The 144,179-nt window shown below is 35.5% G+C and overlaps 8 protein-coding genes and 1 long non-coding RNA gene across 20 annotated transcripts; 2 read left to right on the top strand and 7 right to left on the bottom strand.

Annotated features, from left to right (window-relative positions):
* Positions 1–10,063: 10,063 nt before the first annotated feature.
* Positions 10,064–14,681, bottom strand: LOC123884166 (putative F-box/FBD/LRR-repeat protein At1g66290). 2 transcript variants are annotated; one of them, XM_045933191.1, is made up of 7 exons: positions 14,462–14,681; positions 13,046–14,012; positions 12,730–12,897; positions 12,349–12,629; positions 11,670–11,715; positions 11,517–11,547; positions 10,064–11,002 (listed from the first exon to the last, which is right to left on the bottom strand). In XM_045933191.1, exons 2-7 carry the CDS (start codon positions 13,997–13,999, stop codon positions 10,269–10,271), a joined length of 2,214 nt encoding a protein of 737 aa, XP_045789147.1. In that variant the 5' UTR covers positions 14,000–14,012; positions 14,462–14,681; the 3' UTR covers positions 10,064–10,268. The 2 variants fall into 2 exon arrangements, with proteins under 2 accessions (XP_045789147.1, XP_045789148.1); XM_045933192.1 differs by lacking the exon at positions 11,670–11,715 and having other exon boundaries at positions 10,064–10,991; positions 14,462–14,640.
* An 8,147-nt stretch (positions 14,682–22,828) lies between these two features.
* On the bottom strand, positions 22,829–25,152 carry LOC123884943 (F-box/LRR-repeat protein At3g26922-like). The gene is made up of 4 exons (XM_045934168.1): positions 24,193–25,152; positions 23,885–24,052; positions 23,519–23,784; positions 22,829–23,396 (listed from the first exon to the last, which is right to left on the bottom strand). The coding sequence occupies exons 1-4, from the start codon at positions 25,150–25,152 to the stop codon at positions 23,348–23,350; spliced, it is 1,443 nt and encodes a 480-aa protein (XP_045790124.1). The 3' UTR covers positions 22,829–23,347.
* A 1,611-nt stretch (positions 25,153–26,763) lies between these two features.
* Positions 26,764–27,204, top strand: LOC123886566 (senescence associated gene 20-like). The gene has a single exon (XM_045935871.1). It carries the CDS (start codon positions 26,764–26,766, stop codon positions 27,202–27,204), a length of 441 nt encoding a protein of 146 aa, XP_045791827.1.
* An 11,421-nt stretch (positions 27,205–38,625) lies between these two features.
* Positions 38,626–59,736, bottom strand: LOC123884424 (F-box/LRR-repeat protein 2-like). Of its 9 annotated transcripts, none has more exons than XR_006800765.1 (5): positions 57,829–59,736; positions 56,354–57,620; positions 56,085–56,170; positions 38,961–39,038; positions 38,626–38,781 (listed from the first exon to the last, which is right to left on the bottom strand). XR_006800765.1 is itself a non-coding variant. In XM_045933517.1 (2 exons), exons 1-2 carry the CDS (start codon positions 59,626–59,628, stop codon positions 57,835–57,837), a joined length of 1,506 nt encoding a protein of 501 aa, XP_045789473.1. In that variant the 5' UTR covers positions 59,629–59,736; the 3' UTR covers positions 57,627–57,834. The 9 variants fall into 9 exon arrangements, 1 of the variants encoding a protein (XP_045789473.1); XR_006800767.1 differs by having other exon boundaries at positions 56,085–56,634; positions 57,388–57,620; XR_006800766.1 differs by having other exon boundaries at positions 56,085–56,634; positions 57,516–57,620.
* Positions 59,737–71,400: 11,664 nt separating this feature from the next.
* Positions 71,401–76,500, bottom strand: LOC123885264 (chaperone protein dnaJ 49-like). Of its 3 annotated transcripts, XM_045934539.1 has the most exons (3): positions 76,340–76,500; positions 75,122–76,232; positions 71,401–71,870 (listed from the first exon to the last, which is right to left on the bottom strand). In XM_045934539.1, the coding sequence occupies exon 2, from the start codon at positions 76,204–76,206 to the stop codon at positions 75,124–75,126; it is 1,083 nt and encodes a 360-aa protein (XP_045790495.1). In that variant the 5' UTR covers positions 76,207–76,232; positions 76,340–76,500; the 3' UTR covers positions 71,401–71,870; positions 75,122–75,123. The 3 variants fall into 3 exon arrangements, with proteins under 3 accessions (XP_045790495.1, XP_045790497.1, XP_045790496.1); XM_045934541.1 differs by lacking the exons at positions 71,401–71,870; positions 76,340–76,500 and adding an exon at positions 73,029–73,449 and having other exon boundaries at positions 75,122–76,333; XM_045934540.1 differs by lacking the exon at positions 71,401–71,870 and having other exon boundaries at positions 74,817–76,232; positions 76,340–76,492.
* A 10,611-nt stretch (positions 76,501–87,111) lies between these two features.
* On the bottom strand, positions 87,112–93,341 carry LOC123885694 (condensin-2 complex subunit D3-like). The gene is made up of 9 exons (XM_045934997.1): positions 91,718–93,341; positions 90,478–91,218; positions 89,342–89,836; positions 89,162–89,253; positions 88,829–88,916; positions 88,568–88,682; positions 88,355–88,481; positions 88,095–88,269; positions 87,112–87,964 (listed from the first exon to the last, which is right to left on the bottom strand). The coding sequence occupies exons 1-9, from the start codon at positions 93,161–93,163 to the stop codon at positions 87,263–87,265; spliced, it is 3,981 nt and encodes a 1,326-aa protein (XP_045790953.1). The 5' UTR covers positions 93,164–93,341; the 3' UTR covers positions 87,112–87,262.
* A 2,049-nt stretch (positions 93,342–95,390) lies between these two features.
* On the top strand, positions 95,391–95,894 carry LOC123886565 (gluconokinase-like). Its single transcript, XM_045935870.1, has one exon. The coding sequence runs from the start codon at positions 95,442–95,444 to the stop codon at positions 95,892–95,894; it is 453 nt and encodes a 150-aa protein (XP_045791826.1). The 5' UTR covers positions 95,391–95,441.
* A 760-nt stretch (positions 95,895–96,654) lies between these two features.
* Positions 96,655–99,078, bottom strand: LOC123885628. The gene is made up of 3 exons (XR_006801202.1): positions 99,022–99,078; positions 97,351–98,181; positions 96,655–97,183 (listed from the first exon to the last, which is right to left on the bottom strand). It is a non-coding gene; the product is annotated as an uncharacterized LOC123885628 (long non-coding RNA).
* Positions 99,079–109,549: 10,471 nt separating this feature from the next.
* Positions 109,550–110,293, bottom strand: LOC123885627 (ran-binding protein 1 homolog b-like; the record flags this gene model as incomplete). The annotated part of the gene is made up of 3 exons (XM_045934916.1): positions 109,550–109,833; positions 109,932–110,083; positions 110,172–110,293. Coding segments are annotated over 3 exons (462 nt in total), but the record flags the coding sequence as incomplete, so codon positions are not given.
* Positions 110,294–144,179: the final 33,886 nt, after the last annotated feature.

Raw genomic sequence — 144,179 nt, 5'->3', positions numbered from 1 at the left:
GATAATGTCAAAGTCATGAGTTAAGCCAAAGAACAAACAAAACCATGTGCTTTCCAATAATTGTCATTCTAGAGAACTTCATTCTAGTTTTCATACTTGCACAAATATGATTGACAAATCATGTAAAATCTTCATTTGTCTACTTTAGAATTGGGGGAAAGATACCAAGCTGCCTTAGCCATATCTCGACAAGACAAGCACACCACCAAATTCTTTTGAGAACTGTTTGATTCATTTGGCTTATTCTTCCCCTCTCCACATATCAGAACTTAGGCACAAGCAATCATATCATGTATATCGATCAAAATAAGATACTAAGGAAATGTCGGTATTACCCCCTCATAGCACAACAGTAGTCCACAAATGTTCCTGTTTTAGGACAATTCAAGGTATATAGTGAAAAGATATATAAATGGATTATAAGGACAATTCAAGGTAACGGTAAAAAGTTATATTTCTGTTCAGACTCAAAATCAATTCATTTGCGGTGAAAGCTTTGATTTTCGGCTTCAGCCAAAATCAATTTGGATAGTGTTGGGTGGGTTCACTCCCCAAGTGGGGCCCATACCAATTATAAGAAAAATAAATAAAAAGAAAAGAAAGAATAAAAGGGGAGGTGTTAGAAGTTAATGAGCTTGGCCCATGGTGTGCCATGTGACATTGTCACGTGAGAAGGAAAAAGGATTTCTTAATCCCTAATTTAAGAAACACATATATATATGTGTGTGGTATATAACACTGTAGCGTGAGTGTTATATAACAACACAACAGTAGCCGTAACGAGACAGAGAGCTTCGGGAGCAGAGAAGAGATTTTCTTGGTTCCAGGTGATAAAGAGTGTGTAGCAAAGTTACTTTGTTTGTGCTACAACTTTAGTAAGTGGTTTCTATCATCTAGCTAGTTTTTACTAGTTGTTTAAATCTCTCTCTAGGTTGTGTTAGTTTACCCACTTGTGTGGAAGTTGAGTTGTTGTTTGATTCCACCTTTAGGTGATGATTATTGGTATTCCTAGTATTTACTAGAAGACTATTGTGTACCTATTATTGATTTATAGTGGAAGATTTATCTGGCTTTGCCTGTGGTTTTTTATTCTCTCACATTGAGAGGATTTTCCACGTAAAATTTCGGTGTCTGATATTTATTTTAACGTTGTTATTATTTTGCTCTGCTTTTGGAATTTTCTGGTTGCCCATTTAATTGCACAAGTGGTTGGGAGAGTTAATTCCGCATTTTAAAGAGACTATTTAGTCTGGTTTCCCCAACAAAGTGGTATCTAGAGCTTTGGTTGATTTGTTTTGTGCAATTTTAAAATGGAGAAAAATTCAGAGCTGAATATGATTAAGCTGAACTCTTCCAATTACACACTTTGGAAGACTCTCATGGAAGATTTGCTATATACAAAAGATTTGTATGATCCCATTGAGGGTGAAAGTGTTAGATCGAAGGATACTTCAGATACTGATTGGAAGAAGATGAATAGAAAAGCAGTGGCTATTATCAGGCAGTGGCTTGATTTAAGTGTGTATCCTCATGTTGAAGCTGAAACGAATGGTCATACAATGTGGAATAAATTGAAAGAATTGTATGAACGGAAGAATGTGCAGAATAAGGCATGTTTGATTCGAAAGCTGGTTAACATGAAGTATAAAGATGGTGAGTCAATGGCAGAGCATATGAGTGTGTTTCAGAACATGGTGAATCAGTTGACAGCTACTGATATTAAGCTGGATGATGAGTTGCAAGCTTTATTATTGCTCAGTTCTTTGCCTGACAACTGGGATGTTCTTGTTGTGACACTGACAAACTCAGCTCCAAGTGGGAAGCTGGTAATGTCAACAGTTAAAGAGAGCATGCTTAATGAAGAGGCTCGAAGAAAAGAGCGTGGTTTGATTGGTTCTCCTACTCAGTCAGAAGCTCTTGTTACAGAGTCACGGGGGAGAAGCCAAAGTAAAAATTTCCATAAGCATGATAAATCTGAGAGGCGCAGCAAGTCAAAAGCCAGAAAAGAATTTACTTGTTTTTATTGTAACAGGGAGGGACATATAAAGAAATATTGCAGATTGCTCAAGAGAGATCAACTAAGGGAAAGATACGATGATAGTGAGAATGAAAGTGATAAAGACACTTCTGCAGTTGCACATGATAGTGTACCGATGTCTACATTATTTGTGATGATGATGATTCCATAAATCTTGCCAGCCATGATTCAACTTGGATTATTGATTCGGGTGCCTCATACCATGTTACTCCTAGGAGCGATTTCTTCTCATCTTATACCATTGGTGACTTTGGTACGGTAAAAATGGGAAATGAGGGAGTTTGTAAAATTGTTGGTATGGGAGATGTTTCGGTTGAAACTAGTATTGGTTGCAAGCTTCAGTTGAAGAATGTTAGACATGTTCCAGATATCCGTCTAAACGTGATTTCAGTCAAAGCCTTAGATATTGAGGGCTATCACACTTACTTTGGTGATGATGGAATATGTAAGATCACCAAAGGTTCCTTAGTGGTAGCAAAGGAGCAAAGTCCCACGAGTCTTTACAGGATGCCTGTAAAGTTGTGCAAGGAGGAGGTGAACGCAGTTGAAGATGTATCGACTGATTTGTGGCATACACGCCTTGGTCATCTGAGTCAGAAAGGACTCAGCATTCTTGCGAAGAAAAATTTTCTTCCGGTAAAAGGTACACCTTTAAAAATTTGCACTCATTGTTTTTCTGGTAAATAACATAGAGTTTCCTTTCGTAGTTCTGGTCCTCATAGGAGGCAGAATATTTTAGATTTAATTCACACTGATGTTTGCATGATGGATAGTAAATCTCTTGGTGGTGCTTTATATTTTGTTACTTTTATTGATGACCACTCTAGAAAAGTGTGGGCTTTTGTTTTGAAATCTAAAGACCAGGTACTAGGTACTTTTAAGCAATTACATGCAAGTGTTGAAAGAGAAACAGGAAGGAAACTGAAGTGTATTCGAGCAGACAATGGTGGTGAATACAGAGGTCCATTTGAAGAGTATTGCAAAGAGCATGGTATCAAGCTTGAGAAGACAGTTCCAAAGACTCCTCAACACAACGGAGTTGCAGAGAGAATGAATCGTACCATTAATGAAAGGGGTAGGTGTATGCTCTCTCATTCAAAGTTGTTGAAAGCCTTTTGGGGTGAAGCAATGAAGACTGCAGTGGATTTGATCAACCTTTCTCCTTCTATTCCACTTGATGGTGATGTTCCAAATAGAGTTTGGACAGGGAAAAATGTCTCTTATGGTTATTTGAGAGTGTTTGGCTGCAGAGCTTTTGTTCACATTCCAAGAGATGAAAGATCCAAGCTTGATAAGAAATCAAAGCAGTGTTTGTTCATGGGTTATGGAAATGAACAGTTTGGCTATAGATTGTGGGACCCTGTTAATAAGAAAATTGTTAGAAGCCGAGATGTCAAATTCCTCGAAGACCAGACCATTGAAGACTTTGAGAAAGCTGAGAAACAGAAATCTGATGCTAGAAGTTACATTGATGTTGTGCCCAAACCTCCCAGTGGAACTCTTGTTGATGGGGGAGATGTACAGGTAGATAATGAGAATGTAACTGATGATCACACACATGATCATGATGAGCCAGTTGAAGAGGAGCCTCCTGAGCCATCGGTTGAACCTGAGTTGAGAAGGTCAAGTAGAGAGCGTCAAGTTTCTCAGAGATATCCTCCAAAAGATTATGTAACAGTCACTGATAGTGGAGAGACAGATTACTACCAAGAGATTATAACAGATGTTGATAAAGAAAAGTGGTTTGAAGCCATGCAAGAAGAGAGAAGTTCCTTGCATGAGAAAAATACATTCAAGTTGGTGAAATTGCCTAAGGGCAAAAGAGCACCAAAGAAGGCTACCAAGGTAGAACGATCCCTCCCCACTTGAGTCGTGAGGGGGAGATTTGTTGGGTGGGTTCACTCCCCAAGTGGGGCCCACACCAATTATAAGAAAAATAAATAAAAAGAAAAGAAAGAATAAAAGGGGAGGTGTTAGAAGCTAATGGGCTTGGCCCATGGTGTGCCATGTGACATTGTCACGTGAGAAGGAAAAAGGATTTCTTAATCCCTAATTTAAGAAAAACATATATATATATGTGTGGTATATAACACTGTAGCGTGAGTGTTATATAACAACACAACAGTAGCCGTAACGAGACTGAGAGCTTCAGGAGCAGAGAAGAGATTTTCTTGGTTCCAGGTGATAAAGAGTGTGTAGCAAAGTTACTTTGTTTGTGCTACAACTTTAGTAAGTGGTTTCTATCATCTAGCTAGTTTTTACTAGTTGTTTAAATCTCTCTCTAGGTTGTGTTAGTTTACCCACTTGTGTGGAAGTTGAGTTGTTGTTTGATTCCACCTTTAGGTGATGATTATTGGTATTCCTAGTATTTACTAGAAGACTATTGTGTACCCATTATTGATTTATAGTGGAAGATTTATCTGGCTTTGCCCGTGGTTTTTTATTCTCTTACATTGAGAGGATTTTCCACGTAAAATTTCGGTGTCTGATATTTATTTTAACGTTGTTATTATTTTGCTCTGCACACATCAAGGTCACTATGAATTCCTGGTAATGCCCTTTGGTCTATGTAATGCGCCATCTACATTTCAGGCCACCATGAATCTTATTTTTGCACCATTTCTCCGCCGTTTTGTTATAGTGTTTTTCGATGACATCTTGATTTACAGTCCTACACTTGAGACTCACCTACAACACTTGACCACTGTGTTACAATGTCTGAAAGATAATGAATTTTGCTTGAAACGGTCGAAATGTATGTTTGCACAAAATTCTATTGATTATCTGGGCCATATTGTATCTGCTGATGGAGTTGGGCCTGATCCTTCTAAGATTAGTGCAATGGTTGATTGGCCGACTCCTTGCAATGTGAAACAACTTCGTGGATTTTTGGGATTGACTGGGTTTTATCGCAAGTTTGTCAAGCACTATTCATCCATTTCAGCACCTCTTACTACGCTGCTTAAACACGATGCGTTTCAGTGGACCGAGCAAGCCCAAGCGGCATTTGAAGCCTTGAAACAAGCTATGAGTACTGCACCGGTCCTGGGACTACCAAACTTTGCTGAATCTTTCATTGTTGAGACAGATGCGTCAGGAAGTGGCATGGGGGCTGTGTTGATTCAGGGCAACCACCCTATCTGTTACTACAGCAAGGAGTTTTGTCCCCGTCTATTACAAGCTTCGACATATGTGCGTGAGTTATGCGCCATTACTTCTGCAGTAAAGAAATGGCGAACATATTTGCTGGGTACCACGTTTGTCATCCATACGGACCAGAGGAGTTTGCGTGAACTGATGACTCAGGTAATTCAAACACCTGAGCAACAGTTTTATTTGGCAAAATTGTTGGGTTATTCGTATGAGATTGTATACAAGCCAGGAGCACAAAATAGGGTTGCTGATGCCCTATCCAGGGTCCAATGCTTGCTTATTACTGTACCTCATTTTGAGTTTCTTACTAAATTCAAAGAACAAGTGACTTCAGATGAGGAATTTCAACAGTTACTGATTCAAGTTCAGCAACATCCTGAAGAGTTTTCTCACTATGAGATATTAGATGGGTTGTTGTTTGTCAAAGGAAAATTATTTGTTCCAGCAAATTCTCCTTTCAAGCAAGCATTATTGGAAGAATTTCACTCGTCTCCGGTGGGTGGTCACAGTGGGATTCATAGAACGTTTGGCCGGTTACAGGAAAATGTGTTTTGGCATGGTATGCGCAAGGATGTGACTGAATTCGTTAGAGCTTGCGGAATTTGTCAGCAAACAAAACCTGCCACACACTCTCCTTATGGGTTGCTACAACCTCTTCCAATTCCAGAACGAGTTTGGGAGGACATATCCCTTGATTTCATTGTAGGGCTTCCCTCTTACCAAACACACTCCGTCATACTAGTAGTGGTGGATAGATTGTCAAAGGCTGCACACTTTGGCACACTTCCAACTCAATTCACTGCAGTTCGGGTAGCTGAGTTGTTTGCTAGCATGGTATGCAAACTACATGGTATGCCGAGGAGCATCGTTTCAGATAGAGATGCTATCTTTCTCAGCCAATTTTGGAAGGAACTATTTCGCTTGAGTGGAACTAAGCTAAGGATGTCTTCAGCCTATCATCCTCAAAGCGATGGCCAAACTGAAATAGTAAACAAAGTATTGCAGCAGTACTTGAGATGCTTTGTTCATGATCAACCAAGAAAATGGGGCTCATTCCTTCATTGGGCTGAATGGCACTATAATACTGCAGTACACACTTCGACAGGATTCTCTCCATTTCAAGTGGTGTATGGACGTGCTCCACCAGCTCTTGTGGATTATGTACCAGGGTCCACCGCATTACAAGCAGTAGAAGCTACTCTAGTAGAGCGTGATGAAATACTGCAGATACTCAAACAAAAACTGCTGAAAGCTCAGGAAACTATGAAAGAGATTGCTGATCAGAAACGTATTCCTCATAAGTTCAAGGAAGGAGACTTAGTTTTTGTTAAGCTGAGGCCTTACAGACAAAATTCAGTGGCGGGAAGGCGCATTCATAAGCTATCAAAGCGCTTCTATGGGCCTTATAAGATAACTCAAGCCATTGGAGAGGTGGCTTTCAAGCTAGATCTACCATCAGCTAGTAAAATACATCCCGTGTTCCACGCTTCACTACTCAAACCATGCTTTGATTCGACTGCTGAACCATTGGAGATGCCAATAGAAACATATGGTAACGGACCTGTAATACAACCACTGGCAGTGTTAGATTGGAAAGAAGAAAGCTCAGCTGGAACTACACAGGTTCTAATTCAATGGAAAGGGCTGTTTCCAGAAGATGCTACTTGGGAAGATTATGAAGACATTTGCACTACTTACCCAGAATTCAACCTTGAGGACAAGGTGTGTCTAGATGATCCGGGAGATGTTATGAGTAATGATATAGAAAGTGGATCAACATCAAGGCCCAAGAGAACAATTGTGAAGCCCAAACACTTGGATGGATTTGTCACTGGTCAACGCAAGAAGAAGGGAAAGAAGTGAAGGAGTATTCTAGATACTATCCTGCCTAATGATGATGTCACAGTCAGTTAGCAATGATTATCTCATGATTGGAATATGTACTATTGTACCCTTAGGGATTCGTACTAGATAGTACTATATATGTAACCAATTGCTAAGGAATAAAGGCAGAGAATATTGATAAAAGTAATAGCAAGTAGAGTTAGTTACTGAAATTGTTATACTTCCTGCATAATCCTTTCATTCACCAGTTTGTTCATAACATAATGTAGCATTGGTTATAGTTCATTAGTTCTAACTACTACAAAAAGATATCGGGCTCGGGCATATACTAATTTGGTGCTTCTGAATAATTGAGCTTATCATAAGCATTGTAACATTGGATCTTTCTTTGAGATAATCTGGCAACATTCTCTTTATGTATTTTGCCATACTTGCACAGAATTAACACTATAACTTGATGGAAATAAAGATATGGCAAATGTTATTAGATCTAACAAACATTTTTCAATCCGCCATGATACATAACAAAGAAGTAAACATAAGATTAAATAAATCCCAGAAAATTACTGAAGACAAAAAGTTGACACACAATACCACTGAGACAGATTCTGGCTTTTCACAACTTGTCCTCCAAGGAGATACTCAGTCATCTCTGGCCGGTAGTACTGTTGTTGCAGATACTGATGAAGGTAAGGAGGTAGATGATACTGGTACTGAGGAGGCCGCGAGTACTGGTGGTAGTAGTGAGCTTGCAGGTACTGGGGTGGATACTGAGGAGGCTGCAAGTACTTCTGTTGGTAGTAATGAGGTGGAAATGGAGGCAACATCTGCGGATGATAATAATGAGGTGGACAGGGAGGCAGCATCTGCCGCTGGTGACATCAACATTGGTTGGTGTGGTACCTCATCCGCCACCTTACGTAATATACTCTCTATAAACGCCCGAACCGCTTGTTGCACTTTTTCCTGCACTATGTGATCATATTTACTTTTCCAAAGTCGCCACATCTCTTCAATATCAGTCTGCTGAGATTGACCCGCACTGGCGGCAGAAACAGAAACAGCAGAAGAAGACTCTTGCATATGCGGTATCTGCAGCTGGTCGTAAGGAGGTGGAAAGGGAGGCAGCATCTGCTGCTGCTGCTGCTGGATCAACTTTTCCACCTTCGTACTTAATTTACTCAATATAATCACTTCAAATGCTTGTTGCACTTCTTCCAGCACTATTTGTTCACCATGTGCACTCTTCCAAAGTTGCCAAATCTCTTCAATATCAGGATCCACATATCGATTCGGACTAGCAGCAGAACCAGCAGAAAGAGACTCCTGCATAAATTAGACGAAGGCATTCTAAGCTTTCCATTTCCACCTAACAATGAAACAGCCACTAATAACTAGGAAGTGTTCACTATTTTTGGCCAATTAGTGGAAAGTATTTTACTCACTTCGTCCTCATCAGATTCATCGTCAGGGGATTCATTAAACAGTGAAGACAAATATAGAAAATTAAGACTAAACAAATCATTCCTAAGTTAAATTGAAAAAAAAGTTTAAATTTAACACTGTTCTTATTCCCATGAAACTTGTTCCAAACACCTTGTAGCTTAACCAATAATCGAATCTGAAGGAACTAAATTAGGTTCATAGTCATGAAAAGGTCATAGTTTAATTTCGGCCCTTCTTTAATAAAAAAAAACACAATAGTTTTTTTTTTAGAAGCAAAATTAGTTCACCCAAATTGGCACAAAAGAGAATCGAACATCAAACATGAGATCTCAAGGAGGAACACACTTTCAGGTCCCAAGTCAATACTGTCAGACCAACCAAAGTAAGCACAATAGTTAATATTATTTCGTAAATATTTATGTAGATATTTCAAAACTAACTTGTAAAAATGGTAATAATGTGGCATCATTTGATTAGATGTAAGTGTAAAAGTGTTTTACACTGTTATTGTTGGTCGTAGAAATTTATATCTATTTTACTTTATAAATTTATTATTTATTAATACGTAAAAAACATAAATAAAAATAATTTAATAAGGAGATTTGTAAGGCTTAAATCAACTCACAATATAATATTGTTAGGTTTTGACACCTTTGCCTCGACTTGATCCAGAAATTTTATAGTTGTGAGTGAGTTTTAGGTGGTGTTTAGCACTTTGTCTATTTTTTTTTATAGATTCCTCGATAATGTTTTAAGGACACTCATTAGCAAGACTAGGAGTGTAACGATTCCGTTTGGATCGTTTTTTAATAAAAACAATATTTGAACCAATTAAATCTACTTCAGTTTGGTTTAGTTTTCGGTGTCTTTCAAAAGTAGAACCAAATCAAACAATATGATTTAGTTTACTTTTATTTGGTTCAGTTCGGTTGATCACTTCGTTTGAAAATACAATTAAAAATAAATTAATATTTTAATTGTTTGCCTACTCAAATTATAGAGCATTGATAAACTTCAAATAAAGTAAAAAATAAAATATAATTAGCATTCAAACTAGATTTATTGAGATAAGTTTCAATAAGGTAAAGAAAGAACTCCGAAAATAACAAAAACTAAACATCTTATAATGGAAAAACTTGAATAAACTAAATTCTTTTAAACTTCCTAAATGAAGCAGAGCGCGCAATCAAAACTTTAGAAACTATGAAACATGAGAAAACAATTTGAACTTGATAACGGGAAACGAAAGAGTAGCATAGAATAATGAAAACTAAAACAAAATAGAGGAGAAATGAATTAAAATGAAAACAGAAAAGAAAGGAATGAAATAAAAACGAAGGTGAAAGCTTTCAGGTTTGTGTTACACTCAGTGGTAGTGTATGCATAATTGAGTTTTGGCTATGGTTTATATTGAGTTTAACCCTAGACTAAAATAGTAGGGTAAAAGGGCATAGACTGATTTGGTGCTTCTGAATAATTGAGCTTATCAGAAGCATTGTAACATTGGATCTTTCTTTGAGATAATCTGGCAACATCCTCTTTATGTATTTTGCCATACTTGCATAATAATAACACTATAACTTGATGGAAATAGAGATATGGGCAAATGTTATTAGATCTAACAAACATTTTTCAATCCGCCATGATACATAACAAAGAAGTAAACATAAGAGTAAATAAATCCCAGAAAATCATTGAAGACAAAAGTTTACACTCTATGCCACTGAGACAGATTCTGGCTTTTCACAACTTGTCCTCCAAGGAGATATTCATCCTTGATACTCAGTCATCTCTGGCTGGTAGTACTGTTTGTTGCAGATACTGGGGTGGATACTGATATTGATGAGGGTAAGGAGGTAGATGATACTGGTACGGAGGAGGCCGCGAGTACCGGTGGTAGTAGTGAGCTTGCGGATACGGGGGTGGATACTGATACTGGTGAGGGTAAGGAGGTAATTGATGCTGGTACGGAGGAGGCTGCGAGTACTTCTGTTGGTAATAATGAGGTGGAAACGGAAGCAACATCTGCAGATGATAATAATGAGGTGGACAGGGAGGCAGCATCTGCCGCTGGTGGCATCAACATTGTTTGGTGTAGTACCTCATCCACCATCTTACGTACCATCTTACGTACTTTACTCTCTATAATCTCCCGAACCTCTTGTTGCACATATTCCGGCACAATCTTCCAAGGTCGCCGCATCTCTTCGATATCAGGCTGTTGAGATTGACCCGTATTGGCGGAAGAAACAGAAACAGCCGAAGAAGACTCTTGCATACGCGGTATCTGCAGTTTGTCGTAATGAGGTAGAAAGGGAGACAGCATTAACATGTAATGATGGAGCATCTCATCCATCCATCTACTCTCGATAATCTCCTCAAATGCTTGTTGGAACTCTTCCTGCACTATTTGTTTGCGTTGTTCACTATTCAAAAGTTGCCACATCTCTACAGTATCAGGTTGTTCAAATCGATTTGGACTAGCGGCAGAACCAGCAGAAGAAGACTCCTGCATAAATCCTGAAAAATATATATTGGTGAAATCCTGAAGTTTAACGCGGTATATGGAATTAAAGAGTAATTTACCAAAACCTTAAAAAAATTATTCTAAAAATTACTTAAGCAAACTTGTTTCGGTTTTGTTTTCCAACATAAATTCATAAGAAATGTAGCATTCGTGATAGTTTTTTTGCTGCAACTACTACAAAAAGATACAACAGATGTTCTTAATGAGGAAACAAATGATTAAATAAGTAGCAGAAAATCACAGAAGACAGAAAAAGTCTACACTCTAAACCACTGAGAAGTAAAGCACAACTACTGATTTTTCACAACTTGATCTTTAAAGAGATCTTCAAAATTGATGCTTCAAGTTTTTCAAAGAGTCACTGAGTTCAGAAAGTTGAATTTGTCATATTTTAGAATCAGCAAAATCTATAACACAAGTCTTTTATAAAAATAACTGACAATAAGGGTAGGATGAAGATAATGAGAGAAAAAAGGAATTAATCAGTCAGAGCATGTCCATTCTTACCTGCACCAGGAAACACCCCGGAATTTGCACCCTGAAAACAACAAAGAAAATTAGAAGAAGGCATTCTAAGCTTTCTACCTAACAATGAAACAGCCACTAATAACTAGGAAGTGTTCACTATTTTTGGCCAATTACGGCAAGTATTTTACTCACTTCGTCCTCATCAGATTCATCATCAGGGGATTCATAGTCGCTGGGACTGAAACAGTGAAAACAAATATATAAAAATTAAGACTAAAAAAATCATTGCTAAGTTCCTATTCATGACAAGGTCATAGTTTAATTTGGAGATTATTTTTTGAAAACTTATAAGAAAAACATAGTCCATACAAGAGAGAAAAAAATAATGAGAGAAAAGAAAAGAAAGAAGACTTGCAAAATTTTGATGACACGAGCAGGGGCGGATCTAGACATTTAATAATGGTGTGGCCAAATATCATAAAAATCCTACACTAAATTATATTGAAAATAAGAAATAATATTGTTTAATGCGGTACATTTACGATGAAAATCGTCTATCATCCATTTACATGTTTAAGAAAATTGATTTTTCTAATATTATGTATGTATTGACCATTCATTTTTAAAAAAAAAAAATTGACCACAACTATTATTCTTGATTTATTATTATTGTTTGTGGTGACAACTTAGCAATTTTTTTTGAAAAAAATTCAATTAAAAGTAAAAATTGCAGCCTGCGAAATTTGAACACGGGATACTTCAATCATAAACCAAGCCATATTACCACCGAGACACATGGAATGTTGTGATTAACAGTAACGGTGAGATGTAAATATAACAAAACAGTTAACAAAAATATGTGTATATATACCTATTAAAAATGATAATTCTACTGTGGCCAAGGCCACAGCAGGCCTCAACGTAGGTTCCCAGGCCTACAGATTGCAACTGGTCCTGGATATCAGCCACCTTCTCCACATTAGCTAACTGGATCTCCCTAAAAAATGAGGCATTTTTTAAGAAAAGCATAACAAACTCGATTTCATCTTCATCTCCAAAAAAATATAAAATGTGTAATCGTTTGAGAGAGGATTTTAAGCAGCAAGGCAATGAGTTCAATAACGAATCTTCACCATCCAAGTATTCACGTACCTAAATAAGAATCACGAAACATATTAAATTTCAGAAATAATATTATTGTAAGCATTGAAACATGACAAATAAAAGCACTGATTCAGAATGTAAAATGTACCACAGTAGGAATATAAAGAACTTCCAGTTTAGGAGTCTTTCGGAGAATATCAGGTAATACTCCACTAGTAGCAGTAGACTCGTCAGTAAAATTATACACATAAAGATGTGTTAAATTGTGAAATGTGGGAAGGAGATTGAGGTCAACCTCTGTACGGTCAATAAGACACTAGTAAATGAAACAAAACAACATTCAGTATTGTGATAGAGAGAAAATATACAACGATAACTAAAGGTAACATTCAGTCATTCAAAATAGGCATTAGCCAATGCAATATATACAAAAATGAAGATGATGAAAAAATACTCAAACATACCTCAAGAGTATCATTTGTTATATCGAGAGATTTGACATTATTAAGTCCACTCAATAGCTCAAATATACAATGAGCAACATATAGTACAGGTACAAGTTGACTGTCATCCTCAAGGTGAACATGGGCATCAACTATGGAGGTCAAGTTAACAGGGATAAATCGTATTGCTGCATGGCATGTGCAACTTAAAGATAAAAGATTCACAGCATCAATCATGACTGTCATATAATCATCCTCATCATCTACACAACAAAGGTCAAAATAGATAGTCAACTTCCTTAATGTGGAAATTGCAACACTGATCTGCTCTATATTCTCCCAATAACAATTGTACAAGGTCAACTCTTGTAAGACAGGGCACCCAGAGAAAAGTTGTTGAACCGACTCCTCATTTGCAAATGTAACATCTGAAACTACTAATTTCTTCAGACTAGGGAAACAAATATCACTAGGAATACAAAGAGTGAACTTGAGTCCTAAACAAAGTTCATTCAATGACTCAAATGCCGAGAAACAATGGGGTAACGCAAACTTATCATTTGGAACACCTAGTGAAAGTTTAAGATATTGTAGTTTGTGCTTCGAAGCAGAAGATATTAAAGAACTAACTTTATCTCCATCAACAGTAATTTCAAATATGTCAATGGAGAGCCTTTCTACACAATTAGATTTTCGCAGTAGTCTTCCAACTAGATCCAAGAGACAATTTACTGAATTCTGATTTTGGTCTTTTGACTTATTATATAGAGGATATGGAATTTTAAAATCAAAGACGGATAAGTAGGTCCACAAGTGTCTCCATTTTGTTGCTAATACGGAAGTTCTTACAACATCTTTGGTAGGGAGTAAAGAAAGAATATGAAGAAGAACGCCCTCGGGTAAGTCGCTAATCATATCATCCACATTATGTCCTTGGATGTGATGCACATCTGTTGATGAGATTTTACCAGCCATGATCTATGCCTATCTGCTCAAAATAATAAATAATAATAAGAAATAGCGTCTTGAAATAGCGTAAATAAAAAATGATAAAAATGTTAAAAGCTGTAGGTTATAAACTCAAACACTTGTCATTTTTATCAAACAAACTTATAAGCTAGTCCAATAAGCTATAAGTTGGCTTATTGGACTTACCAAACAGACACTCACACTCATGATTACTTCAACTAACAGTACTACTACTACTAGCTAGGTGTGAGTTGAGAGGAATCAAACAAAGGCGCATGCAATAAACAAGTTAATTAATCTAATTATAAACTCAAACACTTGAGTTGTGTTGTAGGAAATAGGGATTTTGATTAATTTCGATTCCCTGCAAATTTACATGGCAAAGCAATTCTATGAATACTGAAACCCTATTGATTTAAACTTTCATTCGGATGCGGAAACGAAGAGAAGAGAAGATGATGCGATTACCTTGGCACTGAAAAGATCGACACTCACATAACGAAGGAAAAGATCAACCAAAATGAAGAGAAGAGAAGAGAAGATGAACCGTAATTTAGTAGTGCAATTATTTTTTAGTATTTGGCCAACCGGTGCGCCTGGTTTGTAGTCAGTTGTTTCCCGGCCCCTTTTTATCGTGTAGTTGCGGGAGTTGGTGGTATTAATGTCAATCACCACTAAAACTATTTACAATGAGAGAGAAAATAATTACTAATTCTATATGGGTCTTGCTAACGAGTGCCCCCGGGGCACTCTTTAAGCATTCCATTAAAAGAAACTTTTTATTCAAAAAATTAAACACTCCAATTTCCAATGCGTTGACTTTACGTATTTCCATAAAAATTCTATAAAAAACTTACTATTTAAGGGCTTAAAGAGTGCCCCGGGGGCACTATTTAGCATTTGTCATTCTATATTAGTAAAAATTTAATATTTTGAAAATATTCATCAAAATAAATTGAACAAGATCTTTTTTTTTTTTGAAGGAAAAAAACTTATAGCATTTCATTATTAACTATGTTACAAATACATATGGGTACATCAATAAAGAAGTGGAAACTAGCTAGAGATGTGGCCACCCTTGCTAAGGCATGAGCAACCTCATTGGCTTGTCTCCTAATAAACTCGATACGAGAGTTTCTAAAATAAGTGTTATAGACACGTACGCAATCCTTAATAATATCTCCGAGCTCAGACATGTTAGGATGCTTACTATGGAAACTAGTGACAACATTTCTTGAATCAAGTTCAAAATCAACATTTTCCGGCTGCAGGTCATGGACCCAATTGAGAGCACTGAGTAAGCCAAGAGCTTCTCCTATATCGACATCAGTAATGGGCGATAGCCATTCTGTTTTGGCCAAAACAAATCTTCCTTGATCATCTCGGATGCACATACCTATTCCAACTTTGTTCTGCTGTTTGGAGAATGATGCATCTATATTGCATTTGTACCGACCAGTTGGAGGTTTTGACCAACAAATTGCAGTATTATGTTGTCGTTGTTGGGAGTGCAAGTTCTTGTGATTCTGCGCACCTTTCCAATCTGTAAGCAAGTTGATAGCACGTGCACGTACATGTTGAAACGGTTCAACCTTGTCTCTCCAAACCTTGTCATTTCTTTGTTGCCAAATACTCCATAACAAAACCATGAAAAGTGACACTTGATCTGAATTGAAAACCTGTAATACAGAGAAGATAATGTCTGTAATATTATTATGTTGCAAGTGAGTTTGCAAAGTATTCCACCATCCAACACTTTTCCAAATTTCCTTTGCATTGTTACACAAGAGGAATATGTGTAAATTATTTTCCTGTTCATTTTCACAAAGAGCACAAATATCAGGACAGTTAACGCCTTTTTGAATAAGGCGAGCACGAGTCGGAATACAATTTCGACATAATCGCCAAATAAAATTCTTAATTTTTGGCGGAACTTCAGCTCTCCAAATTTTAATCCATTGACCCGGGATTTGCAGACCAGTTTGTGTCAATTGCTTCATTGATGCAGTAACGATATGCACTCTTAACAGAGTAGTGCCCATTTTTCTCAAGTCTCCAGATCAATTTATCTTCAACAACCGACTCTAATAAAGGAGTTTGCGAAATTTTTGTTGCACTACTGTTATAAAAAATAGAGCAAATAAGTGGCATATTCCACTTTTTTGCATTTGCCATTAACAAGTCAGATACATTCAAATAGCTTAACATTGGATCCAGTTGCAAGGGTCTTGTAAAAACTGAACCATCAGACACCCATCTATTATCCCAAACCGATATATCATAACCCGTTCCAATACTCCACTTATAGCCACCACGAACAATAAATTTTGCACTCCAAATGCTTCGCCACACGTAACTTGGGTTGTGCCCAATGCTTTAGCTAAGGAAGTCGCTTCTAGGAAAATATTTAGCTTTGAATAATCTAGTGATTAAATTACCCGGATTAGCTTGTAACTTCCAGGCCTGCTTGCCAAGCATCGCATAATTAAAAGCTTGAATACTTTTAAAACCCAAGCCACCCGCATTTTTGTGCATAGCTAACCGCTCCAAAGATAGCCAATGGATTCCTTTAGACTGTTCTTTGTTATGGCCCCACCAAAATGAATTCATCATCTTTTCAATTTCGTCGCAAAGAGAGGACGGAATCAAAAAAATACTCATGATGTATGAAGGTATAGATTGAAGAACCGATTTAATCATAATTTCTCGGCCTGCTTGAGAGAGACATCTGTTGCTCCAAGAATTTATTTTTTTCCAAATTCGATCTTTAATAAACCTGAAAGTGGCTTTTCTACTTCTCCCAACCATAGAAGGCAATCCGAGGTATTTTCCAGTACCAAGAACTTGTTGCACCCCTAGAATGTTAGAGACAGAGTTTTGAATGGCCGGAGAGACATTTCTGCTACAATAAATTTCAGATTTTTGCAGGTTAATTGCTTGGCTTGATGCAGCTTCGTAAGTAGAGAGAATATTCTTCATGATTACAGCTTCACTGTCAGATGCTCGAAGGAAAAGGAAACAATCATCTGCAAAAAGAAGATGTGAAATAATGGGGGCATTTCTGCAAATTTTAACCCCGTGGATATCACCTTTGCATTCTGCTTTTCTAATAAGTGCCGACAAACCTTCGGCACAAATAATAAACAGATAGGGGGACAGAGGGTCCCCTTGCCGTAAGCCTCTGCCCGGGATGATAGGTCCAGCTGTGTTGCCATTGAGGATCACTGAGTAATCAACTGTCTCAACACAAAGCATAATCCAAGATATCCAATTTTGAGAGAAACCCATAGTTTTCATAACATCTTTGAGATAATCCCAATCTATCCTGTCATATGCTTTACTAATATCAAGTTTAAGAGCAACATCTCCTTGTTTGCCTCTAGTCTTTGCTTTCATATAATGCACTAATTCAATTGCAGCCATAGCATTATCGAGAATTGATCTTCCAGGAACAAAAGCAGATTGATTATCAGAAATACATTTATTAAGCACACCTTTTAATCTGTTAGCAAGAACTTTAGCTACCACTTTATAGAGAACGTTACACAAAGCAATTGGTCTCCAATCCTTCATAGTGGTTTGAACATCACCTTTAGGAATTAAAGCGATGTTAGTAGAATTCAAGTTAGGAGGAAAAACACCGGAATTAAGCCAAGAACAACCAGCACTAAAGACTTCTTGACCACAAATATCCCAAAACTGTTGATAAAAACCCGGATTGAAACTGTCCGGACCTGGACACTTGTCGGCTTCCATGGAAAAAATTGCTTCACGAAACTCTTCAAACATGAAAGGCGCTGAAAGTTGGTTGTTGTCCTCAACTGTTATCGAAGGTGTGATAGCATTAAGAACTTCATCACGTGCACTGTTTTGCTTCTGAAACAGATTTAAAAAATACTCTCTAGCAATAGCAACCATGCCTTCCTGAGATCGGCACTCAACATTGTTATTATCGGTCAAGACTTCAATTCGATTCACCTTCTTTCTTGTAGAAGCAGCTGCATGGAAAAATTTGGTGTTTAAATCTCCATCCTTGTACCAGAAAGTTTTGGCTCTTTGTTTCCAAAAACGGTCCTCCTGAGAAAGTAAAACATTTAATCTTTTTTTTAAAGCATTGAAGTAATTGATATTGGTCTCATCTACATGACCACGAGTCTGCTCCAGTTTCTTGTGATAGGCGTCAATTTGCTTACGCAAATTATGGAAATGATCCTTGCTCCAGTGTGACAAGTCTGATGCGCAAGCATCGAGCTTATGTGTAATATCATTTGCGTTGTATGTGCTCCACCTGTTGCGAACAAAGTTAGCAAATTCTGGATCTTCCATCCAAGCCATCTCAAATTTAAAATGTCTCGGTGCATAAGAAGTGGGCTGAATCGGCTCACAGACAAGCCACAATGGATAATGGTCAGATGAGGTAGCTGTCAAGCACTCCAATCTAGCATTAGGGAAATTTTGACTCCATGAATCATTTGCTAAAGCTCTGTCCAATTTTTCTTCAACCGCACGATTTGTTCCCAAGCTTTTAAACCAAGTGAATTGATAACCATGCATAAACAAATCAAATAAACCAGCATCTCCCACCGCTTCTCTAAAACCATTTATCAACCAATTTGCTCTGTCAGCTCTACCTTTCTTTTCATCTGAAGACAATATATCATTTAAATCACCAATGACACACCAAGGTAAATTAGATCGTTGAGAAAGTTGTCGGAGTAAATTCCAAGAGTCTCTTCTACGACTACCTTCCGGATAACCATAAAAACCTGTTAATCTCCAATTCCCCTTACCTGAATCAACCACCTCAATATCAACATGATTGGAAGAATAATTGGTGATATTACAATTTATATGATTATTCCAAAAAACAGCCACTCCCCCTCTTCTTCCTTCACGATCAACAGCAAGACAAGAATCAAAACTCAACTCATAACGCAAATCAGTTGTTTTATTTGAGTTGACCAAAGTCTCATACAATATCATTACATCCGGTTTATATCTACAGATGAGGTATTTCAAATGAAGAACTGCACTCGGGTTACCCAATCCCCGGCAATTCCAACTAATGACACTCATTTAGCCTTATTTTTAGTATCTGTCATATACAAATTGAACCAGGTTATGGCACCAATTCCTTCCTCATCTTCATCCAAGATCAGACACCATAATTGACACAAAACATGTTATAATAAGACCAGACCATATTATCCATACCAGAGGGAAATTAATCATACACATCAGCCATGCTTAGAGAGAAAAGCACATAATAGTGTAGATGGAAACAATCAAAGGCTCAGGCATAAACAGTGAAATTCAATCAGTGCAGCAAGGATGAATAAATCAGCCTCAATTCTAAGCATTAAGCAGAGTCATAATAACCAGTAACACAAGCAATCAGATTAGGCCTAACCTAAACGATTGAAAATCAAAGCAATCAGATTAGGCATAACCTAAACGATTGAAAATCAAAGCACCCACAAGGGAGAGAAGCATATACCCTAGGGGAGAACACGATGACACCAACGGAAACAGGGAACTATTCCACAGCGACGGCAGCGGCGGGAGTGAATAAAATAATCGGCGATAGGCAATGAACTAGATAACTGACGGCAGTGTGAGAAGAAAACTGAAACAGATGGTGGGGGTTACAGATTGCAGCGGCGGCGACGACGATCTTTTGTTGTCTTGTACGGGATGCATCGGTGGATTAGTTCTTTCTCGTTGGGTTTCAGAGAAGACTGAAATTGCAACGGCGGCGACGATCTAAATTGCAACGTTGTTAAGAAGTTTCATCGATCTGAGAATTTCCAGTAGGAGGAAGTTTCAACGGCGGCTTGAACAAGATCTTATATACTAGTAATATTTACATTTATATATTATTAAAAAAATACTGTCAAAACAAGGTAAATGAATAGTACATTTTTATCAAATATGGTCTTGTAATTAGCGACTAAGGTAGTATCATAAATATTTGTGTAGATATTTCAAAACTAACTTATAAAAGTGATAATAATGTGGCAGATAACTTGCAAGAGTTTTGGGATTGAGACATGTACTTGGGACCGGCAACTATTTAGGGTTCCCATCGATGATTGGAAGGAGTAAGAAGACTATTTATTTTTCATAAATGATCGAGTGTGGAAGAAAATGAACTCTTGGAGAGGTAAATCTTTGTCAACAGCCGGGAAAGAAGTGATGATTAAATTCGTCCTACAAGCAATCCCATCGTACATTATGAGCATTTACCTTATTCCATCTACAAATACAAGAAGGGATGTAGATGAGTGGTAGGGGATGGGAGTAGGGTGAGGGTGATGGGAGAGCTGTGGTTAAGGAGGGAGGAAGGGAAGTGGTTGAGGTCACCTCAAGTTGAAGAGGTTCATAATTTATATGTTAACAAACGTATGGTGGAGGGTTAAAGGAAATGGGATGTGTAAAAAATCCAAAGCTTATTATCTAGTGATATGGCAAATATTATCATGACTATGCCATTATTTCAAACTGTTTAGAGAAGATAAATTGATTTGGGATGAGAATAAAGAAGGGAGGTATGTGGTTAGGGAAGGTTACTGAATGCTTATGAAGGCGAAATGGAGACAAGATGAGAGGAGTGCAAGTCGAAATTGGAACGGTTTGATGCGCAGCAAATATGAAAACAAACCCAGCAAACGCGCACGGTAAAGTACAACGCGACTTGGTCAAGGCCTCGCAATGGATGGCTCAAAATCAATGTGGATGCAGGGTCCTTTGAACACCAAGGTATTACATCGACAACTTGCTGTATTAGGAACAACAATGGAGAGTTTCAAGGTGCACAGACAACAAGTAGAACTCAAACATGTCAATACTTGAAGGTGAAGGCATGGCTATGTAGATGATGTGAAGCTAGCTACTCACAAAGGAAGGAACTTTATCATCTTTGGAAGTGACACCCAAACCTTAGTTAATGACATCAATTCAAAAAATGGAGGAGACCCATAATTTGGTTCCATTATTGATAGTATTAAGAATTGTTTGTCATTTGTGTCAAAAAAAGAAAGAATAGTTTGTCATTGTTGTCCAATTTTGAGGTTAAGTTTGTAAGGTGGTAAGCGAATATAGAGGCTCATTAATTCCCTTGCATGAGTGGTCATTTCTCGGGCTAGTCACCAACTCACCATTATGTTGATGTTATCTCTCTTTGTATTGAACCTTTGTTCATGAATGATATGAATTAAGTTTGTTTGTTTTAAAAAAAAATGTGGCGTGATCAGGGACAAATCTAGGATTTTTTTTTTTGTGGCCAAAATTTATTAGCTTAATTTAAAAGTTTTAAATGACAATGTTAAATTAAAGTATGAAAGATATACTTTATTCGTCTCAAATTTTTGGTCATTTTAGAATTTCGCACATAATATTATCCGTCTCACCACTAAATAAATGTACTTCTCTTTTATTTATCATTTTTTGACATGATATGTATTTAAATATGACTTTTTAAAATGACAACAATTCAAGATAAAAGTAATGAAAATTATGACCCATAAATCAAATATTTTGTGTACTTTTTTTGTCTTTCTAAATGAACCTTTTTTAAAAAATACCTACGAAATAATCATTCAAAAATAAAAATTTCTTAACAGTAGAGATCAAAATTGAGTGCATGGTAATTTTTTAAGGATTAAAAATTTAATAAAATTTAAGTAAAGACTAAATTTAAAATGTCACTATTTTATAGAGACCAAAAACATATTTAACTATTTTTTTTCTAGTGGTTAGAAATTTCACCTTAAACGTGAATAAATGGAGTGTTCATGATTCAAACCCCAACTCCTGAATAATTTATATTGTCTCAACCAACCAAGTTAACTCACGGAGACAAAATATATTTAACTCTATACACATAGACCTAATATATGAATGTATGGATAAAAAATTTCAAAATTTTGGTGTGGCCATGGCCACACTTGGCCTTCAAGTAGATTCGTCCATGGGTGTGATTTGATTAGATGTAAGTATAAAAGTGTTTTACGCTGTCATTGTCGGTCGTAGAAATTTATATCTATTTTATTTTATCAATTTTTTAATTATCAATACATAGAAAAACATACATAAAAATAATTTAATAAGGAGATCCGTAAGGTTTAATTTAACTCACAATATAATAACATTAGGTTTTGACACCTTTGCCTTGGCTTGAGCCAAAAATTTCATAGTTGTGAGTGAGTTTTAGGCGGTGTTTACCAATTTGTCAATTTTTTTATAGATTCCTCAATAATGTTTTAAAGACACTCGTTAGCAAGGCTATGAGTATAACGGTTCAATTTGGATCGATTTTTAATAAAAACAATATTTAAACCAAATAAATCTACGTACTTTAGTTTGGTTTAGTTTTCGGTATCTTTCAAAAGTAGAGCCAAATCAAACAATATGGTTTGATTTACTTTTATTTGGTTCAGTTCAGTTAATCGGTTCGTTTGAAAATATAATTAAAAAGTAAATTAATATTTTAATTCTCTGCATACTCAAATTATAGAGCTTTAATAAACTTCAAACAAAGTAAAAAAAAAATAGCATTGAAACTAGATTATTGAGATAAATTTAAATAAGGTAAAGAAAGAACTATGAGAATAACAAAAAATAAACATCAAATAAGGTAATTATAATGAAAAAACATGAATAAACTAACACCCTTTTAAACTTCCTGAGTAAAATGAAGCAGAGCTGTCATACATGAGCAAACAAGTTGAACTTGACAATGGAAAACGAAAAAGTGGCAGAGAATAATGAAAACTAAAACAAAATAGAGAAGAAATTAATGAAAATGAAGGTGAAAACTTTCAGGTTTATTTCATCTTTAGTTAAGTACTACTGCTCTCCCAATACCTCTTGTAGGACATGGAAACCAGAGAAAAGTCGTTAAATTGATTTCTCATTTACAAAGGTAACATCGGAAAGTACTAATGTCATCAAGCTAAGGAAACAAATACCACTACGAATATATAGTGAGGTTAAAATCTAAATGTAGCTTATTCAATGACCCAAAAGTAAAGAAATTATGGGGCAACACAAACCAAACATTTAGAACACCTACTAAGGAGAGTTCAAGATCTTAGACTTTGTACTTCAAACAAAAGATACAAAAGAATTAACTTTGTCTATATCGACGATAGTTCCATGTATTGTAATGCAAAGCCTCTCAACGCAATTTGATTTGTATCTTCAAAATGAAAGATGGATAAGTGAGTCCACAAGTACCTCCATTTTTTTGAGAATATGGAAGTTCTTGCAGCATCTTCGGTAGGGAGAAAAGAAAGAACATAAAGAAGAACGTCTCCAGGTAAGTTGCTCATCATATTTTTCATGTCACCCACATTATCTAAATTTGGCCAGGAGATTGTACTGTCTTTGTGCTGAGCCATTCCTGCCTGCCCAAAATAGATTTGAAGGACAATTTAAGGTATATTGTGAAAAGATATATAAATAAGAAAAGCATATAGCAGGCATAAGAAAACAATGAAAGAAAAGAAAAGAAAGAAGATTTACAAAAATTTGATGACACATGCTCCCGGGCGTACAGATTGCAACTGGTCCTGGATATCAGCCACCTTCTCCACATTAGCTAATAAAGATCTCACACAGAATAACTGGATCTCCCCTAAAAATGGGGCATTTTTTAAGAAAAGCCTAACAAACTCAATTTCATCTTCATCTCCAGAAAAATATAAAATGCATAATCGTTTGAGAGAGGATTTTAAGCAGCAAGGCAATGAGTTCAATAACGAATCTTCACCAACCAAGTATTCACGTACCTAAATAAGAATCACGAAACATATCAAATTTCAGAAATAATATTATTGTAAGCATTGAAACATGACAAATAAAAGCACTGATGCAGAATGTAAAATGTACCACAGTAGGAATATAAAGAACTTCCAGTTTAGGAGTCTTTCGGAGAATATCAGGTAATACTCCACTAGTAGCAGTAGACTCGTCAGTAAAATTATACACACAAAGATGTGTTAAATTGTGAAATGTGGGAAGGAGATTGAGGTCAACCTCTGTACGGTCAATAAGACACTAGTAAATGAAACAAAACAACATTCAGTATTGTGATAGAGAGAAAATATACAACGATAACTAAAGGTAACATTCACATTAGGCATTATCCAATGCAATATATACAAAAATGAAGATGATGAAAAAATACTCAATCATACCTCAAGAGTATCATTTGTTATATCGAGAGATTTGACATTATTAAGTCCACTCAATAGCTCAAATATACAATGAGCAACATATAGTACAGGTACAAGTTGACTGTAATCCTCAAGATGAACATGCGCATCAACTATGGAGGTCAAGTTAACAGGGATAAATCGTATTGCTGCATGGCATGTGCAACTTAAAGATAAAAGATTCACAGCATCAATCATGACTGTCATCTCATCATCCTCATCATCTACACAACAAGGGTCGAAATAGATGGTCAACTTCCTTAATGTGGAAATTGCAATATTGATCTGCTCTATATTCTCCCAATAACAATTGTACAAGGTCAACTCTTGTAAGACAGGGCACCCAGAGAAAAGTTGTTGAACCGACTCCTCATTTGCAAATTCAACATCTGAAACTACTAATTTCTTCAGACTAGGGAAACAAATATCACTAGGAATACAAAGAGTGAACCTGAGTCCTAAACAAAGTTCATTCAATGACTCAAATGCCGAGAAACAATGGGGTAACGCAAACTTATCATTTGGAATTGGAACACCTAGTGAAAGTTTAAGATATTGTAGTTTGTGCTTCGAAGCAGAAGATATTAAAGAACTAACTTTATCTCCATCAACACCAATTACAAATATGTCAATGGAGAGCCTTTCTACACAATTAGATTTTCGCAGTAGTCTTCCAACTAGATCTAAGAGACAATTTACTGAATTCTGATTTTGGTCTTTTGACTTATTATATAGAGGATATGGAATTTTAAAATCAAAGACGGATAAGTAGGTCCACAAGTGTCTCCATTTTGTTGCTAATACGGAAGTTCTTACAACATCTTCGGTAGGGAGTAAAGAAAGAATATGAAGAAGAACGCCCTCGGGTAAGTCGCTAATCATATCATCCACATTATGTCTTTGGATTTTATGCACATCTGTTGATGAGATTTTACCAGCCATGATCTATGCCTATCTGCTCAAAATAATAAATAATAATAAGAAATAGCGTCTTGAAATAGCGTAAATAAAAAATGATAAAAATGTTAAAAGCTGTACGTTATAAACTCAAACACTTCTAACAAACTGACGCAGTAGGGAAGCGTAAAGGAAAAGCAAGCGGTAATCCTTTTAGATAAAGGTTCCGGAATCCACCAGAAAGAGTAATTTGGAATCCACCTAATTTGAGAAAAGGTTGTCTTTCAAGGCTACAATAGTTTGGTTTAAATAGTGGTGAAAAATAAAAATAACAAATCTTCTAAAAGATTGTAAAAATAAAAATAACAAACCTAGCTAAATAAAAATAATAAATCTTGCTAAAATATAAAAATAATAAATCTAGCTAAAATATTAAATCTTCACTAAATCTTTCTAAAATATAGCAAAATTAAATCTTCATTGTTTTCCAAGTGAACCTTTCTTGCGCATCACTTGATCTTCAATCTGGCGCGGCCAACCTTCCTACATAAGGGACCAACTTGAAACTTTTAAAACATAAGAGAACACTTTGAAACATAAAATAAACATAAGGGACCAAATGTACAATTAAGTCTTTATTAATTGAACTTTGGTCCTTTACTTTTATACTTGTTGCAATTTTGGTCCTAATTCTTTGTTTGTCTTAAAAGCGGTGACTTTTAATGCCAAAAAGGAAGAATTTTGGTCTCAAACGTGATATTTCATCTTTAAATTTAATGTTTGAGACAATAAATCACTTTTGAGGACGTCAAAAATCAACACTTTTAGAGAAAAAATATGAGTTATGACTAAAATTGCAACAAATATAAAAATAGATACCAAAAAGTTTGATTTTTAAATAAAGAGTCATTTTTATATCTATTTTATTTTATCAATAGTGTAATAAGCAATGCATATACTTCAACTGAATATAAGTTGTTATACTCAAGATTATTACAAGCCCGGTTCATCGCTTGAGGGATGAAGGTTGATTAATATAACTTGGAATCAATCAAATGGAATGGGAGGTCAAACTTTGACCATTTGTCACTCGTCTCATGAAGCTAACAGTTGTGCTGATGCTCTTGTTAATATGAAGGGTGTGATAGTGGTGACCCTTGGCGTTTTTACTCCTCCGGTTTAATTTTTTGTTACATTTTTCTTTCACTTTTTCTTAGATTTAGGCCCTCTTTATTGCCCAAAAAAATTAAAGTTCCAGTAAAACTATTAGTGTAAACATTTCTCAATGGTCTCCTAAAGTTTTGTCAGGTTCCTCTATTTTTTTTTTGGTAAAACTATTAATACTCTACTTAATTGACTACTCCATAATACTACACGAAAATGGCCACTAATTTCTTAAATTATCATGTAGTTTCCAAGTTTTGCTCTAAGTGCATTATTAATTTATTTGTATATTTGGTAGTTATGTATGTTAGCATATTTTCATAGTAATTATGATTCTGTTTTTATTAGGAGTTATGTTGTTTCCTTTCTTAGTATCTAGGGTTGAGTTGAGAATGGCAACAAAGGCACTGTCTCTTTTATTTATTCCTTATAACTCTATTGTCTCAAAATATAAATACAAAGGGTTAAGAGTACATCAAAAAAATATACCATATGGTTGAAATGCAAAACAATTCTATAGTTGAACTGCTCTACAAAGCACTTTTGGGTCAAGGAACAATGGAAATGGTTTCCAAATTACTAGCAAGTGATCTTGAGTATTGGTTTCATGGTCCACCACAATGTCAACATATGATGAAGGTGCTAACAGGGGAAACAGATCACAAAAAAGGGTTTAAATTTGAGCCAAGAAGTGTCACTTCAATTCATGATTGTGTGATAACTGAAGGGTGGGAAGGACAAGATTATTGGGTTCATGTTTGGACATTGAAAAATGGATTAATCACACAATTTAGAGAGTATTTCAATACATGCCTTGTGGTGAGAGATTTGAGGCCATCGAGGTGGAAAGATCATAAGCAAGATAGTATGATATTGTGGAAGAGTCAACCTCGTGATCTACAATCATTTCCTGGACTTGTGTTGGCTATTTAGATAAATAATTAAAATCTAACCAAGAATTATTTCCACTAGAAATCGAACTCGGATTCTCCCGAACGATTCATCCTAAGAGAACCTCGTTAACCACTTGAGTACAATGTATTGGTTAGCTATTTAGATTTTAGACACAATTCATTGTTGTGCTAAATTTGGTTATGCAATGTATCATGAATCTGGTTTTAAGGATTAAACTTCATTTTCATATTATTATTTTATCAATTTTCTTATTATTTTTCTTTGGTACATATCTATTTTCTTATTTATTTAGGATTATGACTTATGAGTGTATATATTGTTATAGATGATGAATTAGTGTTCAGTCATTTGCATCAAACTATTATTAGGTAATTATAAACAATATTCAAACTCTTAATATTTCAACATAATATCTTGAACTTGATTTGAATTTGTCTGTTTTGCCACTATCCACTACTAAGTTCCCAAAAGTTTGAAAATGTAATTCATTGCTTTAGAGAAAAGTTTGATAACAGAATTGTATTTTGGAGAATTCTATCTATGCCAGCTTATCATTACCTACTCCCTTGATTTTCATTTACCTCAACAAGGAGGACAGACTACAAGTATGCTCATATTTGCATCATGGTTAGTTATCACTAACCGCGTAAATTAAGCGATTATCAAGACCCGGATTAAAAAAGAATAACAATACACATAACTATAACAAAAAAACAAATTCAAGTCAAATGCATGGCTTCCTCACAAGAAAGAATATTCATTCATTTGAATGCTGCAATAGCTTTTGTTCAAACGTGTAATAAGCATACTTCAACTGTATTTAAGTTGTTACCCACAAGCGTGTTATAAGCCCGATACATGAACTTGCGAGAACCTACTACGGATACTCATGACTCGTGCAATTAGTTGCTGCCATCTTCTCCACTGTTGAGAACTCTTTATAGCATAACAGATAATCCCACCCAAACATCCCCCTCAATGATAAGAAACATTTTTATGCATATTTATCAACAAAAAAATCACAGTAAGGTCAGCAATGTGAGGCACTTGACTGGCAGAAACTAATGTAGCATTCCACTTGTGACAAGGGTTGTTACTCCTAAAGTATATTATACATCCCGAGGAATTAATATGAGCAACTGATACAAGAACTCCTCAAGCCAAGAAAACAATATCCATGGAGTCGCTTTTGCTGCATGGAAAGAACAAGACATAAAAAACGGACAGAGAAACAGCACAATATGTTAAAAGTAAATATGTTATGGTTCAACCAACAACAAATATAATAAGTCACAACCGCATAACTACAAAATTACAAAACAGAATTCAAAAATAACATAATTAACATACCCTAAGAGTTCCTAAAATCCTAACAGAAAGCAAAATAACATAACTTACCCTAAGAGTTCACTAATATCCTAATAGAATACAAACATAATTAACATATCCCAAGAGTTCCTAATATCCAAACAGAAAGCATATTACTGAAGCATGCCATTAAAATTATTAATAACAAATATTTAAATAAACAAATTAGATCTGCATGAAGAAATGAGAATGTTGTTGTTGAAGGCATACGTGTGAATATGAAAAGTAGAACTCACTTAAGCAATACACCTTTACAAAATTTAGATTGTCAAATGAACTTCACTATTTAGAGCTAAATTTGACATCCACTTTCAATGGCATAAACTAGAGGTGTAATGTTTGATAAAAATACAATAATCATGTGAACAAGTAACCATGTCCTATACATCAGTGGATAAATATATCATAAATCCTGGTACAGGAAGCACATATGTAATTTCTCTTATCTCATTCATAGAAAACTTCCCGCACACTGCTAATTAATTTGTCAAGCAGAAATATAACATGAGACAAAGGGATTTATAAAAACTGTTTGCAGCTCAACATAATCAACACTCAATAAAAAGCCATGATAATAAAAGTAAAAGTATTTCAATCCATTAAAAAACACTCAATCAATTCTAAATAACATAAAACTGAGTGGATGGTACACATATTGCATATCCATGCCGAAATAAAGAGTTATGCAACTTTTCACAGTGAGGAACAGGCAAATTCCTAAATACATACATACATACCCAATATATACATAGCCTCCATCAACAATCTAGGCAAGGCATAAAGAATGTTCTCAAGTGCCTCACTTTTGTTAACATTGTTCCAGTAAAAGGAACACATATATGAGTAAATACCCACCTGACTTTCAATTAAATTTTGATACAAAATAATTAACAAAGTACAACCATAAATACCTCAGCAAAAAGGGTGACTGCGTCAAAGAAGCCTGGTAGAACAGATGACAAAATGAGCTCATCTCATCATCACCACCAGTGACGAAGATATGCACGTCTTGCACAAATTTGTAAACAACGATATTGTCCTCGAATAGTGTTGTCATACCCCATTTTTTGACCGATCGATTTTTTTTACGTTTTTAGATGGTTTTTTTCTTACATCTGCAGACCTTAATCCCTGACACCATATAAATAGTGCATCAAATGCACAATTCCCGCGACAAGTTTCAGCTGCAAGATTTCTACAATCTGATCATTTTCAAATTTCTCCCATTCACTTTCAAACTAATTCCTACATTGCATAAACCCTAGAAAATGACATTTTTACCCTTAATCATGTTTTTTTTCATTTTTCACATTTTTATTTATTTTTGGTAATTCATTTAATTTGTTTTAATTCATTTTCATCACACACGAAAATCCCAAAAAATTCCTAACATTTTTCTTCTCATTTGAGGCCTAGAAACATCATTTTAATTACAGCCCATTTCACCACACCATGTGATTTCATTTGAACCAAAATCACAAAATATCTCATAAAACAAAAACTCTAAACTACCCTTTTCTTGCTCTCCAATTCAATCCAATCTAAACCTAATTTGTCATTATAAATAACACCCTTCACTGATGAGAGAGAAGGAGGACGAAATTCAGATCAAAAAATCACCAAACAACAACACATTTAACACATTTCTCTCATTTTTTCACCCTTTTCTTTGATTTTTCAAAACCCATTCAAACCACCTTCAAACTTGAATTTCTTCAATCCACTAGCTTCTAACAACTTCCAGTAGCACAAAACAATCATAAAACACAAGCTCTAACCCATAATTCGCGTGAACCAAATGCTCAAAAACATCCAAAAAAAGATTGAAACGGTTCTGGAGTTCTAGGCCACTATTTCACGTGATTTTTGTCGCTCTATGCTCCTGGAGACGTTCTAAAGCTTTCCCACAGACCCAATCAACCCAGTTCGCATTATTTTTCGTACCCAAAATTTTCATCTCAAACTTTATCTCATCATATTTCAACTTTCGGGAACTTTTGGAAGAAAATAAGGGTAGATTCGTGATCTACGAAGAATTCCGAGCAATTTGGTATATTTGGTTGCAATTTTCAGTCATTTGAATCGCCGGCGAAAGGACCACCGTGCCGGAATCGGCCTGCTCGCCGGAGAAGAAGGTGTTTCCGGTTCTGTTTTTTTTATTTTCTTTTGTTTCCAGTTTAAATTTAAGCCATCTGATTGATCAAACGGACCAGATCTGTCCTGATTTTTTTTTAAATATTATCCATCTGATCAATCAGATGACCCAGATATAAGATTGTTACTGTGTACCCTGTTTAGCTACTGCATTGGATTATTTTTGTTTGACTGTGAATTTTTGTTTGACTTCGTTGATGGGCCTTGGGCTTGGACTAGGCTGACTGTTATTTGCACCCCGCTTCTAATACGTTTTAATATTTGCACCCCCTGCTGCAACTTAATTTTAATTTGTTTTTAGCTTATTTTAAGAGTAGCTTTTCATTTCAATGACTTTTCTAAGTCATTTTGAACAAAATTAAGCTACTAAGATTTTAATTAGATTTTAATTTAATTCAATTGATTATATTATGTAATTAATGGCTCTTTAATTTTATTTTTGTTCAAAGCTTATGAAATAAGTGCTTTTGGCATAAGTTGTTTCTTTTAGCCTTGTAAAGCATGATATTGAAGCTTGAACTAACTCACTAACATATCAAAATGTTACACCATTTTAATTAATTGTTCTTTTTTAATTTTGTTTTGTTATTCACAAGCTTATGAGATAAGTGCTTTTGGCATAAGTTATTCTTTTAGCCTTTTAAAGCAGGACGTTGAGGCTTGACTAATTCACTAACTTATTAATCCTTTAACTTATATTCATTATCATGTTTTTTTTACTTATGTCTATTTTAATTATAAATTCCTTGATGCTTTAATATTCATTAATTTCATGCAAATCATTTCATCTCATGTTCATCCTGTGACATACTTAATTCCATGCATTTAAGTTTTATTTCTATCTTCACCAATGTTGTATTGTGTGCTATTTCCTAATTTTGGGTTGTATTGTGTGTTTATGGTTTTCTTAATTATGTTATTCATTTATTTTTGTTTTTGGACTTAGAATGTAATTAGGATTTAAATGTAATTATAAATGAGAATTTGCATTGCATTCTTGCATTCATATCATGTTTACTTCATTGCAAGGTTAGAATGTAATTAGGTTTTATAATGTAATTGCATTGCATGCATATTTATTTCGCTTTATATATATTATGGTTAGTTTAGGAGATGGATCCTCATTTTGATCCAACGTCATTATGAGGTCCATCGCGCGTAATTAGATCGTCGCGTTAAAATCAATCAATCGCGTTTTTTTAAAATTTGAGGTCAAAACCTCTTTTTGATGCGCAAAAACTTTTTTCACTCTTCTTCAAAATTGAGGTCAAAACCTCTTCAAAACCAAAAAACATTTTTCTTTCAAACATCAACCTTTCAAAAGTCACAAAAACATTTGCTTTTTTTTTCAAAACCTTTTCCAAAAACACCAAAAAAATCTTTTTGTCATCAAACATTTTCAATACAAAAGCACTTGGATTTCAAACCAAAGTTGCATTTTCAAACTCAATCAATCAAACTTCTTTTCTTTTCTTGAACTCTTGGATTTTAAACCAAGTGGTTTCATCACACTCTTTTCCTAAAAACCTTGGACTTCAAACCAAGAGACTCTTATCATTCAAACCATTTTCACAATAAACCTTGGACTTCAAACCAAGCAAGCGCGTCTTTTTTCTAAATCAAACATCAATCAATCCTAATCATTTAGACTTTCTTTCACCAAAACTAAAATTAACCAACCTCACATTTTATGCCACTTTGGCTTTTTCATCTTTAAAACCTTTTTCAAAACCATAAAAAACAAACCAACAAACAAATCGACTTTTACCCCGAACTACGGTGGTTTGATCCCTCGGGTACGTAGGCATGAGACTTGTCTTTCCAATCAAATAAAATCAACAAAAACATTTTCCCCTTTTTTTCTTTCTTTAAGCATTTTTCATTATCACTTTAATTCTTATACGTTTTTTTCAAAAGCAATTAAAATAAAGCGCGTAGATAGAATAAAAACAAGAGGTTCCTATAGAGTACTATAGATACTTAGGGTGCTAATACCTTCCCTTCGTATAACTAACCCCCGAACCTTGTTCTCTAAAATAAATAGGGTTTTTTCGAACTTTTTCCCTTTCCCTCGGATAAAATTAAAGATCGGTGGTGGAATATCAAATTGCGATTCGAAGTTAATTAATAACTCGATATCCAAAAATCACCGCGACAGAAATGGCGACTTCACTGGGGACAACCAAGCGGGTTGAACCTAACTTGTTTTAAATTACTATTTTCGCGCTTTTATTCTTTTGATTGTAAATATTTGTATATATATACTTGGGTTTGCTCTGAGTGGTGAGATAAGTCCTAACCCGGGCTTGAGCGACACAATAAGATAGGACGGGGTGAAATCATAGTGACATGTCCAGAGTAGTCTGGATTATGAAGCACATGTGATAAGATCCCACTTGGTGGAGGCCTCATGACGATAGTACTCGTTGTCATGAAAAGTCATGATGATGGTATTATTTTCAATGTGAGTGTCCGGAGAAGCCGAGAACCTTTAGAATCACCTTTAACCCATCTTGGCCTTTTCTAGGACGTAGTGCGGTGGCTAAATCAAGAGTAGTCTTGAGATTAGTCGTCACGCGAAACTACACTCAAACGAGATTATCCCGTGGATGTTATCGGAACGAGAGTAGTCCCGTAACCCGGTAATGTCCATAAGACGGTCAATGACTTTGGGAACTTTGTAGAACCCGTAATGCAGGTACAAGTAAACCCTAGTACTTACCATATGGGAGGGCTTTTACCCTTAAACTCCATCATTATGTATCCCAACCTTCCATTTGTGCATTGAATCATTGTAACATAATCATGCATCCATTTCATCATAAGAAAATCTTTTTTCGAAGGACCTAAGAGAGTTATTTTGTAAACATTACAGATTATGGACCTAAAGAAAAGGAACACTAAGAAGTATAGTTTCAAGGAACCAAACCTTTCCCGACTAAGAGAGCTAGGAGCTCTAGTTCCATTCCCCGAAGATTTCCAAAAGCGATATGGGAAACTTTTGAGCATCCTCAATACAAATGTTGAAGAGGGAATTCTTAACACACTCATCCAGTTCTATGATCCAATTTACCACTGCTTTACTTTTGTCGATTATCAGTTGGTTCCTACCCTAGAGGAGTATTCTTATTGGGTTGGTTTGCCGATCTCCGAAAAGATACCTTATACCGGTTTAGAAGAATCTCCTGCACCTTCAGTTATTGCAAATGCTCTTCACTTGAAGACTTCGGACATAGTCTCCAATCGCACTAAAAAGGGAGGATTTCAAGGATTGACCTCTAATTTTTTATTCGGGAAGGCTTGATCAGTCATCCCCAGTGTATCTGGTCCAGAGATGTCTCTATCATTCAAACAAAAATGCCTTCCCGAATAAAAAATTAGAGGTCAATCCTTGAAATCCTCCCTTTTTAGTGCGATTGGAGACTATGTCCGAAGTCTTCAAGTGAAGAGCATTTGCAATAACTGAAGGTGCAGGAGATTCTTCTAAACCGGTATAAGGTATCTTTTCGGAGATCGGCAAACCAACCCAATAAGAATACTCCTCTAGGGTAGGAACCAACTGATAATCGACAAAAGTAAAGCAGTGGTAAATTGGATCATAGAACTGGATGAGTGTGTTAAGAATTCCCTCTTCAACATTTGTATTGAGGATGCTCAAAAGTTTCCCATATCGCTTTTGGAAATTTTCGGGGAATGGAACTAGAGCTCCTAGCTCTCTTAGTCGGGAAAGGTTTGGTTCCTTGAAACTATACTTCTTAGTGTTCCTTTTCTTTAGGTCCATAATCTGTAATGTTTACAAAATAACTCTCTTAGGTCCTTCGAAAAAAGATTTTCTTATGATGAAATGAATGCATGGATGCATGATTATGTTACAATGATTCAATGCACAAATGGAAGGTTGGGATACATAATGATGGAGTTTAAGGGTAAAAGCCCTCCCATATGGTAAGTACTAGGGTTTACTTGTACCTGCATTACGGGTTCTACAAAGTTCCCAAAGTCATTGACCGTCTTATGGACATTACCGGGTTACGGGACTACTCTCGTTCCGATAACATCCACGGGATAATCTCGTTTGAGTGTAGTTTCGCGTGACGACTAATCTCAAGACTACTCTTGATTTAGCCACCGCACTACGTCCTAGAAAAGGCCAAGATGGGTTAAAGGTGATTCTAAAGGTTCTCGGCTTCTCTGGACACTCACATTGAAAATAATACCATCATCATGACTTTTCATGACAACGAGTACTATCGTCATGAGGCCTCCACCAAGTGGGATCTTATCACATGTGCTTCATAATCCAGACTACTCTGGACATGTCACTATGATTTCACCCCGTCCTATCTTATTGTGTCGCTCAAGCCCGGGTTAGGACTTATCTCACCACTCAGAGCAAACCCAAGTATATATATACAAATATTTACAATCAAAAGAATAAAAGCGCGAAAATAGTAATTTAAAACAAGTTAGGTTCAACCCGCTTGGTTGTCCCCAGTGAAGTCGCCATTTCTGTCGCGGTGATTTTTGGATATCGAGTTATTAATTAACTTCGAATCGCAATTTGATATTCCACCACCGATCTTTAATTTTATCCGAGGGAAAGGGAAAAAGTTCGAAAAAACCCTATTTATTTTAGAGAACAAGGTTCGGGGGTTAGTTATACGAAGGGAAGGTATTAGCACCCTATGTATCTATAGTACTCTATAGGAACCTCTTGTTTTTATTCTATCTACGCGCTTTATTTTAATTGCTTTTGAAAAAAACGTATAAGAATTAAAGTGATAATGAAAAATGCTTAAAGAAAGAAAAAAAGGGGAAAATGTTTTTGTTGATTTTATTTGATTGGAGAGACAAGTCTCATGCCTACGTACCCGAGGGATCAAACCACCGTAGTTCGGGGTAAAAGTCGATTTGTTTGTTGGTTTGTTTTTTATGGTTTTGAAAAAGGTTTTAAAGATGAAAAAGCCAAAGTGGCATAAAATGTGAGGTTGGTTAATTTTAGTTTTGGTGAAAGAAAGTCTAAATGATTAGGATTGATTGATGTTTGATTTAGAAAAAAGACGCGCTTGCTTGGTTTGAAGTCCAAGGTTTATTGTGAAAATGGTTTGAATGATAAGAGTCTCTTGGTTTGAAGTCCAAGGTTTTTAGGAAAAGAGTGTGATGAAACCACTTGGTTTAAAATCCAAGAGTTCAAGAAAAGAAAAGAAGTTTGATTGATTGAGTTTGAAAATGCAACTTTGGTTTGAAATCCAAGTGCTTTTGTATTGAAAATGTTTGATGACAAAAAGATTTTTTTGGTGTTTTTGGAAAAGGTTTTGAAAAAAAAAGCAAATGTTTTTGTGGCTTTTGAAAGGTTGATGTTTGAAAGAAAAATGTTTTTTGGTTTTGAAGAGGTTTTGACCTCAATTTTGAAGAAGAGTGAAAAAAGTTTTTGCGCATCAAAAAGAGGTTTTGACCTCAAATTTTAAAAAAACGCGATTGATTGATTTTAACGCGACGATCTAATTACGCGCGATGGACCTCATAATGACGTTGGATCAAAATGAGGATCCATCTCCTAAACTAACCATAATATATATAAAGCGAAATAAATATGCATGCAATGCAATTACATTATAAAACCTAATTACATTCTAACCTTGCAATGAAGTAAACATGATATGAATGCAAGAATGCAATGCAAATTCTCATTTATAATTACATTTAAATCCTAATTACATTCTAAGTCCAAAAACAAAAATAAATGAATAACATAATTAAGAAAACCATAAACACACAATACAACCCAAAATTAGGAAATAGCACACAATACAACATTGGTGAAGATAGAAATAAAACTTAAATGCATGGAATTAAGTATGTCACAGGATGAACATGAGATGAAATGATTTGCATGAAATTAATGAATATTAAAGCATCAAGGAATTTATAATTAAAATAGACATAAGTAAAAAAAACATGATAATGAATATAAGTTAAAGGATTAATAAGTTAGTGAATTAGTCAAGCCTCAACGTCCTGCTTTAAAAGGCTAAAAGAATAACTTATGCCAAAAGCACTTATCTCATAAGCTTGTGAATAACAAAACAAAATTAAAAAAGAACAATTAATTAAAATGGTGTAACATTTTGATATGTTAGTGAGTTAGTTCAAGCTTCAATATCATGCTTTACAAGGCTAAAAGAAACAACTTATGCCAAAAGCACTTATTTCATAAGCTTTGAACAAAAATAAAATTAAAGAGCCATTAATTACATAATATAATCAATTGAATTAAATTAAAATCTAATTAAAATCTTAGTAGCTTAATTTTGTTCAAAATGACTTAGAAAAGTCATTGAAATGAAAAGCTACTCTTAAAATAAGCTAAAAACAAATTAAAATTAAGTTGCAGCAGGGGGTGCAAATATTAAAACGTATTAGAAGCGGGGTGCAAATAACAGTCAGCCTAGTCCAAGCCCAAGGCCCATCAACGAAGTCAAACAAAAATTCACAGTCAAACAAAAATAATCCAATGCAGTAGCTAAACAGGGTACACAGTAACAATCTTATATCTGGGTCATCTGATTGATCAGATGGATAATATTTAAAAAAAAATCAGGACAGATCTGGTCCGTTTGATCAATCAGATGGCTTAAATTTAAACTGGAAACAAAAGAAAATAAAAAAAACAGAACCGGAAACACCTTCTTCTCCGGCGAGCAGGCCGATTCCGGCACGGTGGTCCTTTCGCCGGCGATTCAAATAGTGACTGAAAATTGCAACCAAATATACCAAATTGCTCGGAATTCTTCGTAGATCACGAATCTACCCTTATTTTCTTCCAAAAGTGCCCGAAAGTTGAAATATGATGAGATAAAGTTTGAGATGAAAATTTTGGGTACGAAAAATAATGCGAACTGGGTTGATTGGGTCTGTGGGAAAGCTTTAGAACGTCTCCAGGAGCATAGAGCGACAAAAATCACGTGAAATAGTGGCCTAGAACTCCAGAATCGTTTCAATCTTTTTTTGGATGTTTTTGAGCATTTGGTTCACCTGAATTATGGGTTAGAGCTTGTGTTTTATGATTGTTTTGTGCTACTGGAAGTTGTTAGAAGCTAGTGGATTGTAGAAATTCAAGTTTGAAGGTGGTTTGAATGGGTTTTGAAAAATCAAAGAAAAGGGTGAAAAAATGAGAGAAATGTGTTGTTGTTTGGTGATTTTTTGATCTGAATTTCGTCCTCCTTCTCTCTCATCAGTGAAGGGTGTTATTTATAATGACAAATTAGGTTTAGATTGGATTGAATTGGAGAGCAAGAAAAGGGTAGTTTAGAGTTTTTGTTTTATGATATATTTTGTGATTTTGGTTCAAATGAAATCACATGGTGTGGTGAAATGGGCTGTAATTAAAAGGATGTTTCTAGGCCTCAAATGAGAAGAAAAATGTTAGGAATTTTTTGGGATTTTCGTGTGTGATGAAAATGAATTAAAACAAATTAAATGAATTACCAAAAATAAATAAAAATGTGAAAAATGAAAAAAAACATGATTAAGGGTAAAAATGTCATTTTCTAGGGTTTATGCAATGTAGGAATTAGTTTGAAAGTGAATGGGAGAAATTTGAAAATGATCAGATTGTAGAAATCTTGCAGCTGAAACTTGTCGCGGAAATTGTGCATTTAATGCACTATTTATATGGTGTCAGGGATTAAGGTCTGCAGATGTAAGAAAAAAACCATCTAAAAACGTAAAAAAAATCGATCGGTCAAAAAATGGGGTATGACAAGTGTTATCTCAGCTGCAGATAATAATTTGTTGACAATATATATCAGTTTTTAAAGAAACAAAATAACCATGAGTGCTCACAGAGGTTCTCTACAATAAAACAACAGATACCATCATTGATAATGGTAAGTAAAGAATACAAAAATTATATTTCACCTTAGTTTCTAGGAACAGGCAATCCAGTGGAGGTTGCATATTCATGAGCAGCTAATAGTTTGACATTTGTAAAATGTGTTCTTTCTACGAAGAGAGCCAACCAAAAAGGAAGAGGGAAATCACTCAACCGCTTTATACCTGACAGCAAATAAGCTGATGAAACATTCAAATGAGATTCCCAAATTTAATCAGAATGATTGTGCAGTAAGAGAGGAAACTATATGCACAAGTAAGAAAAAAAAAAACATTATAACAACCACAAGAATGAAATCTCTTAATTATTATGGGCATGACACAAAATAATACTCCAGGTAAAATTTAGTAACACTTACTTTCAATGTGTTTTCATCCTTGGCCCAACTTCTCTCCAGGAAAAGATACTCAGAAAACCACGTTGACTAGCCAATTACCTGCACATGTAGAACTTAGCAAATATCCCAATATTGTTGAAAATAGATGGATAAAACAAGCACTTTCTCCATAGTTCTAATGTTCTAGTGGTAATAATTATGAGCATAAAACAAGCATAAAATCTTTCTTCATAGTTCTAATGTTCTAGTGGTAATAATTATGAGCATAAAACAAGCATAAAATCTTTCTTTCTTTATGTTATATGATGTCAAAATTAATGTTTCAATTGAGAAAAAACGAATCGAAAATACTCTCGAACCCGAAATTTCTAGGTTTCAAACAGGAACGCAGTTGAACGGAGATTCCACCGATCTCATGCGTTTTCATTGAGTATGCAAGAACGGACAAGAAATTTACAAGAACAGATAAGAATATTTGAGTATGCAATGCAACAGATAAGAGAATGAGTATGCAAGAAAGGACATGAAAAGTTACCAAAATTAAGTTAAAAGGACGATGAATTTACAACGACAGTTGTAAATTCATCTCCTCTGTGTACAAATCTAGGGATTCGCTGGCGGTGCCACCGCCGGCAGTGCTGGTGCAGCCGGCGGTGCGATCACCGGAGCTCCAAGAATAGCGTTCCGTTCCTCTTCTGTCAAAGGCATTTGACGAAGAAGACCTTCCGCCTGAACACCTTCCGCCAAGATGTCTAACATCCTATAAGTTGGATGCTCATGGTTCAGATTCAATCTTTCCCCAAAACCAGGACGAAACCATTCATCACTTTTCTGAATATCCCTAGGGTCCATACTGTGTTTTGTTTTCGGGGAAGAAAGGAGGGAGACGAGAAAGTGGTATGCGATTTTGAAATTCTGGTATCACTAGAATGATGTTGCCTAAGATGTCCCAACAACTACTTTGTGAACAGTGTTGTTTTCTATTGTTGGCACATCTTATATAACATATAAAAACTGACAGAAAATAAATAAATGACACAAGTAATTGTTAACCCAGTTCAGCCAACTGCCTACTCTGGGGGATACCAATCCAGGAAGGAAATCCACTAATAGCTCTAGTTACTAAGACCTCCAGCAAACCCTTGGTTTACGCCTTATAACCTCGACACTACTCATGCAACTTCTGCCTAGGAACTCCTAGACATGAGATCCCATCTCACTTCCACTCACACAACACAACCTGTGTTGATTATACAATGTTGGGAAAGATGTGGCGACAACTTGCCAAGACAACACTTCACTTTTGCTTAAAAGCTTCAAGTGAATCACACACGGTAAACTCCGTACTTCAAAGCTTAGGAGTAACCTTAAACTAATAAACTTACTTCTTAGCTCGTGTTATAGAATCCACAAGCAAGAATTACAATCAAATAATAAAAGACTCAACAAAGACTCAATATGTGAACTAATATTTTTCAATTGAGATACTTAGTCTTGAGCTTGGTCTTCATATATATAATGATTAGGCACGCTCCTCTTTCTTCACAAATGCTCAGACGCTCCTTGAGAATCATAAAGGATGATCTGATACTTTTTCAATCTTCATTAAGGATATATCAAGACTTTCCAAAAGTGTTTAAAGGACTTTATATGATAGGATAAGTCATCCAGCTATTCCATTAAGTTTGTCTTATCCTTAAAGCTCCTGATCAGATCAAATCTCCATTGAGCGTGCTCTTTAAGTGGATTTCCATAAATAGCAGATGCTCTAATAAATGCGCGAGATTTCCTTGAATAAATATGATGTTGTAACATGTTTTCCAACATCTTGTTAGTATATTTGTTTTAGCAAAATTAAGCCAATTCAAATATCCAACAATCTCCCCCTTTGGCAATTTTTGGCTAAAACAATTTCAGGCCATTACCTTTGAGAGATATAAAAAGCGCAATCCTTCAAATCACCATGGTCACACAAAAGAAGGAATGTTAGAGCATCATTTAAACAAAATTTCACATAGGTGAAAATATATGCATCAGAGGCAGCAGCAGCGGAGTTATCATCAATTAGCCTCGAGCAAAATAAAACGTGGTATCAGAGCAAAACATATATCATATGTCATATGTCATCAAAGGTGTTGTGACATATGGGAGCACATCTTCTAGCACATGTTCGTCCAATCAGGGCAGCATCCATTCAGTAGCAAACTCCCCCTGACTTCATCAGCTTGTGCATCATCTCAGGGTAAAAAATTTTTACTCCCCCTGAATACTTGCTTACTGCTACTTAAAAACATGTCATAACAAAAGACACAACAACATGTAGCAGAAACAAACAAATCAAAGTACTACTCCCCCTTTTTAGCCACAAAATGTGCCAAAACAGGAAAGTTAAGTATCCAAAGTGCAGAATTAAAAGTACAGACCATGCACTCAGAAGGTGCTAAAATCCAGGGCACAAATACACCCACAAACCAAAAAACAAAGTACAGTAAAATATTAAACAGATTACAAAATCATTCATCATCACTACTGTCAGAGGCTTCATCCTCATCTGTAGCAGTAGCATAACCTTCATCCTCATCTGCATTGTTTTGTTCACCTGTAGCAGTCACATTTGCACTAGCTTTGACAGGTATTTCATCAGCTTCCAATCCTTCAATCATCTGCAAGAACAATTTCTTCCTTTCTTCAAGCTCAGCCTGCTGTTTATCTATTTCCTGACATTGAACCTTTAAACCAGCAATAATCTCCTTTTTGGTCATAACACCAGCTCCAGCACCAGATGTCCCAACATGATCAGTAACATTGTGATTACCAAATAGCTTATGATGAAAAGTAAAGCCAGATTCCCTCTTCTTAGGTGTGTCAGTCACAACCTTGATGTCCGGGTATTGCGCCAAGATAATTCCACATAGCAAAGATGGAAATGCTATTGGCATCTTCACAGCTGTTGATCTAATATGCTTAATGGTTTGATCAAAAATAAAGGTCCCATAGTCATAGTCAAACTTGGTTCCTACAGCATATATAAATCTACCCAGGTTTGTAGCAACATTGGTTGCATGCTTGGTTGGCACCCAATTTGTTGACCCTATCCTATTGAGGATGGCATATTTGACATTCAATTTACTAGTGGGTATCAGCTTCTTTGTGGGCCAGACCTTAACCTTACCAGCAGTTATTTCAGCACTCACAACATCATTAGCAACCTCTAATTCAGCCTTAGGTTCTACAGATCTTCCTAAGTAATTATTGATCACTACAGGAGAAAAATTGATACATTTACCTCTGACAAAAACTTTGTGGTAGTCCTTGCTCAGTGGGTTATCACATTCTTCAGGGATGTTCACAAGAAACTCTTTCACCAGCAGCTCATAGCAGGGACTAAAGTCACAGACTGTCTTCATCAGACCAGCTTCCTTGATGTAGTCAAAGATGTCTTGACATTTGAGAGCATCTTTGGTCAGTTCCCTTTCAACAGCCAATCTCCTTTGGTAAATGTAGTCCCATCTCAGTGCAAAGGCAGCACGATGGAAGGAGATGTTATCACAGGGGGCTTCTTCAATTCCTTGAGGAACCTTCTTAATAGTAGCCTTCTTAGGGTTTGGAGATGAGATGTTAGCAACATCTTCAGCAGCATCATAATCTGAGTCACTGGATGACTCATTCTTTCTCTTCAGTGTCTCCTTCTTCTTGCCAGGAGGTGATAGAACTTTACTCCAACCTTTTACAGGTCCAACACCTTTTGTTTTCACTCTTGGTGCAGGAGTCTTGCTTGCAGTGGCCACAGCCTTCCCTGTACAGCTTCTCAACCTTTTTGTTATACCACCAGTTGGTTTTACAGCAGTCTTGGTGGTGACATAATCATCAACATCTACTACATCCTTTTCTTTCTCAGCTTCTGCAGGCTTGTCAGCTTCAATCTCTTGCTCATCTGTAGGGATGGACTGGTTACTTTCTTCAGATTGAGTGTCCCCTTCATTATCAGAAGTACCCTCATCAGCAGTTCCAGTTTCTTCATCTGTGGACTCAGATGTTGTGGCAGTTGTCTCAACATCCTTTTCAGCAACAGTTTCCTTCACAGGTTCTTCCTCAGCAGTAGCAGTTTCAACTTCTTCATTCTCATTCAAGGATGTTTCAACATCCTTCATAACAACTTCTTCAGTAACAACAGGGGTTGATTTTTCAGCCACCATTTCAGCAATTGTTGGTGATTTCTCAGCAATATTAGGCTCAACCTCTGTAGGAGTGTCTTCCATCTCAGTATCAACAGGCATATTATTCAGATCTCTCTTCTCAGCATCAGATCCCAAATTATCTTGATTAGGGTTACCAGCAATTGAAATAAGTGTTTCAACAACTTCAGACACAGATTTAGGGTTCTGAGATTCTACTTCAGTTGTTTGCTCAGATGTTTTAACATTCGATTCAAAAACCAGATCAGACATAGAAAGAGGAATTCTAGACTTATAATCCCTTCTCTTTTTCTTAGAACTTCCTTTACCAGATTTATCAATAGAAGGGGAAGTATCGTCACTTACTTTTGGAGCTTTCATCTTTTCAACTGATTTTCCCTTTACCTTCTTCTCAGCAACACTTGATTGAGTTTTGGATTTGGAAGCATGAACAATTGTAACAGGGACGGCGTCTTTGATGATCTTCGATGGTTCGATTTTTGCTTTTGATCGAGTAGAACGGCCGGACTTAGTAGTTTGTGATGATTCAGACATGTTTGGATGAAGGTTTTTGAAGTTGGAGAAGATGAACAGATGGAGTTTGATGAGAGAAGTGTGAGAATAGGGTTTACGAACAAAAGCTAGATTTTGGGAGAAAAGTAATTGAATGCGTGTGATGACATATTTAAGGGAAGTTTGTAATGATTTCCCTAAATTAGCGTGCATTAATTGATGGGAGAGAAAACGGTTTCCTTTTGCACGCCTCAACTGCTGTAACTGCTATGCATCTTCATGCAGGCAAATTCCCAATTTGCCCCTTAAAAATTCAAACTGATTAGCATCAAGCGCCTTTGTAAAAATGTCAGCTAGCTGTTCACTTGTACCAATGTGCTTAAGTTCCACACAATTTTCTTCAACAAGGTCTCTAATGAAATGATGCCTGATGTCTATATGTTTGGTTCTTGAGTGTTGAACTGGATTTTTTGATATATTAATTGCACTCAAGTTGTCACAATATAATGTCATAACATCTTGGTCGACATTATATTCTTTCAGCATCTGTTTCATCCACATTAGCTGGGAACAACTGCTACCTGCAGCAATGTATTCAGCCTCTGCAGTAGATAGAGACACACAATTCTGCTTCTTGCTGAACCATGAGATTAAATTATCACCCAAAAAGAAGCATCCTCCTGAAGTGCTCTTTCTATCATCAGCACTTCCAGCCCAATCTGCATCACAATACCCTATCAAAGTTGAGTTCTTGGTCTGGGAATACAGAATCCCATAATCACTGGTACCCTTTATATATTTCAGAATCCTTTTGACTTGTACAAGATGGCTCATTTTTGGCTTGGCTTGATATCTTGCACAAACACCCACAGCAAAGGTGATGTCTGGTCTACTGGCTGTAAGATACAATAGACTGCCAATCATGCTCCTGTATAGGCTTTGATCAACATCAATGCCATTTTCATCTTTGGTTAGCTTTAGATGAGTAGCAGCTGGTGTTCTCTTGTGTGCTGCAGTGTCCATTCCAAACTTTTTGATCATATTTTTCGCATACTTGCTTTGAGAGACAAATATGGTGTCTTCCATTTGTTTGACTTGCAGACCAAGGAAGTATGTTAGCTCACCCACCAAACTCATTTCAAACTCTGATTGCATCTGTTGTACAAAATGTTGCACCATCTTTTCAGACATTCCACCAAATACTATGTCATCAACATAAATTTGGGCAATCATCAACTTCTCTTCTTGTTCTTTGACAAACAAGGTTTTGTCATGGCCTCCTTTTCTGTATCCTTGACTAACAAGGAAATTTGTCAGCCTCTCATACCAAGCCCTTGGAGCTTGTTTCAATCCATAAAGCGCCTTCTTCAGCTTGTACACATGATCAGGATTGGCAGGATCTACAAAACCTTTTGGCTGCTCCACATAAACCTCTTCATGCAAGTACCCATTTAGAAAGGCACTCTTGACATCCATTTGGTACAGCTTAAATTTGAAGATGCATGCTATACCGAGGAGTAGCCTAATAGATTCTAGTCTTGCTACAGGCGCAAATGTTTCATCAAAATCAAGTCCTTCAACCTGAGTGTACCCTTGAGCCACTAATCTTGCCTTGTTTCTTGTTACAACACCATTTTCATCTGACTTGTTCTTGAACACCCATTTTGTGCCTATAACATTAACACCATTGGGTCTAGGAACAAGATCCCACACATCACTTCTTCTAAACTGAGTTAATTCATCTTGCATGGCTTCTATCCAGAACTCATCAGTGAGAGCCTATTTTACATTTTTAGGCTCAACCTTTGAGACAAAACATGAATTAGTAACCACTTCATTTGTCCTTCTTGTAGCAATTCCCTGGTTAGGATTTCCTATGATGAGATCCTTGGGATGGTTCTTCTGTATTCTTATTGAAGGAACTTTACTCACAGGGCGAGGTGTAGGAATGGTTGATTCATCATCTGAATCTGATTCCTTTTCTGCTACAGCTTCTTCAGATGTTGGCAAAGTTGTTGCAACATCATCTTCAGTATCAGATGTTTTAGCAGATGTCAAATCATCTATCACAACATTGATAGATTCTACTATTACCTTAGTTCTCTGGTTGTAAACTCTGTAGGCCCTGCTGTTTGTTGAGTATCCAAGAAACAATCCTTCTTCACTTTTAGGATCCATTTTTCTTCTGTGCTCTCTATCAGATAGGATATAACACTTACTTCCAAACACATGAAAGTGTTTGACAGTTGGTTTTCTGCCTTTCCACAGTTCATATAGTGTAGTAGAAGTTCCAGTTCTGAGTGTGACACGATTGTGAATATAACAAGCAGTATGCATAGCCTCAGCCCAGAATTGATATGGAAGATGTTTTGCATGCAACATCACTCTGGCTGACTCTTGTATTGTCCTGTTCTTCCTCTCAACAACACCATTTTGTTGAGGTGTGATTGGAGCTGAGAATTCATGCTTGATTCCTTCAGAGATGCAGAATTCAAGAAAGCTTGCATTCTCAAACTCTTTACCATGATCACTTCGTATCCTAACAATAGCAGAGTTCTTTTCTCTTTGGAGTTGAAGACAAAGTTCTTTGAATGCATCAAAACTTTCAGATTTATCTTTTAGAAATTCAATCCATGTGAACCTTGAAAAGTCATCTACCATGACAAACGCGTACCTTTTTCCTCCAAGGCTCTCCACTTGCATTGGCCCCATCAGGTCTATGTGCAGTAATTCTAGAACCCTTGTTGTGGTAAGATGTTGCAACTTTGGATGCGACATCTTTGTCTGCTTCCCTATTTGACATTCTCCACATATACTTCCTTCCTCAATTTTGAGTTTTGGAAGACCTCTGATTGCCTCTTTAGCTATTGCCTTCTTCATCCCTTTGAGGTGCAGGTGGCCAAGTTTTTGGTGCCACAACTTTACCTCATCTTCTTTACTAATAAGACATGTTGGTACATCTTCTTCTTTAGGGATCCAGAGATAGCAGTTGTCTCTTGACCATACTCCTTTCATCAACAGCTCTCCTTGCTCGTTTGTAACTAGGCATTCAGCTTTTGTGAAGTTAACTTTCATGCCTTGATCACAAAGTTGGCTTATGCTGATTAGATTAGCTTTAAGCCCTTTTACAAGCAGCACATTATCAAGCTTTGGTAAGCCATGGTTTGCAAGTTTACCAACTCCCTTGATCTCTCCTTTGGCTCCATCTCCAAAGGTTACAAAACTGGTAGCATATGACTTCAAGTCTTCAAGATAGTGTTCAACACCTGTCATGTGTCTAGAACAGCCACTATCAAAGTACCATGTTTCTCTTGAAGAAGCTCTCAAGGATGTATGAGCTATTAGACCTGTGATCTTCTTCTTTTCTCTCCATTCCTGTCTTGTTGTAACATTAGGAAAGGCAGGAGTATAGAATTCTTGATGAACTCTCCTTGGATATCCGTGCAGTCTATAGCAGAAAGGCCTAATATGTCCTTTCCTTCCACAATGATGACATGTCCAGTTATAGAACCTGGGCACAGGATGTTCCATAAGATGTTGCGACAATCCTCCTGACACAAACGTGTTGTTGATTGGAGTATGTATAGTGGCATTGTTGAACTTCATCTGTTGCTTTACTCTTTCATGTTCAAAACCAATGGGCTTAGGTTTCCCGTAGTTTTGTCTTTGTAACATTTCCTCAAAGGCATCAGTACCTTTGGTCATCATTTTAGCCACTTTTGTGACTTGATCCAAGTCAGCATTTAACTTGGTCACTTCTTCACCTTGTTCAGCAACTTTACACAGGAGGTTAGACTTCTCCATTTCCAACTGTTGAATTTGACTACTCTGATCTTCAACCTTAATGTTGAGATTATTAATGTTCATGAGTAAGTCATTTCTCTCAGCTTGCAGTTTGCCATTGATCTTCTTTTGTTTCTCCAATGCTTTGCAAACTTCTATACTTCTACTATGAAGATCTTTGTAAGTAGCAGCTAGTTCTTCATAAGTTACCTCCTCATCACATGATTCTGAGTCAGATACACAGACTCCTGTTAAAACATTAACAAATTTGGCAGATTCTTCCTCCTCTGAATCTGTATCAGACCATGAAACCACAAGACTTTTCTTTTGCCTTTTTAGAAAGGTTGGACATTCAGGTCTGATATGGCCAAAACCTTCACATTCGTGGCATTTCACTCCTCTTTCATCTTCATTTGTCTTTTTCTGAAAGCTGGACTGTTTGTTGTTGTTGAATCGACCATTTGGCTTGTGCCTTTGATCCACTTTCTTCATCAACTTGTTGAACTGTCTCCCAAGCATAGCCATAGACTCAGCTAAGCTTTCTTCACCTTCAGATTCAATTTGTAAATCATCAGCAGCACTTTTTGAAGCAAAGGCTAGATTCTTATCTTTCTTTTCATTCCTTCTGTTCAAACCAATTTCATAGGTCTGAAGTGATCCTATGAGTTCATCTAAATTTAGGCTTGAGAGATCATGAGCCTCCTCAATGGCTGTCACCTTCATATCAAATCTTTTAGGCAAAGATCTGAGTATTTTTCCAACTAGCTCCTCATCTGAGATAGGTTTTCCAAGTGCATCAAACGAATTTGCAAAGTCAAGCACATTCATCTGAAAGTCATGGATGGTTTCTTCCTCCTTCATTCTGAGATTCTCAAAATTAGTTTTGAGCATCTGAAGCTTAGATAGCTTTACTTTAGATGTTCCTTCATGAGCCTTTCTCAGAATTTCCCAGGCATGCTTGGCAGTAATACATCTCTTTACAAGCCTGAACATGTTAGCATCCACACCATTGAAAATTGCATACAAGGCTTTGGAGTTGCCAAGTGCCAGATCATCCTCATCTTTTGTCCATTCATCATGTGGCTTCTTAACATCAGTTTTATTACCATCTTTGTCAAGAACCATTGGTGGTTCCCATCCACGTAATACAACCTTCCATGTCCTGCTGTCAATTGATTTAATGAAAGCCTCCATTTTAGATTTCCAATAATCATAGTTCTCAGGACCTGTCAGTAAGGGGGGTTTAGACACTGACCCTCCTTCTTTATCCATTGTACCAGAAAGTACTCTCCCTGGAGCTCACCCAAAATAACAGAACAGGGTGCCTGCTCTGATGCCAATTGAAATTCTGGTATCACTAGAATGATGTTGCCTAAGATGTCCCAACAACTACTTTGTGAACAGTGTTGTTTTCTATTGTTGGCACATCTTATATAACATATAAAAACTGACAGAAAATAAATAAATGACACAAGTAATTGTTAACCCAGTTCAGCCAACTGCCTACTCTGGGGGATACCAATCCAGGAAGGAAATCCACTAATAGCTCTAGTTACTAAGACCTCCAGCAAACCCTTGGTTTACGCCTTATAACCTCGACACTACTCATGCAACTTCTGCCTAGGAACTCCTAGACATGAGATCCCATCTCACTTCCACTCACACAACACAACCTGTGTTGATTATACAATGTTGGGAAAGATGTGGCGACAACTTGCCAAGACAACACTTCACTTTTGCTTAAAAGCTTCAAGTGAATCACACACGGTAAACTCCGTACTTCAAAGCTTAGGAGTAACCTTAAACTAATAAACTTACTTCTTAGCTCGTGTTATAGAATCCACAAGCAAGAATTACAATCAAATAATAAAAGACTCAACAAAGACTCAATATGTGAACTAATATTTTTCAATTGAGATACTTAGTCTTGAGCTTGGTCTTCATATATATAATGATTAGGCACGCTCCTCTTTCTTCACAAATGCTCAGACGCTCCTTGAGAATCATAAAGGATGATCTGATACTTTTTCAATCTTCATTAAGGATATATCAAGACTTTCCAAAAGTGTTTAAAGGACTTTATATGATAGGATAAGTCATCCAGCTATTCCATTAAGTTTGTCTTATCCTTAAAGCTCCTGATCAGATCAAATCTCCATTGAGCGTGCTCTTTAAGTTGATTTCCATAAATAGCAGATGCTCTCATAAATGCGCGAGATTTCCTTGAATAAATATGATGTTGTAACATGTTTTCCAACATCTTGTTAGTATATTTGTTTTAGCAAAATTAAGCCAATTCAAATATCCAACAGATTTGATTGATTTCAAAATTGAGGTACCATGTGAAGGTGTGAAAACACAAGAAGGGGGGGTTGAATTGTGTTTTAGCTAAGTTAAAACTTTTTCAAAGTTCTTAACTTAACTACGTTAGCAGCGGATAAATAACACAAGTAATAACAAGATAAAGAGAGAGAGAAAGCACACAAGCAATTTATACTGGTTCCTCTCACAAAACGAGAGTAGTCCAGTCCCCTTGCACTTCCAAGGGAGTTCACTATAATCACACAAGATTACAAATGCTCAAGCACACAAGCAAGAGACTTCACAACAATGCTCAAGCACACAAGCTTAAGACTTCTCACTTAAGCACACAAGCTTAAGACTTCTCACTTAAGCACACAAGCTTAAGTTTCCTCAAGTACAAGAGATAGTAAATAATTGAAAGAATACAACTGCTCTTAGAAGAACCTAACAGAGCAAATACAATGAATACAAAGTATTTGAACTACAAGTGCAAAAACACTAGATCAGAGGTTCAGAGCTTGTATACACAAAATTCAGAGTTTGTTCAGCGCGTGTTAAATCCTAGATAATCTTGTTGTTTTAATACAACTGATCCAGCTAGAAAAGAGTCGTTGCAGAAATGACCGTTGAAGTAGATAGCCTTTTGTCTTCAAGCAACTTGTCTTGATGCAGTTTGGTTGTTTCTAAAACTGAGTAAGAGTTTCAGATACTTTGACCATGTGCAGAGAAGACTTTCCTTATTCAGCTAACAAGTCTGATGTCCCACGTTCTCAAGAGTGGACAGACAAAATGAGAGTAGCTGTTCTGATCAAGCTTGAAAGGTCATTTTCTTCATTGGTAGAAGAGTTGACTCGCAAAAGAGAATCTTCACAGACTTCAAGAAAATCTTCAGAGGTTGATGAAGCTTTGGACACTTAAGAAGTTCTGACGACTTCATCATCTGAAGGTTGTAACTTCTGAAGTTCAACATCTTCTGAGCGCTTGTAAACTTCTGAATGCAAATCTTCTGAGCTTCACTCAGAGCTTATCTTAAGCTAATATCTGCACACTTAAATTAAATTTTTAGTCCTTCCAATTGTTTATTAATACTTTGTTATCATCAAAACCTTAATAGATTTAGGGGCAAACATTTTTAAATCAATTTTGTTCCAACAGCATGTACTCCCTCCGTCCCGCAAAAAAAATCACTTTTTCATGTCCCAAATTATAAGCAAAAAAAACTAACTTTTATCATTTTCAAGATAAACTTTTACTTAATTTACTCTCTCTCTTCTTTTCCCCATAATCAATAACCAATAAAAACTGTTTTTACATCTTCCCATGAAACTTATTCAACAAACACACAAAAAGTCAACCTTGAAATTATCATATTTTACTTTTCTTAATAAGTGTGAAAATATTTTTTTTGCCTATATTATGGGACGGAGTAGTATGTATATAACTAGTGTAACTGACCCGGGTTAACATTTACCGATAAATTATGATATACAAATTGTATTTTTTTTTTTTTAATGTCAAGTTTCGAACCAAGTACCTCTAGGAAAATTGAGGTGAATTTTTTTATTTTTTTATCTCTATGGTACATCTATCTATCTATATCTATATCTATATCTATACTTCTATATCTATACTATATATAAAGAGGATACGTGAGTTTTGGCGTGGACTTTTCATAATACCAACAATACTCTTGATTTTTTTTACTGTACCCTTGATTTTTTTTAGTAGCAATAAAAATATACAAATATCTTTTATTAACAAAGTCACCATAACATAAGACACATTTTTTTAGCAACAAAAATCTTTTATTAACAAACTCACCGTAACATAAGACGTAACTTTTTTTTTTTACATAAGTTAGTTCCGCGCCTGCCTGGCCCGCTAGTGAGTATAACTCACTTGATATGAGAGATTGAGAGATAGTATTAGGGGTTTAGATTTCCAACCACATATTTTACACTTCTCCACGTTTTAAAGTGTGAGTCTAGCCATAACTCGGAGAACCTTTACTTTCATGTGTATACAATTTTGAATGTGAGTCTATGCACTAATATAATTAGGGTTTGGAATGGGCTAGGCCGAGCTAGCTTTGTCAAGCCCGACTTGTGGTTAGTCATATAGGCTTATTTCTTAGGTCTATGTTTGGCCTTTTGAAAGCCTAACATGGCCTATGAACATGTTTAAAAACTTATTTCATATGAACATATTTAAATAAATAATTATATATATTTTTAAATATACTAATGAACTAATAAACTAATGAGATTTAACTTTTTTTTTATATATTTAACATGATATTTTAAATAATTTGACTACATATGACATCATATTTCAGTTTTAGTTTATAATAATACATTTATATATGTGAAAAATTAATGCGAATTAATAAACTTTTTTTTTACACAACGAATTAATAAACTTAAACTATACTGAAAAAAAAGCTAATAGATTTATAATTTAATCAACGTGCGAATTTTAATATATAATAATAATAGTTTTTTTAAGACATAATAATAATAATAATAATAATAATAATAATAATAATAATTGTAGAAATATAATTCGACTTTATTTAAATAGATCGGTCTAGTAGATCTAAAACACTTTTTTAATGGCCTAAAGTCCGACTTTTTTTAGCTAAATAAGCTTATAAAAAAACTCTTGATCTGCTCTATTTAAAGAAATAGACCGACCTCCGTTATTGATTGGATGCTTAAGGGTGTGTTTGGTTGGCGGTTTTTGGAGAGGATGGGATGGAATGTGAGGAAATATTATTTTTTTTGACAAAATTTTTCAAGGAATATGAGGAAATATTTTTAGTTAAATGTGTTTGGTTCAATTTTTAGAGGTGGGAGGAGAGGAGCAAAATTCCTCCTTACCCCAATTTTTGTTTGCCACGTGTCTACATCTAACAGCGTTAGTCGAAAGAAAAGATAAGAGACCAATTTGAAACTTTTAAAAGATAAGAGACCAACTTGAAACCTAAAATAAAGACAAGGGACCAAATGTGCAATTAAGCCTATATTTTATCATATTATTATGCGAGAGTATATATTAAAAACATGATATGACAATTATCATGTTTGTTATCCCGTGTGCATTAAACGCATTATAGGATAACTGCTATCCTTCTTATATCATATCTTATTCTTATCCTGCTTTATATCATATCATGTCATTATCATATCCTGCGCACCAAATTAAACGTGCCCTTTTTATTGTCAATATTAAGTTGCACTAAACACATGATATGATAACATAATGCTATCATATTTTTTATCATGTGTGCTCCAAACACATGATAGGATTAGTGTTTATCCTATCAGTATCCTATCATATCCTTATCCAACTGTTTATCCTATCCTGTCAATATCCTATCATGTGCTCCAAACATAATAATATAGAAGTTTTCCTTTGAAACTTGTGCATTTAATACATTAAAAACATTAATAAAAAAAATTATCTTTCTAACATTAACTTTATCATTTACTTTCCTTTTTTAGTTTTTTTTATGCTTAACAAGTGCTCTGGTGACACTGTTTAGCGTGCCCCTAATTTTAATTATGTTGACATAATTGTCCTCATAATTATTTTAAAATATCAAAAAAAAAATTATGTTTGCAACTTTCTAATTTTTTTTCCAAATCATTTTGTTACATATGTACTTTCAATATCCAATGCAACCCTTTTTGTGCTAATTCTTGATATTTATATCGTAATATTTTTTATACCTTACACGAATACATTTTTTCTTATGTTTTCAATTTTTTTTGTTACGTTTAATTTTTTTAAGCATTGTTACTTAAGCTTATTCATTTATAACATTGGTAACAAACATGTTTTCTATTATTTTGTACAGTAATTTTCTAACCATTTTGTTTTTTATTTTTATTTTTAATATACTGTTTTATAATTATTCTTTTTATTGTAATGTATTAGAAGTGCTTTAATATTTTTTAACAATGAATTTTTTGTTAAATTTTTTGTGTTTCATTATTTATGGAGTTTTTGGTTATTGAGTTATCACAGTTTTTTTTTTTTGTTAATCGAGTTTTCATGTTCTGCTCAATTGTTCATGAAAGTGAATTTGTGATAAGATTATAAGGATAAAAAAATAAATTAATTTAATAATCTCTCCCCTCCTCCTCCGAATCAAACATATTAACATATTTGTAGTCGAAATTCTTTACCTCCTCTCCCCTCTTCTATTTTAAACCAAACACATAAATAATTAAAATTTCTCCGCTCCTCTTCCCTCCCTTCAATTAAAATCCCTCCCCTTTCATCTCTTCTATTAACCAAACGGACCTTAAGGCTCTAGCACTTCAATCGCCTCCTTGACCAAACTTATTCTACAAGATTGCTACAATTATAACTATTCTGTATCTCTACTCTTAGTCTCTTGTCTAAGTGTCCATCTCTGCAGCATCTAGATCTTCAACGTGCAAACTTTTTGCATGATCGGCTTTTTAATCAACTCTGTACATTCCTTGCAGGTTTGGTGTCTATTAATGTCAGCGGCTGTGACAAGCTCACCGATTCATTCATCCTTCCTTGCACTCCTTACCAGCTGTCCTTTGCTCACAAATTGGAATTGGTCCAACACCGTCCATGGTAGATTAACCAAGCAGAAATCAAGTCTTTTAGTAAGATTCAAACGGAGTTTTCTGAATGCCTTAAAGAGGCTCAAGGATAAATTTGACACAGCTTCGCTAGCACCAGAATCCACAAGTTTGGTCAGAGGAATGGTGATTAGAGGCATTCCTTTTGATTTTTGAGCAATTAATTCTCTAAAGAACCATATATTTAGGGCTTAATTAGTCTATTGGTCCTTTAAAGACATTTTAAGTTTTACAATGGTCCCTTAAAGAAAAAAAGGTCCGGATTGGTCCTTTAAAGAAAAAAATGTCCGGATTGGTCCCTTAAAGACATATATTTTTGCCATATTGGTCCTTCCCGTTAAATTTTAACTCCAAATATAACAAAAAATTCAAATTGTTAAAATTTTAAAAATTAATAAGGTTTTTGGTGGACCACTTACACTTAATGACATCCACAATTCAGTTTACTAAAACTAACATTTTTTGTAAAAAATTGACGGAAAGGACCAATCGAGAAACATATGTGTCTTTAAGGGACCAATCCTGACCTTTTTTTCTTTAAGGGACCATTGTGAAACCTAAAATATCTTTAAGGGACCAAAAAACTAATTAAGCCAATCTATATTTAGCAAAGGAGAGAGAAGGAAGGAGAGACAAATACAGAGTTGATGAGTCAAATTTTGTGTTGTTAGACCATGATAAAATTTGGTGGAATGATTTAATCCAAGGTGGAAAAAAGTGGTGTAATTTAGACCAATACATGAATTGGTCCAAGCTAAATGGACCCTGTCATAATTAAGTTGTTTCTATAAGAATGTTTTCTCTCCCCCACCTCCCAGCTGAATCTTTTATCCTCCTGAATTTCAATTTTGCCTTTTTTTTTTTTTGATAAGCAATAGTTGTATATAAATATAAGGGAGTACTAGGGGTACTTCAACCCTTACAAAAGAGATTTATATACTTTCTAAACAAGCTAAAGGTACAATTTTGCCTTTGAAAACAACTTCAGTTTGTAGAAACCGAAGTTTTTTTTTGCCTTGAAAACAAATTTCAGTTTCTAAAAATCGAAATTTACTCTGAATTTGCACTAGTAAAAATTCGGTTTCTGCGAACCGAATTTTTCTGCAAGGGCAAAATTGAAATATTGGGGGTATAAAAAATTCACGGGAGGTGGGGAGAGAAAACATCTTCTATAAGTTCGTTGAAACAGTCTTACAAATACTTGAGATCAATAGATAAATTCAAATAACACCCACTTGGGTTGGTGTATTGGTATTGGCTTGAGACCTGAGAGTGTGCTCCTCTTCTGAAGTTCAATTCTCTCTGGTGCCAATTTGGGTGAGCTAATTTAGCTTCTTCAAAAAAAAAAAAAAATAAAAAATAAATTCAAATACGTCAATTTAAATAGGACATAAATTGGCCCTTATATGATATAATCACGAGTTTTCTCTCATAAAGAAAGTCAATCGATATCCAATCAACATAACACAAATCATAAATGAATTTATTTATTTAAGGGCAAACTACACTCACCTCCCCTGAGTTTTCTTTAAATGACACAGACACTTCCTCTAGTTTTAAAATAGACACAAACCTCCCTTAAGTTATTGGAAACACAACCTTTTTTATCCTTATATTGGAAACAGAAATAATGTGAATCAAATTGACTAAAAAGGAATTATAACATAAATAATTTTGTCTAGAAGTAAAACGTACTCTTTGAAATGTATGATAAAATCATTATAGTTTAAACCAGTTAGGACTCAAACCTGTTAAAAAATGCAGAGAATCTATATTGTATGTAGTGGACATTTATCCATACTCTGCAAGATACAAATCTTAGACAATACTCAACCTATAAAAAAAAGCAGATAATCTAAACTTGTTTTGGCTAAACAATGCATAATTAGCTACAAAGATACATACATGAACACTGCAAAAACATTTAAAACCAATACAGGACGATTAAAATGATGCAGCAAGACACCCAAAACAAAATAGAACCACACCATCACAAGACTAAGCAACACGACAATACCTAGAAATAGGAGATTCTCATGCCAATAGCAAGAAGGCAACCACATGGACATGATACTCCAAACAAATCTGCATAATGGACAGAAGACAGCAAATTTATGCAAGATTTTAATACATTAAGGGTTGACAACAACAACAATCATAATAATAATAATAATAATAATAATAATAATAATAATAATAATAATAATAATAATAATAATAATAATAATATAAGAAGAAAAAAAACACCCTGAAGCACATTCATATTCAAACCATAAGTAGCTACAAGACATCCCTATCCTGAAAATAAGAGGAAACAAATAATTATTCGCCAAATATATAAAACCATGTCTAAGATCTCTACCAGAAGCAACTATGGAATCTGATTCTATACTTGGAATGGCATTTGGGTGAATGTGTTAGCTATTGAAACATAACACTATGATCACTAACAAAATTTCAATTTCAAGCAACAAGGAAGCTTTGCACAAGGAACTCGTGGAACCTACTTTTAATAAGTTCTATTTAAGTTTTTCCAACATGGTCCGTGCTAATAGGTTTTGGTTCAATGATAATATGGATCGAGTCTTATATTTAATTTAAAGCTTAATTAACAATGAAAACTCGACTTGCCTAGGATAATGGTGATTGTTGACAGATAGATATATAAAAAAGAAGTATATGCCAAACATTCATTATAAGTATATACATTTAGCACTTACCAACATATACTGAATACTGATGACTAACTACATGTTTTATATATGAAAACCATGGCATCACATGAGTTACACCTAGAAGGATCAAATAATATATATCTACAAAATTATATTAAATGACATTTAAAATCAATACAGTACGATTAAAACGACGCAGCAAGACACCCAAAACAAAATAGAACCACACCATCACAAGACCAAACAACACAGCCTGATAAGATATGTAGAAATGCACCTTTTTAAGCAAGGCTTATTTAAAATATGGATGACCTACAGAGATTCAATAATTTTTTTTGTTTTTAACAATAACTCACAAGTCAGAGGGTTAACTCACCAAACAACGTGTTGAAAACGACACAGAAATCAAGCAAACACCATTGTGGTCATAGCAAAACATAAAGAGTCTAGCTAGCTTGAAGGCAAAGAAAAGGATCCCTTCACATGACATATATATATACTTACACTGTGCTAATAACCCCTCTAATTATAATAGGTTTTCTACCGTAGCGATCAGATGTTATATCCCTCAATATAGATTTCAAAGCTCTGCCAAGATGAATGAGGATCCTACAACATTTTTGCACGTCAAAAGAAATGTTCACATTCTATGTAACAAAATCAGAGTAATTTTATGAACTCTACTATGAAATGTATTATTCAAAAATAGCAATTATTATACACATGATATTACCAGTAACAGAATAAATCAATTGGAAGTTCACATTGTCAACAAATAAAACAAACATAAAACTTACTGCTCGAACAAAGCACTTACAGAATACTAGAAAACTAGACATTGTCGAAAGAGGAGTTTCCTATCACAGTCACGGGGGCGAAAATGAGGCGGAGCCGTTATTTTTCTCAATGACGGCCTGGAAAATATCATTGAGGAAACGATATTAGTAGACACTTTACGACATTGTCGCAAATTAATCTCTCTGAGGTGTGTGAAGTTTTCTACAGCTAGCCCAACTCCCTTGTCCGTGACATCATAACAATGTCCCAGGTCGAGTTGCAGAAGGCGAGGGAAAAACTTTGAGATTTCATACAGTTCTTCATCTTCAATTGTTGAGTGCGACAAGTTCAGCACCTCCAGGTTGGAAGCTTCATCAAAGTCGATGGAAAATGGCTTAGCTTGTGGGAAACAGGCAAATTCCAAATGCCTGATCTTATTACATCTCTTTAATAGTATAGCAATATGTTGTTGAGATATGTGACGGCAAAAGCTCAAATCAAGAAGTTGCAATTTAGGAAACATGAAACCAAAGATGTTGATGTGTTTGTCTGCCAAAGCTGAATTGTAAGCCAAATGGAGAGACTTGACTTGAGGGTATACAACCAAATCCACCACGGACGGTGTTGGACCAATTCCAATTTTTGTGGACTCCATTCTGATCTCGGCGAGCATAGGACAGTTGGTAAGGAGTGCAAAGAAGGATGAATTGGTGAGCTTGTCACAGCAACCGACATTAATAGACACCAATTCACCAAAAAATTGGCAGAGGTGGTTGAAACGCTGGTCATCCAAAAACACTGCGTGTCGAAGATCTAGATGTTGCAGAGACGGACGCTTGGACAAGAGATAAGAGATACCAGTGTAAGTATAATTATAGCAACCTTGGAGAACAAGTTTCCTCAAAGGAAGATGATCAAGTGCTATAGAGTAAAGCAACACATCAGAGATACCCGAAAAAGACAAATCAAGACAAGTTAAGTTCTTCAAAGTGGCCAATGAATCAATGAAATAGGATGTAAAGTCATCAATTTGTGTTGGATCCTCCCTAAAGTTACTAATAGAAAGCGAATTCAAACTAGGTCTGCGGCGTATTGCAAAAGCAATACCAGCATGTGTTATCAAAGGGCAATGCAATATAAGCACCTCTTGTAGAAACTCACAGTTGATACATAGTTCAAGTAACGACGAATCATTAACGTAGACATTACCTGAGAGATTAACTTTGAGGAGATTCGAAAGCTTTCTGGCAACAAGATTTAGAGCATTGTTATAATCCTCCTTGATGCAGTCGTCGTCTCCTCCTCCGTCGAAACTGATATCCAAATGTTGGAGAAACGGAAAGGAATGTGCAATGAAGGTTATATCAGTAAATTTGAGAGAAGCAATATTTGAACAGATGAGAGAGGTCAATCTGAATGTAGGGTTGTTGTTGTTATTATTGAGAATAATAGATTGTAACCCTAATTTGGGGAAGGTCGGGTGGTTAGAGAGGTTAAGGGATGTGAGTCGGGAAACAGAAGCGGGAGGGATTCGGGAGAGAAGTGCGTTGATGTCGCCGCCGTGGAAAGTGGAGAGATCGAGGGAGGTTAGGTTTGTGAACCTGTGGAAGAGGCGAGATGATGGATTTGAAATTAATTTGAAGGTATTCACAAAAGTGCTGCTTATTGAGAGTAGTTGTTTTGATACCATAGATAGTGTCTCTAAATAATGATTACGCTCCTCCACTTTATCGATCTCGTTATCGTTCAGGAGTTTAGATACCACCAACTCCCAGCAATCATTGGGTATATCTGACGACGCCATTCTTTTTCTGCTTGATGATGCCATTGCCATTGCCATAGCAGCTTCCGATCTACTGTATCTATCTATTTCTTTCAACAAAAGACTAGTTAATATATATATAGCTTTGAAATAACCTAAAATTCCTCTTCAACAAACAACCTAAATATTATGTCGGTGCCTCTATCTAACTTATCTTTTTATCTTGCATTAAATATTCAATCCGCTCCTTAATATAAGATATTTTGTTTTTTTAATGTCTACCTTATTTCCAAAAAAAAATATGTTTTTATGTTATGGTGATTTTTTTAATAAATTTTTGTTTGTTACATTATGGTGAGTTTGTTAATAAAAAAATTTTGTTGTTACTAAAAAAATCAAGGATATTGTTGGTATTATAAAAAGTCCACACAAAAACTCATGTATTATCTTTATATACATAGTGTGTAAATATAAATTTTATAAAAAAAAAAAAAATATAGTTTTTTTTAGATACAAAAGGGGCCTAATCCCAGTTTTTTTTTTTATTAACAAACCAAAATGAATCATATATACATCAGAGACCAAATAGCTTTCTCAACACAAGGTGTGTCGAAAAAGACTACCAAAAGTTATACAAAGTGTCATATAGCATGAAAAAAAATTAGTCGATTCCCAAACATAACAAGAGATTCGACCACCAACTGTGTAAGTTTGCAACTAGAGTCACATTCGTCGACTTCAACCACTAAAAGGAGTCAATTTTAACTTTGTCCAATAGTTGAGATAACATATTTGTTAAATTACTGAAGATGCGATGATTTCTTTCATTCCATAGAGCCCAAACACAAATGAGCCAAATAAGCTACAAAAAAGACTATCATGCTCGACGACCACCTGCTGCGTCAACGAACGGAAGAAAATGGTCAGATGGACTTTGAGGGTCCAACGAAGAAAAACCAATCCAGGACCAAACTGGCGACCATAAGGAGCCAAAAGTACCACATGTGAAAAATAAGTGACGACCGTCTCAATGCCTACGCAACCACTGAGCTGTCGGTGAAATAATGCCTCTGGTTACCAAATTTGCTTTTGTTGGCATCATGTCTTGAAGAAATCTCCACGCAAAAACACCTTCAAAGAAACCTGTTTGTGCTAAATGAGATCTTCCGCTACAGACAAGGTAACTGGATCCTGAGAAGTCAAAAGCTGGTAAGCTCCGCAAAGTGAATATGACTGATCTACATCCATCATGTACAAATGCACTTTTTTAAGCAAGGCTTATATTCTGTCGAAAAAAAAATGAAAAAAGCAAGGCTTATTTAAAATATGAACGAGGGGAATTCAATCAATTTTTAGTTTTATAAATAGCTCACAAGTCAGAGGGAAACTCACTGGCTCTAGCTCATAGATTTGTTGAAACTCAGTGGCCAAAAAGACAATTAGTTTGGTTTTCTATAGATGTAGTGTAGTACTGAAAATAGCTGCTTCTTTTGTTAATGAACTTTTAAAAGAGTGATTTTTCTCACAAGACGACGATAAACACAACTCCGCACAAGATGACCACAAACAAACGCCGCACAAGACGACCACAAACTTAAAAAGCAAAAAACAAAGAAGCAAATTTATGTGAATAATCCCTTATTTAAATGAAAAGAAAAGCAAAAACAACTTAGATGAGTGATTTTGGATAAAAAATTGACCCTAAAACCACCTCTCCTTGGTGGATAAACAAAAAGAATAAACTAGGGTTTAGGAGAGGCCCGGCTGCTGTGTGAGAAGAAGAACTTATGAGTAACAAAGTTTTGACTTTTGAGGGATACTGTTCAGCAACTATGTCTAAGTTTTGAAGGAAACAATTAATTAATCCTCAAAGATATAAACCATGTCTAAGATGTCTACCATAAGTAACTATGGAATCTGATTCTATAGTTGGAAAATGACATTTGATTGAATGCGTTGGCTATCCAAACAGAACACTACAGTCTATAGTACAAACTCAAAAACAAAATTTCAATTTCAGCTACAAAGAAGATTTGCACAAGGAACATATGTGGAACCTACTTTCAATTGTCTTGTAATTCTTACACGACAACAATAACTAATAAGGCAAATTAGTAACTATCCTTTATTATTTATACAAAATAAGGGGTTGGTTGCTGCTTGCTATCCTTAGGTCTACTCAACCAATAACTAAATAGTAAATGACAACTTTTCATCTAAAAGATGATTAGTTCTTTTTAGAGTATGGGACAAATTCGCTTCTCAATCCAAGTTCAACAACTTTTTAATGTTTGCAATCACATGAGCATAGAAGTGGAATCAATTCATAGGCTTTGAAATGAGATCAATTGTTGTTTTGGAGTTTGAGTAGCAACAAATGTAGGTGCAACCATAGTTCATAGCCAATTTCAGCCCTTGAAAAAGGCCATGAGTTTAGCATAGGTGATATTAGATATTCCAAGATAACAACTGAACCCAGTCACCCAAGAGTCGTCGCCTCTTCTAATTAACTCGCATGTTAGCCCTGCTTGACACACCGAGAAAACTCCCATCAACATTAAGAACGAAGCAATTTTCTTTAGATGGGTGCCAAGAAACCAACTTAGGAGTAATTTGAGAATCCATAGGAGAGGGGAAGCAAATCAACAACAGAGAAACAAGTCTTCTAGCTTCAGACAAAATTTGTAATAAATAAATGGTGTTTTTTCCCACACACACATAGAGCAATTGACAATCAGACATAGAGTAATTGTAATGATGAACTTCTTTAGAATATTATTTTGTGAATTTCATTGTGCCACATAATCTTAAAGTATTTCACTTTTTTTTTTTTGTTCTAATAGAATAATTTTAAAAAACGAATATCGTGTGATACAAAATATCACATTTGTAGGGATTGCCTACCGACACGGGTAAGTTTGTGAAATCATTTTGTTAATTGTCCTTTAGAATGTCCATTTGGTTACAAAATATTGAGGATGAATGGCACCTATTTTTTGAATGTGAAGGAAGCAAAGAAGCTTGGAATGTAATGAGTCTTGATCATGTTATTATCCCAAGGCTGCAGTTATTTGACAGCATAATAAGGAACCTTATTTTTTATGTTTGGGTTAAAGAAAGCAACACAGTGGCAGGTAGATGGCAATTTGTTGGTTTTTTTTTAGAGGAAGGAGGAATACAACTCACACAATTTTATTGATATTATCATCCTTTAAATACATGAAAAACATAACATAAAAAACATAAACATAAATCAGAATTAAACTACCTTAAATTTGTAACACACCAACTAATACTCATAATTCCTATAGATAAAACTAGTAACAATAGGAATCCTAAGAAACTCAATAAACTCTATTAAACTATAATAATAATAATATTGATTCAAACTTTCAACACTCCTCCTTGAATCAATAGTTATTGACTTCAAATTTCTCTTCTTTGGACTTCTCAACTTCTCTAATGAACTTTGTAGATTTTCTCAGCTTCAAAACTTGCCCCTTCATGACTTGCCACATGAGCAAAATCATTAGAAAAATAAACTTCATGTTCCCGAAAGCCTTTGTCAACCAATTTTTCCTGAAATTTGTTCTTAGAACCATTATTATCAAGTTTAGTTCTATAAACCCACTTAACATTATTCAACTTTTGATCTCTTGGCTTGTCTTTAAATTGCCAAGATTCATTTTTCTCTTTCATATTTTTCTCCTCCTGCATGACAACTCTCCAACCATCCATGCTTGCCACATTTGCATCACCCAAAGGATTGACCATAGCAACATTGCACATTTCAAAAATTTCAGCATGAGGTTCACACTTTTTAACAGAAAAATTAGCATTATCATCAAAAAAAATTTCTGCAGTTTTAGAGTTTTGGCCTTGGAGAATTTCTATTCCGATCTTCTCTTTATTTGAGGCTTCTACTACACTTGGAGATGCATGCATTGATGTTTGCTTCCACTCTATCGGAAAACTTCTATTTCTCATTTTAATAGACATTAGTTCACCACCAACAGGATCAAATATGGTGCATTTCATGTCATTAAAATGCAAAGTGTAGTGTTTTTCCAGCATTTGTCCAACACTCAACAAATTTTGATTCAACTCAGGCACAAATAAAACATCAGAAATATATTTAGTACCTGAGAGAGTTTCAACAGCAACAACTCCCTTGCCTTTGACATCAACACTTTGTCCATTGCCAAATGTAACTTTTGAAACAATTGTTTTGTCTAACTTCTTGAACAACTCTTCATCATGGGCCATGTGATGTGTGCATCCACTATCAACCAACCAATTTTTCTTATTTTTGTCGGTAGTCAAACATGTTGCTGCAAATAAGTATTCCTCCTCCTCATTTTGATCAGCCACTTGTGCCTCAACTTTAGGTTGTACTTCATTTTTGCAAAATTTTGCAATATGACCCGGCTGATTGCATTTGTTGCAACGGAAATTAGGTCTACTCCAGCATCTGAAATGTGGATGATTTGTTTTTTCACAATGCTGACATGGAGGATAATTTGTCTGCTCATCTTCAGCTTTACTACTCAATTTATTAGAACCTTCTCCTTTCTGGAAGTTGTTCCATTGGGCCTTTTTCTTCTCTCCTTTGTGGCCTTGATTGAGCTTCAACTTTGCTTGTAAAGCACCTTCAATCGTGCCTTCCTCCCTCATAAGTCGCCTTTGTTCTTGGGCTTGCAAAGCATACACCAATTCTGACAAAGTAATGGTTGACAAATCTTTGGAGTTTTCTAGAGAAGAAATGGTGGACTCAAATCTCTCAGGAACAGTTACAAGAATTTTTTGGACTATTCTTGTATCAGAAAATTCAGTTCCATGCAATCTTACATTGTTGACGATGCTTAGAAGTTTGTCAGAATACTCCTTGATTGTTTCTGATTCCTTCATCCGTTGCATCTCAAATTCTCTGATCAAATTCAGCACTTGCATCCCTTTGATTTTCTCATTTCCTTCGTACTCCTGCTTGAGAAAATCCCATATTGCTTTGGCTGACTTCAGAGTCATAATTCTTGTAAAGATTGCTTCAGAAACAGCAGAAAAGAGATAAGACTTTGCCTTTGATTTTAGCTGCTTTTTCGTCTTATGAATTTTAATTTGTGCAACCGTTGGATTATCCGGTAATGGATCAATCTCATACTCATCCTCAACAGCCTCCCAAAGATCATTAGCTTCAAGATAAGCTTCCATTCTGGTTGCCCATAAGTGATAATTTTTACCCTCAAAAACTGGCAATTTTATGGCTAAGTTTTCTGATTGCATTTTGATCTCTTTTTTTTTTTTTTTTTTTTGTGTGTGTGTTTGATGGAACTCTCAACCTCACTAGGTCCCTCAAGAAAAAAGCTCTAGATACCACTGTTGGTTTTTTTTTTTAGAGGAAGGAGGAATACAACTCACACAATTTTATTGATATTATCATCCTTTAAATACATGAAAAACATAACATAAAAAACATAAACATAAATCAGAATTAAACTACCTTAAATTTGTAACACACCAACTAATACTCATAATTCCTATATATAAAACTAGTAACAATAGGAATCCTAAGAAACTCAATAAACTCTATTAAACTATAATAATAATATTGATTCAAACTTTCAACACAATTCTTATGTGGACCTTATGGAAGAATAAAAATAATTTAGTCTGGAAGATATCCAGCCCTAGGACCGACTAATCCAAGGGGAAGTGCCACACAAACAGGCTTCGAAGCACACCACCACTGGGAGAAATGGCGCAGCAGCAAATGCATGAGGATTCAATCACAACATGGCAGCCACCAATACATGGTAAAGTAAAATGCAATGTAGATGCTAACTTCTTCAATAATGAAGGTTCATGTGGTTGGGGTTGGTGCATTAGAGGGAACAATGGACAATTCATTCTTGGGGGCTCAAACATTATTTATAACAAGGGGGCAATGGCGATTATTACATGATGAAGGGGTGTTAACAGGGGAGGAAATAGATATGAGGGTGGGAAGGACAAGATTATTGGGTTCATGTTTGGACATTGAAAAATGGATTAATCACACAATTTAGATAGTATTTCAATACATGGCTTGTGGTGAGAGATTTGAGGCCATCAAGGTGGAAAGATCATAAGCAAGATAGTATGATATTGTGGAAGAGTCAACCTCGTGATCTACAATCATTTCCTGGACTTGTGTTAGCTATTTAGATTTTTTTTTTTTAACCCTCTTGTTCTCGGCGAAAAAGGTTCCGGTAATCAAGAGTTCTGCCGCAAAATAATTAAAATCTAACTAAGAATTATATTCACCAGGAATCGAACTTGAATTCTCCTGAACGATTCATCCTAAGAGAACCTCATTAACCACTTAAGTACAATGCATTGGTTAGCTATTTAGATTTTAGACACAATTCATTGTTGTGCTTAATTTGGTTATGTAATGTATCGTGAATCTGGTTTTAAGGATTAAACTTCATTTTCATATTATTATTTTATCGATTTTCTTATTATTTTTCTTTGGTACATATCTATTTTCTTATTTATTTAGGATTATGACTTATGAGTGTGTATATTGCTATAGATGATGAATTAGTGTTCAGTCATTTGCATCCGTTAAAGATACAATAATGAAATTACTGCACAAGTTTGTTACATAGTGTAACTGAATGAATAAAAACTAATAGCCTATAAACTTCTTATACACACTTAGCTATATTATTCTATATTCTCTAATACTCCCTTGGAGAATCTGGACCAGACTTGCTCAACTGGTGCTTGTTAAAGACTTTGAGTTTGTCCCTTAAAACACAAAATTTTGCAACAGAAAGAGGCTTTGTGAGAACATCGGCCCATTGATCTTGGGCCGAAACATGAGACACAAGTAGGCTTTTGTTAAGAACTTTTTCTCTAACAAAGAAGATGTCAAGCTCCATATGCTTAGTCCTATGATGTAGAGTGGGATTATGGGCTAAAGAAACTGTACTCAAATTATCACAAAGAATTTTTGGAGTATGAAATTGACATCCTAATTCAGTGAGTAAAGTCTATAGCCATAGTATTTCTGATGACAAGTTTGCCAAACTCCTATACTATGCCTCAGCACTTGACCTTGCTACTAGAGTTTGTTTCATGGACCACCATAAGACCAAGCTAGGACCAACATAGATACAGGCTCCAAAAGTAGATCTTCTGTCATCTGGGTCAAAAGCCCAATCTGCATCACAAAAGCCAATAAGTGTCAAAGGCTGACCTATAGGAGCAGCCTGAATCAGCAAGCCATATTGCAGTGTTCCACTTAGATATCTAAGTATCCTCTTTACTGCCTTCCAGTGTTCTTCAAGAGGATTGGAGAGAAATTGACATACTTTGTTGATATAGTAGGCAATTTCAGGTATGGTGAGTGTAACATAATGCAGTGCCCCAACAATAGAACGAAACAGGGCAGGGCCTTCAACTGGAACAGACCCTACTTTGGACAGTTTAAAATTAGACACCATAGGGGTAGACATACCATTGGTTGTAGCCATGTGGGCTTTAGAGAGATCTCTGATATACATTGTTTGAGACAAAAGCAGAGCACCATTTGCGAAGTGAAACACCTCAATTCCCAAAAAATAGTCCAATGTACCTAGTTGTTTGAGGGCAAATTCAGCATTTAGCTTGGAAATAAGTTGCTGAATTTTTGGTAGTGAGTTACATGTGATGATGATATCATCATCATCATATACCAAAACTATTAAATGTAAACCACCAGTCTTCATCATGAAGAGACTTGGGTCACATTTGCCGGATGTAAATCCATAGGCAATAAGAGCATCCTTTAATCTGTCAAACCAGGCCCTTGGTGCTTGCTTTAGGCCATATAAAGCTTTGTTGAGCTTGCATACCATGGTTTTGTCAGAAACTTCAAAGCCATGTGGTTGTTGTATATAAACCTCTTCTTCTAAAATTCCATTCAAAAAAGCATTATTTACATCTATTTGTTGGATATGCCATTTGTTTGTCACAGCCATAGTAAGAACAGTTCTCACAGTCACAGGTTTAACCACTAGAGAGAAGGTTTTTGTAAAATCAGAACCTGGCTGTTGATGAAATCCATTGGCTACAAGTCTGACCTTGTACTTTTGAATATACCCATCAGGGTTTTCTTTTACTCTAAACACCCACTTGCAGCCTATAGGTTGTTTATGAGCAGGAGGAGGTACCAAAGTCCAAGTATTATTTCTAAGAAGAACATCATACTCTTCCTTCATGGTTGTAACCCAATGGGAGGACTGAAGAGCCTGCTTAACACTAGTGGGCTCAATATGAGTTACAAGTATGGTGGGATTGTGTTTGATCTTTGATCTTGTGAGCATAGGATGATTGACAAAGGGTTGTTTAGGGGGCAGAGGAGGTGAGGGAAGGCTAGATTCAACAGATGAAAGGGAGGAAAAGATATGTTGGGAGGCATTAGACCTTTGAATAGGTGGAGAGCTAGTGGTAGAATCATTATGTAATGAAGTGGAGGATGGTGGCGTGATAGGTTCAGTTGACATATGGACAGTAGTTATAAGAGTAGGGTGCAGAACCTCAGTTTGAGTATGGATAGATATATTGGGAGGTGAAGTATGTGTTGGTGGATCATGTGTAGTATTATGAGAGGATTGGATGGATGATTGTGTTGGTGTAGCTGAGGGTTGATTAGGAAAAACAAAAGGGACAGAGGAGGAGGAGGATGTGACAGATGGTGAAGAAATCAAGGAAGCAGTTTGAAACAGCTGGGAATAAGGAAATTTTTAAACAGAACATCCTTGAAGATGTATATTCTTCCCTCTGGACTAAGACACTTATAACCTTTGTAGACAGAGGAATACCCTAGAAAAACACATTCTTGGGACCTATAGGCTAGTTTAGTAGTGTGATAAGGCCTTAAGAAAGGAAAACAGGCACAACCAAATACCTTTAATGACTTGTAATCAGGATGTTTATTGAGAAGAACATAGTAAGGTGATTTATTGTCAAGAACAGGGGTAGGCAGTCTATTTATAAAAAAAGCAGTTGTAATGAAAGCATGGTCCCAATACTTTAGAGGAATATTGGCTTGAGATAGAAGGGTAAGACCTGTTTCCACTAAGTGTCTATGTTTCCTTTCAACTAAACCATTTTGATGTTGAGTATGACGTATGAGGACAAGTCAACCTATGAATGACTCCTAGTTCAGTAAGAAATTTGGTGAAAGGTCTAAATTCACCACCACCATCAGTTTGGACAGTTTTGATCTTGCAGCCAAATTGCAATTCAACCATGGATTTAAAATGAATAAACTTGGTTAGAGTTTCAGATTTAAGTTTTAAAGGATATACCCAAACAAACCTAGAGTAGGCATAAACACAAGTAAGAAAATAGGTATAACCAGAAGAGGATTTAGTAGGAGTTGGACCCCATAAGTCACAAGTGACAAGTTCAAAAGGCGTGGCGTAAACAGTAGTAGATGAGGGAGCATGTAGTCTATGACTTTTCCCAAGACAATATGCAGTACATAGAGTGTTTTGAGGTTTAGATGGAATAGTAACATTACACAATTTTAATGCTTCTCTAAGTGTCTCATGGTGAGGGTGTCCTAAACGTGCATGCCACAAATCATACAAAGAATGAGACATAACAACACAATCAACTTTATTATCATTATTTGTTGTAAATTGAGAAACATAAGCAGTAGGAATGAAACTACTATAAGTAGGAAAAGAAACAGAGTTACACTGTTTGGAAGTTTTATTCAAAGCAGAGATAGAATCTAAAGGAGAAGCAAATCTATATAGGCCATCAGCTCCAACAATGCCATGTAGAAGCACTTCAGAGGTAGCCTGTGATTTCACAAGACAGAAAGTAGGGTGAAACTCAAAGAAAACTTTATTATCTTGTGCAAATTTAGAGACACTAATTAGATTCTTAGTGATAGAGGGAACTAAAAGGAGATTGTTTAGGGTAAGGCAAGTGTTAGGGTTGGTTTTAGATGTAAAACACATTGAACCTATAGAGTTAACAGTCAAACCTTGTCCATTTCCCATTAGAACATGATCAGAACCAGGCAATGAAGCTGCATCAGATAAGTTGGAGGCATCAAGAGTGACATGGTGAGAAGCACCAGAATCAGGATACCACCATTGATTGTTAAAGTTGGAATTCCCACCAGTAAGCAAGGCCTGAGGAGCAGGAGGGCGCTGAGGCCTAGGAGCAAAGCCATAGCCATAAGGATTTGGAAAGAAGGATGGATACTGAGGTGTCTGATATTGAGAGGGTCTAAAGCCATAGTTAGGCAAAGTTGGAGCATGGCAATAGTGACAAATTTAGGCATCATGATTATTCTTGTGACAAATTTGACAAGTCACACCACTACCTCTGCCATAACGTCCACCACGACCAGAACGACCACCGCCTCTACCATAACATCCTCCACGCTGAGATTCATAGCCTCCTTGATGTCCATGAGAGGTCACATGACTAGTACTAGAAGGAAATGAAGGATTAGCAGATTGAAAATTCTTACCAGTAGAGCTATTCTGAGACGAATCAGAGGGAAGAAGCTTGCGCAAGATTAACAGTTGCGGTTTCAGTAAGACTCTGCTTCTTGTTCTTTTCAAGCCTGGTTTCATGTGCTAGAAGATCATATTCAACTTCATCAATCGAGACTGGCATGGATTTGCTCGAAATCGCAGCAACAACTGAATCGTAATCTTCTGGAAGCGCATCAAGAACGATTTCAATTAGGTTACGAAGCGGAATAGGATCACCAACCGAAATCAACGATTCCTTGATAACACGAACGCGTTGAATGAACTCAGCGACGGTGCGATCTCCTTTGCTTAGGGTTCGCAATTCCGATCGGAGCTGACGCGCTTTGGTGGTGAGCAACATATCAAAGTGACGATGGATCTCATTCCAAACTTGCCACGAAAACGTGAGATCTACAACCTTCGAGAGAAGCGTGTGCGAATCGGAGATAGTAGAGAGAAGCCACGTGCAAATCAACGCATCGTGTTTTTCCCATTGTTGATGAAGAGGATTAACCGTACCTGCAACACGATCTTCGTTGGTTAGTAATTTCTCTGGAACAACCGGATCTGTGATGTACTTTTGCAAATCAAGACCTCGAATCACTCCAAAAACTTGTTTCCACTGCTTGAAGTTCGAATCGTCAAGCTTGAGCGAAATTAGGTTTGCGATCTTATTCCCTTGAAAGGGATTTTGGTCCGCCATGGATCAAAAAGGAAAGAAAAGCTCAAGATACCATGTTAAAGATACAATAATGAGAGAGAAGAGAGAGAAAGTGAACTTTATTAATGAATTGTTAGTTACCAATAGAAGTATCTGTCTTATATATAGAACAGAATACTGCACAAGTTTGTTACATTGTGTAACTTAATGAATAGAAACTAATAGCCTATAAACTTCTTATACACACTTAGCTATATTATTCTATATTCTCTAATAGCATCAAACTATTATTAGGTCATTATAAACAGTATTCAAACTCTTAATATTTCAACATAATATCTTGAACTTGATTTGAATTTGTCTGTTTTACCAATATCCACTACTAAATTCCCAAAAGTTTGAAAATGTAATTCATTGCTTTAGAGAAAAGATTGATAACAGAATTGTATTTTGGAAAATTCTATCTTTGCTAGCTTATCATTACCTACTCCCTTGATTTTCATTTACCTCAACAAGGAGGACAGACTACAAGTATGCTCATATTTGCATCATGGTCAGTTATCACTAACCACGTAAATTAAGCGATTATCAAGACCCGGATTAAAAAAGAATAACAATACACATAACTATGACAAAAAATCAAATTCAAGTCGAATGCATGGCTTCCTCACAAGAAAGAATATTCATTCATTTGAATGCTGCAATAGCTCTTGTTTTCAATCGTGTAATAAGCATACTTCAACTGTATTTAAGTTGTTACCCACAAGCTTGTTATAAGCCCAATTCATGAGCTTGCAAGAACCTACTACGGATACTCATGACTCGTTCAATTATTTGCTGCCATCTTCTCCACCGTTGATAATCCTTTATAGCAATAACAGATAATCCCACCCAAATATCCCCCTCAATAATAAGAAACATTTTTTATGCATATTTATCAAAAAAAAACATCACAGCAAGGTCAGCAATGCAAGGCATTTGACGGGCAGAAACTAATGTAGCATTCCGCGTGTGACAAGGGTTACTCCTAAAGTATATTATACATCCCGAGGAATTAAGATGAGCATAAAAGCTGAGCAACTGATACAAGAACTCCTCAAGCAAAGAAAACAATATCCTTGAAGTCTCTTTAGCTGCAAGGAAAGAACAAGACAAAAAAAGAATTGAGAAACAGCACAATATGCTAAAAGAAATATGTTACGATTCAACCAACAACAATGGTTGAAGAATAGAATGAAAGATAGAAAGAACCAGAATGGATCTGTTATTGAATAATTCTCCTTCCAAGTGTTTCCTCTTTCAGCAATCAGCACATGCTCAATTCTATTTGGCAGTTTGGCCTATAATCCCTCTTCGTCTCTATCTATTAGGAACCCAAAGACGAGATTCAGCCATTTTACTACCATGGGAACTATCCCTTTTCTCTATTTGCTCTCTAATATTGCATTTATAATCTGATCTCGTCCTTTGTAACTACCCGTCTATCCTAACATTCTCATCTTTGTAACACCATGTTTACTTTAATGACGGTTCTTTACTTCCCAACATTGAATCGCATACAATATTACAAGTCCAATGAGATGTACGGTAAAAAAATTGCAACTAGAGTCAATGAAACATGCCATAACTATTTTGTTTGTCTTCTCTCTATTTTTCCAATCAAATATCCTTTTTTCCCAAACAATGCATCAAAGACAATTTTCTAAACTCATAATATGTTTCGAGTTATTTAATCTTTTAATTTTCATTGAGAGCGGGCAGTGTTGAGAATTTGCAATTGCCACAGCTTGTAAAGGAATCGTGAGATAAGTTCAAAAGAAGGCAGAGCATGTTCGTGACAACTGACAAAGTAGGATGGATTGCAATGACAAATGAACAAAGACACGGAGAAAAATAATTAGGAAAAGTTCAATTGGTAAGGTGTTAGGAACCCCACAAAATTGTAAGGAAACAATGTTGGAAAAAATGAAAAGAATCTAGTAAGTGTGCTACCGAGAATTGAACAAAAAATAGAGAATAAAATTCTCCCCAAAGGTTTATTATTCACAGAGGATTATTCCTTACACTCAATAGCCATCAAATAGACATAATCATTTTTCCCCATTCCCTCTATCACTTTAATTAATTGACCCCTCTCTAGCTTCCCTAATTACTTTTTGCATCCCCTTCTGTTCTGTCCTAACAATACCTCAACCCTGAAATTCAACCTTATGCTCAAGTTTAAAACTGAAAAATATCAGAAACATATCTTTGAAATTACTGTGCAATTCATTCCAAGATCTCTAATGCTCAACTCAACAGTGCATCCAAGGTTTATACATAATGGTTGCCATTGACTCATTGAGTGATCATCTATGTGGCTGTCCCATTCTATTATACTATTGCTGAGGCAAGAATTTTGCCGGGGCACTATTTCTATTCCATAGACTTTGGTATAGCCCATTAAATCCAAAAATACACTTGTCTGACTAATTTCCCCATTCAACTCTGTCTTCAAGAGTCCAATGACTGACACCAGTTTGGATCAGGCCCTTTAAGTTTAAAGTTACACCCCTCTTTACAGAATGTTGATTCCACCCCCTTGCTTTTTGGCTAGTTCCAATACCTCCACTTCAGCCCTACCAATTGCCCTCTCTTAAACTAGTGTTGTCCCTCCACATATGTGCCAGCAAGCCAAATATTTGCCATATAAATGGCAGATGACGTTGCGGCCTATGCCGAATAGATTAAAAATTATCAATATACTAGTATATGTATTATTATGTATATATAACATGCACAAAAACACATCAGAAATAAATATAAAATACGAAAACTATCAACATAAATGAAGAGCATTGAACCAGATTGATATAAAATATAGTAAGTCACAACCACATAACTACAAAATTATAAAACAGAATTAAAAAATAACATAATTAACGTACCCTAAGAGTTCCTAATATCCTAAAAGAAGGCAAACTAACATAACATACCCTAAGAGTTCACTAGAAATGCTATTTATTACGAAAGCCTCGCTCACGAATAGGTGTATCATTAAGCGGCTGAAATCTCGGTGAAATATGAACCCAAGCATATGAATTTTTTGATAGATAAATATTTTAAGAAAGACCGGGAAAAAAAAAAACATTGATATGGCTTTACAACCAGTTCTAGGAGGATGCTCTGCTCTCTGCATCATAAAAGCAAAGCGACAATTGGTAATTGATAAACAAAAACTTTTTGCTAGTGCCAAGTTTCGAACCAAGTATCTCTAGGTTGCAAAGTGACTCCTCAACCAAGTGGCTACCTTTATGTAAGGTAATGTTGTAATCTCCAACAAAAATTGAACATAAAATAAGATGAATAAGAAGTTAAAGGAGTTAAGGGTCCAGGGGTTCAAGTCCAGGTCAAGGGGTTCAAGTCCTGGCAAAGATGAAAAATACTAATACTAACAACGAATTACTAACTTTAGCTGTTTCAAAAAATAAAAAAGAATAAGAATAAGAACACATGATTAGTGTTGGTTAGTGTGGTTTGGTTTCAGGAGGTTCAAATGAATGTAAAGTGTAGCTATGGTTTTTATCCTTTCAACTAGCTAGAAGCAACACAACATAGATCTAAGATCCAAAACAACCAACAATAAAGGCTACAACAAACTTGGTCACGAAGGATCTCTAAGTGACTTTAATCATTCAATTCAAGATTATCCGAGATAAGGGTAAAAGAAAAGGCCCACTTGTAATAGCCATCTCATTCGCGTGTTATTGTGGTGTTATTAAGCATTTTTCATTAACATATCCCAAGAGTTCCTAATATCCGAACAGAATTCAAATTACTGAAGCATGACATTAAAATTATTAATAACAAATATTTATATAAACAAATTAGATGTGCATGAATAAATCAGAATGTTGTTGTTGTAGGCATATGTGTGAATATGAAAAGTAAAACTCACTTGAGCAATACACCTTTACAAAATATAGATTGTCAAATTTACTTCACTATTTAGAGCTAAATTTGACATCCACTTTCACTGGCATAAACTAGGGTGTAATATTTCAATAAAAATACAATAATCATGTGAACAAGTAATCACGTCCTATAAATCAATGTATAAATATATCAGAAATCCTGGTACATGAAGCACAAATGCAATTTCTCTTATCTCATTCATAGAAAACTTCCCACACACTGCTAATTAATTTATCAAGCAGTAATATAACACGGGACAAAGGGTTTTATATAAACTGTATGCCGCTCAACATAATCAACACTCAATAAAAAGCAGTGATAATAGTAAAAGTATTTCAATCCATTAAAAAACACTCAATCAATTCTAAATAACATAAAACTGAATAGATGGTACACATATTGCATATCCTATGCCGAAATAAAGAGTTACCTTCATGCTACAACACCAAAGTTATTCAACTTTTCACAGTGAGGAACAGGCAAATTCCTATTCCAAGTGCGGCGCTGAAGCTCCATTTGACAATAACGACGAAGCATATTCTTATAATCCTTTATAACATTATCCTCAATGGCCTCACGAGCCGAACTTCCAACCGGATAATTAGCATCAAATGCCTGAGATTTCACGAAAAACTGAACCCCATAATCCTCAGTAACCTTTAGAATCTGGTAAGACTGATTCTTCTGCAAGGAATATTCAGGATCCGTAAAGGGCAAGTAAGCAAGCAACACAATGATCAACAATGGAAGAAGCTGAATCAACAACATAAGATAATGTCCTCCACCCTGAACCTCATGCCTCTGATGATGACTAGCCATCCCACCACCACCGCCCCGAGTCCTATAAGCATGATTTCTCCGCCCATACGCATCCGATTGTCCAAAAAAAGCTCTAAATATCTCATCAGGATCAAATTCATCTTCGAAAATATCATGAACCGTGGTACCCCTTCTCCTCCTTCGCCTAAAATTATTATTAGGCTGATTATAATTCGAATCAACTTCATCAACCAACCCACCTTGATCATAATCCCTTCTAGAACCATTATCACTCAAACACTTAAAAGCCTTAGAAACTTTCTTAAACGCATCTTCTGAACCCGGCGCTTTATTCTTATCAGGATGAACCTTCAAAGACAATTTCCTATAAGCCTTCCTAATCTCTTCAACAGAACAACTCTTCTCTAACCCTAAAATCGAATAATAATCACTTTTCCCTTTAATTTCCCGAATCAATTTAACATTCTCTTCCGTGTAATTCTTCTCTACATTCAAACCATCCTCTTTGATTCTCCCCGACTTATCCTTCACCGGCAAGGTGCCAGCGCCGGAGGAAGAAGCCGTGGACTGAGAATCGAGTCGTTCACATTTAGTGAAAAGGGAATCAAGCTGTAAATCGCGGTTTAAGCGTTGAGCAATTTTGATGAATTTGAGAGCGCGATCTTTGTTACCTGAAGCAATTGCTTCTTCTGCGATTCGAATGGATCTTAATGCTTCGTCTTTGTTACCTTCCATGGCGGAAAATTGAGATCGATTTTGACCTAATAATTTGAATTCGAAATTTGAGTAATAATCATAATCCAGTCAGTAGCAGAAAATAATAGGTCAAAAATTCAGAAACCTATTAAAGAAAATTAAAAAGGATTACCAGATTCGGTGGAATGGAATCTGAGATGAGAGAAGGAACCAATGTACCAAAGCAAAGTTATAACGAAAAGTTGTTGTTTCAAGGTTTTTCCTGCTTAAACTGTAGTACTTGTTTTCTCAGCTGTGTTTTCAAAGTTTTTTTTGACCGTAAGCTGTGTTTTCAAAGTTTAATAACTACGGATTTTAAATTATTTGTTTTTGGTAATAAGGGCCCGTTAGAATAGGATAACTATATCATATCCTGCCGTAATCCAGTGTTTGGTGATACAGCAGGATATGATAAGTTAATCCTGAAGCTTATCTTATCTTGTCTCTCTAGTTATAATTCTTATCCTGAATTTGAGCTGGGTTAGGATAAGAAAAAAAATTATTGATTTATTTTATAAAATATATTTTAAAATACATAAAATAAAATTAATAAAATATAAATAATAAAATAATTAATTTTTAAATATATATGTGATTTTCTCACAGGGGTAATTTTGTAATTTAAATATTCTAAAAAATCAAAATTTTACTAAAATTACAATATTTTAAAGTAAAATGATTATTAAAAAATTGACAAATAGGGATATTAATTTAAATTTTATAAAAAGTTAAATATAATTGTTTTGCAATAGTAGTTTTATTATTTACGTATGAGATATATCATATATTTATTTGGCTTCTCTAACATGTATATATTATTGAGTTATTTATTTGATCATGATTCATATGAAAAATTAAACTTGATTATTTTCTCATGATTTTTTTTTAAAATTATATAAAGTTATTTGATTACTTATTTATATTTTTTATTTAGAAAATTCAAAGTATTACAAAATAATTTTAAAAAAATAACAATTGTTTTACAAGAGTAATTTTGTCATTTAAATATGTTATATATCTTATCATATTATTATGAGCAAATATGTATTAAAAATAAAATATAATAGTTATCATGTTTGTTATCCTGTGTGCACCAAACACAGGATATGATAACTGAGTATAACTGTTATCCTGCTGTTATCCTATCATATCATTATCCTGTTTTATATCCTATCCTGTCACTATGCTATCTTGTCCACTAATTTTTGAAATATATTTAATTAAACCAGTACCAATTAATTATTAATATGATTAATTACTATTAAAGTTTGGAAACAAGACTCTACAAAAAAAAAAAAAAAAAATTGGAAACAAGATCATTTTGTCCTATAATTTATCAATCAGATAATCATTATTATTATTTTTGACGAACACAGACTTAACTAATCATATAATTATTATAAAATTAATATTAAATGATATTTACAATTTCGATGTTCTTCCTATTTCAATCTTTATTCTAATTTCTGACAATTTACGGAGAATGAATATTTCACACGATCATTTTACAACATACGAGGAATGAATATTTAATTTACACGAACTTTTGATAGAATTTTACATGATTATATAATTTTATCCTATGTAAATAATAGTTGAGATGATAGTTCAGGAACATAAATTTAACTTCGTAAAATCAAGGAAATTTGTCTTTTTCCCCAATTGTTTTTTAAATATTTTTATCGAAATTTTTTATTACTTGAATTATCGATGTAACTATATATAAATTTAACACAATAATTATTTTAAATGATTAAATAATAAAAAAAGTTAGAGTTGCGACTGGCAAAAAAAATAACACGAGAGTGAAAGATCACTCTCCACCCTGCTTCCCTTTTAAAATCACTAAAAAAGTATTATTTTTTATATTTAAATAAATTACATTAAATAAAAAAATAATTTTATAAATAATTAAAAAATCACAAAATGATAAAATTTTAATAATTTATATTTTCCATTGAACATTAACCCGTGCAATCGCACGGGTAAGTTAAACTAGTTATTTTTAAGAGGGCCAATTAATAATAATAAAAATTGTGTTTTATACATGTTCAAGAGGATTATCTTTTCTATGATATGCTAACTTTTGTATGCAATAAATAGTTATGACCTGACTCCACTTATTTCTCATTTTTAAATAAATAGTTAGGTATTTTTTTAGTACAATAAATAGTTAGGTAGTATTACTGTAGTAATTAAAGATGGATTATTATACACTTATTTACAAAGTGTGCTGCTTGACAAACTACCTACTCGAGTGGCGTTAGCCTCGAAAAGTATTTTGTCTAATCCACACGATTCATCATGTATTTTCTGTTTTCAAGAAATAGAGGACTGCAATTATCTTTTCTTTCGCTGCGTTAAAGTCCAAGAATTATGGAGATAAATTTTTGTGTGGATGGGCGTTGTTTCTAACTTGCAGGAAGATGGCTGGAAACACTTTTTGTCATTTGGCTCTCTTGTTACATCAAAGAAGCGAGTGAAGGTTAGACATGTAATTTGGTTAGCAACAACTTGATGTTTATGGCGGATAAGAAATAATACTTTGTTTCGAGGGGTGGTTGCTGATTTTTCTGCGGTGATAGATCAAATTAAATTCATATATGGGCTTTGGTTTAGTGGAGAACGAGGTGCAAAACTGGTTATATGTACTTTAATTGGTGTAATGAGCCTTTGCATTGTTTACAAAGTATTTGAGACTTTTTGCCCTATTGTATTGTAAGAATTGAATACTCCTTGTGCTCCTTATGAATTCAATTTTTTGCTTAAAAAAAAACAAAGTAATTATTTTTTTATTGATAATATAGTGTAAATCTTTTTTCCCAAGTATCCAATCAAATCACATTATAATGCTATTTTTATAAGTTATTTTCTAAAATATTTTAACAAAAAATCACCAATAAAGAAAATTTAAAATCCTTTTACCGAAATAAAATAAAATAAAATCTATTCATATTATTTCGGTAAATCTCTTATTCTATATTTATTCTATCTGTTAAAATATTATTTTTTGCACATTATTCTTTAATATTATTTTTTAACATGTAATATGAATAAATATTATTTTTAACATGTAATATTCTTTATAAAATATTATTACGGTTAAAATATTATTTATTCATATCTGTTAAATAATATTTATTCATATTATCTTGTTAAAATCTTATTATAAAATAAAATCTCTTATTCTATCTGTTAAAATAAATTTAGATATTCATGCACATTATTGTAAATCTCTTATCCTGTGCACCAAACGGGCCCTAATAGTAATTAATCATATTAATAATTAATTGGTATTGGTTTAATTAAATATATTTCAAAAATTAGTGGATTAATAATTAAAACTTTTCATATTTAATGTTTCAGTTGAATCAAGACAAGAATATAGACATTGTTCATATAAAATAATCTGGTCAATAAATTATTTTATTTATTCTATATTTGATTTTTTTTAAGTAATTTACAATAATGTGCATGAATATCTATTTTTTGGTGGAGCACATTAATGTAAATTAACCGACAATAAATTATTAAAAAAATTCTAAATTGGAAATAACGATTTTTGCCAAATAAAGTAGATGAAGTCCAACTTTAGAATTTGATTTATAATGATAATCGTCATATTGCCAAATAATTGACTTTTTAAAAATTAATATAGTACATGAATTAATGCTAATTGAAAAGGTTGTGAGAAAATGGCATCTCAACAAATGCTTATAGAGAACATCCGCATCATTTTGAGGAGGAATAAAAATTATATAAGAAGTGATGATTAGTGTTTTTTCTCGTGAGATCTTGAAATTGAACCCCAAACTATAAATATTGGCTAAATTACAAAATACAATCATTAAACCTAAAACTACAAATCGTTCTATATAATAGACATAATTAAATTATTGAAATCTAGTATCGAGTTTCTTGTTGCATGAAAAATTATCCTTGTAATTGTTCCATCTAAAATAACGACTATGTCCTTAGGATCATGGATCAATATGGATTTAACGCATAAAAAATCACCTGAATCACATGGAAAAAAAAATTAGATCATGAGAAAAACATATGGAAGAATAAAAGAAAGAATGAATGATGGGAGTAAGTTGGAAAAAATGTATCAGAAGAATTGTTTATATTTATACTAAAACTAGAACATCGATCCGTGCGGTGCACAGTTCTGATTTCCTGTAAGATATATAATGAGTAAATAAGATATGATAATTCCAATAATGTAAGGTATATGAAAAAAGTTGAGTAACATTAAACGATAGTTTAACAATAATTTTGGATAAATATTCATACAAAGAAAATTATGTTATATTACGGAAGACTTCCTTATAGACCACATTCGAAGTCTTAGTCGTATCTTCACATTTAAGTCTCAACTTGTGATTTGGAAGTCCCGACGTAGAAATCGTGTTCAAAAATTCAGGAGTATGAACATCATCGACTATTTGACCGTCTACATTTTGTGTGAGTGGAGTATCATAACTCAAATATGTTTTTTCTTCACCAGGAATTAAATCCAACATATAATCATTTATTGTGTCGACTATTGGATTTTTAGGAGCTAGTATAGCTCTATTTTGGAAATACATTATATCGTTCATGTTTTGTAAAAGTTGGGGATATGTGTTTTCAACGATAGAAGCAAGAGGATCACCTGAATTTGGAATCAATAAATCCGATAGAATGTCAAGTTCTAAATCATCGTCGTTGTCATCTCCAATTTCTCCATCGCCAACACCCAAAACCTATTCAGAAAACAATCTTCTTTGTTCAACGTCTGCACTCGAAGCACCACCGAGAAGCCTCATGTTTTTACTTAATGTTAAAACTTCACAAAAATTCCAAAGAACCGAAGAATTAATAGTAGCATGAACAACTTCTGACCTTGTACCTTTAAGTATTACTGGTATAATTTGTCTAAAATCTCTGCCAAAAACAACAACTTTTCCACCGAAGGTAATGTGTTTATTTTTTTATCAACAGACTTGAGAATATCTTTTAAAGTTCGATCAACAGTTTCGAAACAGTGTTTGTGCATCATTGGTGCTTCATCCCATATAATGAGCTTTGCTTTTTGTATTAACATCGCCAAAGGCTTTTAGGAACTATGGTACATGTTGAAAACTCGTCAACATTTAGAGGAATACAAAACTTTGAATGTGTTGTTCTATCGCCAGGTATAAGCAATGCAGCGATCCCACTTGAGACAACTGTTAAAACTATCTCACGTTTTGAGCGTAATGCGCCTGACATGGCCATCCAAATAAATGTCTTCCCTGTACCACCATAACCATAAAGAAAAAACATACCGGTTTGTTTTCGTTAACTCTTGTCATGATTGTGTCATATACTTTACGTTGCTCTGAAGTCATAGTTGACATCAATCTAACATATTTCTCAGTTAATGATTGTCTGTTATAATTCAATTCGTCGTGTATTAAACTATTTTGTATATCAGGAACTAATGACGTGTCTGCTCTAAGCATTTGAGGATAATCTTTTAAACTCTTCCCACAACTACGTAACATCATCTCAATATATGCTAGTGCATATTGTATCAATTGATCATCGGTTAATATTAAATCTGAATGTTAAAATCAAACTAATAAATGTGATTAGTGACATGACTATGGTTGTGTTTGGTTGTATTGCAAAAAAATTGATTTAGTAGAATTGAGTTTGATAATAACTTTCCAAATCTCACATGATAATTATTCTCTAAATTTATGATCCGGTAGAAAACAAATCATTGATCAGGAAAGACATAAAAATATTTCGTGATGAATAATATATCAACAATAATTTTGATATGATATACTTTTAAAATAATTGATGGTGCTTATCAATTATTGCACATAATTTTAATCACAATTGGTATACTTGTCATAGTGGTTGGAAATAATGCCTTGCACCGAAAGGTAGTGGGTTCAAATCCTAGTCAAGACAAAATTATATTATTTTTTAATAAAATTGCAAGATAAAATGGAGGGAAAACATGGAAAGCAAATTAGGGTTTATGATTTGCTTGTGTATACAAGCTTATAATATAAAAGATGTGGAATACAATATTAATTAACATTCCTTAATTTGTCATTTTGGTTCCTACCATGATATAATTAGTAACAGAGTATTAAAACAATTAAATAGAAAACGTGTAATAATTAAGGCAATTGTGAGAATGATGGTAGTGATTGATTAATAATATAAGATCAAATCAATTAAGAAGATAAGATCGAAATCAAAATCAACCAAAATTGGATATGTAAACCTTAAGGAGTTTTAACCAAATGACACATAAGCAAATGTGGTCTTAGAAGATGTCATGTAAGATTAGAAAAAAATTGGTTGATCAAAAGAATGTCATGTATGAAAGTTTCCATGAGAAAAAACTCCTAAACATATAAATAACTAGTATAACTTACCCGTGCTATCGCCCGGGTTAATGTTCTATGAAAAATATAAATCATTTTTTTCACACATGAAAAATATGGATTATTAAAATTTTAATATTGTGATTTTTTTAATTATTTGTAAAATTAATTTTATATTTAATGTAATAGTTTATTTAAATATGATAAAAGATCCAAATTTTGGAGATTTTAAGGAGAAATGACATAATGGAGAGTGATACTCCACTCCCCGTTCCCAACTCACATGTTCATATATTTGTTCTTGTATTTTCATAAAAAAAAGGTCATTATGCAAAAATTAATCTAACGGTTAATATATTTGTTCTTAATCGTCAACTCTCTCCTTTAGACATTTGTTTTCTTCAGGAGTATTTTATCTCATGTCCCCGTGTGAAAAAATTTCACATTTGAGAAGCAAAATGGGGCGATTTTAATTTTAATATTATTTATTTAAAAGTAATGAACAGTAGAATTGTTTGTCATTTGCTTGACACAAAAAAAAATTATATAATTTTTTTAAGCATATCTCATTTGTTAATGTGCAAATTTTAAAAAATGTATCTATTTGTTTTTATTTTTATTTGTTTATTTTACAGTGATGTATGGAGAATAAAAATAAAGTAATACATGATATTATTGCTTTTAATTTTTTTTTTATATATAAAATCATTGTTACTTTCTCTGTTTTCAATTGATATCGTATTTTTTATATAATAAAATCTACAAATGTATGTCTCACCCCGTGTAAGTTATTTTTTGCTTAATACCTCCATGTAGTGTTTTTTTATTAATACCCCCGTATTTTAATATTTTGTTTGGTACAAATCACTATGTATTTTTTTATTATAAAAATCACGTTAAGGTAAACCATAATTAATAGAATAATAAAATGAAATAGAAAAATAATCTATGAAGTCAATTACTTCATTCCTTTTATATTTCAGACAATGACACATTTTTCTCTACTTGATAAGTATGAAGTTTAAGAATAATTTTTTTTAAGCATATCAATTTCTCAATTCCACATTTTTCTCAATTCCACATTTGTTAAATATCACATGAAAAATTAGACAAATAAAAAAATAATGAGTAAAAAAATAGAGTACAACATTTATTTATAAATAATAGTAAAAAAACATTTATAAGCATGATTTAAATCCAATAAAAAATAATATGAACAACAATTCTTTTTTAATAAGTAAACATATGATTAAAAAAAATGACAATAAAATATAAAAAATATAAATAAATACTTAAAACTCTAACATCAATTGATAATACTTAATCCTAATTTGAATAACAAACAATGTTGTTCTTCCGTATATGGACCTGCAAATAAAGAATTATAACTCAAAATTAGTACAATTTTATGATTGTAGAATTAAACTTGAATATTTTATCCACTCCTCTGTTCTCAATCCACATGTTATTTATCCCTCGTAGTCATCTTCATCAGTCTCTGCAAGAATCTCGTTGATCATCATATAAAAAAATTAGATTATTATTATATATGATTAAGGTTAAAGTCAATTAGTTGAGATATTAGTTTTTCTAAATTTAATTTTAGTTTTTCTATTCTTATTTTTAGTTAATGTATTTTTTGTTAAGTAATATATAATAACTAAAATTTCAACTTTTTAAAGTAAATAAGTAAGTGTATCAGAGTTTACACTAAAAACAAATGTAACTATAAAAAAAATGCACTATTATTAATATGAGTGTAAATATAAGTCCCAGTAAAAATTATAAAAAAAATAGGTATTTAGCATTAATACGTGTAGAAATATAGGTTCCCATAGAAAAAAAGAAAAAAAAAAAGAAAAGAGGTCATTCGCCCCGTATTAATAAATCTCGTATTAAAACATCTATAGAAATCTAACTCCGTAAAAATTACAAAAAAATAAACCCCTGAGTATAAATAGAGGTTCCGTACAAATTTTAAGAAAAAGTGGTCCCAATATTGGTATATGGATAGAAATATAGCTCCCCGTATTCCATAGATGTTCATTTTGATATTTTTGTTTTTCAAATTACTTGTGAAATTTATTTCATTTTTGACCCGTATATATAGAAACTATAGTAGATTTTTGGTCCTTAATTTTTGAAATTTCTATACATTTCAACATTGATTTAATTTAATCAATATATATTCTAAAAATGAGTTGGTCAATAATCAAAAGTTTTCATATGTAAAACACTAAAGAAAAAATATTCCTTATATGAGTATAAAAAAAACTCTTGTGGGATATATAAAAAAAAATATTACGTAGATTTGACATACTGAAGGATTGTTTATATTTATACAGAAGAATAAAAGAAAATACAGAAGAATAAATGAAAGAATGAATGATGGGAGTAAGTTGGAAAAAATGTATCAGAAGACTTGTTTATATTTATACTAAAATGTGGAATACAATATTAATTAACATTCCTTAATTTGTCATTTTGGTTCCTACCATGATATAATTAGTAACAGAGTATTAAAACAATTAAATAGAAAACGTGTAATAATTAAGGCAATTGTGAGAATGGTGGTAGTGATTGATTAATAATATAAGATCAAATCAATTAAGAAGATAAGATCGAAATCAAAATCAACCAAAATTAGATATGTAAACCTTAAGAAGTTTTAACCAAATGACACATAAGCAAATGTGGTCTTAGAAGATGCTATGTAAGATTAGAAAAAAATTGGTTGATCAAAAGAATGTCATGTATGAAAGTTTCCATGAGAAAAAACTCCTAAACATATAAATAATAGATTCAAAACAAACTAGAATTCTCTGAGAAAAGAAACACAAGTTGAATCTCTCGAGATTGAATGAGAAAAAATCCATTATAACTTAGAAAAAATCCTAATGGTAGAGAAAAAAAAATCTTTCAAAACTTTTACAAAAGTTAAATAAATCTTGTGGTATTCAATTAAAACAAACAATTTTTTTTTTTCAGACAACAAAATTCGTTGGTATTCAATTGAGATTTTGTACTACTTTTAAAATGTCTACGAGTATTCAAAAGTCTACCAATTTTGACAGATTTTTCCTTAGAATGGATTTTGAGAGACTTTTTTGAACTCTCCAAGATTTTTTATTTTCATCATCACTATATCAAATTTCTCTTTTTTTTTGCAGCGCACTGTATCAAATTTCTTCTTCTTCTTTATTACTTTCATAGTTCATCATCACAACACCCCTTCTTTTTTTTTCTTTCTTCTTCTTCTTTATTACTTTCACAGTTCATCATCACTGCACCTTTTTTTTTTTTCTTCTTTCTTCACTTTTTCAAGAATCTCACCAAAAGACTTGAGACTTTTTCAAACTCTCCAAGATTTTTTACTTTCATCATCATTATACTGGTCCTTCTTCTTCTTCTTTACCTATCAAATATGTTTTTTTGCAAAAAAATATTTTAACAAATTCTACATCTTTTTACAAACTTTTTATTCATTACAACTTATTACAGCAAATTTTTTTCGTTACATTCATCTGCTTCTTTTCCCATCAATGGTGGTGGTGGTTTTTTTTTTTGTTTACATGTTTGGGTCAGGGTAGTGGTTTTTATTTGTGATTAGAAACGTATACTAAAAAAAATGTAAGGTTTTTTTTTGTTTAAATATTTGGATTCCAAAAAAATATAATTTCTTTTATTAAAATTTATTGATTTTTTTAAAAAATTTCTAATATGTAAAAGTTTCCTAATATATAAAGTATTATGAAATCTTGATCGTAAAAAGTCTTTTGAAAAAAAATTCTCAAAATTTATTCAAATCATTTGTTAAAAATCTTGATCGTAAAAAAGTCTTTAAAATCACAAAATCAATATAGTCCAACAAAATCTCATAAAATCACCCAAGATTTTTCTTTTACAAAAATTATCTCATAAAATATCAATCCAATATACCCCATTAATTTCTAGTATGACCATCACTATAGTAATAAAAAGCTATTTCTCATCGTAATTATTAGCTTTTTAATCCTACATACAAGAGATTACCGAGAACTGGGAAAGTAAAGAAACTGACAAATTGTGTGAGAAACCCGTTGAGTGAGAAGCTTTGTGCGACAACGACGGTGCTGTAACGGTGCTATGTTCAATTTTTTAGGTTCACGATTCAGGAATTTGAGAGAGAAACATGATTTGAAACGTGAAGAAAGAATAACGATTTGGCTATTCAGGGAAGATGATTTGAAAATTGGGAGACAATTTAGATATTTAGGAAATAGGAATTAGGGTTCATGAGCCATTCATAAACTGGGTTTGTGTTTAGTATTCAATGTTCAACACTATGCAACTAAAACAGTTGAAAATGATCACCCACCCATTTAATGCTTCGGTTCAATCTTTAAAATTAGAGCAACCAACCCTATTTATATCTTAACAAAAAAATTATCGCTATTTGTCTTAACAATGGTTCGGGAACTTTCCCTACATATCGGTATAATGAAGATATAGTTGAAATACAAAACTTCAAAAAAGGAAAAACTCAAAGATATATGCTTGTAATTGCTATTGAACATCAATGCCACACGACCTGTGTGCATTCATAGATATATTTACTAGTTTTATAAGAAAATAAGATCTCACGAAGTTGCACTATATTTACATCAGCATCAAAGAAAGAAAACTAAAACTCAAAATACATTTTAGTTTTCATCATCAGAATCGAAACAATGTTTTTTCTGCAAAGATTTTATGAGATCCAGTCGCCTATCACCTCTAGATACACATTCACCAGTAAAAGACTTGACTTTCGGAACATTCAAGGAACTAAGTTGTGGTGTCGCTGTACCCTTGTTAATTTCCTTGAGCACAGAACGAGCTGTTGCTGCAGCTGCAGCATCTGCCAATGCTGAAGCAATTTTTGAACCACTTGGAAACTTGTCACTCTCCTCACCTTGTACATGTGTTTCAACATGTTCTTTGGTTGGATTCTTAGAAACAGGTGATTGAAATGCAGCTGATTTTGGCTTGGAGGCTACAGCCTCAGCAACTGTTGCTTTAGCTTTTGCTGCTTCATATTTCTGCATGTCATAGATAAGCTCTTTCTGCAGCTGTTTATCAGCAACCAATATGTCATCAATCTCATTTTTGTAGTCCTTGAGAAGGACCCGAAGGCACTCCATGAGAGAGCCTATGAGGGGACTGTTCTTGGTTTCCAACAGACGTTTCAACTCTATGAAGATGGGTACAGTGTTTTGAATAAGGCCTTTCTTGACTGCCTGAGTTATAGCCTTCCTAGTTGAAGATCCATTTTCTCCCCCTTCTTCTTCTAAGTCTGCCGACTCAGATGATACACGAGTAGATTGAAAGCGTATCTCTTTACAGCCAAGAATTTGAAAAGTATCCTGATCCAACAGTTAATGTTATAATCTGAACATAAATTGAGATGTGATTGGATTACCAGCACAAAAATATACAGTCATAGGAGTCACTGATCAGGACAACTTGAAGATCATTGCTGGTAAAGAACAATACCTGTAGAACAGACTGTCCAGTTGCATCTTCTATATTGAGCAAACCATCAGAAGCTGCAGCTAGAATTTCTGAACATAACTTGGCAAAGGTTGCTAGAAGATGCTCAGGAGCCATTTGCTTTAGTAGAGAAACATAAATGTGCATTCTTCTTGACCTTGATCTTTCATCAGTGCCCCTGCAAAAAAATTATGCAACAAATGTAAGCACAACATCTCAATTACATAGTTGTCTAACAGATTGCTGATTTGGGGGCCCTTTACCTGATGGAAAAAAGTTGGCTTTCTGTTCGTGATTCGTTGGACTCACGGTGTCCAGTGTGGGCATGGCAGTCATTCAAAACAAAAACAGCCTCCACAAAACTATTATATGCTAAAAGAGGAGACTTGACTGGTGACAAAAAAAGAAAGTCAAAGTCCTGAAACAAATTCAATTCATATAACTGCAAGTAGAACTACCAATGTAAAGCTTCAAACCTTTCAAAATATTTCCGAAAAGAAAATCTGCTAGCTGTCTAATCTTTTCCGATTCATCAACAAGTGACAAAAGGAAACGAAGAAATAGCACTCCTCTCCACTTGACATAGTCCCTCTAGGATAAAAGAAAAGTAAATTATCGTTAGCCATAATTAAAAGCAAAGGTGTGGAATAGAAGCTGAGGGAGGTGGGTTTAGATGCCAGATAATTAAAAGGTATGAAACAGAAACAGTGTAGCCATAGAAGGAAAAAAATAAATACCTGCAACAATCTTGATAGCAATATGAATGTTTGCCTTCTCACAAGTTCACAGGGATCTAAGAGACACCTTGTGATCTTGGTTATGTAACTGATAGCTTCAAAGAAAAATTAGTTAGCAAAGAGACGATTTACTTGACATTATTGAATGTATATATTCCGCATAATGTACTCATTGGACTTCTACCAGCAGCAGCACAAAGTAATGGTTCTTCTATGTTTATATCATTCATTACTTGTTTATCGATTTGTATATGAACGCTAGGTTATTTCATTTGGACTATTAGACTTGCTTAATTCAAAATCACTTTACGCGGGAGCTCTTACAAGGCTTACCCATCAATAAGAGCAGTGTACCGAACGCAGAAGTCTGCCATCATGACCACAATATTATTGCGAAGAGCTGCTAAGTTGGTCTTTTCAAGCTCCTGCAAAACCAGAACATATATTGATTAGGAAATAAGACACCGCATATCATTCCTTGAGGAACAAAACAATGAAAGCCTCAAGACCGACCTGTACAAACAGAGGAATATAGTTCTTTGCAAGCTTCCCATCAGCAAGGCAAAGTTTTCCCATGGTCAGCCACCCTTGAATATAAAAAGAAGGAGCTTCTTCTTGTAGAGAAGTTGCAGAGCCCGGTAGCTTATTTAATTTTGGGACAGATTTCCCAGAGGTGATGATAGTGTGCAATAATGGACTTACAGTGCTCATATCAGCAGAGGGGCAGACAACAACTAAAGACCCAATTGTATAAATCGCTGTAATTGCTTTTGACAATGACTTGCGCTTTCTTACTGATTTCCTACCTTTACTGGGCCCACTTCTGGGTGGAGTGAAGAAGTCAGTTTCTGCATTTTGCTCTGAATAATCTGAAATAAAAGTTTCTATTATTTCAGAAGCTCTGGATAGAACTTGGTATACACATCTCAAGACTAATTCTTCTGCCTCCGTGTCATTTGAAGCTTTTCGTTTGCACAGTGTTTTAAGTGCTTTTATATGAGCATCAACCTGTCAGCAAAAGTAGCAGCTCATTGTAGATTTGTAGCACGCTATTAGCTAAATGGATATTGATTAAGTCTTGTAGCACACTAAGATATCTTATGTCCTTTTACTTCGAACACTGACTAATATTTTTCTACGAAAATATTTGTTCCAATAACTATGCATAAGAAATACAATATTATATATATATATATATATATATATATATATATATATATATATATATTAATTATAAGTATAGACTATGAAGCTACTGGTTACTCGTGAAACAAATATTATCATCAAAATTAGAAATAATATTTATGCGCAAATAATGCTGTCTAAGAGTGATCTTGTTCTTCTGTGTTGGCGCATGAAGGGTGTGAGTAAGATGAAAGCATAAGTATCAGATGGAGAAATTTTTCCAAGATTCAATACTACAATATATGATGTGCTAAGAAATTACAAAAAATGATGCAAAAGATGGCGAGAGAGACAGAGTAACATCCCAAGAAAGTAGTATATGAACCTCTTAATCATGCAGAACAAGTAAAATCATATGTTCAACAATGACAGCATATCACACATTCACGCCATCAAGGGAGCCATGTCAAGAATCAAGAGGCACTAGTGTTAGGATTTAGCTATGAGTTTAATAATACAATTACCTCTGTTGAATGCATGTTGAATTTTTCAACCCGTTTGAGTAAATTATGAGCCAATTCAGCAGCAGGTACATGTGGCAGTTCCACAGAGACATTAGAGATTGTTTGCAAGAGGAAAACTCGGTCACTAGCCCAGGCAACATTATTGCATTCTATGCTTTCTTCGTTTTCAAATGCATTTTTCTGTGCAAATGGGCTTCTAAACTCACCTTTCACTTTATGTTTGTCAAGAAGCTGCCAATGATGTTGAAGAAAATCCCAGTCCACTGCTTTTGGAAGGAATACTGACACCTCTGATAAAAGAAACCAAGCACCTTGTGGAGCAGTCCACTTTTCTATTGGCCTGCTATGGTTCAGCCAGATAGACTCAGACACCTTGATTATATTCTGAAGTGCAGTAACAATTTTGAAATTCAACCGTTTCTTTTTGCCCAGGTTTGTGCAAATTTTTTTCACCCAAGGACTCACCTCTCCATTGCAAATTTCTCTCAGGAGATACAGAATTCCTTGTGGGAAAGGCATCTCCATCTCGTTGTCTAAACCTTTTCCTTTCGTTTTACTACTAGACGTAGATTCGACATATGAAGAGGTAGCAGCTACAGCTCTAGATATTCGGTCCAAAACAAGTTCTTGAAACACATTCTCACATTCTTCTTGGATGCTAGTTTCATTGTCAGCTATTTGACGAGGAACTGAATGTAGCCATTCAGTTATTACTGTTTCAGATGAGAATGTTCTGAAAGCCTACATTTCGTTAAAGTAAATTCCGTAAATTTAGTATATACTGTTATTAGTAAAAAGATACCGAGAAGAAAAAGAAAACAGAACTTTTCGGGGACTAGTGAGATTCATAACAGAAAGAAAATCAGTTTCAAAATTCCTGACTTACACTTATAACCAAAATCCAAATAAGGAAGGGATTGTTTCATTTGTCTTCCTCTCTCCTAGCCCTCCTAACCAAATAATGCCTAATAGAATTATTTATATTATTATTTGTAACTATCTTGTGTACAAACATTTAAATTAAAAGCGATGGAAAAAGAAAAAGAAAGAAAGAAAAAAAAGAACACTATTTTTCCAATCAATAGTAAAAATCCATATAGTTCTTATAAACCGAAAGAAAAATAGATTTACTCGATCCAATATACAAAACTTTGCATTTTGCATCAGCTTACGTTTCTGCCTGCCTCTACCTAAAACACAGCACAACAAAATCCGGTTGAAAAAAGGGTGATAAAAGTACCTCAGAAAGAGATGCAACAGCCGCTTTCCGAATGCTAACAAGTGAATCGGAACAAGCCATTCCCATTGTCTTAAGCACCACTTCATCAATCGTACCTCCGAGTAGAGCAGTCAAGTTAGTAACAAGCAAAAGAGCAGCTTTTCTCACAATCGCCTTCTCATCCACACACCTTCTCCTCAGCATCTCATTGATTTCCTTTCCTCCCACACCCACAACATTGCCATCACCAAACCCCATAGACTCTTTCAAAACCAAACTAGCCTTATCACTAACTGATAGAAACCCAACAACCTGCGCCAAACTCGATAAAGCCCGCCCTCGAATCGTAGCACTAACATCCGAACAACGCTTCACCAACGCCTCTAAACACCACAATCCCCACGTTTCTTTCCCTTCTTCCTCCATCGAATTCACCCCTAAAGGATCCTTCAACAAAGTCATCAAATTCAAAATAAGATCAACCCCCAAAAGCCTTAAATTGGTTTTCCCTTGAGTCATCTTCACAACATACTTCACAAACTCAACCTGATCCCCCAATTCCATAACCCTAACAACATCCATTATAAAATCCACAGCCAACGCCCTAGGCTCAGCTTTATCAGGCGCCTTATGCACCAAATACCTCGGAAAATTAACCAACGCTTTCTTCACACCATCAGATTCCCTAGCAAGACTAGTAACAAAACCAACAGCAAAACTCCTAACCTGAGATTTCGGCATTACAACAACCGGAGACAACGCCTTCAAAACCTCAGCAGCAGTCTCTGAAGGCTCACCATGCTCCGGTTTCAAAACCTCTTTCAAAATCCTCGCACACAAACCAACCAATCTACTATATTGAACCTCATTTCCACAAGTCTCAATAGCTGTCACTGGAACCTCTGAAATTGTTTGAACTAAAGATTTCAAACTTTCCGGAAAACGATCGAGATGAATTAAGGACATAACACTAACTAATTTCTCAAAAAGCGGAAGTAAAACCCTAACATCGAGTTTCTGTACAGAATTTGGGGAATTAGGTTCATCTTCATCATTTTGAACCGATTTTTTGTTTTTCAAATTCCGTTTTCGTTTTCGAACTTGTTGAGCGCTGGTATTAGGGTTATGGTTTTTGAATGAACGACGAATTGAACGGAGGAAGGAGAGAAATGAAAGAGGAGTGAAGAGAGTGAAAACGGGAGCGTTTGGAGAGAGGAGAAAAGAGAGGAAAACGTTAGAAGCGAGAAGAGAGTGAGGAGTTGGTGATGAATCCATTGCGGTGGCCATTGGTGGAATGAGGTGAGAAGGTGAAACGGCGTCGTAGAGTGGGTCTAAGGGTTGGGAGTTTTTTAGGAGGGTTTGGAGATCGGTGAGAGATTGTTCGGAGAGTGGTTGTGGGTTGTCGATGTGGTGGTTTTCACGGAGGTCTTCGATTTCTGTTACGATGCGGGATATTGTTTCTTCCATTTCCGGCGGTGGTTATCGGTGCTCCTCCGCTCTGGACAGAACGAGATTTGAAGTTGTATTACTTTTTTTTCTGTTAGTTTTTTTCAAATTCCCATTCCCGCTTTGGACATTTTCTTTTTTTCGTGAAATTGAATTATTTGAGGGGATGTCCATGAAGTTACAGCACGCGGTATATGTCAATCAACTGTCACGATTACTCTAATATATATATATATATATATATATATATATATATATATATATATATATATATATATATATATATATATAGTATAAGTGTATGTTTGGTTTCAATTCTGGAGCATCCAGAATTGATTCTGGACGTGTAGAATTGATTCTGACTTGTTTGGTTTCTCAAAAGTAGAATTGATTCTGCCTCCAGAATTGATTCTACTTGAAGCTAGAAATCATAGCTTCTGATTCTAGAATTGATTTTTACACTCAAATTTTTTGTTCAACTCACTTTTTCATGAATATATCCAAACATAAACCACTTCAGCTTAAAATCAATTTTGGCTAGAATCAATTTTACAGAATCAATTCTGCCAAAATCAATTCTCTCCGCCGCAGAACCAAACACACGCTAAACCGTTTAATGATAAATCAAATATCGAGATTTATTACAGCGTGTAATCACATGTTTTTATTACGGTAGCAAATTCAAATTCGAGGAACTGAGAGAGGGGTTATTTTATGCCGTAAAATTGTAAAAATCAATACAGTTTTGTGGCAGTTTTTTACCAACTCATTCTAAAATTAATGGTTGAGATTACCTTGTATTGATTTTATGCAATATGAGCCGATCGATTTAAAATAGATGGCTAGGATTTCAATCTATTTGTAATAGTGGGATTCTGTTAGAGCAAGGAATCATGAGCAGTCTTTTACAGCTATATTTTCCACCATGTAAAGTATATTTCATTTTCATTCTCATTATCTGTTTCGGAATAATCCATGAGGGGGTAAATCAAAGAATCTTCACATTACCGGGGTAACCAAAAAACAAATTGTGCAGGGGTAAACTAAAACTCGTCTACTTTGTAGGGGTAAAAACCTATTTACCCTTTTAAAAATTGTTTATTATCCTTAAATTCAAGTGTAATTATTTTACATATATTTATCTATAAATTTTATTGAGGATTCTACCCTTAAATTAAAAAAATTTGAATAATTTTTTAGGCATGTTCAGAATACTATAAACATTTTCCTTACAAAACATCGAGATATTTTAAAATGAGAATAATTAAATATAAATTTATTTATTTAAAAATTTATAAAGGTAAAGATAAAATTAACAAGAATCTCGACTTAAAGTTTAAATTTTGAGTTTTTTAAAATTGTTTTTTTTATAATCTTCTAAACATTGCTGCAAAATAATCATTAAAAAATACACATTGATTTAACAATTTTTTTTTAAACACATTGGTTTAACAATAGAGACTAAAATTACGTGCATAATAATTTTGTATAGACCAAAATATATCACTTTTTTTATAGGGATCAAAAACAAAATTTAATAATTTTATAGCTATCAAAAACATATTTAACCCATAATAATAAAAAATAATAATTTGATATAAAAATATATATTTTAATATTTACGACAAAAAGTAACATATGTTGTGCAAGATAAACAACTAAATACTTGACAAAAAACAATTAAACAAATAAAAAATCAAATAGTATATAACAAAACAACAATCAAAGTGGCGCAGCGGAAGCGTGGTGGGCCCATAACCCACAGGTCCCTGGATCGAAACCAGGCTTTGATAAAACTGCAATGTAATTGCTTCTTTTTTCCCTTCATAATTTTATAAGCAAATGATAAAAATAACTTTTTGGTGCAAGTAGCATGGTGACTAGACTTGCATATATAATATGTAGAGGCCTAAGCCCGGGAAAAAATAACTACAAAGGAATCCAACGAGGGGTAACTACTCCTAAAACGTCAGTTTTAAGCCAGACACAACTCATAAAATATCATAGAGGAACTTAATTCTCACTTAATATTTGTTAACGCTTCTGCACACTAATATACTTCGTGATAACAATGACTAACGTTTGTCACTAATACCGTTTGACAATTCACAAAATATGCAAATTTGATCCTAGACCTTTCGATCTTGATCCAACGGTCACTAATGTGTTGATTGTGTGAATTCATCTCAAGGTATTCTGACTTTGACTGCACGAAATCTTGATTCCTAGTTATGTGGTGCTGAATTATCACCTCATTTCTTTTCACCTCATTTGTTTCAATACAACAGACAAGTGGAGCATGGAAATCCCACTTACAGATGAAGACAGGATGTCATGGCTTGAATCACTGAGAGATGCAATAAAAGAATCCTTAATTAACAAAAAGGGTTTGATTCTTGGTTGTTCTGCATTGAAGAAGCAATATAGAGAAATACTTAGATCAGGTGACCCTGATTATAAATTGGAGAGTCATGCAAGTGTTGTTAACTTCATTTTATTGGATATTCCTGCTGAAGTGCTAATTGCTCGATTAAATAAGCGATCTGCAAAAGGAAAACATTATATGCCTGCATCTCTTCTGCAATCTCAGTTAGATTTGCTTAACATTGATGAATCTGAAGGAATACTTAAAGTTGATGCTACTTTAAGGCCTAGGGGAAAACAACCCTTTCCAGGGTTGTTTTCAATCATGATTATGTTGAATCTCAGTAATAACATGAATAAGTATTGTAACTTTGTGTACAATTTTTAGTTTGATGTTAATAAGTTATGCTACGTATTTTTTCTACAAAAGATTACAAGAACTTTTTGCAGAAATTTAAACTGGTAAATTTTTTAAACTGTTTAAGCTAAACAAAGTCATTGACATCATCACAGGAAAAATCGTATAAAAAAATTGAGGAAGTAATTACACTTCTGTCAAATCTGACATGAATAATAAACCACGACTAAACAATTAAATTTTGTTTCATGTTCCTAGATGTACATTAATTGAGCTAGGAGTTTCAAAGCGAGCCTCGATCGGCAGGAACAACCCTCTTTTAGGGGAAGGGAGGAGTGATTGCCTTGGCAAATCTGAGACAACGGTATTTTTCACCACTTATTGTAATTTCAAGAGCTCCGTCTTGGTTATCTTGATTTGATGCAGTCCCCATTACACTAGTACAGAAAACACTTTTTACATCTGGCCAAAACCCCATTTTACATCTGAACCCAGTCAGAGGTAGACGTACAAGATGTAGTAAGTTTACGCTTTTTACATCTGACTTTCACCAGATGTAAAATTATCCCCTTTTACCTCTGTTCTCGTGTTTCAGCCGACCAATTTTTTTTTTAATTAAATTGGACCTTTTACATCTGACCAAGTCCACCAGATGTGCAATAGTAACTTTATTTTATTTTATTTTTCTTTCAAAATCCTGCGTTTTTTTTTATATATTTTAAATCCTATTTTGTAATTAAAAAAAACTAAAATAGCATTACAATTCAACATTCAATCAAAATACAATTACATAATATGATCAAATGTCATTAAAGCAAAATACCAAGTCATTACAATTCAAGCAAAAAACCAAGTCATTACAATTCCAGCAAAATACCAAGTCATTCATCCAAAATGTTAATTCAACATTCAAGCAAAATACCAAGTCATTACAATTCAAAACATCACAATTCAAAACATCATAATGAGAGGGTACTGAAACAAAAATGGACCTGAAGCTGCTTGGTGGAAAAGTGTAGACTGTGTGGAACTAAATGAATTGCAATTAGTTAATCACCTAAGTACTATTCTTTAAAACACAAGGGATCGTACAACAGCAGCAACTAGCATAGCGCCCTTTCCATCTAAAAGTACACCAGAAGATGGTTTGCTTGTATAGACTTTGCTTCTTTAAGATTGAATTGAAGTACTTTTCTACTTATGTATAAAGGACACTGCCCTTCTGATCTTCAACAACATGTATTCACAAACATTCCCTGCCATCTGCACTTGCTTCTGCAGCATTCAAAATTGACATTGTTCCAGACAAGGGAACCAACCTGCCAGAGATAATTTATGATTAAATGAGATAGCATACACTTTTAATTGGCCTACACAAATTTCAAGCTAAGAAAACACTTTGTTCAACTGGCATCTTTCAGAAGAGACTAGGAGCAAACAAGAACCTTGATTTACATGTGAGAACGAAGAATGAACAAGAATGTACCTAATAGTCTGAATTTATTTTAGGCAGATCCCACAGGGATCATCTTTATAGCTGCTCCAATTGGCATGCCAAGGACTCCAAGGAAAACGCTAACGAACCACAGTTTCAAACTAAGTGGAGATGTGTTGGCATATGTGCCCAAGAATTCGGCTATTACAATTTGGAAGATGGTTGTGATGGTTCCACATAAGGTTGTCCAATTTGGAAGAAATCGTGCATTTGTAATCTTGCAGCTTTTATCATGTCCGTGGAAAGAGGAACCGAAATTAGAACCACAGCTGAAGCTTTCTGCAGGAGTCTTCAGCAAGAGCTCTCCATCAAATGTTTCTAATCATAAGCTGCTGCGTAAACCAACTTACCAAATAACAAAACAGCCAACGAATAATCAAAGCATATTAACTACTGTGTGCAAGGACAGGACCAGTACACTATGCACATTCTGTAATGAATTACCAATAAATGATTTTGTCATCAATATACAAAACTTCTTCAATCATAATTTTCTCCACAAGGGTTTACTCCAGCCATCACCGCCTAATAAGGCTTGTATTTCATGACTGGAAACAAACTTAAGGTGTGGAAAAAATAAGCTAGACTCATTCTTTTATATATTTTATTCCCAGATTGCTTGAGAATTCACATTATTACATGTAATGGATTGAGCATCAGTCTGACTACTGTACAAATTTACTACAGTAAGGTAGAAATGAACAAAAATGGCATCTTCAGGAGAAAAAGAATACCAAAGAGCAGCTACCACCTTATCAACAAATTCACTGTATTACTTGATTGTCACGCTAGAGTCGCCTTCTTGCCTTTTACATCCCTTGACTGCAGCCATTAAAAAAAAAAGGCATAGCTAAAACACAGTGGACAGATTTTATTTTATTTTCTATCAAGTGCGATGGACAAAGAAAAACATGAAATATCTCATTACATAATTATTATCTACCCAATTAAATCAAGAAAATAATGCAATTACCCCGTATGGTACGTATTTACTTAAAGAAAATCTAGGATAAATATATGCTTAGTCATCTTAACCCGTTGTGATACATAGGAGTCTTTTCTTGGTACATGGCTCACTCATGTAGGCTTGAGAAATAAAAAGAAAATGACTCCATAATAGAAAGTTGAGGTTAACATCACACAAAAGTCTATCATCTTTTATGGTTGAAGTTACATCACCATTTTCAGTCACTGAAGATAATTTGAGATAGATTTTAGTGATTTTAAAATGTATGAGGGTTTTAACAAGTTTAGACATATTTTGAACTTGCATGAAGAAATATTTTACGTGACTGACTAGTGAAAAAGCAACAATTATTATGTTGACTCTTCAAAATATTAACTGAAGGTTTGCTAGAGTTGTCTTATTATACGAGCTGATGTGTTTTAATTGTTGTAGCACAAATCTCATGGTCAATTACCCAGTATCCACCAAGCAACAAGCTCCGACTCACATCCCTAAACAAGGTTTGAACTCACTCTGGCAGAAACATAATATGTTTTAAAATTTGAAACTCAGATCAACTCAATGGTGTAGCATCATCTTATTCAGCTTTTAAGATATGAAAGTAAGTTGAAACTGATTCAAGCATTTTTCCCCATAAAGACTTAACAGAAAATATAAATACCAGAGGAAGAGAGGACATAGGGATAGGGAAAAACCTGGGCAGCAACAGATCTCTTTGAATCCATATGTTGGCATATGTTGCAAACTAAAACATCAGACCAAAATTGAAATTCCTGGCACACAGTGGACATGTGTTGATCAAGATGTATCAACACTTGTCTGTTTTAAACAGATGTTGCTAAAGGTGCACCAACACTTGTCTAAGAACAGAGCATAAAACATAAAACGATAAAGACAATAAAGTAAATAACACACAAGAGTTGTTAACCCAGTTCAGCCTAACAGGCTACTCTGGGGGATACCAATCCAGAAATGAAGTTCACTATCAGCAGTATTACTTCGAAGCTAAACTCACCCGTTTACAACTCCTCACTTAATCACTACCCAATGACACTTCTACCTAGGAACTCCTAGATACGAGACCCCGTCCCAATTCCCACCTTAACAACACACTCAGCGTTGTTATTTAAATTCAACGATTACAAATGGTGGAAACACACTCCTATGAAACTAAGATTTACTCTTGCTTAAAAGCTTACGAGCAAATCACACATAACACTAGAACAATCTTCGTACTTCAAAGCTTAGGAGAAGTTCACAATTACAACTCAATAAACTCAGGTCCTAAGCTTGCATCAATGAGATACAAGAAAGGCTCACAATTAACACTCTAAAACCCTAATAATACACGCTTTGTAAGAACACGGTTTTAGATGCTTGAAACCATATGCTTGCCTTCGTATTTATAGTAGTAGAACGACTTGGGCTTCAAAACAAAATTAGGGCTTCTAGAATTGCGGCAGCAGCTGATATATTTCTGAAAATAATAGTTCTATTTTTGAAACACAAAAATATATTTTCCAAAAATATAATTCCTTTAGAAAATATAACTAGGGTTCGGCTGCCTCCTGAAACACATTAAACACGTGCGCCTTCCTCTGTAAGAAACCTTGAAACAATTCTTCAAACAAATCTTCAAAAGATTGAGTAGAAATTAAAAACCGCTAGCTGGCGCGCACAGATACACAGACAGATGTTGTTCCGAAGTGTACCCACATTTGTCACAACACTTGAGGTCAGCACATATGTCTCAACACTTGGCTAAAATATGTTTTTGCAAAATGTAGCCAACATACAAAAACCCAACAATCTCCCCCTTTGGCAAATTTTGGCTAAAACAATATTAGACCAGTATATAGAGAGATACAGTATTACCTTTCCTTCGAGTCAACATGATCACACAGCTAGGAAAGAAAGTAACACATAATAAAACTACTTCCAGAAGAGGTAAGTGGCATCAGAGGCAATGCAACAGCGGAATAAAAACAACTAGCCTCATGGAACAACACAAGGGAGAAATAAACTCCCAATAGTTAAAGCGCATCCATTCATCATAAGAACATCTGAGAAAAAATAAATTCTCAGTCATAGTGGATAGTGGACTCATTAGTCAGGTGCCATCACACTTGGCACAACACTTGTCATCAAACACATTCAGGCGATCAAGAGATAATATCACTCACACTCCCCCTGAATTCATACATACTTCATTAGATAGAGAAAGAATAAGTCACTACTCCCCCTCAACACATGCATATATAACTCACACTCCCCCTCAATACGAGCATAGATCATTAGTCACCAGATGTAAGAACATCTGTCCACACACTTGTCACACACACACTACTCCCCCTTTTTAGCCATAATTTTGACAAACATCATGCATAGGAAAACATAGAGTAGCAGACAAGAGAATATCAGAGTGCACATATTACAGACCATAATGCACACAGAGGTGCTAGAAATCTAGAAGCAACAAAAGAGAAATACCAAAAGTACATCACAAAAAAACATAAGAGAAACATCAGAAATCAGATAGAAGAACTTTCATCAGAGTCGTCCATCAAATCCTCAGAGCCACTAGTGTCAACTCCTTCTTGTCCATCAGGCTCACCCTCAGCAGTCTCAGCAGCTTCCTCAGCCTTGAGGGCCTCAATCACACGATCTATTTTCAGTTTTCTGGCCTTAAGTGCTCTGCTAGCCTCAGTCAGATCTGCAATCATCTGCTTCCTAGAGAGTACCCCAGCTTGGACAGATGTGCCAACACCTGTTGCAGCATTTGTCCCTTCAAGCAGCCTTTGCTCAATGGCCAACACCCCTTTCCTTTTACAGGGAACATCAGTGCTTCTCAAAATATCTGGATGTTGTTCAATGATTATATTGCATAACAGAGTGGGAAGAGCAACTGACTTCTCAACAGCATAGGTCAAAGCATGGCTTAAAGTTTCTTGAAAGAAATAGGACCCATAATCAAATTTTGCCTTGGTACCCACAACATAAATGAACTTTCTCAATCCTCTGGCCACATCACCTGAGTGGGTTGTAGGCACCCAATTGTGTGCAGCAATCCTATTCAAAACAGCATAAAATGGAGAGAGAGAAGTTGCAGCCAACTTTGCCTTGGTAGGCCATACCTTTATCCTGCCACTTGTGAGGACCTTGCAGACCTCATTGTCTGTGACTTTTAGAGCAGCCACCGCATCAGAATTTCTTTACAGATGTTGGTTGATCACAGTTGGTGAGAATTTGACACATTTCCCACGAACAAATACTTGCCTATATTCAGGACTTGCTGGATCATCACAATTGTCAGCCACATTAATAAAAAATTCTTTGACAAGCCTGTCATAGCACTTGTCCAAACCACAGACAGTCTTCATCAAACCTGCATACTCAATAGCTTCAACAACACTTTGGCATTGAAGGATACCATCTTTTAGATTCCTTTCCAGAGCTAATCTCCTGTGATATACAAACTTCCATCTAGCAGACCCATTTTCCAGATGGAATGAGACATTATCCAAAGGAGCATAGGGAACAGATTGAGGAACTTTCTTTCTTCCTATACTCTTCCTAGATGTGCTACCAGATGCAGCAACATCTGTCTCTGGCTTAAACTCAGAATCACTGGTTGGTGGAGCTTTGCTTTTCTTAGTCTCAGTTCTAGGAACCACCTTACTTACAGGTTTTGGAGGTCCATATAGGGGCTTTTTACCAGTACCTTTTCCAGCCCTAGATGTTTTGGGTGTTTGGACAGGTGTGTTAGTAGTTTCTATACCTTTACCAGCCCTACTTCTAGTTCTCCTAGCCACACTAGCCTCAGAATTTGTAGGAACAGACTTATCACTAACAGTTGTTTCATTGACAATTATAACTTCAGGATTTTCATTAACACCCTTATCAGTAGCAGTCTCTTTATCAGCAGACTTAGGTTGGGGACTCTCCTCAGACTCAGAATACTCCACAAGATTTTCCTGTGCCAAAGATGTGGTAACTTCTGGCACAACATTTGGTGCAGCGCCAGGTGTTGCAACACTTGACGCAACATGAGTCTCAGGCTCTGTTTTCTTGAGAGACTCAGCAGCAACCTCATCATTGGTCTCAGTAGAAGCACCAATATTAGCATCGACAGCAACAGGGGAGTTAGGAACACTTTTCCCCAAATTTTCAGACACAGTAGGGTTCTCTACTTCTAGGGTTTTGACAGAATTGGGAACACCAAGACCTAAATTCAGAGAATTCTTAACAGATGCGTCGACATTTTCTTCAGTAGGTTTGATGACAGGAGTAGCAACACCACTCGATGGAAGTGGATCAACATGTAGTTCAGACATTGTAAAACTACGCCCCGATTCAGTTCTCGATTTCTTACTTTTCTTCTTCGTTTTCTTAATTGAAGCAGAGCGAGATGGAGAGTTGAGACTCACATGTGATGGCTTCTCCTTCTTCGACGCTTTCTTCACCCTTTTAGCAGGACTAATAGGTGGTATACTTGAAAGTGGAATGGCGTTGATGACAAGAGCATCTCCTCCCATTGTTGAATGAGTAGCGGCGTCTTTGATTGGAGAGGATTTTGCAGAATTCGACATAGTACAGTATGAGTTGGTGATGGTGGAAGTTGGACGATGAGAGAGAGATGTAGAAGATGCAGTTTCGTTGGTGTTTGGAGAGAGCGAAGGAAGTTGAGCAGTTGAAGGCGTGTAGATGGAGTGATTTTGGAAATAAAATAAAGGCTTAATTAATAAAATGGTCCCTTAAAGACATTTTTGGTTTCAGATTGGTCCCTTAAAGAAAAAAAGGTCCAAATAGGTCCCTTAAAGAAAAAAAAGTCCGAATAGGTCCCTTAAAGACATCTCCGTTAATCAGTTTGGTCCCTAAAAAGAGGTCTAAATAGGACCAAACTGATTAACGGATATGTCTTTAAGGGACCTATTCAGACCTTTTTTTCTTTAAGGGACCTATTTAGACCTTTTTTTCTTTAAGGGACCAATATGAAACCAAAAATGTCTTTAAGGGACCATTTTATTAATTAAGCCTAAAATAAATTTTCTAATGATTCCCCTATGTAAGCGTGCAGAGAGTGTAGGAGGGAAGAGAAAATAACTGTTGTACACTCTCCATGCAATAACTGCTATTGATTTTCAAATAGGCAAATTCCTAATTTGCCCCTTAATTTTTCAAATTGACTTGCGTCCAAAGCCTTTGTAAAAATGTCTGCTAATTGTTCTTCAGATGCAATGTGCTCAAGTGTAACAATTTTTTCTTCCACAAGCTCTCTTATAAAATGATGGCGTATATCAATGTGCTTTGTCCTACTATGCTGAATAGGATTTTTAGAAATATTTATAGCACTCAGATTATCATAGTAAAGTGTCATGACATCTTGCTCAACACTATACTCCTTCAACATTTGTCTCATCCATAATAATTGTGAACAGCTGCTACCAGCTGCTATATATTCTGCTTCAGCTGTGGATAAAGACACACTATTCTGCTTCTTACTAAACCAAGATACTAGATTGTTTCCCAAGAAGAAACATGCACCAGAAGTGCTCTTTCTATCATCATCACTTCCTGCCCAATCTGCATCACAATAGCCAACTAAGGTAGAATCATTACCATGAGAGTATAATATTCCATAGCCACATGTTCCATTGACATATTTGAAGATTCTTTTCACTTGAGTCAGATGACTCATCTTAGGTTCAGATTGATATCTAGCACAAACTCCTACTGCAAACATGATATCAGGTCTGCTAGCTGTCAGATACAACAAGCTTCCAATCATACTTCTGTAGAGACTTTGATCCACATTGATTCCTTTCTCATCTTTGGTAAGCTTCAAATGTGTAGGTGCAGGTGTCCTTTTGTGACTACCACCTTCCATTCCAAACTTCTTCACAATGTTTCTTGCATATTTTTCCTGAGAGATAAATATGGTGTCTTCCATTTGTTTGACCTGAAGACCTAAAAAATAAGTTAGTTCACCTACAAGACTCATTTCAAATTCAGATTGCATTTGATGCACAAAATGTTCCACCATTTGTCGTGACATTCCACCAAATACAATATCATCCACATATATCTGAGCTATCATTAGCTTCCCTTTCTCCTCTCTTACAAACAGGGTTTTATCATTGCCACCTTTCTTGTATCCATGGCTGACAAGAAATTCAGTCAATCTTTCATACCATGCTCTAGGGGCTTGTTTTAATCCATAGAGAGCTTTCTTTAGTTTGTAGACATGGTTAGGAAAGCTTGGATCTACAAACCCTTTTGGTTGTTCAACATATACCTCTTCATTTAGATAGCCATTTAGGAATGCACTCTTTACATCCATTTGATATAACTTGAATTTTAAGATGCATGCCACAGCCAAGAGCAATCTTATGGACTCCAAGCGAGCAACTGGAGCAAAAGTCTCATCAAAATCCACTCCTTCTATCTGGTTGTATCCTTGTGCTACAAGTCTGGCTTTATTTCTAGTAATATCACCATTTTCATCAGTTTTGTTCTTGTAGACCCACTTTGTACCAATAACATTTATACCATCTGGTCTAGGTACTAGATCTCATACCTCACTTCTTTTGAACTGAGTTAGTTCCTCCTGCATAGCATTGATCCAGTATTCATCAGTCAAAGCTTCTTTAACATTCTTTAGTTCAATCTTGGATATGAAGCATGAGTTAGAGATTGCTTCTTTTGATCTTCTTGTTGCAATTCCTTGATTTGGATTTCCAATGACAAGTTCCAGAGGATGATTCTTCTGTGTTCTAGTAGATGGTCCCTTGTTTGGTCTAGGAACCTCTGTAGTAGATTCAGAATGTTGATCAGGTTCAGGTTCAGTTTGATCATCATCTAGTGCAGGGACAGGTATGATGACATCTGTCTCTTCAGCTGGATCTGCACTTGTTGTATCACTATCATCAACAACAACATTGATTGATTCCATCATAGTTCTTGTTCTGGAGTTAAAAACTCTGTATGCTCTGCTGTTGGTTGAGTAACCTAAAAATATCCCATCACTTTTGGGATCCAATTTTCTCCTAGGTTCTCTATCTGCCAAAATGTAACATTTTGATCCAAACACATGGAAATATTTCACAGTAGGCTTTCTATTCTTCCATAGTTCATACAGTGTTGTAGTAATACCTTTTCTTAATGTTACTCTATTGTGAATGTAACATGTTGTATTCATGGCTTCAGCCCAGAACTTGTAAGGAAGATTTTTGGCATGCAACATTACTCTAGCAGATTCTTGTAAAGTTCTGTTCTTTCTTTCAACCACACCATTTTGTTGAGGTGTAATTGGTGAAGAAAATTCATGAGCTATTCCTTCAGCAGCACAAAATTCAGCAAATTTAGAGTTTTCAAACTCCTTACCATGGTCACTTCTGATTCTTACAATACCACAATCTTTCTCCTTTTGAAGTTGTAAGCAAAGATTTTTGAATTCTTCAAAAGTTTCAGATTTTTCCCTAATGAAATTGACCCAAGTATATCTAGAGAAGTCATCAACAACAACAAAAACATATTTCTTACCTCCAAGACTCTCAACTTGTATGGGCCCCATCAGATCCATATGTAGTAACTCAAGAACTCTAGAAGTGGACAAGTGTTGCAACTTCTGGTGCGACACTTTGGTTTGCTTCCCAATCTGACATTCACCACAGATGTTTCCTTCCTGTATCTGTAGATTTGGTAGTCCTCTGATAGCTTCTTCAGATATGACTCTCTTCATACTCTTCAGGTTAAGATGTCCTAATTTTTGATGCCACAGCTTAACCTCTTCATCTTTAGTTAAGAGACATGTAGATATATTGGCTTCTTCTAGAGGGACCCACAAGTAGCAATTATCCTTTGATCTAACACCCTTCATAAGGATGTCTCCTCCATTATTGCTGACAAGGCATTCATTTTTTGTAAAGTTGACTTGCATGCCTTGATCACATAGTTGGCTTATACTGATTAGATTGGCAGTTAGCCCTTTTACAAGGAGAACATTTTCAAGTTTTGGTAGACCATGGTCAATCAGTCTTCCAATACCTTTAATTTCCCCCTTTGCTCCATCTCCAAATGTCACAAAACTTGTTGCATAAGATTTTACCTCCTTTAAATACTTTTCAACACCAGTCATGTGTTTGGAGCAACCACTATCAAAGTACCAATCTTCTTTTGATGAGGCTCTGAGAGAGGTATGAGCAATCAAACTTTTCTCACTACTTTCAGCTGTATATTCCTTGATATTGGTTGTATCATCCTTTTGCTTCCATTCCATCCTTGTTTTAGTAATGGATGGATCAGACTCTTGAAGGAATTCACTTGGATACCCATACAATTTGTAGCAGTAGGGCCTTATGTGCCCCTTTCTTCCACAGTGATGACATCTCCATGAGTGGTACCTGCTTCTGTGTCTAGGTATAAATCTAGGTCTCTGCCTTCTTTGCTAATGTGGTGCCATATGTGGTAACACTTGTCTCTGCTGTCTAGGAGACAGGTGTGGCGACATCCTGCCATGCATTTTTGGAGAAGGTTGCTTATTTATCTCAGGCATGTATTTCCCTTCTTTGTTGTAATCCATAATCCTATTCACATTTTTATACTCATACCCAATGCCTGTTTTGGCTCTACTAGAAGTAGGTAATGTTTCTAGGATTTCATCTAGATCAGTTCCTTTGAACAGCCTAAGAACATGCTTCTTTAAATTCTCAAGATGAGAGTTTAATTCAGTTACTTCTTCATTCAGATGGGCTATCTCAGTCAGTTGTTTGACCTTGTCTGCTTCTAGGTTGGTGATAATTGCCTTTTGTTCCTCAATGGTCTTCAAACTTTCTTCATATTTAACACTAAATTCAGAGATTTTTGACAGATTGTCAGTTTTCTCAGTTTGCAATTTAGTAATTGTTTCTTTTTGCTTTTTTGAGACTCTGCAGACTTCTTCACTCTTCAGACATAGTTTTTTATATGATTCAGCAAGTTCATCAAAGGTCAGTTCTTCATCACATGATTCAGTGTCAGATGTGCATACACTTGTCAATGCATGTATACCCTTTGCAGCATCAGCTTCTTCTTCAGAATCTTCATCTGACCAAGTTACAGTTAACCCCTTCTTCTGTTTCTTCAGGAAGGTTCCACATTCACTTCTAATGTGACCGTACCCCTCACATTCATGACATTGAACACCTTTATTTGGAGCTGATTTCTCATCTGTTACAGGTTTTCTGAAATTCCTGTAAGTGTTGCGACCAATGTCAGCTGCACCTGTCTTTGAGCGTTTGTCCATTCTTTTTAGCACCTTATTAAACTGTTTTCCCAAAAGAACCATTGCATCAGAGATGCTACTTTCAGACTCTGTGTCACTCTGTTGATTTTCTTCCTCAGCATTCGAGACAAAAGCAATGCTTTTGTTTTTCTTATCCGTCTTTTCATTTGTAGCTACCTCATAAGTTTGTAATGAACCAACCAGTTCATCCAGCTTCATTTCTGTGATATCCTTGGCTTCTTCTATAGCTGTGACTTTCATGTCAAACTTCTTAGGTAAAGACCTAAGCATTTTCCTTACCAGCTTTTCTTCAGGTATCTTTTCACCCAAGGCATCAAATTGATTATCATAATCAAGTATGGTCATGTGAAAATCCTGAATAGTTTCATCATCATTCATCCTTAGATTCTCAAACTTAGTGGTTAGGAGTTGTAGCTTTGACATCTTCACTTTAGAGGTACCTTCATGAACAGTCTCAAGGATGGTCCAAGCTTCCTTAGCAGAGACACATTTTTTGATGAGTCTGAATATGTGCTTGTCAACACCATTATATAGTGCGTATAATGCTTTTGAGTTTGCAAGAGCAAGCTCATCCTCTTCTTTGGACCATTCTTCAGCAGATTTCAACTCAAGAGTTGGTTTACCATCTTTGTCCATCTTCACAGGTGGAGTCCACCCTCTCAGAACTGCTTTCCATGTCTTGCTATCAATTTGTTTTTGGAAGGCCATCATACGAGACTTCCAATAGTCATAATTTGAAGCACCAACCAGAAGAGGTGGTCTGGTAACAAACCCTCCTTCTTTGTCCATCCCTGCCAGAAAAAGTTTCCCTGGAGCTCACCCTAAAATTCAGAACAGGGTGCCTGCTCTGATGCCAATTGAAATTCCTGGCACACAGTGGACATGTGTTGATCAAGATGTATCAACACTTGTCTGTTTTAGACAGATGTTGCTAAAGGTGCACCAACACTTGTCTAAGAACAGAGTATAAAACATAAAACGATAAAGACAATAAAGTAAATAACACACAAGAGTTGTTAACCCAGTTCAGCCTAACAGCCTACTCTGGGGGATACCAATCCAGGAATGAAGTCCACTATCAGCAGTATTACTTCGAAGCTAAACTCACCCATTTACAACTCCTCACTTAATCACTACCCAATGACACTTCTACCTAGGAACTCCTAGATATGAGACCCCGTCCCAATTCCCACCTTAACAACACACTCAGCGTTGTTATTTAAATTCAACGATTACAAATGGTGGAGACACACTCCTATGAAACTAAGATTTACTCTTGCTTAAAAGCTTACGAGCAAATCACACATAACACTAGAACAATCTCCGTACTTCAAAGCTTAGGAGAAGTTCACAATTACAACTCAATAAACTCAGGTCCTAAGTTTGCATCAATGAGATACAAGAAAGACTCACAATTAACACTCTAAAACCCTAATAACACACGCTTTGTAAGAACACGGTTTTAGATGCTTGAAACCATATGCTTGCCTTCGTATTTATAGTAGTAGAACGACTTGGGCTTCAAGACAAAATTAGGGCTTCTAGAATTGCGGCAACAGCTGATATATTTCTGAAAATAATAGTTCTATTTTTGAAACACAAAAATATATTTTCCAAAAATATAATTCCTTTAGAAAATATAACTAGGGTTCGGCTGCCTCCTGAAACACATTAAACACGTGCGTCTTCCTCTGTAAGAAACCTTGAAACAATTCTTCAAACAAATCTTCAAAAGATTGAGTAGAAATTAAAAACCGCTAGCTGGCGCGCACAGATACACAGACAGATGTTGTTCCGAAGTGTACCCACATTTGTCACAACACTTGGGGAAATCACATATGTCTCAACACTTGGCTAAAATATGTTTTTGCAAAATGTAGCCAACATACAAAAACCCAACAAAAATTTCCAAACACTAGAGAGAAACTTTACAGATTAGACATTGCCATCATATCAATTACGAAACAGAAATCGGTAAATCAATTAAAACTAAAGTACCCAACTAACTTCCTCTAACAACGAATCACGAAATTCATCTAAATCAAGCTAACTACAAAAACATCTGCAAAATGCATCTTAAAAGCGCATGCATACTTACTTTCAATCGAAGGAAATCGAATGCAGAAAAGCTCATCCTTGAGTTCACCATCAACAAAATCCCTAGCATGCCAAACACAGGATTTCTCATTCCCAGCATGCTCTTGAACAAACATAGTAGGTATAACTGCAACAATCAATAACCATAAAAATCTCAGTATAGTATCAAAATTGCGAAACAAAGATTAAGATGCAACAAAAACAAAATTCAACAAAATCACGTACTGAGATTATTGGCACAGATCTTGAGGGTTTTGGATTGCCTCATGAGAAGCCTAACTTTACCAGTAACCTTATGCTTCAAAAACTTAACAGTACCAGCACCTCTTTCCTTCCACTGATTTCCATCTTTATCGAACCGATAAAGCTTCGATTTGCTGCGATCAATGAAAAAATGATGAACAATGTAAGTTAAAACCCTAAAACGAAAGAAAAAGGGAAAAATATGATATGAAAAAGACGTACAGATCTAGAATTGCGACTTCGTCTTCTTCGCCTGTAGTGACGGCAACCTCTTCCAGTTTGATGATGGGAGCGACTTGTGCTCCGGTATCTTCGTCATCGCCGGCGGCTGGTGCAGAGAGGCTTCAATTTGTTTCACTGAACTTCGATTTGGGATCTAGGGTTCGCGAACCACCGAGAGAGATGACGAAATTGAGAGAACGAGTGAGAGTGAGGGATTGTCGTGATTGAGAGAGTTTCGAATCGAGAGAGGAATTGAGGGTTTGTTGTTCTTGAGGGTTTGGTAAAATCGCGTGACCTTCCCTATTGTTCTTGAGGGTTTGAATGGCGAGAGTGTATCAATCGTGTGAGTGTTTTTCTCATTTAGTTCTAAAAAGTTTGTTTTTTTTTTTACTCAACATGACGTGTTACATCTGACTCTATATATGGCCAGATATATATATATTTATTTTAGATAATTTTCGCCATAAATACAATATTGCCACTGCGTTCAGTTTTGTTTCTGGTGATATTAGAACTAGATGTAACAAGTTATGTCTATATATTTTTCCCTTCAGTGGATATTAGTACCAGATGTAAACGCTACTCCATATAGCGTTTTACATCTGACATATGCTCGTCAGATGTAAACTACTTGTGTAATATGTCATATTTGTACTAGTGTTAAGACACTTTTCTCTTTCTCAAGATTATCTCTCTCCATCTTCAGCCTTGCTTCTTGTCTAGCAATCTCAGCCCGCAAAATTGAAAATATGATGACACCGGAATCAATTTAGTTTTTTGATAGAGACCAAGTATGAGTGATTAGTGAGTGAGATAAGGAGCCGAGTTGGTTTGTAATAAAGAGTATAATGAGGTTTTATGAGTAATTAGTGAGTGAGATAGGGAGCTGAGTTGGCTTGTAATAAAGAGTATAATGAGGTTTTATGAATAATTAGTGAGTGAGATATGGTGCTGAGTTGGCAAGTTTGTTATGCCTCTTAGTAGTATATATAGTGAGGTAAGGGGAGTGTGAGGCATTATGGAAGATTATTATTAGGGCCATTATGGTTAGGCAAGGAAAGAGTCCTATTGCATTTATCTTTCATTTTCATATATTAATACACTATTTTCATTATTCCTGCTTTTAATCCCTTTCTTCAATATTTTATAAGTTGCGAAATTTCCGGTTCGCAACAATGGTCCGACCTGCCGGATTCGACGTTGAGCCAGTGATATCGACAAAGGTGGTTCCCAGATTTGATGGAACGGAAGATGGTTATTGGTGGCTGATCCAGTTGGATCGGTATTTTGAGGCTAACACTTGGCTCGTGGAAGAAAGAAAAGTGGGATGGGTGACTGCCATGGCTTTCAGCGGAGATGCTTTCAGCTGGTGGTGCAATTGTAAGCAAGGTAACCAGAATATCACATGGGAGGCGTTTGAAAGGGCTTTCATTAAGAAATTTATTCCAGATATGTGGGAGATGCTTGAAACCGCAGAATGTGAGGAGCAAGAAAACCATGAATACGTTTTGAATGAGACAGGAGAGAACAAAGAAGAGTCGATGGAGGTTAGAAACAAGACAGATTCTGGACTGATGCAAAATTCATCGGAGCAGTCAGATCAGAAATTTCCGACGACCACAACGGAGATACCATCAGTCACGGAATTCAATGCACAACAAAACTCAGAGTGTCACAAGGAACCGGTGACTGAATCATATGTGTTATTCGAAACAGAAACGTTGGAAAAGATGAAGATCAAGTGGTTGGAGGAAGCCACCACAACCGTGGAGGATCCAAACTTGGAGGAAGATATTTCACAAACAAGAGGGGATCAAATGATTGTTCTCGACCCAGAACCACCACCTGAGCCACCGGACAATGGTCATCGAGTGGTAAGCATTAAACAACCAGAAACACTTGATGGTGAGTCGAGGAAAGCAATTGGGTTGTCGATGACGAAATCACCATGGATTCAAACTACCGGTGGGCAAGCTTTGTCGAAGGAGGAAGTGAGATCGCAGAAGATCGAAGTGGTGCGTCTCTCGGTCACTATCGCACCGCCGGATAAACCATCGTATTCCACTCAACCTTCGACAACTCCCCCACGGAGATGACCATTGCCGGAACCACCAGACGTTGCAACAGCCATGGGGTGGATGTTGGCGAAGTCACCGCGTTTGGAGGCGGGAAACAGTAGAATCTCAATAGAGTTATTGGGTGCTGACCAGGTTCAGGGACTTATTATTATTATGAAATTAGAAGCATGTGGTCATGTTCTGGTTGTCTCTACACTGATGGACACGTATTCCAAATTGGCTTGTTTGGATTTTGCTTTGGAGGTCTTCAAAAAGTGGAAATTCATTGGAGAATTCAAGGTTGTGAATGCACACTATCAATTTAGTGGGAATATTATTATAATTCCTCCATACATCCGCAGAGAAGGTGTGTCCAATATAGAGAGGATGCTAATCATAAGGAAACTTGCAAAGGAAACTATGAGGAAGGGAAAGACAACTATTTCAGATTCTACAACTAAGAGATATCCTTTACCTTTTTATAATCACCATTGCAAGGTCTGGGAGCATACAATGAATGGGGAACATAATTGTGTAGCCTTTGAAGGAAAAGCACACAGTGGTCTGTTCTTAAAATTTAAGTTGCGCTTTGATTGGTGTGATTCACTAGCTAATGAGTCTGCTCTCTCACTAATTTACTGGCTGATACAAGAAAATTCTACATGTTGGAAATATACCTTGATGCCTACGGTTATGGTTGCAATGATGATGCCAACTCTGGAAGCTCTAGACTATGTTTTTCGCAAGCAAGTGAATTTCTTCAACAAAGACAGTGTTATGCAATTGAGGGGTCCAGTCGACAATAATGCAAGATTTTATTTCCTGCCAATTTCAGCTGTTTATTCGGGGTGGCAAACACTGAACTTTTGGGTCCATAATAAAATTGAAGAAGGAAAGGTCAATAATCTTTCTATAAAGGTGATGAAGTTCATACTCCTTGTTACAAATGTAAAATATAGGGAAACAGAAATAACATCCTCACTGTTATTTGTTCATACAAAAATTTATTTTATGGAGGATATATCAAGTTGTTTTGCCATGTTGCTGGAAAATGCTATAGCAAAGGTTGTTGTCATGCTGATAGCAGAAAGTAACTGCAACATGCCTCCTAATGATGTTTATCGGTGGAGTGAAAATGAAGAGATAAGTGAGGGTTCACTATGTTTTTCATATGCACATGGTCTTTGGTATTTTATTTGGCCTTCAAAGCACACTGTGGAAGGATTGAGTGAGGAATGGGGTGTCAATGCTTATTTTGAGAAGTGGTATGATTTAACCATTGTGAAAATGATGTCATTGTATTCATCAATTTGGATCATACAATGGGATCCAGGGGAGTTCAATATTCCTATGCTAGTTATTACTCATGAATGTGGCTGGAAAGGTTTTCCATTATTATACAGTTTGCTGAATTTTGTGTATGATAGAGGGAAGCTTTGTGAAATTCTATCTGATGACAGAAATCACAAGTTAGAGGTTATCACACAATCATGGCAAATCTTCATGCAGTGCTTATTTTTTAGATTTATGAGCCAAACCCAAATCTATCCTCACCATAGGAATTGCAATAAAGAAATAGAAAAAGATTTGTGGTCCTCCAAAATACTGGTGCAGATGGATCTTCAACTTCAGCTCTGTGAACAGGCTAGTTCCAAATGGGTTCGTAAGAAAACTACCGTCTCTTCCAACAGTAGGAAAGAAAGACGTACTGCTAATGAAGTCCGTTAATGAAGTCATGTGGCACAATTTGTATTTGATAGAGGCAAAGTTTTAATGGAAGCAAATCCCAACCTTGAGGACAAGGTTGTTTTGAAGGGGTGGGTATTGATAGAGACCAAGTATGAGTGATTAGTGAGTGAGATAAGGAGCCGAGTTGGTTTGTAATAAAGAGTATAATGAGGTTTTATGAGTAATTAGTGAGTGAGATAGGGAGCTGAGTTGGCTTGTAATAAAGAGTATAATGAGGTTTTATGAATAATTAGTGAGTGAGATATGGTGCTGAGTTGGCAAGTTTGTTATGCCTCTTAGTAGTATATATAGTGAGGTAAGGGGAGTGTGAGGCATTATGGAAGATTATTATTAGGGCCATTATGGTTAGGCAAGGAAAGAGTCTTCTCTTTCTTTGAAGGAGCTTTGCTCTGTGGGCATTAGGATATTCATCCTATTGCATTTATCTTTCATTTTCATATAATAATACACTATTTTCATTATTCCTGCTTTTAATCCCTTTCTTCAATATTTTATAAGTTGCGAAATTTCCGGTTCGCAACATTTTTGGTGACAACAAGATGATAAATGAAAATATTGTTAGAATTCCAAGTTTGATGCCGCATATTTTTGCTTCACCAGTGTTGGAACAAAATTGATTTAAAAATGTTTGCCCCTAAATCTATAAAGGTTTTGATGATAACAAAGTATTAATAAACAATTGGAAGGACTAAAAATTTATTTTAAGTGCGCAGATATAAGCATCATATAAGCTCTGAGTGAAGTTCAGAGGATGTGAATTCAGAAGTTCACAAGCGCTCAGAAGATGTTGGACTTCAGAAGATTCAACATTCAGAGGATGAAGACTTCAGAACTTCTTGTCTGTCTACAAGCTTCATCAACCTCTGAAGATCTCTTTGAAAGCTGTGAAAGATTCCTTTCACCAGTCAACTCTTCTACCAATGGAGAAAAGGACCTTTCAAGCCTGATCAGTTCAGCTACCTCTGTTTTGTCTGTCCTAACCTGAGAACGTGGGTCTTCAGTTTTGTTAGCTGAATAAGGAAAGTCTTCTCTGCAGTAGTCAAAGTAACTGAAACTCTTTCTTAGTTTTGGATACAACCAAACTGCATCAAGACAGACTGCTTGAAGACAAAAGGGTATCAACTTCAACGGCTCCTTTTGCAACGACTCTTTTCTAGTGGTATATATACTAGAAGGATCAGCTGCAACATATAACAATTATCAAGAATTGAACGTGCGCTGAACAAACTCTGAACTCTGTGATATACAAGCTCTGAACCTTTCTTAAGTGTTTTTGCACTTTAGCCAAATACTCTGTAATATTTGTATTTGCTCTCTTTAGGTTCATCTAAGAGCATTTGTATATTTTTATATACTTTACCATTACTTGAGGAAACTTAAGCTTGTGTGCTTAAGTGTGTAACTTAAACTTGTGTGTTTAAGTGTGAAGTCTTAAGCTTGTGTGCTTGAGCATAGTTGTGAAGTCTCTTGCTTGTGTGCTTGAGCAGGTGTAATCTTGTGTGATTATAGTGAACTCCCTTGGAAGTGCAAGGGGACTGGACTACTCTCGTTTTGTGAGAGGAACCAGTATAAATTGCTTGTGTGATCTCTCTCTCTATCTCCTTAACTTGTTATTTATTGTGTTACTTTTCCGCTGCTAACGTAGTTGAGTTAAGAACTTGAAAAAGTTTTAACTTAGCTAAAACACAATTCAACCCCCCCCTTCTTGTGTTTTCACACCTTCAATTGGTATCAGAGCACCTGGTCTGTTACTTTCACTTAACAGTGAGACAGTAAAGATCTTGTGAGAACACTATGTCTGGAGGAGATGATAGTAGTACTAGAACTACTGGTGAAGGTGAGGCCAGTGGAGCTGGTGGTGGTCCTAGAAATGCTTTTGGTTATGACTACTTAAGTAATGAATCACATGAACATAGTGGCAATAGAAAAGCCCCTATATTCAATGGTGATGCTTCATTATTTGAGTGGTGGAAAGAGAGACTGTATAGCAATATCACTGCTATTGATCATGAGTTGTGGGATTTGGTTGAGTTGGGAGTAACTTTTGAAAACTTGAATGAACATGGTAGGTTGTCCATGGAAAATAGAAAGTTACTCACACCAGCTAACCTAAAAATCTACACAAAACATCATAGAGTAAAGGACATTGTTGTTGGTGCTATTAGACATGAGGACTATGTCAGAATAGAGAACAAGTCTACTGCTAAATCTATCTTTGATTCTATGTGTGCTACCTATGATGGTAATGAAAAGGTTCAAGAGGCTAAAGCTAGTCTTTTGATAAGACAATATGAACTTTTCACTATGCAACAAGATGAAAACATTGAGACTATGTTTACAAGGTTTCAAATCCTTGTATCTGGTCTTAAAGCTCTTAAGAGAAGTTATTCTACCTATGACCATGTTCAGAAGATTCTGAGAAGTCTTCCTATTGCTTGGAGACCCAAGGTCACTGCAATAGAGGAAGCTCAAAATCTCAAGACTCTGAGTCTTGAAGCTCTGATAAGCAATCTCAGAAGCCATGAGATGGTTCTGGATGCTGACTCAGAAACTAAGAAGAAGTCTAAGTCAGTGGCTTTACAGTCAACTAAGACTACTTCTAAGGCTCTTAAGACTCAGCTTCTTGATATTGAAGAAGAATCTTCTGCTGATGGTCAAGAGGATGAGATGAATGAGGATGAGTTTGCGTTATTCACCAAGTTTCAGCAATGGAACAGATTTAACAAAAGAAATTTCAGAGGAAACAGCTCCAGAAATTTTGTCAGCAAAAAGGATGATCAGAAGAACTGCTTCAACTGTAAGAAGCCAGGACACTTTATTGCTGATTGTCCAGAAATGTCTGCTAAAGACAAAAGCAAAAGATACAGCTCAAAGAAGCAACAATTCAAGAGTAAATTGAGAAAGAGTCTGATGGCTACTTTTGAAGAGCTATCATCTGAGGAAGAAGTTGAGGAAGAAGAAGAAGCAAATCTAGCCCTGATGGCTTCAACTGACTCAGATGTAGACTCAGACGATGAATCAGAATCAGATTCAGAAGTAACTGATGAGGTATTTTCTGACTGTTCTAAATCTCAACTTATAACTGCACTTAACAAGGTCATTGAGAAACATCTCAGAGTGTTAAGTAAACAAAAAGTTTTACAAGAAAACCTTAACACTCTGACTGAACAAGCAGAACATTTTCAAGGTCTATATCAAGAAACTCTGAATAGAGTAAATGATCTTGAAAAGGGTTGTGCTGTGTGTCACAAACCTACTGATGAGCAAGAAATGGCTCTTCAACAGTTTATGCATCTCAACCTTGGTAAGAGCAAAGCTGCTAATCTTGTTTATAATGTCATGAGACATAGAGGAGAGGGACTTGGCTATGAATATGGTAGAACATATTCAAAGCTAAAGACCTATCCCAAAAAGGTTGGAAAATCTTGGGTTTACTATGTTGTACCTCAGAGTGAAGAAGGAAAGAAATTTGGTACTCTGGAAGATGAGGATAATAATCTGAGAGATTTGGGAAATGACAACTCAGAGGAACCAAGTTCCTCAGGATCTGGGAAGAAAAGCTCAGAAGATAAAAGCTATTCAGAACTTGACAGTATCAGTTCAGATGTTCTGAAAGTTTCAAAATCTGAGGCTTCAACTTCTGGAACCAGAGGAACTCCAGTTCATGAGAAAAGTCAACCTAAAGACTCAGAAGTTTTTAAAAGAAAGTCAAACCTCAAACCTCAGAGGCAACATAGGACTAAGGTTATTTATGATTCTAGAGTCAGTAAGTATAACCAGTCAAATCAATGGACTGGTGATAAATACAAACTCTGGGAGCATAAACAATCCAAGTCCTGGAATAATAACAGAACTCAAACTAAGAAATATTTTCAAAAGAGTTATTATTCCAAACCAAAATCTTTCTCTCACACTCAACAACACAGTAATCATTTGTGGACTAACAAGCGTGGACCCAGAAGATGGGTACCAAAAGCTGAAATTATGTATCATTCAGATTTACCAACTAGGAAAGGATATGTCCTACCTAGAGTTTGGAAACAAGTTCTATGCAAAGGAAGAAGGGCTTATGTCCTTGACCAATGGCTGACAAGTTCTCAAGTGAACAATCAGAACTTGATCAATGAAGAGGAAGAATATTGGGATGACTTTATCATTAACTGTGATAAAGAGTTCCATTGTAGTGATTAAAGTTGTTTCTCATACAGCCTATCACTCAAAGAAGTATCATGAATCATTCATGGTATCTGGATAGTGGGTGTTCAAGGCACATGACTGGTGACAAACAACTGTTTTCCAAGCTAACCATGAAAGAAGGAGGTTCTGTTGGCTTTGGAGGTAATCAGAAAGGAAAGATAATAGGTACAGGTACAGTAGGTAATTCCTCCCTATCTATTAATGATGTTTGGTTAGTTGATGGACTTAAGCATAATCTATTGAGCATAAGTCAATTTTGCGACAATGGTTATGTAGTTGTCTTTAATAAGGAATCATGTACTGTGTCTAAACAATCTGATAACACCATGATTTTCAAAGGTCTGAGAAAGAACAATGTTTATAAAATTAATCTTTCTGACTTGAATGAACAAAAAGTGATGTGTCTTTTGACCTTGAGTGAAGAAAAATGGATCTGGCATAAGAGGTTAGGCCATGCTAACTGGAGGTTAATCTCTAAGCTTAGTAAGCTTGACCTTGTCAGAGGTTTACCTAAAATTAAATATCACTCAAACACACTTTGTGGTTCATGTCAAAAAGGAAAGATTACAAAGTCATCTTTTAAACCTAAGAACATTGTCTCTACCTCAAGACCATTGGAACTTCTTCACATTGATCTTTTTGGACCAGTTAACACTGCTTCAATCAATGGAAAGAAGTATGGATTAGTGATTGTTGATGATTACAGTAGATGGACTTGGGTAAAATTCCTAAGAACAAAAGATGAAGCTTATGATGAGTTTAGCATCTTCTGCAAACAAATTCAAAATGAAAAAGGCTACACTATTTTAAAAGTTAGAAGTGATCATGGTGGAGAATTTGAAAATGAACCTTTTGAAAACTTTTGTGAAAAATTTGGCATTCTGCATGAATTCTCTTCTCCTAGAACTCCTCAACAAAATGGGGTTGTAGAAAGGAAGAATAGAACTCTGCAAGAAATGGCCAGAACCATGATGCATGAAACAAATGTAGCAAAGTTTTTATGGGCAGAAGCTGTAAACACAGCATGTTATGTTCAAAATAGAATCTATATCAGATCTAAGTTGAACAAAACTGCTTATGAATTGTTCAAAGGAAGAAAACCTGATATTTCTTATTTTCATCAGTTTGGATGTACGTGTTACATCTTAAATAACAAAGTCCATCTAAAGAAATTTGATGCTAGAGGTTATAAGGGTATCTTTATAGGATATTCTGAACGCTCAAAAGCATACAGACTATATATTTCTGAAACACACACTGTGGAAGAAAGTATGCATGTCAAATTTGATGACAAAGAGCCTGACCAAGTGTCAGAGCTTGTGGAAGGTTTATCTAGATTTCAGGTATCAGAGGATCAATATTCAGATATTCCTAACTACTCAGAACATCCATTCTCTGAAGTACCTCTGAACACAATAGTTCCTACAGACTCTGAACAACCAAGAACTGAAGCATCTGCTGAACCTGATGTTGATGAGTCTGAAGATGATGAGCCCCCAAGAAATACTTTCAAATACAAGTCATCACATCCAGAGGAACTGATCTTAGGCAACAAGGATAGTCCAAGGAAGACAAGATCTCAACTGAGAAATGAGGAATCATTAGTTGGTCTTATCTCAATGATGGAACCTTCAAAGATTGATGAAGCTCTGAAGGATGATGCTTGGATTGTAGCAATGCAAGAAGAGCTGAATCAATTCCAAAGGAATGATGTATGGACTCTAGTGCCTAAACCTTCACACAAGAACATTATTGGAACAAAATGGGTATTCAGAAACAAGCTGAATGAACAAGGTGAAGTGGTAAGGAACAAGGCTAGATTGGTTGCACAAGGTTATAGTCAACAAGAGGGGATTGACTATACTGAAACCTTTGCACCAGTTGCTAGACTTGAAGCAATCAGGTTACTTCTATCTTATGCTGTTAATCATGGAATAACCTTATATCAGATGGATGTTAAAAGTGCCTTCTTAAATGGTTTCATTTCTGAAGAAGTGTATGTTAAGCAACCTCCTGGTTTTGAAGATATCTCAAACCCAGAACATGTTTTTAAACTGAAGAAATCACTGTATGGTCTGAAACAAGCTCCAAGAGCTTGGTATGACAGACTCAGTAATTTCCTTCTTGAAAAAGGTTTTGAGAAAGGAAAGGTTGACTGCACACTCTTTAGAAAGACAACCAAAGAAGACATCTTAATCATTCAAATTTATGTTGATGATATTATTTTTGGTTCAACTAATGCTGCTTTGTGCAAGAGTTTTTCTAAGATAATGCAGGATGAATTTGAAATGAGCATGATGGGAGAGTTGAAGTTCTTTCTTGGAATTCAAATCAATCAGAAGAAGGAAGGAACTTATGTTCATCAATCAAAATACACTAAAGAACTTCTGAAGAAATTCAATTTAGATGACTGCAAGATAATGAATACTCCTATGCATCCAACTACCAACATGGGCAAGTCAGATGATGAAGGAAAGGTAGATCAAAAGATCTACAGAGGTATGATTGGTTCCTTACTCTATCTGACAGCCTCTAGACCAGATATTTTATTCAGTGTTTGCTTATGTGCAAGATTCCAGTCAGATCCTAGAGAATCTCATCTTACAGCTGTAAAGAGAATCTTTAGGTATCTGAAAGGAACAACTAATCTTGGACTTCTCTATAAGAAATCCAATGATTATGTGCTAAATGGATTCTGTGATGCTGACTATGCTGGAGATAAAATTGAAAGAAAATCCACAAGTGGCAATTGTCAATTTGTTGGTAAAAACCTTATCTCCTGGGCTAGTAAGAGACAAACTACTATAGCTTTGTCTACAGCGGAAGCAGAATACATTTCAGCAGCTAAGTGTTGCACACAACTACTCTGGCTAAAATATCAGTTAGAAGATTATCAGGTAAGCAGTAACAATATTCCTTTATATTGTGATAATACTGCAGCCATTCATTTATCTAAAAATCCTATTCTACACTCTAGAGCCAAACATATTGAAATTAAACACCATTTTATCAGAGATTATGTTCAGAGAGGCATTATAGATATTAAGTTTGTTGATACTGAAAATCAATGGGCTGATATATTTACTAAAGCTTTATCTGTTGAAAGATTTGATTTTATAAAGAAACATCTGAACATGTTTTCAATCTCTGAATGAAAAATTGTTTTTGGCAATTAAAGTGTAAGAGGTTATGTATATCAGAACTTATGATTCAGAACATCTGAAACACAAGCTCTGAAGTACTTGACTCTGATAGAGAATTTTAAATAACTCAGAGGCTCTGAACTATTTAAGTGGGAAACGTTCAGTATTCACTGCTGAACAGTTGTCCATTAAAATAGCAGTTACCGAGTAAATTTTCTGCACGTGGTCTACGTGTGTCAGGTAGTGGGTGGTTAATGATGATTTTTGGTATTCAACTTTTTTGTCAATTAGCGTAACTTCCCAAATTTGCTATTTTCGTGTTAACTGTACTCATTTAAATAAACTTACACAATACACTTGCACACTATTCACTTTCACAACCTACACTTTCATATTCTCTCTAAACCTCCAACACAATTTCTTTCTCTCTCGTTAGTCTTCCAAACCTTACCCTAATCTCCAACAATGGCTGGTGCTTCGTCTTCTTCTTCAAAAAGGATTCCACCGTTCATATTCAAGAATCTTCAGATTGTTGGGAATGAGATGGAATTCCCAGAATCTGAACTTACTTTTCTTTCAGAGAAGATGGTTGATTTCGATGGTCTACAAGCAAATGGGTTTGATGTTAAAAAGTACTTTATCGCTCAGGGATGGGATAAGTACTTCGACATGCTTAATGGTCCCATTTATCCAGATTTGTTGAAGAAATTCTGGATGAAAGCAAAGGTGTTTGATAAGCATGAAGCTAAGAAGGAAGAGCTTGCTGCAATAGAAAGAGATCCTAGTCTGAAAGGTAAAACTAGGAAGGAAATGGGTTTGCTGGATTATACAGGTGTACAGATTAGGTCAAATATCTGTGGGATGAACATGGCAATCTCGCCTATTCATTTCAATGCTCTTCTTGGTCTACCTAACTCTGGGATAGAGTTAGATGTGTTTGAAAAGGATACAAGATACAGGGATGATCTTCTGCATCTCATTTGCACAGATTTCTCTTTAAAAGGGAAAGTAAAGGGTCTGACTGATGAATGTAGAGTTCTTTTCAAGATCATCCTAGCAGCTATCAGTCCAAGGGTTGGTGGGACTGATACTATCTCCTGGACTCATCGTCATCTGCTGTATTTTCTTCTGACTGAAAAGAAGGTTAATCTTGGAGATTACTTTTTTGAACGTATTTGTGAAGCCATTTTTGCAAGTAAATCTCAGAGGAAAACTACTATAGTTTATCCTAGGCTGTTGTCTGACCTTCTGCATCAAGGTCATGTTGTTCAGAACTTGAGGAAATTCCACCCTGAATTGGTTGAGAAGAGGTTCTATCCAGAAATTCTGAACGCTAACTTTCTGTCCAAGATGCGTTTGATTGCATCTAAGCCTGTTGCTCCCCCACAAGAGTTCACTGTTAGGCTTGAGGATCGTCTGTATGTCGCAGGCTATCCACTTATATCTGAAGCTGATGCTGAGCACATTATTCAAGACTATTTGGAGGTGCTCAGACAAGAAGGATTTGTTGTTGATAGAAGTATGGTTCCTCCTGCTCCTGTAAGTCAGTATAATCCTAAGAGGAAACCAAAAAGAAAGGCTGAAGCTCAAGATGATCTACCAAAGCCAGATCTTCTGGCTCAGAAGAAAGTTAAAGTTGAGCAATCTATGGCTGAGCAAAGAACTAAGAGGAAGCATGAAGAAACTACAAACAAGGCTGCTGAAGGAGCTTCCAAAAAGCCTATTGTTGTTGAGGATGACAGTTCATCTGAAGGATCTACGTCAGAAGATGAGACTGAATCTGATGAGGAGACTCTTGCTGCACGTTTGAGGAAAAGACCTGCTCCTATTTCAAAAGATATAGGTAAGTCTACTAAGTATGTCTTTAATGAAAATGAGATTGGGATAGGTTACACCAAACCTCTCAGAACTATTTTACCAACCTCTGATATTCCAACCTCTGATAACCCCCTATCTGAACTAGAAAAACATCTTAGCCCTGACCCTCTAAATAACCAAACTTTCACCCAGAAACCTTCATCTCCACCTAAACCTAAATCACCTCAACCTCCACCACAAAAAGAATCACCTATCACATCACCATCTGAACCTCAACCAGATATTCCTGTCACTAAACCAACCTCTCCCACAAAACAATCCTCTCCACCTCCTGAACCAACCCCTGAACAAATTGCTCCTAAACCAACTCCTGAACATAAATCTCCTGAACCATCTCCTGAACATGTTCACCCTGAATCCACTTCTGACATTTCATCATCTGAACCAACCCCTGAACCCCATCCTAACCCAAGTGCTGAACATGCTTCTCCTGAGCGTATTCACACTTGTGCTCCCAAGCCTTCAGAGGTAGAAGTTGTGATTATTGACAACCCTACTCCTGAAATACCTACTCTCTCTACCATTCCCAATCCTTCACCATCATCATCCAACACTTTTAGAAATCTATCCACTCAATTTCATGAAGACTTGCTTAGATTATCTACAATAAAGGACAGGTTCTTAGTTTGTCCTTCTGATGTGGATCTCGAAGTATCAAGCATTAAGGCAAGGATTTGCAATGCTTTGGATGTTGCTGCTGCAAAGGTTAAGGCTGTTATTGGTAAGAGGGATTTGGATCTGATAGACTTCATAAAGACAAGTCTGGCTAGGGCTGAATTGAAAAGGTTAACCATGTTTAATCATGCTGGTTTTGAACTTGCTAAGCTGGAAGAAATTGCTGCTGTTGAACACCGTCTGAATGCTTTCAAAGTCATCTGGATAGACTCCAAGCTGTTTCAGAGTCTTGAAGCTCAGAGGTCTGAGTCTGAAAGGTTAGAAGAAGCTGCTGCAAGAGTTGCCCAGTTGGCTAATGAGTTGCAGCCAGAGAACATCTCAGAGGATGATGTGCTTGCTTCTCAGAATCAAGAGGATGTGCTGATGATAGACTATCCAGAGGAAGGTGAACCCTCTGATAAAGGCAAGGCACCTTTGATTGAAGAACCAGAACCTGTGATTGAAGATCAAGCTCCGGTTATGGCAGATCAGTTGAGAATATTTCAAGAAGCCCTGAGGGAACAGCAAGAAGGTTTAGAGCGTCAAAGAGCTGCTCAAGAGACATTGGAAACCAAGGTGGATGGTTTAGTTTCCAATGTGGGATCTTTGAATGATAAATTTGACCAACTCTTAGCCTTTCTTAAGAAACCCTAGGATTCTATGCACATTTTCTTCATATTTTTATGTTTTGCTTGCTTATTTTGTCATGTTTATTTCCTTGTTTACCTTCTGAACACTTTTTCTGGTTTATCTATTTCAAGATTTTGTTTATGTTTTGATTGTTTACTTATTTTTTGTCCACGTGATATCTATATTTTCTTGCTAAATAAGAACACAAGAACACAAGATGCTTTTAAAAACGAAAATTTTTATTAATGATCTGATAATGTAGAGTACATTGGTCAAAAGAAAAAGAAAAAGACAACCTAATCCTAATCAGATGGATAAAACTCAGAAGAAATCTCTGATTTCTCCTCAGCATCCTCTGATGATATTTCAATGGGATCTGGGTTTTGCTCTTGTTCTTCTTCTTCTTGTTCCTCTTCTGGAACATAGCTAGCCAAGAACTCCACATAGTCAGCATCATCTTCATTCTCTTCAGCTTCAGAGTCTGATGAGATGATTATTATCTCAGCATCTTGTGGTTTCTTGTCATTTTTTTTCTTCTTCTCATCGTCTTCGCGTTTTTCGTCTTCTTTCCTTCTCTTAAACTCTGCGATGCGTAAACTAAATCTTTTCATTATTCCTACTTTCTCTTGCTTCACTTGTTTACTCTTGTTTTTACGTGAAGAAGGCATGTTAACTTGTTCCTTTTTATAAACCCTTGAGCGCGTTGGTTTTTGTTTTTGAAATTAATTCACCTTTGTAACAACCACTCTTTCTTCTTTGACTGTCTTGGTTTTATAACTTTGTTTTACTTTTTGATAATGACAAAAGGGGGAGTAGTTACGCATTAATTGATATGTTCCAAAACTGAAACCACGCCTTTTATCTCGCTTTTATCTGTTAAATTAAAAGTTGTTTCTTTTAAGTTGTCTTACGTATTTCAATGCGGAGACTAAGTTAGTTGAAACTGAAATAAATTTCATAAGTAAGGATAAGTTAAGAGTGCAATTTTAACTTAGCCTTATGAGACTTAGGGGGAGAGCTTGCAAACCTCTCACTCTGAAGAAAGATATGAAATTTGTTTTATTTCAAAACATCTTAATCTTATACTAAATTAAAATATCATGGATAAAACATAAAGTTCAGACTTTATGGAGTATCAATCTTAGGGGGAGCTTGCAAACCTCATAAACCTAAGAGAAACATGATAAGTTAATTTAACAACAATTGTCAATTAATACTTATGTTTGTCATCATCAAAAAGGGGGAGATTGTTGGAACAAAATTGATTTAAAAATGTTTGCCCCTAAATCTATAAAGGTTTTGATGATAACAAAGTATTAATAAACAATTGGAAGGACTAAAAATTTATTTTAAGTGCGCAGATATAAGCATCATATAAGCTCTGAGTGAAGTTCAGAGGATGTGAATTCAGAAGTTCACAAGCGCTCAGAAGATGTTGGACTTCAGAAGATTCAACATTCAGAGGATGAAGACTTCAGAACTTCTAGTCTGTCTACAAGCTTCATCAACCTCTGAAGATCTCTTTGAAAGCTGTGAAAGATTCCTTTCACCAGTCAACTCTTCTACCAATGGAGAAAAGGACCTTTCAAGCCTGATCAGTTCAGCTACCTCTGTTTTGTCTGTCCTAACCTGAGAACGTGGGTCTTCAGTTTTGTTAGCTGAATAAGGAAAGTCTTCTCTGCAGTAGTCAAAGTAACTGAAACTCTTTCTTAGTTTTGGATACAACCAAACTGCATCAAGACAGACTGCTTGAAGACAAAAGGGTATCAACTTCAACGGCTCCTTTTGCAACGACTCTTTTCTAGTGGTATATATACTAGAAGGATCAGCTGCAACATATAACAATTATCAAGAATTGAACGTGCGCTGAACAAACTCTGAACTCTGTGATATACAAGCTCTGAACCTTTCTTAAGTGTTTTTGCACTTTAGCCAAATACTCTGTAATATTTGTATTTGCTCTCTTTAGGTTCATCTAAGAGCATTTGTATATTTTTATATACTTTACCATTACTTGAGGAAACTTAAGCTTGTGTGCTTAAGTGTGTAACTTAAACTTGTGTGTTTAAGTGTGAAGTCTTAAGCTTGTGTGCTTGAGCATAGTTGTGAAGTCTCTTGCTTGTGTGCTTGAGCAGGTGTAATCTTGTGTGATTATAGTGAACTCCCTTGGAAGTGCAAGGGGACTGGACTACTCTCGTTTTGTGAGAGGAACCAGTATAAATTGCTTGTGTGATCTCTCTCTCTATCTCCTTAACTTGTTATTTATTGTGTTACTTTTCCGCTGCTAACGTAGTTGAGTTAAGAACTTGAAAAAGTTTTAACTTAGCTAAAACACAATTCAACCCCCCCTTTCTTGTGTTTTCACACCTTCAACCAGTAATATAGGACAAATCAGTAAATATAAAAAAGTGGTTCCCCATATCGTGTGTGAAACCAGTTACTATGCAAAACATCAAAAGTATTATGGACTCGTGCCAGGAAAATATAACTCTAACCAGTAGCGGAGCCAGGGGTGGCCAGGCAGGGCCATGGCCCACCCCAAACTCACTGGAAATTACTAAAATACCCATGGTATTCTAATAAAATTACACAAATATACTATATATTTACTAACACGCGTAACATTTTGAAGATTGTTGTAAACAGCTCAGCGGTTAGTTTCTGACTATGGGATTGGTAGTATGCTGGTTCAACCCCTGCCTATTGCATTTTTACTCCTTTTTCTGTTTATTTTTTAAAATATGTTTAAGGTATTTAATTAAATTTTTGATAATTAATTTTATGCTTATTATAATTTAAATTTTTATATTTAATTTATATAATATTTTAGTGGTTTCCTTTCAAAAAATAAAAAATTTAGTAGCCCATCCGAGTTTTTTTTTCTGGCTCCGCCACTGACTCTAACCTAAAGAGAAAAAGAATTTTTCTGAAAGCTGCATATGGCAGCGTCTTATAAATTGAATGCACTAAAACAAATACCAATCACTGCAACAAAATACAAATGGTAAGGAAATTCAACCGAAGATACAATACTTACTTAGGGTATAATTCAGATTCAAAGTCTGGCCATGTCACTATTTAACTTTTACAGTCATATTTTCTAAGGCAAATGCTATCGAGTACTCCCGGGACACACTTTAAAACCTTAAATAGTAAATTTTTATAGAATTTTTATGAAAATTTGTAAAGTCAACTCATTGAAAAATGTAATATTTAACTTTTTGAATAAAAAGTTTCTTTAGGTGAAATGCTTAAAGAGTGCCCGGGGACACTTGTCAGCAAGACCCTTTTTATAATACTTATTTATTTTGTTTCTTGCAATCATGAACCAGTTGTTTCAGTTATACTTGTTATCTCTAACTTCAAATTTCAAGGGCATTTTGTTTATATCTTGATTTGTTCCACTATGTTCAGTCACCACTCCAATGGCAGTAAAAAAAAAAAATACTCAGTGGGAAAATTTGTCGGGTACTATACTACTGCTACAAGGCTTCTTTTTCTAGATTGTGATTGTTATATAATCATTTTTGCCTAAAATGTCCAGTAAGTAAAAGTCACTTTTCTTTCTCTTAAATTTCAGAAGCAGTTCACTTAAACTAGCGGTACTGTTAACCTCATTAATTTGATGGTCTTAAGTATTCTCCTAAAGAAGAAATTCATCATTCCATCTAGTAAACAATAATTTCTCAGTCGTGGAGTGTCAGTAAGCTCAACATTCAGAAATAAAAAGTGTGCAACATCTAGACCAAATATAGGACATACATCACATTACTATTGCTTGAAGCATAGATAGAGGCTTGAACATGGACACTAGAGACGGATACATAAGCACTGGTAAAATAACAAAAAATTCTACTAGATATAAATGACAAAAAAAATCATAGCCAACATCCAAAAACTATGATGCACGGGTACTCCATTTAAGGGAGATTACAATATTGGGTACATACCCGTACCTTAATTTATGCCCATACACCGTACCCCGTACCCGCATCTAACATATCAATTTTTTAGCTTAACTACACATTTGATCCATTATGTTTATTTTTTGTTTGAATTTGGTCTCTTACGTTTTTAAGGTTTGCATCGGTTAGTCATTTTCGTCAGTTTTGTCACATGTGACAGTTGCATGTGTGGAGAGACACATGGACAACACACTGACACGTGTATAGTTCAAATGATGTTACTGACAAATGGTGTTACTGACAAAAACGAAAAGAACTAAATTGATACACGTAAGGGACCAAATTGATTTTAACCTAAAATAAATGTAAGGACCCATGTTTAGTTAAGCCTAATTTTTTTTGAAAATAAAACGAAATTAAGAGTTTGAATGAAGCAAATAGGGTACCTCGCGACGAGAAAGATCAGCTTTCCAAGCAGCTTCACGCTCGGCAACCTCACGCTCACGTTCTTGGATGTAACTTTGCATCTCTCTATCCTTCATGATCCTATCCTGAATATCAGCATCCAATGCTTCTTTCAACTCCTCAACGAATTTATCCACCACCTCCTTTATCCGCAGAGACATCTTCTCAGTTTCAATAGTGCCGCTTAGCTATACTGGAAAAGATATCATTGCTTTTCAATTTCACTATTTTGATTATGTGATTTTTCTCAAAATTGTTCTTCAATAACAAGAAATAATTGCACAAATATTTCCCCAAAAATTGAGTTAGCAGATGAGGCGTGAGGAGAAGCAAACTGCTCTCGATGAAGTAGGGTTAGGAGCACGAAACTCAAAATGCAGAAAAAAGTGCAGAAGCTTAAATGGCAGCACAAGGACGGCGGAGAAACGACGATGGGGCGGACGAAGAGCGGAGGAGCACGGGCGTTGTATCACGCGAAGAAGAGGAACCGTGAATGTTGGTTGCAACTTGCAAGGAAGAAGGAAGAACAGGCCTCTTATTTTTATTTTTTGGGTCAAGAACAGACCTCTTATTTTTTATTTTTTTTTTGTACAAGAACAGGCCTCTTATTTTATTATTGAATTCTATGTAAAAAAAAATTATTATTGAATTGAACAAATGGCGCTAAGATGACCACCTTCACAAGTGGTCTATGTGAAGATGATCCACTATGGATAAGTGATCTATCGAATACGAATTTTATATATCGTTAGATTGAAAATTTATATTATATACATCATCCATAAAAAATTTAGAAAAATTAAAATTATTTTATATGTTATTGAGACCCATCAAAATTTACGGTATTTAATAAACCGATAATTTTAATGGGTCTCAATAACATATCAAATTATTTTCAATTTTTCTATGGATGATATAAATGATATAAACTTTCAATCCAACAGTGAATTTTGTAAAATTCATATTCGTTATAATGTTATTCATGACTGGTCCACCATAGACAACTTCTGGACCACTCGATGAAGTGGTCATAATAGAATTTACCGAACAAATACTTTGTTCAATTTAAAATCTGAACCATTGAATTTTGTTTCTATCACATGTCATGTATCTAATCAATAGACTGGACAAAAATGGAGGATAGGAAAATGAAGGTGATCTGGACGCGTTCAGATTTTCTCCATTTCTTTTTTGACGCATCCTCTCCATTTCTTAAGAAAATGGGAATCAACATTTCTTTGCTCAATTGAATGACATGTGACACTAAACTAAGTCAATGGTTTAGATTTATTTTTGCCTTAAACCGTTTACAATTTAATAAATATAAATAATAAATAATTCAATGAATCGGTTTTGGAGGGAAGGGAAAATTAGTAACCACTTTCAAGTACGTCTTCACCATTCTCTTGATCCTCCCTTTCCATTACTCTTTACAAACTCTTCCACTCCTTACCAACAACACCTTACTATTGTGTTGTTTCACCACTGCGCTCATGTGTTACTGTTGTCTCGACTGTCACCGTTGTCTCGACATACCATGAGTTGTGGGCAACATGCAGAAAACATGTTATGGTCGTGCACCATTTGCTTGTCATGCCATGGGTAAGAAATTCGATAATTCTCGTTGGAACCCAGTTTAACTTAAAACTCATTTCTCATTCTTTAGAGTGGTCTTTGTTTGCATAGTGTGTTGCTATATCAGTTTGGGGGATGCACGCTTTTTCTAATTCATTTGCTGTTTTTATTTCCTACTTGCTTCTTTTATGGTGTAGGTGCCTTGTTTTCTTAGCTTGAAAATAAGAGGTTGTCGACTTCGTAGCTGAACATAATCACCCTCTTCAACCACCAGGGTATGTTCATATGATTCACTCTCATCGACGCATATTTGTCACAAGCATCACAAATCGTGTTGGCTGATGAATCATGCTTAAAACCAAAAGATTTTCATGCGTATGTGTCCAAGCAAAGTTGGTGGAATAGACATTGTTGGTTATACAAGACAAGACCATAAGAATTACCTTCGAGCTAAAAGGAATCACTCATCAAGGGATGATGAAGTAGGTGCATTGTTGATGTATTTCAAAGTACAAAGTGAAAATCCTTCATTCTTTTATTACTTTCAAATGGATGTCGAAGATCAAATAATAACAAATATATTTTGGGCGGATGCGCAAATGATAAACGATTATGGATATTTTGGTGATGTCGTCACTTTTGATACAACATACAAGACAAATAAGGATTATCGATCATTGAGAGTATTTGTTGTACTTAATAATTCCAGACAAACAATTGTTTTCGGGGCAACATTACTAGCTCTATCATGTAGGGGTGTACGTGGACCGGATATGGTTGAGTTTGGCCAAAACCAAAACCCGAACCACATAAGGTACTTTGGATTGGGTCAACCACACGTTATAACATTGGGCCGAGTTGGTTAAACCCACTAATTTCCGGGTTGGATTGAGTTGGGTAATGGGTTACCCGAATTATTTTTTCAATTTTTTTATATTAAAAATATAAATGTCGAATCATCATATTTTTTCATAAAAATAACTCAACTATATGTATTTTATTTTATTTTTTTTGAAAAATAGTGTAACTTTGTTTCAATATAAAAAATAATCACCTATTTTTTGTGTATATCCACTAATTTACGGGTTGGATAATGTGTTATCCAAATGATTTTTTTTTCTTTTTTAAATATCAAATGACTAAACGAAGAGTCATCATATTTGTTTATGAAAATTAATCAATATTCTTATTTATTTTTTTAAAATAGTGCGATAAATTATCATATTTGTTTATAAAAATTATTCAATCTTTTTATTTTCTTAAAAAATAGTACAACTTATTTTCAATATAAAAATATTTAATGATAAATGGCAAAATCTTTAGTATTTTCATAAAAATATTTCAAAAAACATAGCACTAGTGGGTTTTGTGGATTGGGTCCGGTTTTACCCGGAAGCCAAACTTTTTTATGGATTTTTCACTTTTAAAATCCATATACACTCACATGCCCTACCAAACCCACTTTTTATGGTTGGATTGGATGAGTTTGACCGGATCGACCGGATTTGCCCAATCCATGTACACCTATACTATCATGAAACAATTCATTTTTTTCAATGGTTATTTGAAACTTTTCTCAAAGCAATGAGTGAAAAAAAAAAGGCCTAAAACCATTTTAACAGATCAAGATGTAACAATGGTTAATGTTATTTCTCTAGTTATGCCTGAAACGTTTCATGGACTATGCACCTGGCATATAAGAGAAAATGCCCTAATGCATGTGAACCATCTATATCAAAAGAGTTCATAATTTAACTTGGATTTTGAAGCATGCAATGATCTACATGAAGAAGAAGATGAATTTCTGAACGCGTGGAATGTTTTACTTCTTTAGCATAAATTTTTTGATGATTCATGGCTACATTCAATTTTTCGTGTGAAGGAAAAATGGGCATGGGCTGATGTTCAAAAACCTTTCACTGCAGGTATGAGATATACTCAATCAAGTGAGAGATTCAATGCTGATTTGAAAAATCATTTGAAGTCGGATTTAAATTTAGTTCAATTTTCACACACTTTGAAAGGGTTGTAAATGGAAAAAGAAACAATGAGTCAGAAGCCGATTTTGAGTCAAGACATAAACTTCCCAAGTTGAAAATAAAGAAGGCTCATATGCTTGTTCAAGCGGGCAACATTTACACTCCAAAAATATTTGAGGAATTCCAAGAGGAATATGTTGAATTTTTAGGCACTTGCATAAAGATTTGGAATGACACGTTGTATATTGTTATAAACTATGATGATGATGATGATAATAAGGAGCGGAAAGTGATAGGGAATTTTGAGGATCAAAATGTTGCTTGTAATTGTCGTAAATTTGAGACACATGACATTTTATGCAGTCATGCTTTGAAATTTTTGGATGTGTCGCGGCGCGAAAAATATCATCGAGTGTAAACACTCGAAAATAACAGAGTCGCCACCGAATTTTATTTATCCCAAAGAAGGGAAAGGAAAATATCGAGAAAACCTTGAGGGGAGAGAAAAAGGGTTCGGGAGTTGGTTATGTGAGGGGAAGGTATTAACACCCCTCGCATCCGTTGTACTCAACGGGAACCTTTTAGAGGGAAATTATTTGTTTGCTTTAATGTGTTTTTTAATGTTTGTTGGATTACTTGTTTCTTGCTTCATCGATAGAGAAAGTTTTTTATTATTATCATTAATATGATTATGGATATGGGGGAAAATGTTTGATTTTTATTATTATGCCCGACAAGATGTTGAATCCTGCTCCTACGTATTCCCAGGTGCAATAGAAAAATCAGGGTTTCGTAGTTCAGGGTAAAAATGTTTGTGGGTTGGTTGTTTTTAGACGCATGACGTCTAAGTCGCATTCTCGTAGTTAAACGTTGCTTGTATGCTCGCACAATGGAGGCTTAAGCGTTGTTTGTATTACGGAGAATGTGGCATTCTCGTATTTAAACGCTGCTTGTATGCTCGCACGATGGAGGCTTAAGCGTTGTTTGTGTTACGAAGAAATGACGAAAACGTCACCCGTTTTATGAAAAGAGTTTTACTTTTACTGCGCGCGAGGGCAGTGAAAAAGGTTTGAGTGTGTTGAGTTGATTTTATGAGTTTTGTGAAAATGTTTGAGAATGAGAATGGTCCGAGACACGAGTCATACGTCAGGACCTCGAAACCATCCGGGTAGAGAAAGTCATACGTTAGTCCCTTCCTTTTTCATTCTTTTAATCTTAAGTCGTTTTAGTTTGATTTAACGAAATCAAAAGAAAAGATTAAGAGATGTTTTTTATGTGTTTTAAGGTTTGAGAATGAGAATGGTCCAAGACACGAGTCATACGTCAGGGCCTCAAAACCATTCGGGTAAAGAAAGTCATACGTCAGTCCCTTCCTTTTTCATTCTATTTATTGATTAAGTGTTGAATAAATTTAAGCAAGACGAAGAAGAAACAAATCAAGCTAACAAAGTATAGACAAAAGCTCTTATTTGAATAAGCACTTATATGAATAAGCACTAAAAAATAAATAAACCGCCACTTGGGGTGTAAACTGGGGTCTGGGGGTGAGGCAATAGCAAAGCTGCAACACCAAGCCTAGCCCAGTTCGTCCAAAAAAAACAAGCAGAACAAAAATGATTCAGCGTGTAATCAGGATCAGGGTGCGCGATAGGCTTCACCGATCTGAGCTATCTGATTCATCAGATGGCTTGGATTTTACAATAATCAAACAGATCTCAGCCTTTCACCAGATCCAACAGACATGTTTTAAACTTGGGAGGGAGCCAATGACGCGCTGAAAATGGTAAAAAAGGGTGAAATTATGGTTTTCTCTGCCTTTTCTCTCAGTTTCTCCTCTCTCCAATTCGTCCTCCCTCTGTTCTGATTTTTGCTCTATAATTATACACAAAATTGATGCATCTTTATCCAATGGATTAATTTGAGTTATGATTAAAGTGTGGTTTGGAAAAACAATTGGTATTGCACGTATTAAAAAGAAGAAAAGAAGTGATTGGTCTTTCCTGCTTGCTTGTGAATTTGGTGAAGATTGAGCATGGTTTTGATGAAAAGTTGAAAAAGAGAGTGAGGCTAGCAGCAGGGTAGGGAGAGGCGCAACACTGTTCATGGAGGAAAGGGAACGTGCACTGTGCTGCTAGCTACAGTGTTCTGTCCTTCTTGTTTCATTTTTTTGTTTTTTTTATAATAATAATAATAATAATAATAATAATAATAATAATAATAATAATAATAATAATAATAGGTGACTTCTAAGGTGAGGGATCAATCAAGTCCCTCACCGGTGTACCATTTAATTCGACCATTAGATCAAAGAACTCTACAGATCTCATTAGTCACAACCACACATGATTTTATCTCTCTCTCTCCCCTTTCCATTTACTCTTTCACTTTGTGTCAACTTCTCCATCTTTAGGCATAGAAGCACGGTGAACGTGAGTTCCTCAATAACTTTTATGCCTCAGTTTTCCGTCATTCTCGAAAGTTTCTGACAACTTTCCTCCAGATCTAAATCTAACTTTAAAGAAAGCAATGTGAAATTTATTCAATTTCAACTTCAACTGGGTTTCGATTCAGGACAATTTTTTTGTCCGTCGTTCTTATCCGATAAAAAAAAACTAGATCTTGATATACCTTCGATTCTGTATATAAGTTTTAGAGATAAATTGAAAAAATGATATCCTGAATGACAGATGATTAAAAGAAAGGGGTAGAAAGAAGTTGGGAAAACCTGTGAGAAACTCTTGGATTTGTTAAATACTAGCAGATGGAAACCTTGATTATCAATGTTGTTTTCCTTTACATAATTTCAATTAAATCTGTGATGCGGCTATGGCCAAAGATTTGGTTTGCCAAAAGAAAGGCACTTGGTTGATTGGTACACAGTCAGAGAAGCCACACTCACTCAGGTGTGGAAATTAGGGGCAAAATTGTGTGTGAGAGTGTACATATGTTCTCGTCTTTCTAAAAATAGATCTAAACTATTGATAAAATCTGACGGTATTTTTTAAGTGGTACACCGGTGAGGGACTTAATTAAGCCCTCACCCTAGACTCCACCGTGAGAATAATGAAAAAAAAAAAATGAGATGGAGAGTGTGCATGTGAAATGGGTAGGATAAAATTAGGGTATGACAGGATGCGATGAATATTAAGTTAATTCCTTCATACCGTAAACTCAAGAGATGGATAAGAGATGCAAGGTCGGGAAGTAATCAAGATTGGAAAGGACGCCATATTGATTTGGACATAAAAACTCATTTCATGAAGTGATACAATGATTTATGTCCTCAGATGGTTAAATTAACTAACAGAGCATCTAAAACTCATGAATGTTACACTTTTCTATCCAAAGTTTATGAGGAGTCCAACAAAATAACACATGTTGGCTAAAATGCATATGGATGAGGAATCAATTGGAATGTGTCACGTATCCATATCAATTGAAAATGCTGAAGCAAAAGCAATAAAGAAGATCGAGAATGCTCGAATAAGAGTAATAAACAACCTAAATTTTGGAATGTGAAATTGGCTAGAAAGGGAAAGGCAAACATATCACAAAAAAAAAAAAAACACTCAAGAAAATTTGGTAAGAAAGACAAACAGGTCAGTTGCAAACTTTGTTACTGTATCATTTTATAAGGCTTAAATATGTACTTAGTCCCTGTAGATTGTTGGGTTTGGGTCCTTGCAATTACACTGATTTTTGGTATTAATCCGTGCTGTCAGTTGACTGTTACAAAACTATTAAAAACTAACGGAGTGTCACATGGCCCAATCAATATAAGTCATGTGGCACTATGAAAGAGTCATTTTTATTTGTTTTTGCTTTTGCCATTATATTTGCTTTTGTTTTTATTTTCGTGTGTGGACAAATTGGCTAGCCACAGACTCTCCATTGTTGATTTTCAATGGGGGTCATCTTTGCCTCACTATGCTTATGATAACTTCATCATGGACCGTTTTGGTTGTACTCGCTTAAGAATTTCTTAGTTTTTTTTTCCTCTTGCTTTGTTATTTTGTTTGTTATAGTTGGGTTTGGGCTTGCCCCCCCAGCTTGTACTCTTTTTTCCTTTTTTTTTCTACATATATTTATATTATTATGAGCACTTGGCGCAGGACGAGGGTCTACGAGGAGTGTCAACCTAGTTGGAATTCCTTCTAGATCCTTTGACGTCATTATGCTCTTAGTTCACAAAAAAAAATTATATTTACTACGGTATTTATTATTATTATTATTATTATTATTATTTTATTCAAAAAAAGAAATCTAAACAAATCGGAGAGAAAGAAAGAGATGGATCCAGACGTGTTGCCACCTTCTTCATCATTGTTAAACCACCACACTTCATCTTCTTCGTCAGCATCCTCCAACTTCATCTTCTTCATCAACACCACCACCACAGAACGCAAATTTGGTTCTTCTTCACAAATTTTGCAAATGTTGAATAAAACTTGATCTTTCCCAAAAGGCAAAAACGCTGCAAATTGAGCATTAATTATGGTTCAATTATGATTTTAAATTGTAGAAGGGGTTTGATTATGTGGAAACCTTGACTTCTATTGTTCCCTTTCAAAAACCTTAAACCTTTCCTGCAGCTAACTCAAATTTTCCACCCTCTGAAAGCTATGTTCTTTAATTTCTAATTAAATAACATTATAATTATATTATGTGTTTTCTGGATTCATGGATGTATTATTAGTTTTTTGGCTTCATGGATGTATGAGTTTTTTGGGTTCCAAATTTCAGACTGAGTAACATTTATTCACACAAAAAAAATGGAGGAAGATTGAAATTCTTTTATTTAAGAAAGATGTTTGTTGTTGATGAATATGAAGTTATTTAAGAAAGATGAATAAGAACACAATTTGATGTTTTGAGTCCGTGCTTGTTATATGAATGAACTTGGAATCCGGATGATTGTATGATGCGATGAGGACGCAATTTTGCGCAACAGCTGTTGCTAGCTTGGTGATTTTTTTTAACTCTGCAGCTCTGTTTGTTGTTGTGCCTGGTATACAGTTGCATTGTGATTTTTGTGTCTGTTGTAGGTGTAGCTATTTTCCCTAAGGTGCTGTTGGTTTTCTACTTGATTTTTTTTGGGGGGGGGGGGGTGTATTTTTTATTACCCTTTTTCTGTTAGAGCAACTCCAACGAAAGTTATTTTTTCCTAGTCCACCAGCCTGTCAAACTTTAAAGTACAGTTTTTCCTATTTATTTTGTTTGGAGTCTGCCACATGGCAACACGATTACTTCAGCAAGTGATGTTCTATCAAAGTTGTTTTACTGGCACAATTCAATAAAATAATGGTTGATTATTGTTAACCAAAGACTTGCCTTTGTCACAACAATTAAAAAGTTTATATTTTAAGTTGAAATAAAATTAAATATGAATAAAATATTAATATGTTTGTAAAGTTCCGGGACCCAATATAAGTTCTTCAAAGTTGCACTATTGGAGTAAAAAAATATATGAGTTGCTTCAAAGTGATGTTGATATCTTTGTAATAGTTGCACCATTGGAGGTGCTCTTATACTGTATCAGCTAGTGGATATCTTTTTTTTTTTTTTTCCACCTTTGTATGTGTTCTCTTTAGCCTCATAGTACGCCTTGTACTGAGCCCTTGATAAATTTCAGTTTGCAGTTAAAAAAAAAAATGGTGGTTTCACGTGTAGAAAGATGGTTGTGATACCATAACCCCTCTTTTTTCATATCTCTTTCTTTTTTTTTATAAGCAAAAATTGAATTATAAGGAGTACAAGGGGTACTCAACCCTTACAACTCAAGAACAATCACCTAAGATACATTGGAAGTAGTCTAAAGGATTGTTACACAAATTAGAGAAAACTAAATTAGCATCACTCTCTAACCGGCCAATAAACCAGTACCACGAAATATAAATTATTTGCTCCACCAGAGAGGGAATATCAACACAAGCTCCTCTAAATAATATATTGTTACGCGTGCGCCAAATACTCCATGTCGTCGCCAATCAAATAATATGACGGATCCTCCTATTTTTTCCTTTTATTTGTTTGTCAAACAAATAAAAATGTTGCATGACATCAACAAAAGGAATGTTATTTTTTTCCATCCACTTGAAAATAATCTACCATACTTGAAGAATAAATGAGTTATATCTTCTGCCTCCTTGAAGCATAGCACACAACACCTTCCAAGATTGTTATTATTAATGATACCTATATGATGTAAAACTTCTTTTGTTGGTAGTTTTTCGAGCAACAATCTCCATCCGAAATTGCCAACCTTCAACAGAACATTGTTGCACCACAAATTTTGCAAAGCGTGAACCTTACTCGTTTCAATATCAACCATCACTAACTTGTTATGCAGAAGCTCATATGCAGATTTAACATGAAAAAAACCCGTTGTACCTGAGTTCCATTTGTGCCTATCAATGCTGCTCATACATGGTCGAACCTGCTCCAGCATGCTCTGAAGTTCAAGCGTTGTTTCGGTTTCGATATCGGTAAGCATTGTAGTCCATCTAAGATGCCACAACCACCTATTACTCTCCCATCTTCACATGGCTGAAATCATCTCATTTTACTGTGATGATTTAATGAACAGGTTGGGAAATACAAAGCATAGGGACTCAATTTCTAACCATTTGTCTTTCCAAAAAACTATATTTTTTCCATCGCCAAGAGCGTTGTTTATATTAGCACTGAACCAATTATATTCCTCCACACCGCCAATTCTCCAAATATCCCGCCACCAAATTGAAGCATGTTTTAGACCCTCCTCCCCTATTCCCCGTGCAAAAAATTAGCGGTAAACGAGCCATATCTAAAATTCAATAACTCATACCAAGGAGCTACGGTATCATTCAAACACCCCCACTTTCATTTACAAAGGAGAGATAAATTAAACAACTCTAAATTTTTAATACCCAAACCTCTCTTGTTCTTTAATAAAGATTTACTGATTCATTCTTTTTCTTTGTTTAAGTGCCACCTAAAACTATTCTTTAAATATCTCTAATCTAATTCTTTTGTTGTGACTTTGCCTGATGCATGTGAACGGACTAAGAAACGATATGATGCATTTTGAATATGATGGTATGTAAATAGAAAGACTTACACCTGTTAAAAAAAAAGAAGGAAAGAACCATAAAAAAATAAAATAGAAAGACTAACATGTTGAATAGAAAGTCTTAATCGATCTGCCTTTCTTTGTAAGTCAACAACTAACCCGAAAAACTCAGAGATCAAGGTTGATTTGCTTACGATGCTTACATTTTGTGTTGAGATTGAATATGTGAACAAGTTTTTGTGTTGATTTATTTATATTTATGCTAACTTTATGATTTATGTTGCTTTTCCCCTCTAGGTGTATGGTATAGAACCACCTGAAAGTGCAGTATTGAATGGAGGAAAATCAGGTGATTTTACAACTTTGAATATTTTTTCTGGTCTTCAGTCTTCATATGTGAATGTTATTGTATTCATGGAAGATTACGACTCTGAATGTTCATATTGATGGTTTCAGGTGATTTTACAACTCTGAATGTTCATATTGATGGTTTCAGGTGATTTTACAACTCTAAATTAAACATCTTCAGTTGTTCTTTCAAAGACATTGACTGAAGATGCTGCATGATCGTTGGTGGCGAAGGTGCATAGCTGAACTAATGAAGCAATTCTTTGCAAGAGGCAATTCTGGTGTGTAGCTCAAGTAATTTTTATGGGTGTTGGGTGTCAATAGCAACCTGCAAAATCTTGCAGGTTAGGATTCATATTTGGCTTATTTTTCATTCTCTTTTGATTTTGTGTGTGTGAGGTAGTGTGGCCTCTATTGTGTTTATAGAGTGTCCTGTGCTGGATGCCAACATCTATTCCATATTTTGATCTCTCATTTTTCTGGTGATGCCCTGTTTATATTCTATTAGCATACATGTCTTGTCTTGTCTAATTATGCTCCCAGGCTTTATATCCGATGTACAATGTTTGCAGCATCAGAGTGTTGTATACCTTATTGCAATTTTTTACTATTGGTCCTCTTTTCAGGCTAAAGCTGATGAGATAACAAAATTGATGAATGAGAATGAAGTTTGCGGAGGACGTGTACGTTAATAGAATATAAACATGTATGCTAAAGCGGTATGCTGGAGGATGTGTACGTTGCTAAAAAGAGGAATAAGTATGGACAACCCTATGGCTTCGTCAAATTTTCTAATGTCAGAAATGTTTCTAAAATGACGAATGCCTTAAACAATGTCTGGTTCGGTCATTTTCGCGTTAGAGCTAGCGTGGCTATGTTCGAACGTAATGACACGGGAGCCGGAAGGAGAAGGGGTTCGAATAAGGCGAGACTGGAAAAAGCAGATGGTCCCCGTTTGAAGAATGGGAAGCAAGAATCTTCGAAGCTAAAAACGCAATAGGTTGGTGGGGAAAATATCGAGCATCCAGTGCAACAAACACAACGCACAGGTGTTAGTGCTTCAAGAGCGGAAAATGAGTCTAGTGCTCTCTCCGAAGGAGTGCGGGTGGGGGATATAGTTGTAGCGCTAGGTGCGTCGAAGGTTAAGGGAGCTCATAAGAAAGCGAAAAAAGGGAGGAAGTCACAGATTTCTAATGTGGCGGCGGTGCTAGTTGTGCAAGTTGAAAAAGTGAAGGAAGACAAAGTGGTTATAAGGAGCTTTTGCACAAAACCTGACGATAGGGAATGGGCCCGCAATGGTGTTGTGGCTACTGTGATCAATGGTGAGGCAATCCCAGCGGTGCAGAACAGAATTATGGATGCGGGTTTCAACGACCTGATTCTTTTACCTATGGGAGCTGATAAAGTCTTTGTGCGTAGTTCGGATGGGATCGATGTTATGTCATTGGTTAATAAAGCCAGGGAGTTCTTCCAATTAGTTTTTTCATCTTGGACGCTATGGGAAACAGATACGTCGCCTTATCAGAGAGGTGTGTGGGTTCGTTTGTACGGGATTCCACTTCATGCTTGGAATGAGGATTTTTTCAAGCTTTGTGTTGCCGACTATGGACGGGTACTGCGCACGGAGAGTAGTTCAGCAGACAAGGTTAGGCTGGACTTCGCTCGGGTCCTTATTGCTACACCCGATTTAAACATCATTAATAGTGCTGCGACTATTTTGGTGGATGGCCTTCAGGTGAAGGTTAAGATTGTGGAGGAGTGGGGGTTTGCAATGGGAGAGGATTCGTGTCTTTTAGGGGAGGATTTTGAGTCGGAGGTGTCTAATTCTACTTGTGGTGAGGGTCATGTGGATCCGGAAGCCCGATGCAATGTTGACATGCTGGTTAACAATTTTACGGATAGGTTGGAGGAGGACGGTGGCGATCTCGCTCATGGTGTGTGTGAGGAAGAGCCATTTGAAGATATTGAAGTTGTTCCATCTATTGTAGGGGAATCTGGGGAAGTGATGGAGCGGAGACTCGACATTCCCAGTCCTGCTCATTTTAGTGTGGAGAATTCCTCTAATTTGAGATCGAGTCCCCTAGGAGTGTCTCAAGATCAGGTAGTTGGGTCAGAAGAGCATCCCCTCTTTGGTGAGGCTAAGTGTCGTCCTTCTCCGCGGATGCTTCATTGTAAACGCTCGAATTCGTGTCCTCCGGAGGCGAGGCGTTCTGTTTTATCGGGGCCGTGGAGTTTGGAATGGCTAAATGATCAGAATCATGGGGATGCAGGTGTGATTTTTTCAGCAAGGATGAAGAGTAGGAAGGGGAACCTTTCTGGAGAGAAGGTCAAGAAGAAAGAGCAACATGATCCTAGGAGAAGGAAAGCAGGTGGGATGCTTCGCCACCCGCTGCATAGTCTTAAAAAAGTAGCCAGGATGCCTAGCAATGATCGTCGTGAGGTGTTAAAGGTTTTAAAGAAGAGCGTTCGCCGACGAAGGGGTGGGGACGATTTCAATCGAACTTGTTCAGTGAGTCGACGAGCTTCTGCTGAGGATTCTTCCTCGTCGGTTTCCATGAACAATGATTGGATGAACTGGGTGGCTGTTCAAGGTAATGACCAATTGGCGGTGGATGATGTTTGGGGGATAGGGAAAGCGATTGGAGTTAAGTTTAAGGGTGATAATGTGAACATGTTTAATATCCTATCTAGGGCGGGTAAAGGTAAGAAGGATCTTTCGGGTCAGGATTCTGGGGGGGGAGCCCGGAATGCGAAAGGTTGCTAGTTTGAAGGTTGTATGTTGTGTGTGTGGGGGATTGTGTTGTGAATGAAGATTGTTTCTTGGAATATTAGAGGGTTAGGTGGGTTGGAGAAGAGAAAGGAAGTGTGCAAGTTGGGGGGGGATATGAAACCTTTTATTCTTTGGCTCCAGGAGACAAAGTTACAAAGATGTGATGCTTTTCTATGTTCGAATCTTTGGGGTAACTCTTCTCACAGGTTTTCTTATCGACCTTCGGTTGGGGCATCGGGAGGGCTTCTAACGTTATGGGATTCATCTGAGGTGGAGGTTTGGTCGTCGGAGAGCCATGAGCAATGTTGTGGTGTCATGGTCGTTTCACTAAGTCAGGAGAAGAGTTTTTTGTGGCTAATGTTTATGCGCCTTGTGAAGATGGGGCTAAACAGAGGTTGTGGAATTCTCTATCGGAGCGGCTTCAAGCGCTGGTGGGGAGGAGGGTGTATGTTTGTGGGGATTTTAATGCCGTGAAACATGTGGATGAACGACTCGTCACGGGGTAGTCATCGTTCCATGGATCATGTTTCTTTTAATCGTTTCATCGAAGACAACACCTTGGTAGATCTTCCTTTGATTGGTCGTAAATTTACTTGGTTCAAAGGGGATGGGTCTTCGATGAGCCGCCTCGATAGGTTTCTTCTTTCTGAGGAGTGGTGTTTGGTCTGGCCCAACTGTAGGCAGGTGGCCAGGTTGAGAGGGTTATCAAATCATTGTCCCTTGGTTTTATCTGCGTATGAGGAGGATTGGGGACCTCGTCCGTCAAGGATGCTTAAGTGTTGGAAGGATGTTCCTGGTTATAACTTGTTTGTCAGAGAAAAGTGGAATTCGCTTCAGGTCGATGGTTGGGGTGGGTATGTGCTTAAGGAAAAGCTTAAGATGATTAAGGCAGAACTGTTAGGGTGGCATAGGGATCACACTCAAAATCTTCCTAGTCGCATTGACAAACTGAAGGGTAGGCTCTCAGCCCTCGATGAGAAAGGGGAAGAAGAGATCCTTTCGGAGGAGGAGCTTGTGGAGCTTCATGGAGTCACGCATGATATCCATTCGTTATCGCGGTTGCAAGCCAGCATTAGTTGGCAACAATCTCGTTCATTGTGGCTCAAGGAAGGAGATGCCAATTCGAAATATTTTCATTCGGTTTTGGCGGGTCGACGTCGAAGAAATGCTATGCCTGCTATTCAGGTGGATGGGGTTACTCTTGAGGGGGTGGACCCTATTAGGCAGGCTGTGTTTTCGCACTTCGAGTCTCATTTTAAGGCTCCTAATGTGGAAAGGCCTGGGGTTGACAACCTTCAGTTTAAAAGATTGAATCAGGTGGAGTGTGTTTCTTTAATCAAACCGTTCACGGAGGGGGAGGTGAAAACTGCTGTGTGGGATTGTGATAGTTACAAAAGTCCCGGTCCTGATGGGATTAATTTTGGTTTTATTAAAGACTTCTGGACTGAGTTGCGGGGCGACATTTTGCGTTTTCTATCTGAATTTCATCGAAATGGGAAGTTGTCTAAGGGTATTAATTCCACTTTCATAGCCTTGATCCCAAAGATAGATAGCCCTCAAAGGTTGAATGATTTTCGCCCTATTTCGCTTGTGGGAAGCCTTTATAA

The sequence above is a fragment of the Trifolium pratense genome, linkage group LG5 (genome assembly GCF_020283565.1).
Source record: "Trifolium pratense cultivar HEN17-A07 linkage group LG5, ARS_RC_1.1, whole genome shotgun sequence".
In the NCBI taxonomy this organism is placed as follows: domain Eukaryota; kingdom Viridiplantae; phylum Streptophyta; class Magnoliopsida; order Fabales; family Fabaceae; genus Trifolium; species Trifolium pratense.
Note: the sequence above shows the minus strand (reverse complement) of the source record. Positions and strands in the feature narration are given on the sequence as shown.

Coding starts and splice junctions, on each gene's coding strand:
- LOC123884166 (XM_045933191.1), bottom strand. CDS start 13,999: ATGGCTGGTAAAATCTCATCAACAGATGTGCATCACATCCAAGGACAT. Junction 12,630..12,729: donor TTCTTTATATTCCTACTGTG/GTACATTTTACA, acceptor ATTCTTATTTAG/GTACGTGAATACTTGGATGG. Junction 11,716..12,348: donor AGAATTATCATTTTTAATAG/GTATATATACAC, acceptor TCACTGTTTCAG/TCCCAGCGACTATGAATCCC.
- LOC123884943 (XM_045934168.1), bottom strand. CDS start 25,152: ATGGCTGGTAAAATCTCATCAACAGATGTGCATAAAATCCAAAGACAT. Junction 23,785..23,884: donor TTCTTTATATTCCTACTGTG/GTACATTTTACA, acceptor ATTCTTATTTAG/GTACGTGAATACTTGGTTGG. Junction 23,397..23,518: donor GCATGTGTCATCAAATTTTT/GTAAATCTTCTT, acceptor TTGGGCAGGCAG/GAATGGCTCAGCACAAAGAC.
- LOC123886566 (XM_045935871.1), top strand. CDS start 26,764: ATGGTTGAAATGCAAAACAATTCTATAGTTGAACTGCTCTACAAAGCA.
- LOC123884424 (XM_045933517.1), bottom strand. CDS start 59,628: ATGGCAATGGCAATGGCATCATCAAGCAGAAAAAGAATGGCGTCGTCA. Junction 58,710..58,997: donor CCTCAAAGTTAATCTCTCAG/GTAATGTCTACG, acceptor TTTACTCTATAG/CACTTGATCATCTTCCTTTG.
- LOC123885264 (XM_045934539.1), bottom strand. CDS start 76,206: ATGGAAGGTAACAAAGACGAAGCATTAAGATCCATTCGAATCGCAGAA.
- LOC123885694 (XM_045934997.1), bottom strand. CDS start 93,163: ATGGAAGAAACAATATCCCGCATCGTAACAGAAATCGAAGACCTCCGT. Junction 89,837..90,477: donor TCAACATGCATTCAACAGAG/GTAATTGTATTA, acceptor TTTTGCTGACAG/GTTGATGCTCATATAAAAGC. Junction 88,917..89,161: donor TACACTGCTCTTATTGATGG/GTAAGCCTTGTA, acceptor TGAAGCTATCAG/TTACATAACCAAGATCACAA.
- LOC123886565 (XM_045935870.1), top strand. CDS start 95,442: ATGGAAATCCCACTTACAGATGAAGACAGGATGTCATGGCTTGAATCA.